Consider the following 144179-nt stretch of genomic DNA (forward strand, 5'->3'; position numbering starts at 1 on the left):
CCCGGACAAGATGATTTTTTGAAAAATGGAAATCGGACATATCTTACGAACGGAAGTAGATTTTGGAAAAATGAAAGATCGTGTCTAAGGGTACTACAATTCTCTATCATCTTCATAATTGGCAAGAAAATCCATTGAGCTATCTCTGAAAAATCGTCTTGAAAACATTTGTATATAGTAAATTTTTCAACCACTTTCTGTTGAAACCGGAAGTAACGTACACTCATATAAAAATATATTTAAGATGGACTATTGCTAATCTATAACCTCTGCAAGTTTCAAGTGTATATCTATACTCGTTCCGGAGATATCATGGAAACAAAGTTTGAATTTGTCCACACCATATCTAACGACCGGAAGTGAATTTTACCAAAAAAATTGACGTTACTCTAGACATTTATAGTGACTATAATATATGTAAAACTCAACTCATTAACTTGCTTCAGGACCGAAATTTATGGCACTGAAAAATGAGAGAATGAATAGTCTTTCTTTGATATAACCGGAAGTTGGAGATTCAAGTTCCGGTGGTGTCAACATTTTCCGAGAATTAGAAAGAGACCTAGTAAACCGATATAGGTTTCAATTTGAAAAAAAAAGTTTGAAATTGATGATTCATTTAATCACTTCCGGTGACGACTGGAAGTGACGGCGACAAAAAATATTACGTGCATGCACTATAGAAAAGATAGATCTATCATCCCTGAAAGTTTCATTTGATTATCTTTAGTCGTTTTCAAGTTTACCCCCGGACAAAGTTGCTTTCAAAAACCGGAAAATCGGACGTATCTCACGAACGGAAGTGAATTTTGAAAAAATGAATAAAATACCTCGAGGTACCATCGTTCTCCATAATCTGTGAAAGTTTCATGAAAATGCATCCAACCGTCTCGGAGACGAAAGGGAAATAATAATAATAATAACTAGACACGATCTCGTTGCGAGCAACGAGTAGGTCTTCCGTCCGATTTGTTGATGCACTCGGAGTTAAAAAAAAAAAAAAAAAAAAGACAAATGAGTCCCAATTTAGTTTCCGACTTTAAGACACTTTAGATATAATCAATTTTTCATATCATAAGCTTCTGAAGCAAAGTTGCGGTGAAATTCGTTTGAAATTCGACTCTCCAGGCCTATTTCTTGATGTCATTTGTTAGCCCTCTATAGACTCAACAACTTCAGTTCTATATGTCTTTACAAAATATTTACCTGTAAAAAGTTATTGAGATCGACCGATATCGACAAAAAATCGACTCTACAGGCGAGCCATTAGGACCATAGGCCTATTTCTTGATATCAATCGATAGATCTCGATAAACTGAACAACTTTTGTTCAATATGTCCTTACAAAATATTTACCAGTTACAAGTTTTGGAAATCGACTGATGTCGACAAAAATCGACTCTACAGGCGAGCCATGAGGCCCACAGACCCATTTTTTGATATTGATCGATAGGTTATGACACATTGAACAACTTTTGTTCAATAATGCTTTTCAAAAGATATGTCGTTTTAAAGATATGAGGCGTCAAATATTTACGATTTTGGCCCTTAAAATCTCTAATTACGTAACATATGACCTACTTTTTGATTTGATAAGATCAAGCTCGTTGAGATGAACATTTCCGCTTCTACAACTTATTATAAAATATTAATAGTTTCTGAGATATTCTCAAAAACATTTGGACCCTTCTGAACCCCTAATTTAAAGGGCCAGCCCGTTTTGCTTGATATCGTAAAAAAGGCCTTGTCATTTTAAACATTTTTTGCTCAACAAGTATTTAGAAATTCTTTACCGTTCTCGAATTATCTCTACAAGAAATATTTAGGGGCCAAACTGTAGCTCCCTAACGGGGCCACATAGGGAAAAAACGAAATGTACATATTGTTTAGATTATCATTCTGAACAACTTTTGTTCAATAATGCTTTTCAAAATATTTGTCGTTTTCAAGATATGAGGCGTCAATTATTTATGATTTTGGCCCTTAAAATCCCTTATTACGTAACATATGACCTACTTTTGGATTTGGTAAGAACAAGCTCGTTTAGATGAACATTTCCGCTTCAATGACTTATTACAAAATATTAATAGTTTCTGAGATATTCTCAAAAACCTTTGGACCCTTCTGGGCCCCTAATTTAAAGGGTCAGCCCCTTTTGCTTGATATCGTAAGAAAGGTCATGACATTTCAAACATTTTTTGTTCAACAAGTATTTAGAAATTCTTTACCGTTCTGGAGTTATTTCTAGAAGTAATTTTTAGGGGCCAAACTGTAGATCCCTAACGGGGCCACATAGGGTAAAAACGAAATATGCATATTGTTCAGATCATCATTCTGAACAACTTTTGTTCGTTATTGCTTTTCAAAATATTTGTCGTTTTCGAGATACAAGGGGTAAAAAATTTATGGTTTTGGCCCTTAAAATCCCTTATTACGTAACATATGACCTAAATTTTTATATGAATAGATTTGGATTGTTAAGATGAACATTTTGTGTTCTTTGACTTATACCAAAATATTAACGATTTTTGAGATATTTGATCTAGACTTTGAGCCCTTCTAGATCCCTAATTGAAGGGGCTAGCCCCTAAATCTTGATATTTTCGAAAAGATCTCGTAAATGTGCACAACTTTTGTTCTACATGTCTTAACAAAATATTTGCAAGAAAAAAGATATTGGAGATCAAAGGTCAAAAATCGCCGAAATCGGCGAAAAATTTTGGCATCCATTTTTTCAGGTCCAGGCGAGCGTTTAGGCAAATCGCCTCCGGTAAAATCGAATCCCCCACAAATCTTCTAAAATGTTTACTCTATCTTGTGTAGAAATTTCAAGACTCTAGCTTCAAAACTAACGGAGGAGATGCGTGGACAACAAGGCCCTTCAAAAAGTCACTAAAAGAGAGATAACTCCTGACCGGAAGTGACGTCAAGCACGAAATTTTGCAAGCAAAGTCTCGTCACCAAACGACATCTTTCCTGAAAATTTCGTGAAAATCGATCGAGAAATGGCTGAGAAAAACGCGTGTACTACCAAGGAAAATAATAATAATAATAATGAAGAAGAAGAACGCGAACAATAATAGTAAGGTCTTCCGCAGGAGACGGAAGACCTTAATAATAAGAAACAGAGTAAAAACAATATGTTCCCAAACTTTGTTTGGGGAACATAACTAGTACTTATTGTAACGGGGACCGTTACAGATGTTCCCCAAACATTCCCCCATTTAGGAAGTGGTGTCATTTATTACAGAACAAGTGGTTTTGACCATTGCAAACTGTGAAACATGTGAATATATAACTATCTTATAACGTTCAGTCCATTTCATACTAGTTCAAATCAGTTATAAAGATCTGAGAGTTTTGTGCACGTGCACGTACGTGCATATGAATAATTCGACCATCTCGATACATTAGAAGTCTTACTATATGAGTACAAGAGAAGTTTTACAACTGTTCAATGAAAAACGAGAAATTAACGGCAACTCAAAACTACAAAGACCGAAATCAATGCACGTGCATACACGTGCGTGTGAGTACCACACAGGAATTTTGTTGATGCTATTCAATAGACATTTGAACAATATACTTACTATATGAATTTGGTATCGATTGCTTCACTCATAAGAAAGTTATTGGGATTTCAAAATCGTCCAATCAGAATTAAGCGCACGTGCATGCGCGTGCAGGATAGTGATTTTGAGACTATTAATAAACTGAGAGGCCCGAAACATACCTGCAACCTAATTTTCAAACCTATTCATGCAATCTAAAAATGTTATAGACCAATAATTAAATTTAGACGTCAAAAATTACAATGCACACGCATTCACGCGCACGCCATTTTGATAATGGAGAATTTGTTGACACCATTTCATAGACATTCATCAAACTCCCCGTCGAGGCCTCATTACGTCACCTACGAATAGACCTCTCCTATGTGACGCACCACAATATACAGATTTGTATATTGTGAGTCCGCGATTATCACGCAGACAAATTACACTAAAGAAGTAGTTCGCAGTTAAAAGTTTGAAGATATTAATATTAAGAGCATTAATATAAAAGTATGGATTTTATTTTAAACATAAAATGATCAAAAGATCATTAAAAAGTAGGGAGACTCTGTTCAAATTATTGTGTAAAGTAATGAACTTGATGTTTACGTTCTTGTTTTGAAAGTTGTTTACGTTTGACGTTATGTTTTTTCGTCATTCTACAGTGACGTCACAGTATACACGGCCTAAGAAATCGCTATCCCATAATGCCTAAGTGGAAGAGTTTGGTTTGTGAGCAAACGAACTCTGGTGGAAGTTTGAGACATTCATATCATAGATCCTCAGGGTAAATTTGAATCCATTTCCGTTTTTAATTCAATATTTATGACCATTTTAGTACCCGAAAAATGAAAGAAAAGATATGCACGTGCATACACGGGCACGTGAGTATGACTCAGCATCAATGTTGATGTCATTCAATAGACATTTGAAAGATATACTTACAGTCTGAATTTCATATTGTTTCCATCATTTATAAGAAAGTTATGGCGATTTGAAAATCGTCCAATCAGAATTAAGTACACGTGCATGCACGTGCCGGATAGTTATTTTGACTAATTTCGTTTGTTAAGAATATCAAGATACATATACAATACAAGTTTGAAAAGATTTTGACAAAAAACAAAAAAGTTATGGTCATTGAAAGAATTGAATATTCAAATGTCAATGCACGTGCGTGCGCATGCGCGTTTTCAAATTTTATAACATAGATTTGTAGATATTTATAATCTTTACATATCCTGCAAATATCATTAAATTATCTCAATTTACATGAAAGTTATAAACGATTTTGTCTTATCCAATCAAATTGAAGCACACGTGCATGCGCGTGCAGAATTGAAATTTTTACGATGCCAAACGGTTAAGGGTCTCAAGTTATAAATGGAAAATAAATATCAAACGATTTCATTGAAAAATAAAAAAGTTAGACGCATTCCAAAGTTTGTAAACAAAAAATCCAATGCACGTGCATGCACATGCATGCATTTTCAGACAAAATGACATTCGTTCCGCACATCTACATATGCTATACTATCATCCTAAAAAGGTTTCATATTGATCCCTTGAGTAGTTTCTGAGAACACTCGTGGACAAAAAAGTCCCAAGAAGAAAGAAAGAATAATAATAATAACTAGACACGATCTCGTTGCGAGCAACGAGTAGGTCTTCCGTCCGATTTGTTGATGCACTCGGAGTTAAAAAAAAAAAAAAAAAAAAGACAAATGAGTCCCAATTTAGTTTCCGACTTTAAGACACTTTAGATATAATCAATTTTTCATATCATAAGCTTCTGAAGCAAAGTTGCGGTGAAATTCGTTTGAAATTCGACTCTCCAGGCGAGCCATAAGGCCCGCGGGCCTATTTCTTGATGTCATTTGTTAGCCCTCTATAGACTCAACAACTTTAGTTCTATATGTCTTTACAAAATATTTACCTGTAAAAAGTTATTGAGATCGACCGATATCGACAAAAAATCGACTTTACAGGCGAGCCATTAGGACCATAGGCCTATTTCTTGATATCAATCGATAGATCTCGATAAACTGAACAACTTTTGTTCAATATGTCCTTACAAAATATTTACCAGTTACAAGTTTTGGAAATCGACTGATATCGACAAAAATCGACTCTACAGGCGAGCCATGAGGCCCACAGACCCATTTTTTGATATTGATCGATAGGTTATGACACATTGAACAACTTTTGTTCAATAATGCTTTTCAAAAAATATGTCGTTTTAAAGATATGAGGCGTCAAATATTTACGATTTTGGCCCTTAAAATCTCTTATTACGTAACATATGACCTACTTTTTGATTTGATAAGATCAAGCTCGTTGAGATGAACATTTCCGCTTCTACAACTTATTATAAAATATTAATAGTTTCTGAGATATTCTCAAAAACATTTGGACCCTTCTGAACCCCTAATTTAAAGGGCCAGCCCGTTTTGCTTGATATCGTAAGAAAGGCCTTGTCATTTTAAACATTTTTTGCTCAACAAGTATTTAGAAATTCTTTACCGTTCTCGAGTTATCTCTACAAGAAATATTTAGGGGCCAAACTGTAGCTCCCTAACGGGGCCACATAGGGAAAAAACGAAATGTACATATTGTTTAGATTATCATTCTGAACAACTTTTGTTCAATAATGCTTTTCAAAATATTTGTCGTTTTCAAGAGATGAGGCGTCAATTATTTATGATTTTGGCCCTTAAAATCCCTTATTGCGTAACATATGACCTACTTTTGGATTTGATAAGAACAAGCTCGTTTAGATGAACATTTCCGCTTCAATGACTTATTACAAAATATTAATAGTTTCTGAGATATTCTCATAAACCTTTGGACCCTTCTGGGCCCCTAATTTAAAGGGTCAGCCCCTTTTGCTTGATATCGTAAGAAAGGTCATGACATTTCAAACATTTTTTGTTCAACAAGTATTTAGAAATTCTTGACCGTTCTCGAGTTATTTCTAGAAGTAATTTTTAGGGGCCAAACTGTAGCTCCCTAACGGGGCCACATAGGGTAAAAACGAAATATGCATATTGTTCAGATCATCATTCTGAACAACTTTTGTTCTTTATTGCTTTTCAAAATATTTGTCGTTTTCGAGATACAAGGGGTAAAAAATTTATGGTTTTGGCCCTTAAAATCCCTTATTACGTAACATATGACCTAAATTTTTATATGAATAGATTTGGATTGTTGAGATGAACATTTTTTGTTCTTTGACTTATACCAAAATATTAACGATTTTTGAGATATTTGATCTAGACTTTGAGCCCTTCTAGATCCCTAATTTAAGGGGCTAGGCCCTAAATCTTGATATTTTTGAAAAGATCTCGTAAATGTGCACAACTTTTGTTCTACATGTCTTAACAAAATATTTGCAAGAAAAAAGATATTGGAGATCAAAGGTCAAAAATCGCCGAAATCGGCGAAAAATTTTGGCATCCATTTTTTCAGGTCCAGGCGAGCGTTTAGGCAAATCGCCTCCGGTAAAATCGAATCCCCCACAAATCTTCTAAAATGTTTACTCTTGTGTAGAAATTTCAAGACTCTAGCTTCAAAACCAACGGAGGAGATGTGTGGACAACAAGGCCCTTCAAAAAGTCACTAAAAGAGAGATAACTCCTGACCGGAATAGACGTCAAGCACGAAAGTTTGCAAGCAAAGTCTCGTCACCAAAAGACATCTTTCCTGAAAATTTCGTGAAAATCGATCGAGAAATGGCTGAGAAAAACGCGTGTACTACCAAGGAAAATAATAATGATAATAATAATAATGAAGAAGAAGAACGCGAACAATAATAGTAAGGTCTTCCGCAGGAGACGGAAGACCTTAATAATAATAAGAAACAGAGTAAAACCAATATGTTCCCAAACTTCGTTTGGGGAACATAATAATAAGAAACAGAGTAAAACCAATATGTTCCCAAACTTCGTTTGGGGAACTTAACTAGATGCGATCTCGTTGCGAGCAACGAGTGGGTCTTCCGTCCAATTTTAGATGTGATGAGATAAGAATTTGACTGAGATTTTCGTTCATAAATAATGATACAAATATATTGTCTAGACGTACAATTTAGCTTCGGTAATGTTTTACAAATATTGATCATTTAAGTGCTATAAATTAAAGAATCTCTGCCGCTCTCGGCCACTAATTAAAGGGGTCAGCCTTTTTTTCGACAAAAAAGTTAATAATGTTATTTACTGCGATACAAATTCGAGACTGATCAGGCGAGTCATGTCGCCCGGAGGGCTATTTTTTTTAAATATCATTCTAGATATATCTCGCAAAACTGAACAAATTTTGTTCTACATGTCCCATTAAAATTTTCTTGAGAAAAAAGTTATTGATTGCGACATTTATCAGACTGTTAAGGCGAGTCATATGGCCCGTGGGCCTTTTTCTTGATATCGTTTGAAAAATCTTGCAAAACTGAGCAACTTTTGTTCTACATGTCTTATCAAAAGTTTTTCGAGAAAAAAGTTATTGATTGTGACACTAATCAAACTGTTCAGGCGAGCCATGAGGCCCGTTCGCTTTTTCATGATGTTGTTCGAAAGATCTTGCAAAACTGAACAACTTCTGTTCTAGATGTCTTATTAAAAGTTTCTTGACCAAAATGTTATAGATTGCAACAATAAACCAACTGTTCAGGTGAGCCATGAGACCTGCAGGCCTATTTCTTAACATCGTTAGTTAACCCTTGCGAAACTGAACAACTTTTGTTCTACATGTCTTGTAAAAAGTTTCTCGAGAAAAAAGTTATTAATGTTATTAATTGTGGTACAAATTCGACTGCTCAAGCGAGCCATGACGCCCTGAGGCCTATTGTTTTATATCATTAGATAGATCTTGCAAAACTGAACAACTTTTATTCTACATGTATTATCAAAACTTTCGTGAGAAAAAAGTTAATCATTGTAACAGAAATTCAATGGTTCAGGCGAGCCATGAGGCCTATGGGCCCATTTCTTGACATGACACGAAATATCTCAATAAACTGTATAACTTTTGTTATATATGTCTAAGCAAAATATTTACGAGTAAAAAGTTCTGATTTAAAACGTGGAAAAAAATGGGACACTTTTTAAAACTCCATTTTCGACCCCTACCGAGCTTCCATACTAGGCACTTCCGGAAATTTTTAAAACCAATGTGCACAACTACAACATGTCGTCTAACATCACTGAAAATTTCAGCACTCTAGCTTTTATCGTTTTCGAGATTTTGGCCGGACAAAATGGTCATCTGAAAATCGATAAAAGGGGGATAACTTCCAACCAAAAGTGAATTTTCAAAAATCCAAAAAAAGATATAAACTTCAGAAAGCAATGCATCAACCCTAAAAATTTGAAGTATATCGATCCAGCCATCTCTGAGAAATCCTCTGCATAAAATCGGTAAGGAAAAAAAAAAGAATAAAAATAATAATAATAATAAGAAAAGTGAAAAATCAACAATAGAATAATAGAAGGTTCTTCCGCTGAAGACAGAAGACCCTAATAAGAAACAGAGTAAAACCAATATGTTCCCAAACTTCGTTTGGGGAACATAATAATAATAAGAAACAGAGGAAAACCAATATGTTCCCAAACTTTGTTTGGGGAACATAATAATAATAATAATAATAAACAGTAGAATCACTAGAAGGTCTTCCGTTGGAAACGGAAGACCTTAATAATAAACAGTAGAATCACTAGAAGGTCTTCCGTTGGAAACGGAAGACCTTAATAACGAGCTATAACTGTGTTGGGATGCCAACACAAATGTCTCCGAACACCTCCCCATGTCAGAAATGCTTTTTGATGCCAGATATGAACTCAGGATTCTCAAAAAACCCTAAAAATTGAATTTGTTTGAAATCTGACGGACTTGATTTTTGGCCGCCATTTTCTTCAATGGCGGCCATTTTGAAACATTTGAAAATTGCTTAGAAGGAAATACTGATGCTAGAAATGAATTGTGGACCCTCCATTTACCCCACAACCCAAATGTTGTAAAGATTTTAACACTTTCAAATATTTCGGTATATGGCGGCCATTTTGAAAATGGGAGCTGAAAAAAAAATTTTGATCGTGGAAATGGACTTGGGGTCACTAGATTACCCTAGAAATAGAATTTGGTTGAAATCCGACAACCTTGAGTTTTTGACGTTTTTTGGGAGCCATCTTGAAACAGCGGCCATTTTGAAAATTTGAAAAGTTGAATGCACCCCTCCTAGTGACCCCCTATCAGTTCACAAAGTTTGAATTGGATCTGTCGAAGCACTTTCACAAAATCGGTCGGACAAATTTCTCACTAAAGAAGAGGAATAATAAGAATAAGAAGAAAATAATAATAAGAACTATAACTGTGTTGGGATGCCAACACAAATGTCTCCGAACACCTCCCCATGTCAGAAATGGTTCTTGATGCCAGATATGCACTCAGGATTCTCAAAGAACCTTAGAAACTGAATTTGGTTGAAATCCGACGGACTTGATTTTTGGCCGCCATTTTCTTCAATGGCGGCCATTTTGAAACATTTGAAAACTGATTGGAAGGAAATACTGATGCTAGAAATGAATTGTGGACCCTCAATTGACCCCAGAACCCAAATTTTGTAGAGATTTTAACACTTTGAAATATTTCGGTATATGGCGGCCATTTTGAAAATGGCGGCTCAAAAAAAATTTTTGATGGTGGAAATTGACTCGGGGTCACTAAATTACCCTAGAAATAAAATTTGGTTGAAATCCGACAACCTTGATTTTTTTTACGTTTTTTGGCCGCCATCTTGAAACGGCGGCTATTTTGAAAATTTGAAAAGTTGAATGCACCCCTCCTAGTGACCACCTATCAGCTCACAAAGTTTGAAGTGGATGTGTCAAAGCACTTTCACAAAATCGGTCGGACAAATTTCTCACTAAAGAAGAGGAATAATAAGAATAAGAAGAAAATAATAATAAGAATAATAAGAAACGGAGCAAAAATAATAAGAAACGGAGCAAAAACAATATGTCTCCGACACTTTGTGTTCGGAGACATAATAATAAACAGTAGAATCACTATAAGGTCTTCCGTTGGAAACGGAAGACCTTAATAATAATAATAAGAAGAATAATAAGAAACGGAGCAAAAACAATATGTCTCCGACACTTTGTGTTCGGAGACATAATAAGAAACGGAGCAAAAAGAATATGTCTCAGACACTTTGTGTTCGGAGACATAATAATAATAACGAGCTATAACCTAGAGAGTAAATTAGGTTGAAATCCGACGGACTTGAAGTTTGGCCGCCATTTTCTTCAATGGCGGCCATTTTGAAACATTTGAAAATTGATTGGAAGGAAATACTAATGCTAGAAATGAACTGTGAATGCTCAATTGACCCCAGAACCCAAATGTTGTAGAGATTTTAACATTTTCAAATATTTCGGTATATGGCGGCCATTTTGAAAATGGCGGCTCAAAAAAAATTTTGATGGTGAAAATGGACTCGGGGTCACTAAATTACCCTAGAAATAGAATTTGGTTGAAATCCGACAACCTTGACTTTTTGACGTTTTTTGGCCGCCATTTTGAAACTTTGGCCATTTTGAAAATTTCGAAAGTTGATTGCACCCCTCCTCATGACCCCCTATCAGTTCACAAAGTTTGAAGTGGATCTGTCGAAGCACTTTCATACAATTGAGCGGACAAATTTCTCAGGAATGAAGAGGAATAATAAGAACTAGACACTCATTACTAGTAATGAGTAGGTCTTCCGTTGGTTCACTTCCGGTAAAGAGTTTTCTGATCCTACGAAAACCATTCAAATATATCAGAGAATGTACTTTAACAATAAATGAGAAATGTATTATCCAATTTTTTAATCATTTCTTGTAACTTCCGGTGACGACCGGAAGTACTATTCAGATGTGTTTTCCTATAAATGACAGCGACTCTTTACTGTCTATATTCCCTGAAAATTTCACGTCTCTATTTGAAAGAGTTCTCAACAAAAAGAAGTAGACTAAAGATAGAAAAAGTAGTAGGTAACTACCGACCGGAAGTCAATTTTGAAAAACAAAATAGTCAAAACTCTAGAAGTTGATACTATTCTTAAGACATGTGAAAATCATATCAAACACTTCAAATATAAGCGAGATTTGTGGGGACAAAGAGACGAAAAGTAAAAAAGTATTTTATCAAAAAACCGGAAGTAGTCGTTTTGACTACCGACGGGGTCAATATTCTTTTGACATTTTGAAAAAGATTTAATAAAGTAGTATACGTTTCAATTTAAAAGAAAAAGTTTGAAATTTACAATTATTTCAATCACTTCCGGTGACGACAGGAAGTGACGGTCGACATGATCAACACGCTATTGCATGCTTACAAACAGAGATTGATCATCCCTGAATATTTGATGAACCTATCTTTTACTCTTTCCAAGAAATATGCTGGACAAAATCTCGTTTGAGAAACAGAAAATTGGCCATATTTTCCTACCGGAAGTGAATTTTGGAAAAACAAAAATAACCACAGGAAAGTCATTTCATAAGACATTATTCCTGAAAATTTCAAGAAAATCTATCCAACCATCTCTGAGAAATCACTCGAAGAAATCGGAAAATCGTCATTTTTTTCAAATACTTCCGGTATAGAGCGGAAGTAACGGACGAAGAAATTGAAAGTATATGTACAATGATCTAATGCTAGTTGATCAACCGTACAAGTTTCAAGCGTCTATATATTTTCATTATTGAGAAACTGAAAAAACAAAGTTTGAATTTGTCCACCCCCTATCTCACGACCGGAAGTGAATTTTCGAAAAAATATTTGACGTTACTCTAGAGATTTATAGTGTCTACAATATATGTTAAATACAAGTCAAACACTTGTTTAGTAAACGAGATTTAAGGCATTGAAAACGGAGAATTTGAAAAGTTTTTCCTTAATTACCGGAAGTCGACGTTTCCACTTCCGGTGGGGTCAGCTGTTTTCAATACTCCAAAAGATACCTGATCAAGTGGTATAGGTTTCGATTCAACAACTACAACTTTAATTTTTCGATTCTTCTCATCACTTCCGGTGACGACCGGAAGTGACGGCCGACATTCTGAACCCCCAACTGCACGCCTACAAAGTGAGATCTATTAACTCTGAAAATTTGGAGACCTTATCTTTTACCATTTCTGAGAAAAACGATGGACAAAATCTCTTCTAAAAAAACGGAAATTGGATATATCTAACGACTGGAAGTAAATTTTGAAAAAATAAAAAAAACACCTGGGGGTATTTTCATTCTCTATCATCCCTGAAAATTTCAAGAAAATCCATCCAGCCATCTCTGAGAAGTCGTGCCGACAAAAAAGGGGAAAAAAATAATAATAACTAGAAACTTGTTGCCATGGCAACAAGAAGGTCTTCCGTGCTCTCCGTGTCCAGTAGATCACCTTAAATTCTTCATTTGTTATAAAGTGGGAAAAAAACATTCGAGTAATCTGGGGGATTGAACCCGGGTCGCCCGCATGGAAATCCACCACGCTAACCATTAGGCTAGCGAGGACCTCGCTTCAAAATTCAAACTACGAATATCTAGAGTTTGGTTTGATCAATTTAAAAACAAATATCATATTCAGCATTCTATAAAGAGTCTCTATTTATCTTACCTTTATCAAAGAAAAACATTAAAAAACAAAAAAGTTGAAAAAATCCATTTTTTAAATTCCCTTCCGGTAGCGACCGGAAGTGATGACGACGTACGAAATAGTGCTCACGCAAATCAATAAGTCATGTTCTATCATCTCTAATAAGTCTCCAGTTCATATCTTTAGCCCTTCCTGTAGATCACCCGCGGACAAAGTTTCATTTGAAAATCAGGAAATTGTCCATAACTTGGAACCGAAATGGAATTTTCCAAATTGTTTTTGTGATTAACAACTTTCATAATATAATGCATTTTTCCTGAAAGTTTCATTGCAAACTACTGTATAGTTTTCGAGATAAATTTGGTCAAAAAAATAATAAGAAGAAGAAGAAGAAAAAGAAACAGTAGAATCACTATAAGGTCTTCCATGAAGAACGGAAGACCTTAATAATAATAATAAACAGTATAATCACTATAAGGTCTTCCGTCTGGAACGGAAGACCTTAATGAGAAGAAGAAGAAGGAGAAAATAAGAATAATAAGAAACGGAACAAAAACAATATGTCTCCGAAACTTTGTGTTCGGAGACATAATAATAATAATAAGAAGAAGAAAATAAGAATAATAAGAAACGGAGCAAAAACAATATGTCTCCGACACTTTGTGTTCGGAGACATAATAAGAAACGGAGCAAAAACAATATGTCTCCGACACTTTGTGTTCGGAGACATAATAATAACAATAAACAGTAAAATCACTAGAAGGTCTTCCGTTGGTAACGGAAGACCTTACTAGATGCGATCTCGTTGCGAGCAACGAGTGGGTCTTCCGTCCAATTTTAGATGTGATGAGATAAGAATTTGACTGAGATTTTCGTTCATAAATAATGATACAAATATATTGTCTAGACGTACAATTCAGCTTCGGTAATGTTTTACAAATATTGATCATTTAAGTGCTATAAATTAAAGAATCTCTGCCGCTCTCGGCCACTAATTAAAGGGGTCAGCCTTTTTTTCGACAAAAAAGTTAATAATGTTATTTACTGCGATACAAATTCGACTGATCAGGTGAGTCATGTCGCCCGGAGGACTTTTTTTTTTTTTTTTTTTTTTTTTTACATCATTCTAGATATATCTCGCAAAACTGAACAAATTTTGTTCTACATGTCCTATTAAAATTTTCTTGAGAAAAAAGTTATTGATTGCGACATTTATCAGACTGTTAAGGCGAGTCATAAGCACCGTGGGCCTTTTTTATATATATCTATTGAAAGATCTTGCAAAACTGAACAACTTTTGTTCTACATGTCTTATCAAAAGTTTTTCGAGAAAAAAGTTATTGATTGTGACACTAATCAAACTGTTCAGGCGAGTAATGAGGCCCGTTCGGCTTTTTCATGATGTTGTTCGAAAGATCTTGCAAAACTGAACAACTTTTGTTCTAGATGTTTTATTAAAAGTTTCTTGACAAAAATGTTATAGCTTGCAACAATAACCCAACTGTTCAGGTGAGCCATGGGACTCGCAGGCCTATTTATTAACATCGTTAGTTAACGCTTGCGAAACTGAACAACATTTGTTCTACATGTCTTATCAAAAGTTTCTCGAAAAAAAAGTTATTGATTGTCACACTAATCAAACTGTTCAGGCGAACCATGAGGCCCGTTCGCCTTTTTCATGATATTGTTCGAAAGATCTTGCAAAACTGAACAACTTTCGTTCTACATGTCTTGTCAATAGTTTCTCGAGAAAAAAGTTATTAATGTTATTAATTGTGATACAAATTCGACTATTCAGGCGAGCCATGACGCCCGGAGGCCTATTTTTTGATATCATTAGATAGATCTTGCAAAACTGAACAACTTTTATTCTACATGTCTTATTAAAAGTTTCGTGAGAAAAAAGTTTATCATTGTAACAGAAATTCAATGGTTCAGGCGAGCCTCGAGGCCCATGGGCCCATTTCTTGATATGGCACGAAAGATCTCAATAAACTGTACAACATTTGTTATATATGTCAAAGCAAAAATATTTACGAGTAAAAAGTTATGATTTAAAACGTGGAAAAAAATTGGGCACTTTTTCAAACTCCATTTTCGACCCCTACCGAGCTTCCATACTAGGCACTTCCGGAAATTTTGAAAACCCAGGTGCACAACTACAAAATGTCGTCTAACATCACTGAAAATTTCAGCATTCTAGCTTTTATCGTTTTTGAGATTTTGGCTGGACAAAATGGTCATCTGAAAATCTATAAAAGGGGGATAACTTTCGACCAGAAGTGAATTTTCAAAAATAAAAAGATATGTATCAGGTTTAGATCATGATACATCATCCCTTAAATTTTAAAAGAAATCCATCTGGCCATCTCTGAGAAATCGTCTGCACAAAATGTGTAAAGAGAAAAATAACCGTTTGTTCACTTCCGGTAAAGAGGTTTCTGATCCTACAAAAACCATTCAAATATATCAGAGAATGTACTTTAACAATAAATGAGAAGTGTATTATCGAATTTTTTACTCATTTCTTGTAACTTCCGGTGACGACCGGAAGTACTATTCAGATGTGTTTTCCTATGAATGACAGTGACTCTTTACTGTCTATATTCCCTGAAAATTTCACGTCTCTATCTGAAGAGTTCTCAACAAAAAGAAGTAGACTAAAGAAAGAAAAAGTAGTAGGTAACTACCGACCGGAAGTCAATTTTGAAAAACAAAATTGTCAAAACTCTAGAAGTTGATACTATTCTTAAGACCTGTGAAAATCATATCAAACACTTCAAATATAAGCGAGATTTGAGGGGACAAAGAGACGAAAAGTAAAAAAGTATTTTATCAAGAAACCGGAAGTAGTTGTTTTGACTACCGACGGGGTCAATATTCTTTTGACATTTTTAAAGAGACTTAATCAAGTAGTATAAGTTTCAATTTAAAAGAAAAAGTTTGAAATTTACGATTATTTCAATCACTTCCGGTGACGACAGGAAGTGACGGTCGACATGCTCAACACGCTATTGCATGCTTACAAACAGAGATTGATCATCCCTGAATATTTGATGAACCTATCTTTTACCCTTTCCAAGAAAAATGCTAGACAAAATCTCGTTTGAGAAACAGAAAATCGGCCATATTTTCCTACCGGAAGTGAATTTTGGAAAAACAAAAATAACCACAGGAATGTCATTTCATCAGACATTATTCCTGAAAATTTCAAGAAAATCTATCCAGCCATCTCTGAGAAATCACTCGAAGAAATTGGAAAATCGTCATTTTTTTCAAATACTTCCGGTATAGACCGGAAGTGACGGACGGAAAAATTGAAAGTATGTGTACAATGGCCTAATGCTAGTTGATCAACCCTATAAGTTTCAAGCGTCTATATATTTTCGTTATTGAGAAACTGAAAAAGCAATGTTTGAATTTGTCCACCCCCTATCTCACGACCGGAAGTGAATTTTCGAAAAATAATTAACGTTACTCTAGACATTTATAGTATCTACATTATATGTTAAATACAAGTCAAACACTTGTTTTGTAAACGAGATTTAAGGCATTGAAAAAGGAGAATTTGAAATGTTTTTCCTTAATTACCGGAAGTCGACGTTTCCACTTCCGGTGGGGTCAACGGTTTTCAATACTCCAAAGGATACCTGATAAAGTGGTATAGGTTTCGATTCAACAACTACAACTTTAATTTTTCGATTCTTCTTATCACTTCCGGTGACGACCGGAAGTGACGGCCGACATTTTGAACCCCCAACTACACGCCTACAAAGTGAGATCTATTAACTCTGAAAATTTGGTAACTCTATCTTTTACCGTTTCTGAGAAAAACGATGGACAAAATCTCTTCTAAAAAAACGGAAATTGGACATATCTAACGACCGGAAGTGAATTTTGAAAAAATGAAAAAAAAACACCTGGGGGTATTTTCATTCTCTATCATCCCTGAAAATTTCAAGAAAATCCATCCAGCCACCTCTGAGAAATCGTGTCGACAAAAAAGGGGGAAAAAAAATAATAATAATAACGAGCTATAACTGTGTTGGGATGCCAACACAAATGTCTCCGAACACCTCCCCATGTCAGAAATGCTTTTTGATGCCAGATATGCACTCAGGATCCTCAAAAAACCCTAGAAACTAAGTTTGGTTGAAATCCGACGGACTTGATTTTTTGGCCGCCATTTTCTTCAATGGCGGCCATTTTGGAAAATCTGAAAATAGATTGGAAGGAAATGCTGATGCTAGAAATGAATTGTGGACCCTCCATTTATCCCAGAACCCAAATGTTGTACAGATTTTAACACTTTAAAATATTTCAGTATATGGCGGCCATTTTGAAAATGGCGGCTCAAAAAAATTTTTGATGGTGAAAATGGACTCTGGGTCACTAAAGTACCCTAGAAATAGAATTTGGTTGAAATCCGACAACCTTGAGTTTTTGACGTTTTTTGGCCGCCATTTTGAAACGGCCGTCATTTTGAAAATTTGAAAAGTTGATTGCACCCCTCCTCATGACCCTCTATCAGCTCACAAAGTTTGAAGTGGATCAGTCGAAGCATGTTCATAAAATCGAGCGGACAAATTTCTCACTAAAGAAGAGGAAAAATAAGAAGAAAATAATAATAAGAAGAAGAAGAAGAATAATAAGAAACGGAGCAAAAACAATATGTCTCCGACACTTTGTGTTCGGAGACATAATAATAAACAGTAGAATCACTATAAGGTCTTCCGTCTGGAACGGAAGACCTTAATAATAACGAGCTATAACTGTGTTGGGATGCCAACACAAATGTCTCCGAACACCTCCCCATGTCAGAAATGCATTTTGATGCCAGATATGCACTCAGGATCCTCCATAAACCCTAGAAACTAAATTTAGTTGAAATCCGACGGACTTGATTTTTGGCCGCCATTTTCTTCAATGGCAGCCATTTTGAAACATTTGAAAACTGATTGGAAGGAAATACTGATGCTAGAAATGAATTGTGGACCCTCAATTCACCCCAGAACCCAAATTTTATAGAGATTTTAACACTTTGAAATATTTCGGTATATGGCGGCCATTTTGAAAATGGCGGCTCAAAAAAAAATTTGATTGTGGAAATGGACTTGGGGTCACTGAATTACCCTAGAAATAGAATTTGGTTGAAATCCGACAACCTTGAGTTTTTGACGTTTTTTGGTCGGCACTAAAGAAGAAGAATAATAATAATAAGAAGAAAATAATAATAAGAAGAAGAATAACTAGAAACTTGTTGCCATGGCAACAAGAAGGTCTTCCGTTCTTTCCGTGTCCAGTAGATAACCTTAAATTCTTCATTTGTTATAAAGTGGGAAAAAAATATTCGAGTAATCCACTACGCTAACCATCAGGCTAGCGAGGACCGTTGCCTCAAGTAGAAAATGACAGTATTAATACTATCGATATTAATTTGAATGCATGTAGAAGTACATATGAATGTGCCACTTATAAAGTATATAGATAAAGAAATAGGAAAAAAAATTATATTGATATCACAATATATATAACCGTTATACAATCTCAGTTATTCCTTTGTCCTGAGGAAATAAAATATGAGAAAATTAATGGTTTGTAGTAATAAGCAGATTGAATGTGAACGGTAGATCAATGTTTTCGGAATACTAAGTTCTTCTCTGTTATCAGAAGAGTTTTTTCTTCACTCATAACAAATGTACATGTATTACATGTACGTTGTGCATTCCCTGTACATACTTCTGCATACATGAAGAATTATAAAATGTTGATATTGAGAAAATATCGAAATAATGCACGGAACAAATACAAGACATCATTTCAAGAATGAAATCTCATTTTTAAGCTGGAAAAAGTGGGAAAAAAATATTCGAGTAATCTGGGGATTGAACCCGTCCGCATGAAAATTTTATAAAGAGTCTCTATTTATCTTACCTTTATCAAAGAAAAACATTAAAAAACAAAAACGTTGAAAAAATCCATTTTTTAAATTCTCTTCCGGTAGCGACTGGAAGTGATGACGACGTACGAAATAGTGATTCTGCAAATCTATAAGTCATATTCTATCATCTCTAATAAGTCTCCAGTTCATATCTTTAGCCCTTCCTGTAGATCACTCGCGGACAAAGTTCCATTTGAAAATCAGGAAATTGTCCATAACTTGGAATCGAAATGGAATTTTCCCAATTGTTTTGGTGATAAACAAAGTTCATAATATAATGCATTTTTCCTGAAAGTTTCACTGAAAACCACTGTATAGTTTTCGAGAAAACTCCTGCACAAAATTTGGTAAAAACAAAAATAATAATAAGAAACAGTATCTACGTCGGCTACCGTGCAGCTACCGGTATCTCAAGAAATCCCACCACTGCCACCAAATGTTATGTAACGTGCAAAGGAGGTCACTGTCTGTGAACCCCCGTGGGCTCGTACCCGTGATAGGAACGGATAGCCCTGATACGGCACGGTATGTAATAACGAGACGGTATGGAATAATTTTGTTACATACCGTAGCACGAATCGCGGGCGACGCTATATAACAACTTTATTTTTGTTACATAGCGTCGCCATTCCTGCTACGCTTTGTAACAAATTGTTACATACCGTGCGGGAACTGCACCTTTTGGGGTGATTTCGGGAAAAGAAATCCAAAGTCTTGTAGATTCCTTTTGATCCTTGTGTTTATGAGTAGGTATGTATGTGTGTCGTTCATGTAGACCCACACTCAACATGTTCAGGTCGATAATAAAACCACAGAAACACTTAGATACCTCTTGGATGTGGAGGTTTTGAGGTTTATGCTTAAAAACCCACTAGGGTAGTTCATAACAGGCATCTCGCCAATTGCACAATAATCCTCCGACTTCTCTCTCTCTTCCTTCGTTCTTTTCATCTATATCACTTGGTTGTCACACGCTCTCTGCAGACTCTCTCTCTCTCTTCCTATGTACAAGTCTCGTCGGGATCTGGGTTACAATAGGTCCTCAGTACCCCTTGCTTGTCGTAAGAGGCGAATAAATGGGGTGGTCCTTCGGATGAGACCACAAAAACCGAGGCACCGTGTCATAGCAGGTGTGGCACGATAAAGATTCCTCCTTGCTCAAAGGCCATAAGTGCCGATCATAGGCCTAAATTTTCCAGCCCTTCACCGGCAATGGTGACGTCTCCATATGAGTGAAATATTCACAAGAGGGACGTTAAACAATATTCAATCAATCGATCCTATGTACAACAGAATAATTCCCCTCCCCTCTGTCAAGGCAACCAAAGAGCGTAAATCTATCTATCTATTTATCCAGCTACTCATCTATCTATATCAATCAATCAGATTAATCAATGAATCAATAAATATACCACATTCACTTTTTTGTTTCATACTTATTTCTTTTTGTATTCCCAGATATGCTTTCAGGAAATTTGTTGACATGATCAAAATGGAGGACTGTCACACGTCACACAACGCGGAAGGGAAAGCGTAACGGGATGGAAAACGGAACGGAAAACGTAACGGGATGGAAAATGGAACGGGATGGAAAACGGAACGGGACGGAAAACGGAACGGACATTTATAAAAGAATCAGAATAATTAAAGCTGTACGGTCCGAATTACAACATTTTTTTCCATCTCGTAAAAACGCTATCAAGTCATCGCACGTATGTAGTTATGAAACTGTATGACATGTCATACATCGGGCCTTTCACTGAATACACCGTGCGTTCAGTTAAAAACCCCGAGGTTTTCCGGATGATTTATATACGTACCACACTATGTTTACTTTCTAAATAATATTCTCACTGTTTTCTTTTACATGCATATGTTTTCAAGCATGTAATTAAGGGAAATTTGATAACGTTGTAAAGTAATTAATCTGCTTTAAAGTAATTATGTACAAAAATAATACATGAACATCGGGTCATACAGCTTTATTAAAGCTAAGATAACATAAAAAATCGGACAAATAAGTTTTATTTTGATTAGAATCAAAATTAAAGGAATTTGTTCACAAGCGGTAAATCAATTTTATCTTAAAGGCATAGGGTCTATCTTTTATCTAAAAAATGACATCACAATATTTTGTAAGAAGAACTCCAAAAAACAAATTTGTAGTATTAATTATGAGTTATCTATAGCTGCAGCGTTTTGAAATTGAAGTCATTTTGACGTTTTCAATTTATTTTTACATAAAATATTTTCCGTTCCGTTTTCCATTTCGCGTTTTAGCAACACCTGGGCGCCGTAGCTTATAGTTGCCTGAACCGATCTTAATTAAAAATACAACTGTCATCATACTCGCCTCTTGTATCCCACTACATCTCTAAATCTATGCTAAAATTCTCAATTTTAACTGGACTAGGAGAAAACACCACAAAAACAGGGAAAATGACAGGCAGTAAGACACACCTATAGATAGAAGACAGACAGACGAACACAAGGTGCCAAAAAGATATGCCCCCAAGAATAATTTTGGGGTTATGTAATGACTGCCATAACGGCAGATATATCTCCCCATCAAATAAGATAAAAATGAGACAAATATTGAATGTGGGTTTACATGAAAGTCAAGCACATATACTAACTCACAAACAAATGATTAAAGGAATCTATAAGACTTGTTTTCTTTTCTCCCGGAATCACCCCAAAAAGGTGCATTTGTCCACACAGCAGCGCACTTTCACAAGGACAAGCAGGGATGACCGCACAGCTGTCACTATATTACCGGCTCTAATTCGAGACACCTGATCTTGCACGGCAACAAGCAGGGATGTCCGCACACTTGTAGCTGTGTGATGCCAAATCCAGAGCAAGGATGACCACACACTCAATTGGCGGATTTAGAGGGGGGCGCAGTCGGCGCCCCCCCCCTCCCCCCACTAAAATTTTCAAATTTAAGGTACATCGCGGTATCTTGTTTAGGAAAATGTACTAAACGATAAAAGAATCAATAATTTCTTCCACTCCCGGAGAAACAAATGACAAAATCCTTTGATTTCTTGGATTACTTTATTGGGAGAACCTAATTTTTTCCAAAAAACCCTTAAAATTTGGGTCATTTTATTAATTTCACCTTATTAAAATGATAGAAAATAGTACAAATGACTTAATAGGAGAACTATTTCAAGCCCCATAAAATCTGTAAAATCCAGGACCCACTACCTCATAAAGTGGCGCCCCCCATAACCACAATTCCTGGATCCGCCGCTGCATTCTGGCAGTAGTAAGCAGGGATGACCACACACTCTGGCAGTAGTAAGCAGGGATGACCATACGCTGGGTACACTTGATTCCTCAGTTCAGTACAGGGTAAGAACCGTGCCCCGTACAGTTCATGAATCAAGTGTAAAATTGTGTTCGGTAATAATTAATAATGGCGCACATCAACAGATCAGCTCTTATTCTCTTGGTTAAAGAAATTCTGGAAGATGATTTAGAGACTTCTGCAGAAACATCTGACGACATCCCGGTCCTCATCGCTACCACCTCTTGGTATTTATGCATTTCTTCATAAATATACTTGAACAGTTATTTCCTTTTTGTTCATATGCATACATTAAAAAAAAAGTTCCAAGCTTCCTCTATAAACCAAGTTGTTAGCCCTATTACACGTAGTATCTAACAGCTGTAGAAGGAAACCATTATAGATGGTCAACACTATACACGACCATTCCTCACGATAAATTAAACATTTGATATCATAGACAGTTGCTTCTTCAACAAAAATGGAAAACAGAAATATTCATATCTAGTGATCAGTCATTCAAAAACTTACTTTGTTAAACACCACTCTGATTCCACGCACAAGTACTCTGAGGTTGAAATAAAAAATATGTTAGAGTTCCTCATTGACAATATCTTCGTGGTCTTTGGTGATCAGGTCTTCCAACAGTCTATTGGAATTCCCATGGGTACTGATTGTGCTCCTTTGTTAGCTGACCTGTTTCTATATTCATATGAAGCAGAATTTATTCAAATACTTCTACGTGAGAAGAAAAAATCTCTCGCTGTGGCCTTCAATTCGACATTTCGATATATCGATGACGTTTTGTCTATTAACAATAATAACTTTCATTCATATGTCGATTTGATATATCCCTATGGGCTCGAAATAAAGGACACCACAGAGTTGTCCACTTCTGCTTCATACTTAGATATTTTATTGAAAGTAGACATTAACGGCAAACTGACAACTCAACTGTATGACAAACGGGATGATTTCAGCTTCTCCATCGTCAACTTCCCATATTTATGTAGCAATATTCCATTATCACCTGCATATGGTGTTTATATATCTCAACTGATTCGATATGCAAGAGCTTGTTCTGCGTATAGTCAGTTTTTAAATCGAGGTAAGCTACTGACAAGCAAGTTGATGGTACAGGGGTTTCAACAGTCTCAATTGAAGTCAACATTTTGCAAATTCTATGGTCGTTATAACGATCTAGTTCGTCAATACAACCTCACATTGGGTCAAATGCTGTCTGACGTGTTTCATACCGATTGTTAAGCTGTTCTTGGCACACTGATTTTGACTGCGGATAACTCCGTTTACCTGATCAGGATATAGGGTTCACGGCGGGTGTGACCGGTCAACGGGGGATGCTTACTCCTCCTAGGCACCTGATGCCACCTCTGGTATGTCTAGGGCTCCGTGTTTGCCCAACTATCTATTTTGTATTGCTTATAGGAGTTATGAGATTGATCACTGTTCGTTATCTTCACCTTGCATGCATAGAGATTTCCTTGTTTAATAAAAAAAAATTTAAAATAGTCTCTGTGGTAAGCAGCATGCACGTTGAATATTTTTCCGAAATATCTGACGTTTTCCTGGCTTTTTTATGATTTTGATATTTACCGTGCCAAGAAAACGTCAGAACGTCATTGCGTAAACTGGAAATTCGCCGCCTCCAGCTGGAGGCGGCATTCTCGGGCCAATAATATCGATTTTATGGATTCTTTCATCACATAAGCAGTCTCCTGTAAATATTTTAACAAACTGTCGAGATTTGCATGTTTTGAGTCACGTCACGTGACTCAAAACAAAGCTCGACAGAAATTGTTCGCTCAAATGACAGCGAAAAGTAGGTTGACTACAGTTGTGTGCTTCTGTTATCGAATTTTGGAGTGATATTCTCTTTTAATTGATATTAGTAGGTACAAGAAGCATCGTTTTATTGATTAGTTGTGCGTGGCACATTGAATATTTAAAACAGGTGTAAATATTGAGGTTTTTGCGTCATATTCGTCGTGTTACTGCTATATTCGAACACATATTCTTGCAATACCAAAAACATTTTAAGATACCCATTTCCAAGTCCGAAAGAAAGGAAATTATGATGATAATTTGTAAATTATTCACCAATCAATTTCATTCACCCAGATTACTGCCAAATTCACGTCTAATGCTCCCAATTTCTTTGACATGACTCTACAGTTTAAGAAATATTTATAAACTTGTATTATTTTCTTAACACTGATATGCAAATATATATAATCGTTTGTAAAACTTAGATAACCATGCCACTTATAATTACTTTTGATATGTTTAAATCTGTATCTGCAAATGTATTTTTAACATCTCTGTTATGATTAAGTGGATTGATAATATTTACATAAAAATGCATATATAGACTGTTTGCTGGCTAATGCTATATATGATAAAATGTTTGATAATGATAGAAAGTTTACCGGAAATACCTGGTGAGGTCTCACGGTAAGCGTTGGCGTTATAGCGACTTACGGCCTTGAGAGCTAATAGGTCAAAATTTGACATCATAATATCATAATATCATAATATCGTAATTCATTATCGTTAAATTTATTCTCGTAAATTACCAAACACACATATTCCTAAATACACGGATCTGGATGTGACAAACACACCTAACATCGCAGTGTGGATCAATCCTACTATAACCAATAGTGACGGTCACTAAACCCGTTTAAAACACGCAAAACATCATAAATCAAATTATATACATGTACATGCGTTGTTTTAGTTTAAAGGTGACGAAGCCCTGGAAGATGTATACTTATTTCTTCAATTCAAATTACGTTTATAAGGGATCCAAGACGATCCCTTGAAGCAAAGCTTTTTTGTATCATTGCTTGGTTATAAAAGAGATAACTGGATTCGCCTACACTCTCCATTCCCAGTTGCATCTTCCCATGTTATCAGCAGATTATCAAATAAAAGTAAGTTTATGAAGAGTATTTACTTACACAAACTTACAAGTAAGAACACAATACACAATAACATTGAATAATATGTATTAGCATTGCCAAAAGTATACATATGACTATCCAAACCAACTCCAACTGAATTTTTCTGAAATATAAAACAGCATTTTGCTAATCCACTCTAAAATCATACAAGATTTTCCATCGATTTTTAAGTAATGTTAAAAAGGAAATTGAAATTTGATGAACTCAATGCCGTTCGATTACTTAATTACTTTATTTTTTTTCTCATGTTTTTCTTTTATATATGTAAGCTTTTTTCTAATGGGCATGGCATTGAGTTCTACATTTGTGACATAATGCTCAGTTAGATATTTACGTTTTCGACCGCATTTTCGAACCCCATCTCCCTCGTAACCACTCCGACATGCACAAGAGAATGTTCCGATTACGTTGGTACATTTAGCCCTGTGATGGCAATTGTTTGTAGATCTGCGTCTGCATTCGTCAATATCTAAAGTTAAAATTTCAAAATCATTGGCGTCAGGAGCCATAAAAAAAGTAATGGGGCCATATCAGGAAAATAAAGTAGGGGATCTGGGGACAACTTTGAAAAGCATGGACATGCACGACTATAAAATTGACTTGTACAATTGTTCTCAAGAAGACCGAAGATTTTTACACCCTCTCATGTAAAATTTTAGACTTCTATTGTGGTTCCACTCTAACCTCAGGGGCCATGGTTTGAACTAAGTTGAATCTTCACTATGCATCTACAATACAGGGAGAAGTTTGCATATTTGACAAATCATACCTTTGTTCTTTGAAAAATTCTGTTATACATATGTATATTCAAATTTAAAATCCTATTATGCCTTTACCCTGTTCCCGAGGATCAACTAGTTGGCTATGATGACAAAAAGTTTAGTCTTTAATTCATCGTGAGGAATTGTCGTGTAAAGTGTTGAAGAATCATACGTTTTGATGTTGTTGATTTGAAAACAGTTTTGTGATTTCAAGTTTACCAAAAGTTCTTTAGAATTCTTTTAGAATCCACATTTGATTTACGCCACTTCTAGCATATGTAGTCGCACAGTAAGTTCGAAATTTCTCTTTCACAGCTGTTAATATTTTCGTGAACAGCAAAGATAGGGTCTTGGTAGAACATTTACCCGATCCAGCAATGTATCTTTGTTTGTAAGGGTTTTTATGAAGTTTAGGAATCCAGTATAGGTACGGTAACTCATATTCATCCGACCCATTGATTGGGATATTAAATGTGTCTAAAAGTGAAGCATGGTTTTGAAAAATTTCGTCTTTTGAAAGGGCAGTATAAAGTATAAGTACGATTACCAAAAGTGGAATTAATGCCAAGTTCGTTTAAAATACAGTTGCAAGTCTGTCTGAACAAAACCAGATTAGAATACATGCGATTCAATGCAACTTTGCAATTCAGGTGTGGCAGTTGTTGCATGCTTGAACCGGCAATTTTTTTTTTTATTAATTCTCAGTATTCAATGAATATACTTTTGCTCTTCCAATGTTGTTTTCAACTTCAGCGCTTATAGTTTTATAGGATGTTTCATATTATATACATCTTTATGACCTTGGTGGGGTAGTTTCGAGGAATGATTAATTCATTCCTCTACACTACTTGGACCCCACCTGCTGCAGACTAGATTATAGATGTACTTTACATGTAGTGTTTGGTTAATTATTTTGTATGTCCCCATTCATTTTGTATTGTATATTGTTGTATATTGTTTAATGACAGAAAGATGTTTTTCAGTTTTTACGTTGGTATCTTACAGTCCTGAAAATCTTACATGTGGTAAACTGTTTCATATTTGTTAAAACAATAGATTTTGATATTTAATCTATGTAATTGTCTTTTACTGACAATAGTTTAGTGTCAACTTCCTGATATTGATAAAGTGTATAATTTAAAACACAGGATCAAATTTTCAACATAGTCTGTGGTTGGTGTTATGTGTTCCGGGGAGGAATGAGGAGGCATAAATGAATATATTTATGAAAATTAGAACGTTATTTCTTAAAGGTATCGATGACGGCTAAAATTTCAAGAAACATGTCAAACGGAGAAAAGATAGACAAAAACATTTTGAAAAGGCATCGAAATAAATTGACCAATTCAGATATATCATTTTTGTTTTAATTTGAAACAAACCCGAGGAAAAAATACCAATCCCGATCCAAATGGAATTGAAAATGCTAAATATCAAATTGTTGCTCATTTGATGCACTTGTTATCAAGAAATTAGTTTAATTTATGAATTTATTTCATTTCATTTCATTATTTCATAGCTACAAGTGATTGTCGTTTTTATCTACTCCACTGTTTATAATTTCAATTGGGTTTGGTTCAAATTTGAAAATCGCAATATTTTTAAATTTTGGCCATTTCAATTTAAATATTCATTCCATCGCCATATCAACGTTTTGGATATTACGAAATAAATAGAAAAAATACTTTGCGAAATCATCCTCTTAAGGACCACACAATGGTATACTGTAACATGCAATGATGAGAATCATGAAGTGAAGATTTAATATTCTGTTCACACCAGTAACATAGACACAAGGGCGGAACCATACTATATCATTAGTACCTGTATTAAAATGAAAATTTATATCTCACCTTTACATTGAAATCCATTACCCTCAAACCCTTTCTGGCATTTGCAAGAGTAGGAGCCAAACGTGTTTGTACATTTGGCACTTTTATGACATGAGTTACGTTCTCCCTTTAAACATTCATCGATATCTGAAAATGAGTTTTAAAAACATTGTAGCAAAAAGAAATGATATGAAAAGGTGAAGATAACGAACAGTGATCGATTTCATTACTCCTATAAGCAATACAAAATTAAGAGTTGGGGAAACACGGACCCCTGGATACACTAGAAGTAGGATCAGTTGCCTAGGAAGAATAAGTAACCCTGTCGGCGGGTCACACCCGCCATGAGCCCTATATCTTGATCAGGCAAATGGAGTAATCCGTGGTCAAAATCAGTGTGTATAGAGTGGCCTAACAGTTGGTATGAACCACGCCAGACAGCATTTGACCGAATGGCAAGTTGTATTGGCATACCATATCGTTATAAAGACCATATGATTAGCAAAATACTGACTTTAAACGAAACTGTTGAAAACCCTGTAACATCAACTTGTTTGTCAGTAGCCTGCTTCGATTCAACAAGAGGCCCATGGGCCACATCGTTCACCTGAGTCATCTTGGTCCATATTTAAAGATTTTCTCTATATATTTGCATGTAAAACTCTGATCCCCTATTGTGGCACCAACATAATCCCGGGGGCCATGATTTTTACAAACTTGAATATCCATTATCTCGGTAAGCTTTCATGTAAATGTAAACTTCTTTGGCCCAGTGATTCTTCAGAAGAAGATTTGAATGATTTCCCCGAAATATTTGTATGTAAAACTTTGATCTCTTACTGTGGCCCCATCATACCCCTGTGGGTCATGATTTTTACAAACTTGAATTTGCACTTTGTCAGGAAGGTTTCATGTAAATTTCAGTTTTTCTGGCTTAGTGGTTCTTGAGAAGAGTTTTAAAGATTTTCCAGATATAATTGTATATAAAACTTTGATCTCCTATTGTGACTTTCAAATGGATACAAGCCAAGATTCAAACATTTTTTAAAATAAGTTTAAAGCTGACATGAATTAATAGATATAGTTTAATTCTATATGTCCGCCATATTTCTCTGCTAATCCGCCATATTAGCTGGATATTCTATTGTTATATGTATCATGGTTCGCATGGTATATAAGGGGACGAGTTTTGCTACGCTTCACTTAACATCAGTGTCTTCGATTTACCTGTGCGGGTAGCTTCGAATAAAGGTTTACTCGTAATATCTGTAAAATATCGCAGATGTACGTATACACTTGTCGAAAATACTCTAAGTAGTAGTAAAACTCCCTGTATTTGCATAACCCATGAAACAAAACGATAAACTCCATATGTATTCCAACAGTGAATACCATTGTCCATTATACAGACTGCGACACACTAAGCCCGTGCCGATCAGCTATCTTCAATCAGGGGAAGTATCAGAGTATAACATTTACCCTGTATTGTGCATGAATCCTTATACCGTATGATTTACTAGTCAGAGTATTGCAGATTTATAAATCAGGAAATCATTTAGGTACATAAATTGAGAGAGGGAGGGAGGGAGGGTTTAAACGATGATCTTGTAATAATCGCGCTCTTAGTAAGACAAATGATATCGTTAATTCAAAAAAAGAGAACAGTAATTCAATATCGCTCTCATTAATTGATAATACATATTTATTTGATTCATTTAAAGCACTCAATAATTAAAAATTTACCATATCTTTAAATAATGTTATTTCCAATTACATCATTTTATGCTAATAGAGCGCTCAATAGATCTTATATATCTATGCCATTTTGCATTATTACATTCTGCGTTGAAATAGACGCAAATTGTACTAATGCAAAATGTAATAATTAGAGTTAACGCCTTACGAGTTAACTCCCGTTATAGAGACCAGTAATGTACATGTACAACGAACGATAACTCGCGTGGGATGCGCGATATTCGGTACCTAGTTTTACCCCATCACCAGAGCATGCGCACTACGGGTGCTTTCTTTTGGAATCTGTAGCTACTGCAGACGACAAATCTGCTACTCAAAATCAAACTGAATTGCTTCAAATTATTCATAAAGAAATTCAATTAGGCCGCATGACAGGTCCGTTCCTACATCGCCCCTTGTCAAATCTAAGGTGTAACCCAGTTGGGGTATTGCCTAAAAAAGATGGTGGCTGGAGGTTAATAACAAACCTGTCAGCACCATCAGGAAATGGTGTAAACCAGTTTATCGACCCACAATTGTGTTCTGTTTTATATGCCTCATTTGACCAGGCTATTCAAATGATCCAAGGGAAGGGGGCTTTATTGCGGTTTTAGATTGTTACCTGTACTTCCTACAGATTTTTCCTTATTAGGCATGTATAAAGTAACCAATACTACATTGACAAATGCATGCCATTTGGATGCTCCATCGCTTGTTTGACATTTGAGAAGTTTTCTTCTTTACTTCATTTGATAGTAGCAAAAGAGGCAAACAATAACAATATCATCCATTACCTTGACGACTTTTTGTTTGCTGGTAAGCTAAGGTCTCGAGATTGCTAAATATACCCTTGCTCAAGTCTTTAGACAAACATGTCAAGCAATCGGTGTTCCCATAAATGACAAAAAATCCGAGTGTCCAACCACTAAACTAACATTTTTAGGCTTGGGCATCGACACAATTAGTCAAACAATTTTTATCCCAAAAGAAAAGTCTATCGAGCTTAAGCAAATGTTGTTATTTTTGTGATACTTTTATGTGCAGCTGTTTTAGTTTGTAACTCGATTGTGTTGTGTTGTGTTTCCTAACGTAAATAATGAAAAACGTGTAAGAGTGAGGCGTTGTTATGGCACACTAGTGTTTGTTTTCTGACGTAAATACATGTAATGAGATAATTGAAGACCATTACAACTAGTAGCACATATCTGATTAAAGTCTCCCAACAATATTATGTAATCGTTACGTTTTAGGGGCATGGTTACGGTTTGAACAGATAATTTTCAAATTTTATTTTCCCATTTTAAAAGTTTACAATGCTTAATAGGCCTAACTAAGATATTTCTAATGGTCAACAGAAATTTGAATAACAATTATTGAGAGATACAGAACTAACTTTTTTTGGTGAACAATGCCAGGTTTTGATTACACATATTGGTTTCGTCCTGATTACCTATTCGCACCGAGTGGATTCGCACCTTTACCTGTTCGCTCTAAGTGGATTCGTCCTCAGTGGTTTCGCCCCAAGTACGGCAACAGTGATCGGGACGATTGATCAGTGCATACTCTCCTTTAACGATGAACAATTTAATTGAAATTAATGAATGCTATATACACGTATTAATTTACCGACGTCCAAGGTATATGTTCATTTTTATCATTATACCAACAATTTTTGGATGTTTAGTACGGCAAGAGTGGTCGGGACGATTGATCAGTGCATACTCTTCTTTAACGATGAATACTATATATTAATATACCGACGTCCAAGGTACATCCATTCTTATCATTATACCAACAATTTTTGACATGGCAAGTTGCTTTCATTGTAGAAAATCAGTAAATAAAATTTATCATATGACTGACAACTCAACTGTATGACAAACGGGATGATTTCAGCTTCTCCATCGTCAACTTCCCATATTTATGTAGCAATATTCCATTGGGTTTATATATCTCAACTGATTCGATATGCAAGAGTTTGTTCTGCGTATAGTCAGTTTTTAAATCGAGGTAAGCTACTGACAAACAAGTTGATGGTACAGGGGTTTTAACAGTCTCGATTGAAGACAGCATTTCGCAAATTCTATGGTCGTTATAACGATCTAGTTCGTCAATACAACCTCGCATTGGGTCAAATGCTGTCTGGGGTAGCAGGGGACAGTTTCGCACTATAGGCCTGCTCAACTTTTTCAAAAAATGGAAATACCCCATATTTGAAGTGATATTACATGTGTAAAAATGTATATAATAATTTTAGGATGCATGTCAAATGTAGCTGAGTGCTTAATAAAAATGTTGATATACAACATGTAGGTGTCACCACGATTCCTAGCATATAGATGGGTGCAAATACGAAACTAAGACACGTGGTCAGTTGCTGAAGAAATTCCGGTGAAAACATGCAGGGTCTAGCAAAAGGTCTGTAGCTGTGAGGGAAGGTGGATGGCCCCATATGAGAGGTAGATTTTTGAGAAAGGCAGATAGGGTTCTTGATTGTGCACAGTGTCTAAACCCCCATGTTTGGTACTGTGATGGTGTGGGGGTGGTGCAGATTAGCCCAAATGAGGGAAAATCAAAGCAATATTTATAGATTATATGTAATTTAGGGTCATAATTTATTAACTACACTAATATGAAATACAAGTATTGACATAAAAGGGAAATGTGATTTTTCATTAGTCTGTCATAATCTGACTTTGGTGTATACCCCCTATCCACATGTTTCAAAACCAAAGAAACTGTCCCCTGCCACCTGACGTGTTTCAAACCGATTGTTAAGCCGTTCTTGGAACACCGATTTTGACTGCGGATAACTCATGCGAAATACATATATTCACAAGATATGTAGAATTAATTTAAGATATGTATCATAAAAGTCATCACTTCATTTTCTAATATTTTAATGTGAATTTTAGTTGAATATGTTCATCTAAATTCATATGAATTTTATAGCTTTATATCAAACAACAGTGAACGATTTGTGAATTTTTTAAATAGTGATAGCTGCAGTGAAAACTAGCGTCGTCCAACAACATTGATAACAACAACATTGATAACATTGTGAAGAACGCATACAAAAACTTGGATTACTTAAATATAGAAAAAAATCTATAATTTCAGTTTCCAAGGATATTCTATCCCAAACCTATACCTATTATTTTTACAAGTTCCATGATTTGGCGTGCACCTATTAGTACTTAGCTGTTGTAACTAGATATGCACAGGTAAACTGGCCCGAAACCACTCGACTAGTATATCGGAGCGAAACCACTTGACGATAACCTAATCTTCTACCTAATGTTACCTGCACTGAAATGGGGACGAAACCACTGAGGGCGAATCTACTCAGTGCGAATAAGTAATAGGGACGAAACCACCTGTTACCTATTTGATCTATGTAAACAAAAATATTACACAAAGAATTGTGAGCTCTGAATCTCTTTCTAACTCGAAATTAGAAATATATGTACCATAGTTAAGCATTGTAAACATTAAAAACGTATAATAGAATTGGAAATTTTCAGCTCAAATCTTGACTATGCCCCTCTAATGATAAAACATAATTAAAATGGGTATGTCTTACTTAATTACTTACTTGGGGATAATTATTACCGTTTAGATGTAGAAAGGAAGATTTGCAGCTTATGTGTGTAAACATTGTCATGGGGAATTCATATTAATCAATCAATATTTTTAGAGGAATAACTTTTAATGTTTTCTAGACGTTCCGTCCCATAATCAATCCGTCCCTTAGTCGATTCGTCCCTAGACTATCCGTCCCCTAGTTAATACGTCCCCTAGTCGATCGGGCCCAGAAAAAAAAAATTTCCAAGTGCTATTTACAGTACTGAATTGTTTTGATTCATCTGCGTATTTCATCTTCATGGTGTGTGTGCCGCTGATGTCTTCTGTCATCAAGTAGTCATCGTTTAATATGCTCTATGGTATTTATGGCTTGATTGCAGACTAATTAACCTTGATCACACTTAATGTATATTAATCTTCTTGAGACTGTTTATCATAACAAATGTCTCTTCTTTTAAAAGCAAGAAAAACATACTTTGCCAAAGCATTTAAGGTGGGTCGATCCTCATGTGACTTATCAATATTAATGGTTAAAAGTGGAAAAACTGTATTAATTTCCACTCAATATAGTTTAATCTAATCAATAACCAAAGAAAATGTGTATGTTGTCACCCTTTTAAAGATGTCAGACATACAAAAACAGAAGTATATATCAACATAAAAAAATTGCACATTTTCGTTGAACAGAATGATGAAAATTAATAAAAACTTGTTGAAATGACAAATTTTAAATGTCAACAGTTTAAGAAATCTGATAATTCATAGATATATAAAAATTAATTGTGGATATTAGGGAAATCATTGTGTCATAGACATGCAGTAGAGGAAATTCCAGCATAGGAGTTATTGCCCTTGAAAACATTTTTAAAATTATAGATAATTGATTATCTATGGAAAATTAAAACTTTTTCAGTATCAAAAGTTTACCAATTTTTTTATTTTATTCAGTGAATAAAGTTCCTCTGAAAGACATATTTCAATCATGTACAAAATTTAAATAGAAAAAGATTTTGCAAAAACCTATGACATCACAAGAGGATCGATCAACCTTAAGGTATGTGTTCCTCCATATTTAAATAAGCTTTCAGTATTTCCCAAATAGAAGAGATGTTTTGATATTTGACAGTTTTTTCTAAGATCATTATACACATCACAATATTCGATAAAGTGGGCATCATTTTCAATACAAAGAATACATTTTGTTTTTAGACAAATACTCTGTCATTTCTTGGAATATTTCTATACCTGCCACATTCTATTTCCAAATCATGAGCAATTCTTTGAACTTCTGGAGTTAAAAAAACAAACCAAAAACTTCTAATAGTTAGATTACTGTAAGCTCGTAATCAATGATCAAAGGTTGCACAACAATGCAGTTATAAAAACTGTTTTCACTAAGGTGTTTTCACAATGATCAGTGGACATAGGACACACATTTACATTGGTTGTTATACATAGTTGAATAACGATGTTTTTACAATAATTAATGAGCACACCTTTTCATAACCATTGCACTTTAAACAAAAATTATAAATCCTAGTTAAGGGTTGTATAAACAATTTTATTTACAGGTCTAACTTCGGCAGTTATCTAATTTTGATAACTATAACTGCAATATATATGCAAAAACTTCCTTTTTCTTAAGTAATAATCTTTTATTATATCTTTGATAAAAAAAAAAAAAGTTGTAGGGGCCGGATCGACTAAGCAAAATGGGCCGAATCGACCATGGGACGGGACCGTGACCCGCTACCCTTTTTCCTTACACCTACTTAGGCTACTCACCACCTCTTCATCTTGAACCGACGGGGGTCAGCAAAATGATCGATTTAGGAAAAAAAATCACATCTGTAGCATATCAATGGAAGTTAGCGTTATTTCATTGGCGAATACATGATATCATGTGTCGAATATCCACACAGTATGCAATTAATGGAATTCGGAATGGGGAAAGAAGAGAAAGGAGCCGCATCCTCAAAGTATTTTCTCTCTAGGCACCGGTTTCCGGTGTTCCTGCACTGTGTAGTATACATACGCGCACCTGTCCGTGACACCCCACTCCGATACTTGATAATTTGGATTATTAACGAAGCCATCAAAGACAATTTTCTTTTATCTATAGATATTCCCACGCTTTCAATGTTCCCCTATAACCTTCCAACTGTATGATGGTCTGTTATTAATTTTAAAATGATATAATTCGAAATAATAAATTAATTGATAAATTTGATATTTTAGATATAAAACAGTTATTTTATGATTATTTTGGGGGTCAATTTTTTCATAATATTTTCGAAGTAGTGCCTATATGTATATTAAAAGAGCATTTTTTTTTACGGGAATGGACACATTGCAACGATTTTTTTTTTTAAGCGAACTTAATTCATGCTCACATGCATATGCATGTATAATGCAGTCTCGTTTTTGAATGTAGGACAGGAAATCACAGGACAAAAAGTCATAGACAAAAAGTCACGGACAAAATGACCATGGACAAAAAGTCACAAGAAATTTTATGAAAGTAGGACAAAATGTCACAGAACAAAAAGTCACAGTTTTATAAGAAAATAAGACAAAAAGTCATAATTAAAATTTTTATGAAAGTAGAACAAAATGTCACAGGACAAAAAGTCACAGTTTATAAGAAATTTTTAAAAATATTGATTTTTTATATATATTTGAAAACATATCTGTTCTTTTTGTAAAGTTTAAGAAAATATATAATACATGTATATGCAAAATTTATATTTTCTATGAGAATCTATGCTAATTTCAAACTTTAGATTTTGATAATAATTATAAAATTGTTATTCCTTAAATTATCATATTTATTGTAAAATATTATTTTGATTTTTAAAAAGAGAGATTTCTTATTGAGATAAAATAAAAATAAGCTTTGTGATTTGTGGTTTAGTATACTACAAATTAATGATTGTCAAAACAAAATCTGATGGCTTCCTTTCACTCCAGATTATTGTCAAAACAAGAAGTAAGTGAACTGTCATATGATAATTGCTATATAAACAAGTTAGCCCAATGAGTTTTTGTTTCTTATCACCTAATAATGAACTGAAAGTGCTAAATGTGGCCCAAAAAAACCCACCAAAAAGAATGATGACATAGATTCCCTTGTCCCTTTCATCCACTGTAAGAAATGCCTGGTGTCTGAACATTTGGGTACCACCTGTTATTGTTACCTTAAAAGTATATATGGGGTCTCATTTGCTAAGTCATTTTTGTGACTTTTGTGGGTCCCATTTTGTGACTGAATGACTTTTTGTCCTGTGACTTTTTATCCTATCTAATCAAAAGTCATCATTGCGACTTTTCGTCCTGTGACTTTTTATCCTACTGATTTTGTGACTCTTTGTCCTGTGACTTTCTGTCCGTATACCGTTTTGAATTGTTTTATGAAGAAATATTACCCAACTTAACAGTGAAATAATTTTATATCAAGAGATGTTTGTAAAACACATATGCCCCCATGGTGCAAAATTGAAAAGGCTTTTACACACACATCATTTAATTGATAGTAGTATCATCAATTCAAAATATTGAGCATACAATATCTTCCTATGTCAAAAGCGGATTGACCATGTGACCTAAAAATCAATAGGGGTAATCTACTCCTTATGGTGTACCAGTGTACCAAGTTTGGTGTCAATCAAGCAAATAACTCTTAAAATATAGGAGACAATATATTACTATGTCCAGTTTAACCATTGATCTTTGACCATGTAATCTCAAAATTAATAGGGGTAATCTTCTCCTGAAGATGTACCAGTGTACTAAGTTTGATGTTTGTCAAGCAAAGGGTTCTCAAGATATTGAGTGGACAGTATATTCCAATGTCCAGTTTGACCCTTGACCTTTGACAATGTGACCTAAAAATCAATAGGGGTAATCTATTTCTTAGGATGTACCAGTGTACCAAGTTTGATATCTGTCAAGCAAAGGGTTCTCAAGATATTGAGTGGACAGTATATTCCAATGTCCAGTTTGACCCTTGACCTTTGACAATGTGACCTAAAAATCAATAGGGGTAATTTATTTCTTAAGATGTACCAGTGTACCAAGTTTGATATCTGTCAAGCAAAGGGTTCTCAAGATATTGAGTGGACAGTATATTCCAATGTCCAGTTTGACCCTTGACCTTTGACAATATGACCTAAAAATCAATAGGAGTAATCTATTTCTTAGGATGTACCAGTGAATCAAGTTTGATATCTGTCAAGCAAAGGGTTCTCAAGATATTGAGTGGACAGTATATTCCAATAATAAGTTTAACCCTTGACCTTTGACCATGTGACCTAAAAATCAATAGGGATCATTTACTTCTTAGGATATACCAGTGTACCAAGTTTGATGTCTGTCAAGCAAAGGATTCTCAAGATATTGAGTGGACAGTATATTCCTATGTCCAAAGTAGATTGACCCTTGACCTTTGACATGGAAACAATAGAGGTCCTCTTCTACTCATAACCAACCTACATATGAAATATCATTACCATGAAGTGAATAGTTGTTTTAAAGATATTGAGTGGACAACATGTTGTCTACCGACCGACAGGTGCAAAGCAATGAACGTAGGACAGAAAGTCACAGGACAAAAAGTCACGGACAAAATGACCATGGACAAAAAGTCACAAAAAGAAATTCTATGAAAGTAGGACAAAATATCACAGGACAAAAAGTCACAGTTATATAAAAAAAAAAATAAGACAAAAAGTCACAATTAAAAATTTTATGAAAGTAGGTCAAAATGTCACAAGACAAAAGGTCACAAGACAAAATGTCACAGTTTATAAGAATATTAAAAAAAAATTATTTTGATATATATTTGAAAGCATATATGTTCTTTTTGTAAAGTTTAAGAATATATATATGCAAAATTCATATTTTCTATGAGAATCTATATTTATTTCAAACTTAATATTTTGATAATAATTATTATAAGATTGTTATTCCTTTTATCATATATATCCCTGTGAGCTCGAAATAAAGGACACCACAGAGTCGTCCACTTCTGCTTCATACTTAGATATTTTATTGAAAGTAGACATTAACGGCAAACTGACAACTCAACTGTATGACAAACGGGATAATTTCAGCTTCTCCATCGTCAACTTCCCACATTTATGTAGCAATATTCCATTATCACCTGCATATGGTGTTTATATATCTCAACTGATTCGATAGGCAAGAGCTTGTTCTGCGTATAGTCAGTTTTTAAATCGAGGTAAGCTACTGACAAACAAGTTGATGGTACAGGGATTTCAACAGTCTCGATTGAAGTCAGCATTTCGCAAATTCTATGGTCGTTATAACGATCTAGTTCGTCAATACAACCTCACATTGGGTCAAATGCTGTCTGACGTGTTTCATACCGATTGTTAAGCCGTTCTTGGCACACTGATTTGATTGCGGATAACTCCGTTTACCTGATCAGGATATAGGGCTCACGGCGGGTGTGACCGGTCAACAGGGGATGCTTACTCCTCCTAGGCACCTGATCCCACCTCTGGTGTGTCCAGGGGTCCGTGTTTGCCCAACTATCTATTTTGTATTGCTTGTAGGAGTTATGAGATTGATCACTGTTCGTTATCTTCACCTGGCATTCATTGTAAAATATCAATTAGATTATTAAAGAGATTTTTTTATTGATATAAGATTAAAATAAGCTTTTTGATCATTTGGTTTACTATACTACATATTAATGATAGTCAAAACAAAAGCTGACGGCAGAATTATGGTTGGCTTCCTTTCACTCCTGATTATTGTAAAAACAAGAAGTAAGTGAGCTGTCATATAATAATTGCTATATAAACAAGTTAATGGTTTTTTGTTTTGTTTCTTATTATCTAATAATGAACTGAAAGTGCTAAATGTGGCAAACAAATAACAATAAGACATATATTCCCTCAATCTACCTCCCATCCACTGTAAGAAATGTCTGGTGTCTGAACAATGGCTTTAGTGAGTATTTGGGTACGGTAGCAGGTCGTTCCGTCCCACATTCGGTCCGTCCCTAGTCGATCCGTCCCTAGACGATCCGTCCCATGGTCGATTCGGCCCATTTTGCTTAGTCGATACGGCCCCTCCAATTTTTTTTTATCAAAGATATAATAAATGAATAATTACTTAAGACAAAGGGACGTTTTTGCATATATATATTGCAGTTAGTTATCAAAATTAGATAACTGGAGATGGTGTACAGTAGATTTATAGCGCAGACTGACCAGTAGGGCCCCTGCCGAAGTTAGACGTGTAAATAAAATTGTTTATTTAGGATTTATAATTTTTGTTTGAAGTGCGATGGTTATGAAAATGTGTGCTCATTAACTATTGTAGAAATATCGTTATTTAAATATGTATAGCAATCAATGTAAATGTGTGTCCCCTGTCCACTGATCATTGTGAAAACACCTGAGTAAAAACAGTTTTATAACTGCATTGTTGTGCAACCTTTGATCATTAATTACGAGCTTACAGTAACCTAACTATTCTTTGTATTGAAAATGAAGCCCATTTTATCGAATATTGTGATGTGTATAATGATCTTTGAAAAAGCTGTCAAATATCAAAACAGCATATTATTGTCATCCTACCTGATGACAGAAGATATCAGCGGCACACACACCATGAAGATGAAATACGCAGATGAATTAAACCAATTCAGTACTGTAAATAGCTTGGAAAAACAGTAATTATTTTTTCTGGGGCGGATCGACTAGGGGACGTACTAACTAGGGGACGGATAGTCTAGGGACGGATCGGTAATGGGACGAATCGACTAAGGGACGAATTGATAATGTGACGGAACGTCTAGAAAGCTTTGGGTACCACCTGTTATTGCTAGCTTAAATGCATATATGGAGTCTCATTCGCTAAGTCAGTTGTGACCTTTATCCTACCGATTTTGTGACTTTTTGTCCAGTGACTTTTTATCCTATCTAATCAAAAGTCATCATTGTGACCTGTGATTTTTTGTCCTACTGATTTTGTGCCTTTTTAACCTGTGGCTTTTTGTCCTGTGACTTTCTGTCCATATACCCAAAGCAATATGCCCCTCTTCTTTGAAGGGGGGCTTAAAATGTGGATGGACATATTGTGGTAGTTCGTTAAAAAAGTAGTAAGGAAGACATTATTGTGTGCAGGCGGACATATAGTGACACTTTGGAAAAAATTGGGCGGACGTATAGTGCAGACGGACATATAAGGACAGTTTGGTCCAAAATTGGGCGGACGGACATAAAGGGACTCAACACTCGCCACACCTGTTGCAAAAAATGCAGTAAGTAAGCTTTTTTTACTTGAGTAACGGGACGTTTCGACCTCAAAGACATTTCGACCTAGTACGTTTCGACTTCAGACGTCTCGACCCCATTTTGGGTCAAAGCGTCCCACTTATTGTTTTATATATATAACTAGGACGTTTCGACTACAAAGACTCTTTGGGTGTAACGAAGGTTGTTTGGGGTGACTTTCATATGTATTTGGATGTGTATACATTGATCTCATCATTATCGTCTCCACTGCCTCTTAATTATTTTTTAAAGGCTTCACTTTCGAGTCCACCATTAGCGCCAATTTTGTCACGTTTGATCGCAGTTATCTCGCACGCTGTTCTTTGTAGTCACAGCGACGATTAATTGATATAATAATAAATTCCAATGAAGAAATAAGCATTTGTTTTCAAACTTTATAAAAATCATTATGTAACTAAAAACGCAAGTGGCAAACATTCAAACATATTTATTTAACATCATAAATATTAAAAGATTAAACTTTGGGTCGAAACGTCCCAGTTATCAATAAAAAAAATTAGGTGAGACGTTTCGACCCAATATATTCTAGGGTCGAAACGTCTTTAAAGTCGAAACGTCTTGGGTCGAAACGTCCCTGAGGTCGAAACGTCCCACATTCTTTGACTTGCATGACATGTTATCATTTACAGTAAAATATTTTCCGCATTCAAAAGTAATAGAAGGTCCTGTTTTTAGGAAGGGGCATGTACCACTGACACCTCGAGTCATTATATATATATATATATATATATAATAAAAACTATCACAAAGCCGATAGATACTCAACTAAATTCTTCAGGAGTATATGTTGAATATTGCTTAGTTACACAAGTAACAAGATTGATCACTGTTCGTTATCTTCACCTTACACTAAACAATATCCATATACTCTTGAAGAAACTAGTTGAGTATACTATATTGGCTTTGTGATTTTTTTTGTTATACTACTATTTGTGTAGATTTTTTTAATACCTATCTCTGGATGACACACGCGCGCGCGCGCACGCACGCACGCACGCACGCACGCACGCACACACACACACACACACACACACACACACACACACACACACACACACACACTCACCTTTACAGGAAAGTCCATTTCCTCTGAATCCCGAACGACATTGACACAGGTAGGAGCCTGGGGTATTTATACATACATGCGGGGAACACTTCTTCTTTATTTTACACTCGTCAATATCTGATGAAAAGAAATTGCATGTACAAATGACAAGAAACCTGACAAAACTTGTGTACTTCAACTCTTTAGATTGGGGTAAAATCGACAAAATGTCACTGATATCTTGTTAGATACTTCGTTATTAATTCTGCCACGGCTATTGCAAAGATCAAAGAAATGCCGCGGTCATTATTCTACGATATACGTAATATTTTATGAGAAAATTGATACACATCTCGATTGCTAATACAACAATAAAGTCGATAACTCATAATTCAATTCTATAATCATGAAAATTCATCAATATATGTTGCAAAACAAATTTATAAATGACTGAAAAACATTTGCCATTCGTCTGCATTCCGATACCGATACACATGTAAACAAACATGTCGATGCACAGACAAGTGCTGGCCCTCTTCCACGTATGAACTGTGTATTCAAAACGGTTTATATAATCCATCAACATCAAACTTAGTATATGTACTGTTTTTTATGCAAGGTGAAGATAACGAATAGTGATCAATCTCATAACTCCTATAAGCAATACAAAATAGATAGTTGGGCAAACACGGACCCCTGGACACACCAGAGGTGGGATCAGGTGCCTAGGAGGAGTAAGCATCCCCTGTTGACCGGTCACACCCGCCGTGAGCCCTATATCCTGATCAGGTAAACGGAGTTATCCGCAGTCAAAATCAGTGTGCCAAGAACGGCTTAACAATCGGTATGAAACACGTCAGACAGCATTTGACCCAATGTGAGGTTGTATTGACGAACTAGATTGTTATGACGACCATAGAATTTGCGAAATGCTGACTTCAATCGAGACTATTGAAACCCCTGTACCATCAACTTGTTTGTCAGTAGCTTACCTCGATTTAAAAACTGACTATACGCAGAACAAGCTCTTGCCTATCGAATCAGTTGAGATATATAAACACCATATGAAGGAGATAATGGAATATTGCTACATAAATATGGGAAGTTGACGATGGAGAAGCTGAAATCATCCCGTTTGTCATACAGTTGAGTTGTCAGTTTGCCGTTAATGTCTACTTTCAATAAAATATCTAAGTATGAAGCAGAAGTGGACGACTCTGTGGTGCCTTTATTTCGAGCTCACAGGGATATATCAAATCGACATATGAATGAAAGCTATTATTGTTAATAGACAAAACGTCGTCAATATATCTAAATGTCGAATTGAAGGCCACAGCGAGAGATTTTTTCTTCTCGCGTAGAAGTTTTTGAATAAATTCTGCTTCATATGAATATAGAAACAGGTCAGCTAACAAAGGAGCACAATTCGTGCCCATGGGAATTTCAACACTGTTGGAAGACTTAATCACCAATGACTACGAAGATATTGTCAATGAGGAACTCTAACATATGTTCAATTTCAACTTCAGAGTACTTGTGCGTGGAATCCGAGTGGTGTTTAACAAAGTGTGTTTTTGAATGACTGATCACTAGATATGAATATTTCCGTTTTCCGTTTTTGTTGAAGAAGCAACTGTCTATGATGCCAAAAAGTCTAGTCTTTAATTTATCGTGAGAAATGGTCGTGTATAGTGTTGGAAAGTCATAGGTTTTAATGTTATTGATTTGGGAAAAATTCTGCGATTTCAAGTTTACTAAAAGTTCTTTAGAATTTTTTAGAATCCACATTTGATTAACACCACTTCTGGCATATGTAGTCGCACAGTAAGTTTGAAGTTTCTCCTTCACAGCTGTTAATATTTTCGTGAGGAGCAGATATAGGGGCTTGGTAGAGCACTTACTGGATCCAGCATTGTATCTTTGTTTGTAAGGGTTTTTATGTAGTTTAGGAATCCAGTATAGGTACGGTAACTCATATTCATTCGACCCATTGACTGGGATATTAAATGTGTCTAAAACTGAAGCATGGTTTTGAAGAATTTCATCTTTTGAAAGGGTGTTGGAGTATAAGTACGATTACCAAAAGTGGAATTAATGCCAAGTTCGTTTAAAATACAGTTGTAATAATGAGCCTTACAAACAAAGACAATGTTGTTACTAGCTTTGTCAGCTGGAACCAAAACATATTCCTCATGTAACCTATTTAATTCTTTTATTGCTTCTGGTTTACTAAACACAGGATAGATGGTACGTACTTTTGTTTTCATGTGTCTAATGCGGGATTTTAATATCCCTTTTATGCTTTTAACCCATTCTGACAATGTATCAAGTTCTTCTTTATCATATTTAGCCCATCGTCTGGAATAATCTTCGACAGAATTCATAATAGAGATGAAGTTCTGTCGCCAATTAAACGACCGAGGTTCTCTGTATTTAGGACCTTTTAGAATAAGTGATTTGAGGTCCTGATTTTCAACTATATCAACATCACCAGTAATGACATGTCCAGCTGGACTATAGTTGAAAGAAGATGAAGAACAAGAACATACTGGTGGATTACGTATATAAGATGGTCTATATCTAGGCACTGTAAAGTTTGTTTATAATTAAAAAGTTTGGATGCAATAGTAGAAGTATAGCTGTAAGAATCCTTTTTCGCCAGCAAAGACAAGTAGGCCTAGTCCGTTTTGGAAACTGTCAATGACGTCACGGTAACCTAATTCGTAGCTGAATAGGTAAACAATCAGCTATATATTTTTCTAGTTCTAGTTTTTGTAGATGATGCAGTATAGCCTCTTTGGTCGAGAAACGTTGTTTGAAATGTAAATGTCTCCGCTAACGCCTCAGCTTTTATATTTCAAAACAATATTTCTCGACCTCGGACCTCTTGCAACATACACGAAAACTCGATCTTTATTTCTTATATATACACCGAGTATACCCCGGCAAGCGGGGTGTAGGCTACCGAACGAGAATATAGTTGGTCGTGGTACGTTTTCGCATGATGTTTATTCAATTTATGGATATATTTCGCAGGAAAGCTTGTGGCTACGGATGAAATCATTAATATATGAAAACAAATATTTCTACTGTACACTTTCTAGTGTTATCAAACACCTCAACACAATTACAACGATCGGAGCGAGTATGATACTACCGCATGTCTATGATGGCTACGCTCTGTTTCATCACCACTTTTACATGGTCAACAATTACGTGTTATCTGTATAAGTTTATGCATATACTATCAGTGAATAAAACTAATCGTATTCAAAGATATCGACGAAAAAATTAATGTTGTACACGGGGTGTATGGTATCAGATTTCTTTTACAGATAATCAATGCGGAATGCGGTGTATTAATTTTTTATAAAAGAAAACTGATGGTAGAATTAATTTTTTTTCCAAATGTAACGCCTGGGGAATGAAATGAAAGCGCTTGAGTTAAGATTTTGACTTTGTGTACTGTTTATTTCATTTCTTCTAATACACACACACACACACACACACACACACACACACACACATATATATATAATTCAATAAAAAAGCAGGAAAATATATAGTTCCAAAATATATTTAAATCACTAGCGCTTTCTGGATTTTAACATCCATCCTCAGGTGAATACAGACTATATGAATATTTTCATGAAAGTGAGACCAGTGAATCTGAATCCGAGTCTACAGAGGCAGAGCCAACAAACCTTGTAAGAAATAAATCAGAGTTTAATCCAAAACGAGGAAGAAATAGAACTTTGGATGCCGTTTTCGACACATTAGAAAATATTCATTTTCCAAACAAACCCAGGAATATTAAATCTAATCTCTCTACGGAAGAGGAAAATGCTCTTAAAAACCTCCGTGATGACCCAACTATCATCATCAAAGAGGCCGATAAAGGAGGTGGAGTTGTCTTAATGAATAAGGATTTCTACAAAAATAAAATTTTACAAATGTTACAAGACAACAATTTTTATGATAGACTACACAATTGTCATGAGAAAAAAACCATTACAAAAATTAAAAATCTAGTATATGGACCACTATCGGAAGGTTTAACAGATAAAGAACAGGACTACCTGACAAACTTTGAATTCCGAGAGAGTCAATTCTATGGTTTACCTAAAGTTCACAAGTCTAAAATTATTAAGGATGCCATAGCAAATCAAAATAGTGTATGTATTACTTGTCTGGATCCAGCTGACTTATCCTTCAGACCCATAGTAGGAGGACCAAACTGTTCAACGCAGAGACTGAGTCATTTATTGGATATACTTTTAAAATCATATTGCCAAAAAGTACCCAGCTTTGTAAGAGACGATCTGGATTTTATAAATCATTTACCTACTCAGGTCACCTCCAACACTAAACTTGTCACTCTGGATGTTATTAGTTTATATACTAATATTCCTACAGAATTAGGATTGGAAGCGGTAAAATTCCGGATGGAAAAATATCCCAATGTACTTAATGACAGATTCCAACAGGATTTTATTTTAGAAGCACTAAAATTAGTTCTAGACAACAACTCGTTTGCTTTTTCCGACCATCATTACCTCCAAACTAAGGGAACTGCAATAGGGACAAAAGTCGCACCTACCTATGCACCTACCTATACCTAGGTTATCTAGAACATAAGTTACATGATCAACTATGTACGTTGTGGGGGGCAGAATTTGCAAATAATATAGTCTAAATGGAAGAGATATTTAGATGATTGTTTTATCTTGTGGCATGATGATATCGATAAGCTATCGGAGTTTTACGATCTACTAAACCAAATGAACTCGGATATCAAATTCACGATGGAAACAGATGATACGCAAATGCCATTTCTTGACGTTCTTATATTAAAAGAAAATACCAGCTTAGATACGGATATTTATTATAAGCCCACAGATACCCACCAATACCTGCATTTCGGATCGTGGCATCCCCACCATACTAAAACAGCTATACCATATAATCTCGCAAGAAGGATTTGTACCATTGTCAGCAATATCGATACGATGGATATCCGCTTGGAGGAATTAAAATTGTATTTATTAAGCCAAAAATACCCAGAACAACTTGTAGACGATGGAATAATGAAGGCTAAGGAGTGCGATAGGATACAGCTACTTTCAAACACACGATGTGCTAATGACGGAGAAATAATACCATTTGTACACACTTATAATCCGAGAAATCAAAACATCAATTCAATTGTTTATGAATTAAACAAGCTACTTAGGGAAGATGAACAAACAAAAGGCACATACAAGAACTGTCGTTTTATTAGCAGTAAACGCCAGCCCAAAAATCTTAAGAGAATACTTTGTTCCTCCCAATTAGATGACCGTACTTATACAGTGTCAAAGTGTACGGACCCTCGATGCGGTACATGTGACTACATTACAGAAGGGACCAGTTATAATTTTAACGGACGAGAATTTAAAGTTAATTTAATGCTAACATATCATGCGATACAAAGGATGTCATATACGCCATCACATGTCCTCGATGCAAGGAATATTACATTGGTGAAACTGGCAACACTCTCCGTGCCCGTGTACGTGTACATAAGCAGCACATCAGTACACCTGAATACAGACAAATCCAGTTAAGTGCACACCTGGAAACGTGTGGTAAAAAACGATTTAACATTTTCCCATTTTATAAACTCAGATGTGCCAGTGCTATTCAGAGACGGGAAAAAGAAAAACATTTCATTGGTAACTTAATAGTCTTTTATAATTGCCTATGATTTTCCCGTACTTTTTCCAGATCATTGTTGTACATTATCCATGACGTCACAATATAGACATTTAACGTTCCGCTTACTTTGACGTCATAATCACTGTTACTATGATACTGCTATGTATACATTTTTGTAAAGCTTCTGAAGATGTAATGAAAGCGCTAAAGCTTTACGGAGGATTTCTGTGTTTTCTTTTCATATTTTTTAAATATATATATTTATTATATACCCATCAATGTATCGTTCTTTGATACTGTGGATTTCACAGCGTGTGATCCGGTTTTCCGGATCACCACACTGTGGTTTTCTGATTCCGTATCAGTATCCTCTGAAACTGATGCCGTCACAATGACGTCACAATGCAACAACGCAACGTTATTTGTGGAAAATGTTGATCGCGTCACAAACGAACCTGCGTATACAAAACATGATTTCATGGTATGTCTGTGTTTTTGATCATTTGGATTACATTTATTATCTTATAAATGTGGATTTAAAATGCACAAGGGGGTATATAATAAATTTATCATTACTACAGTAACTTGATCCGAAGAGTTGGATCACGTCTCGTTGACAGGCGCGGATCATCAGATCAAACTCGACGCTTCGCGTCTCGTGTGATCTGATGATCCGCGCCTGTCAACTCGACGTGATCCGACTCTTCGGATCAAGTTACTGTAGTAATAATATATATTTATTATATACCCATCAATGTATCGTTCTTTGATACTATGGATTTCACAGCGTGTGATCCGGTTTTCCGGATCACCACACTGTGGTTTTCTGATTCCGTATCAGTATCCTCTGAAACTGATGCCGTCACAATGACGTCACAATGCATCAACGCAACGTTTCTTGTGGAAAATGTTGACCGCGTCACAAACAAAACTGCGTACACAATTTAAAACATAATTTCACTGTATGTCTGTATTTTTGATAATTTGGATTGCATTTAGTATTCTATAAATGTGGATTTAAAATGCAAAAGGGGGTATATAATAAATTTATTATTACTACAGTAACTTGATCCGAAGAGTTGGATCACGTCTCGTTGACAGGCGCGGATCATCAGATCAAACTCGACGCTTCGCGTCTCGTGTGATCTGATGATCCGCGCCTGTCAACTCGACGTGATCCGACTCTTCGGACCAAGTTACTGTAGTAATAATATATATATATATATATATGAGAGAGAGAGAGAGAGAGAGAGAGAGAGAGAGAGAGAGAGAGAGAGACTTGACTTTGGCTTCATCCATGTAAATGATATCACGACCAGTAGATATTCATGTAAAATTGTCTCAGGATATAATATATATCACACATTACACACGTGCATTAATCATATAAACAATACCATCAAAATTTTACATTTACATCATGAAAAGCCTTTTTTAGGATTTTTTTCTCCTCAGATAAATGTAAAATTTAATAGCAAACCACATGTATCTTACAATAGTTATAACTAAGCATATAATTCAAATTATTATCCAAGGTTGTAAATATACTCAAACTTCACAGGTCTTATGAAATATGATAATGTATAATTTTTCAATATTTTAGGGAGGTGTACTTGTTGTAGAGCCTACAGCTTCAAAATAATACGTCAACATAGGATTTTCTTACGCAAATCTTTATTCTAAAATAATAATCTGTAAATTAAAAACAATTTATTAAATTTATCCATAAAAATTGGGGGGAAAAGACCAATATTGACATCAAATTGTATTTTCAACAGTATTTCTTTTAACATGTTTGGGCTCAGAAAGCGTACATTATATAAATATTGCATGTATTTGAGGGTAACATTGAAAATTTCAATGTTACCCTCAAATACATGCAATATTTGTTTTATTATACTGAATGTTATGTAAACTGGGAAGCAGAAAAACTTACGTCTGTTGACATTTGATCAATCACTGTCGTGCGATATTTCGTATTTCGATGCGGGTACTCGCGTTTATTACAAACGCTCAAACGACGTCGTCTAGCAATCTACGGCGAACCGTACGCGCATAAATTTGACGCATGTGATAATTTTTTATAATATCACCCGTTGTCAAGTACTGTTACCCGTTGCTAGATACTATCACCCTGAGTCGCGTGTTTTCTGTTCTCAGAGGGTAACAATATGTTTTTTCAAATGCTTCTCGACCAATCAGGTTCGAGTATTTTACATGAAAGTATAATAATATAAAATATATATTCCATTTTATAAGATAAATGATTACATATCATTAAATAAAGGGTATATAGTATATGTTGCTTATTACAGCTCATTTGTTTGGAAAAATAATAATTATTAAGAAAAATAAAGGAGCAGTACATTTTCATGAATGTTGATTATACATTACATGTGGATGGGCTTGTGAGAAGCAACAACAATGAAAATAGCATGTCAAAATATATCTATAATAAAAAATTGTCTTCCTGTAAACATAATATTCACAAGGTATATCACGCCGCCATCTTGGTTTTCAAGCTGCATCGCTTGAAAAGTTCGGCGAGAAGTTCGATATAATATGATAATTAGACCCCTACCGTTTAGAAGCAACTCTGTCATGGTCTTACCTCTCGCATCGTCATGGTGAACTGGAAATAAAGTCCATTTATCGGCTATAATCAACCGTCAAACATCGTCTATTGCTTTTCAAATGCGAAAAATTGCTGAAAGGTGGACGGAAGTTGACATAATTATGCAAATGAGAATTCCCTTGCTAATGTACTTGGCAGGTATAGAACGAAATCCAGGTCCTCCAAATGTTTATACGAAAAGTATACGAATTGTTCATGATAATGTTTGTAGTTTATATCCAAAGATTGATATTGTTGCTGCTGAACTGTCTGAATATGATATTTTTGGTATTAGCGAAACTCACTTAGATAATACAATAAGCAACGAAGCAATACAAATTGCAGGTTTTCATAGTCCCATTCGAAAAGATAGAAATAGGCATGGGGGTGGTGTATCATTGTATATACCTAACAAAATTGCTTATCATGTACGTGATGACCTATTTTCATATGAATTAGAAATTGTATGGTCCGAAATCCATACACTACATGTAAGTAAGAAATTCTTGGTAGGTATCTTATATAGACCACCAAGTTCGTTATCTCAATACTGGGAATTTCTTTCTTCAAATGTTGAAAAAGCAATGGAGAGTGATTTACCCATTTTTTTTGTTGGGTGATTTTAACACTAATATACTCTCAGAGAAAAGTCTTAATTTCAAATTAATGTTACAACGACTAAATCTACATAATTACATTCATGATCCAACTAGTTTTCAAATTTTCCAGTGAATTCGGGAACTTGTATAGATTTGATACTTAGTAATAACAAAAGTATGATTTTAGATACTATTATTCTCCCTCCCTTTTGTAGCTCACATTCAGTTATAGGCATAGAGATACAGTATAAAACTTACAAAGAATATAGATGCTTATAAACGTGAGCTTATGGATTTCAAATCAGCAGATTATGCTGGTTTGAGAACCACTTTACTCAATTGTAATTGGGATAATGTGTTCATTGATGATGACATTGATCATGTTTACTCCAAATTTCTACTAAACACTAAAACATACATTAACAATCATCTTCCAACTAAAATCATCACTGTTAGACCCAGAGACAAAGTCTTCATGAATAATACTATTAAACACCTGATGAGGAAACGAAACAGAATCCTTCATAAAGCGGTTAAATCAAATAATTCATTACACTGGGAAAAATATAGATTTTTACGCAACAAAGTTATTGATGAAATTACATCATCTAGACACAACTATAATAAAAAAAACTTACAGAACAAATTAAAAAATCAATCCCACCAGGTAAATGGTGGAGGATTGTTAAATCCTTGTCAAAATTACGAAATGATCATAAGCCATTACCACCTATCAAAACATCTGGAAAAAAACTATTTCACCCTATAGAAAAAGCAAATGCGTTTAACACCTTCTTTTCAAATATTTCTACAATGGACCAAGAACCTAACTTACCACTGCATGGACCAGGGCCACCTACTAATTTTCACCTTGATGATTTTATCATCTCTGATCAGGAAGTACTTGATCAACTTCTCATACTGAATACTAATAAACCCCCAGGTCCAGATGGTATATCCCCATTAATACAACAAACATTACCTCTTCCATATACAAACCACTTACAAAATTATCTAACAGGTAACTATCTCTTGGCAAACTTCCAATCATATGGAAATCAGCTAATATCTCACCAATTTATAAAAACAAAGGTAGTGCACAAGAAGTCAACAACTACAGACCGATTTCAGTTACATCAACCCTGTGTAAAATACTTGAAAGAATCATAGTTAAGCATCTCTACAATTATGTTTTGGATCATAATATCATCTACAAATATCAATCTGGGTTCCAACCTAATGATTCAACAACTAATCAACTTATTGAAATTTATAACACAATTATTTCAAATATGGACAAAGGTAAAGATGTAAAGTTTATTTTTTGCGACATTTCAAAAGCTTTTGACAGAGTATGGCACAATGGTATTCTTTATAAGTTACAAAACTATGGTATGTCCAGACAAATTATAAAATGGGTTGAAAACTATTTAACAAACAGGTCACAACGTGTAGTCCTGGATGGTTTTACATCTTCTTCAAGATCTACAAATTCAGGCGTTCCTCAAGGATCTGTTCTAGGGCCATTTTTGTTCATATTATATATTAATGACATCTCCAAATATTTACAAAATCCTGTTAGACTATTTGCAGACGACACCTCGCTTTTTGTTATTGTTGATAATGATATGATTAGTTCGGCAATTTCATTAACTAATGACCTAGAGATTATACATCAATGGTCAAAACAATGGGCTATGGATTTCAACCCAGAAAAAACAACCAATTTAGACTTTACACGAAAGCATGTTACTCATCCAAGAATTAGATTTGGCACTAGTGGTTCGATAATTAATAATGTCAACAATCATACTCATTTAGGAATATTTCTTCAATCAGATGGTAGTTGGAAAACTCACATATTAAATATTCATGAAAAAGCATCTAACCGATTAAACATATTGCGCATGCTAAAATATTCACTTAATCGTAAATTCTTAATTAAAATATACTTCTCTTTTATTCGTCCTGTACTAGAGTATGCTAATGTAGTATGGGACAACTGTACAATGAGCGAATCAAATTTATTGGAAGATGTACAGGTCTCAGCAGCACGCATCATTACTGGACTGAGAATTAACTCTTCCAGAACAGCACTCTATCATGAATTGGGTTGGGACACCTTAGCATGTCGTAGAAAAATCCATAAACTCGTTTTATTTTATAAAATAGTACATGACATTGCTCCCCAATATCTGCAAGACCTATTGCTTTCAAATATACCACCTCAACATTCATACACCTTAAGAAACAATGATGCTAATCTTAAATTTACTCTTCCAAAAGTCAAGACCCCATCATACATGAATAGTTTTCTACCCTCCACAATCAGGTTATGGAATGATCTGCCAATACACATTAGAAACATTCCCTCACTTGCATCATTTAAAAATGCCTTAAATAAATTCTACTGCTTACAACCCAATAAACTTTTTAATATCGGTAAACGTAAAGGTAACATTGTGCACTGTCAATTTAGAAACAATGCAAGTAATTTAAATGCAGATCTTGAATCCCACTTCTTACGAGATAGTGCTACTTGTGATAGGTGTGGCCACCATACTGAAGATTCTTTTCATTTCTTCTTCAAATGTCCTGAGTTTGCTGACCATAGAACTAAACTAATCTCGTCTATCAATGAAATGCAGCTTTCTGCTCCTTTAACACTGAATTTACTTTTATATGGTGAAAAATGTTTAAGCTTTAAATATAATGAAAAGATTTTTGAAACTGTTCAAAAGCATATCTTGGAAACTAATAGGTTCTTTTAAGCATCTCATATTTTGTCTATTATACAATTTTCTATTTTTGGTATTTAGTTTTATTTTCCTTTTACCGGTACTGCCCCCCCCCCCCCTTCTCTTTTTTTCTTTTATCTTTTGTTTGTTACATGTATATACCCTTACTTTTCTTTCTTTCTCTTTCAATTTGTATAAATATTTTTCAGTTCTCATTTTATTTGGGTTTTTTTTCTTTTCAATTTTTTCTTTTCGTTTACTCATTCTATATATTTGTATATATGCATATGTATGTGTGCATATATCGAAACTTTTCTTAGTCTATCTATTGCTATTTATATATATGTGCACATTCATGTGATTGTTCTCTGGTGTATATGTTATTTATTTGTATATGTGTGTACCTTGTATTTCCATTTCACACTTGACCTTGTTGTAGGGAGAGGGCTTAAATAGGTTATGCCTGCTGCCCGATCCCATTCACTTTGTGAATAAAATATAGTTTAAATTAAATGAGCATTTCCAATATTGTTTTGGTAATGCGATAGATTTACTAAATTTCCCGTGCCAGCCTGTGGCCCGAAACCACACAATCGTGCCTAAATTTTATTGTTTGCAGGCCTGCAACTACCCTGCATTCAGTGCCCCCCCCCCCCCCCCCCCCCCCCCCCACAAGCGTCAGAGAGTACATTAGCAAGGGAATTCTCATTTGCATAATTATGTCAACTTTCGTCCACCTTTCAGCAATTTTTCGCATTTGAGAAGCAATAGACGATGTTTGACGGTTGATTATAGCCGATAAATGGACTTTATTTCCAGTTCACCATGACGATGCGAGAGGTAAGACCATGACAAAGTTGCTTCTAAATGGTAGGGGTCTAATTATCATATTATATCGAAATTTTAAGCGATGCAGCTGGTGAAAATGAAAACCAAGATGACGGCGTGATATACCTTGTGAATATTATGTTTACAGGAAGACAATTTGTTTTATTATGGATATTTAAAACGTCGAGTGCCTGTGAACATATATATTTTTCAAATTCAATGACTGGATTAAAAAGGTAATTTTTTTAATGATTGGGTCCATTTTAGGCCGAGTATAGATCTACCTTAATTATTGAATGAAATGACATTTCGCAGCTATGTGTAAAAGAAATCTGATAGCATACATCCCGTGCACAACATGTAACATACACCCCCTGCACATCATTAATTTTTCGTCGATATCTTTGAATACAATTGGTTTTCTTTACTGACAGTAAACTTATATAGAAAACACGTGAATATTGGTCCTGTAAAATTGACGATAAAACAAAGCGTTCCCCTGATATTTTATCAGAGACACGTGGTAGTGCCAAATTTGCCCCGATCGTCGGAATTGTTTTGATGTGTTTGATAAAATTAGGAAGAGTACAATGGAAATATTTGCTTCCATATATTTCTGAATTAATGCTTTCTTCTGTGGTTTCCTGCAAAATTTATCCATAAATTGAGTATTATGCAACAAGAAGCCTCGACCATCTAGATTGCCGCTTCGGTAGTCTACACCCCCGTCACAACTTAGCTTACACCCTGGATGTAGGTGGTTTACTCGGTGATACATGCAGTTTTTATTCCATTGAACAAATTGCATTTATCCACAACATTTAAGAACTGACGAAATAAAAATTACAATTCTATTACCGATACACTTTCCATTTTCACGTCCGTAGCCTGCCTTACACACGCAGTTGTAACTTCCATTTGAATTAACACAAAGACTGCCTTTGTCACACCCATGTTTTTCAGCTTCGCACTCGTTCACATCTACAAAAATAGATCAACAAGAAAAAACAAAACAATAAAACCCAACGCACGTATGATGTTTATTCAACATACGTTTCAATGGCGAAATTTTTTTTCATATTCATTTTCCATATCTTGCATATCTGGATTAATATACAGAGCAGTGGTGTAGCTAGGTTTGAAATATTTGTAAGCAGGGGGTCTGGGGGACGGTAGCCCCCCGAAACTGAGGACATTTTTCGTAATATGTAATAAAAATTTAACGAAAATATTTGTAAGCACGTGCATACAGTGCTACAGTGTAGCTCCGCCACTGCAGAGTATATTGATGGTTACATGTACATGTAGCTGTATTCGGCGCGCATTTGAATTTGAATTATGTATGATTACAAATTGGCATATGTTATCATAGTACAATTGTAGACTGCTTCTGACTATTCTGCTATCTTTCTGCTAGGGGACCAATCAAATGTATGTGTGGGGTGTACACCCATTTCTGCATGAGCTATTTAAGCAGTAGTGCAGAGATAAATTTCGTTTATCATGGATACAATTAATTAAAACCCACAGATGGAAAAAAATCCAGGGGATATGTTTCCACAGAAAATCCATCAAGCCATCTCTGAGAAATCGTGTCGACAAAATCTGAATATTGCCAATTTTTCAACCACTTTCTGTCTAGACCGGAAGTGACAGAAAACATGTAGACATAATATATAGCATGGATTATCGCCAATCTATTATCCCTGCAAGTTTTCAAGTCGTTCCATAGAAAATGAGAAAACAATGTCTAAATTTGTCCACACCACATTTCACGACCGGAAGTGAAATTTACAAACACATATCACGTTACTTTAAACATACATAATGTCTAGAACGTATGTAAAATTCAAGTCAACAACTTCTTTCGTAAGCGAGATTTATAGCACTGAAAAATGAGAAAATGAAAAGTATTTTTGAAATAACCAGAAGTTGGACTTTCAACATGCGGTGGGGTCACTATATTTTGAGATTTCGAAAGAGACCTAATAAATTGGAATGGGTTTGAAATTAAAAGAAAAAGTTTAAAATTTACTATTCTTTTAATCAATTCCGGCGAAGACCGGAAGTGATGCCAATAAACGAAACTACAATAAAGCACAATACAATTGAGAGATATATCATCACTGAAAGTTTCATTCGATTATCTTTAGTCATTTTTGAGATTACTCCCGGAGAAAATGATTTTTAAAAAACGGAAATAGGACATATCTCACGAACGGAAGTGAATTTTGAAAAAGAAAGATTATTTTAGTGATATAAACGATATTCAGTTTTATTTTTTCGTTTAAGAGATAGAAGACGTCAAAGTTTCGTACATTATTCCCCTTAAAATCCCTTATTACGCAATCAATGTAAATTTCGCTGACATCAGCAATTGTAAAACGTCCAAACAAATAACTTTGTTTCAACAATGCTTTACAAATTCTTTTTAGTTTTTGGCATATTTAGAAAATACTTTTGACCCCTCTTGGCCCCTTTTTTTGAGGGGCTGGCCCCTCAAACCTGATATCATAGAATAGGTCTTGTTATTATCTACAACTTTTGTTATATATGTCTTTACAAATTATTTTCATATAAAAAGATATGAACGAAAACGTATCAAAAATTGCAACAAAAAAATTGTCGTGCATTTTCGAATCCAGGCGAGCTTCAACGCCTTTTGCATCAGACAAATCGCAATGCGCTATGTCACATCTGGCAAGTGTCCTCTACAATCGCTGAAAATTTGAAGCTGATATCTTTGATAGTTTTCGAGAACACTTTTGGACAAAGTGACCCTCTAAAAGTTGGAAAAACGTCAATATCTTACATAATAAGCGACGTAATCAAAATAAAAAGAAAAAACACCTATTGAGTTCAAGTGAATATCTATCATTCTTGAAAACTTGACGAAAATCGGTCGATGTATATCCGAGAAATCGCGTGCACAAAATTTGTAAGAAAAAATGATAATAATAGAGAATAAAAACCTTCCAAGAACAATAACGTCTTCCGTTGGAAACGGAAGACCTTTTGAAATGACCCTTATGGCCCCTCATTTATGGAAATTATCCTTAAAACTTGGTTTTATTAAATAGATCTCCCAATTATTTACAACTTTTGTGCTATACCGTTTAACAAAATACTGTCAGTTTTCAACATATATGCGTTAGACTGTCTGAGATTTTGGAGAATGTTCCGCTAATAAAGGGGAGGGGGGGGGGGGTGTATTTAAATACGTGAAAGTGTATCGCACTGAAAATTTTCCTAAATAGTAGTTTATTTACCTATACTGAATTGATATCAAACTAAACTAGTGGGTATTGTTTTTTACAACAACAAAAAAAACCCAGTACAGTACATCTTGCCTTAATGTCTGCTTTTCATGTTGTAAGTTTGAAATCCTAATGTCAAAGGGTTCTCAGGTTATAGTCTTGACTATACTTTGATGTAAAAGAGTGACCTTGAATGAAGAAATGGGTCAAGGTCAAAGATTTTGGTACAGTGCATCTTGTCTTAATATCTGCTTTCTAAGTTGTAAGTTTGAAATCCTAATGTCAAATAGTTCTCAGGTTATAGTCTTGATGTAAAGGAGTGTCCTTGACACTGTAAGTGGATGAAGGTAAAAAATGTTTGTGGTGTGCATCCCTCTTCCATATAACCTCTCTATATTCCAAGTTTAAAGTTTTAATGTTTTAATTTCATAGACGATCCTACATGTAGTTGCAATTGAATCATAAATTATTCCCAAAGAGTTCATGATTTTATCATATGTTTTGAATATAATATTTTTTCAATATCTATTTCAGATTTTACCAAATACAGAACACTGCAAGGCTTGCAAAATGAAGACCTCAGCAAAATTTTTCTAAATTATCCACTCTAAGGCTACTTACCAGTAATTCATATCTAGAGGAACATATATCATCCTTGAAACAATAAAAACTAATTTAATATATTATATATATATTTATGTATGTTATGCTTTTTCAACCTTTAAATTTTTTAAAGACAGTATAGATTATTATGATTGCACAATATTTAAAGTTTGTAAATTTTCAAAGAATTTTGTTTGCTCTCCAGAATGACAACTCACTACCTGTCCCTAGTGATGTTAAAAGAGGCTGTTGTTCTCGTTTGTTCCAAACAGGAATACCATATGAGGAGGCCAACAGAAGATGCACCTCCACTGAGTGTGCACTCACAAAACAAAGCTTGCTGTGAATAAATTATTATTATTTCCTTTGTTTGTAATTGTATATTGTTAACAAGGTCAAAGGTACTTGATCCGATGCCAAACTTTTGCATTTCTTTTGCTTTGTGGTAAATTTTCTTCAGCAGCATTAACATTGTTTAAATTGTTTTCTTTGGAGAGTATGTACACATGGATCATTTGTATATTAGAATTATAACATTGTTTAATTCAACTCATTCTTATCATAGAGAGGTTATTATGATTGCACAATATTTAAAGTTTAACGGGTAAAACAGTATACCCTTTACAAGTCGTTGCCTGCAGTATATACTGCAGGCAACGACTTGTAAAGGGTATACTGTTTTTAACTCACATGCCAGGTAGTATTATGAAACTCTGTAGTTGATAAGGACATATATCACATGTCGATATGCATATTTACAAGAAAATCTGATATATTTTAAATCTGAACGTTAATTTAAAAGTGGGGAGAAATAGCATTGGATGAAGAAAGACACATATGAAGAAAATTATTCCATAAACAAATACTTTTTAGCTCACCTGAGCTGAAAGCTCAAGTGAGCTTTTCTGATCGCCTGTTGTTCATTGTCTGTCTGTCTGTCTGTCCGTGATTAACCTTTTTATATTTTCGACTTCTTCTCCAGAACCACTGGGCCAATAATAACCAAACTTAGCCAAAAGTATTCTTGGGTGAAGGGCTTTCGAGTTTGTTCAATGAAGGGCCATGCCTTCTTCAAAGGGGAGATGATCACAAAAATAGGGTGGGGTCATTTCAAAATCTTATCTGGGCCAGAAGAGCTGAAATGTACATGAAAGCTTCCTGACATAGTACAGATTCAAGTTCATTGAAATAATGGCCTCCAGGGGTTGGATGGGGCCACAATAGAGGATCAAAGTTTTACATACAATTATTTAGGAAAAATCTTTAAATATGAGTCAAGGTGACTCAGGTGAGCGATGTCGGCCATGGGCCTCTTGTTTAACATATAGAATAAATAATTATGTTGTATTTCCCATGGAACATTGAAACTTTTAATGCGTTTACCAATTAATCACTGAAAGAAAGATAAAGTTGTTGTTTCATATGTTTTATGAAAACTTAGAGATGTTTTATTTCTTTTCATGAAAGACCCCCTAATTACCCAGTAATGTATAATCAATTCTTAACAGATTATGTAAATTTGATTTATATTAAGGATGTTTGATCTGATTACCCATCATTATCAATCTGTCTAACATAGCCATTATGTGTTACTATTGCTAAGCAATCTTGGAGCATGAGGTAGAATGCGAGCCAGCTCTTTCATAAGTACATGTATCTGGAAAATATTTCAATGTCAAAGGTTACAACAATGTGATTGTATGTCTAAGGTCTTGATAATAAAACTGTTATCTGTTCAACTTTTTCTTCTTAAAATCAAGACTAAGTACCAGAGGAAATTGTGGAAAAAATGTCTGTCAAATACTGTCAAGCTCTTACATGTAGTAATTGCAGATTCAACTATTTATAGAGATACTGAGTTATGATGCACACAAAAATGGGTCTGGCACAAAAATGTTGATTTAGTGCTCAAGTGACTGGTAAAGTCTATAACACAGAGAGACTGGGTCTTAATTCAATTGTGATTGATTGATTGAATATTGTTTAACGTCCCTCTCGAGAATATTTCACTCATATTGAGACGTCACCACTGCCCGTGAAGGGCTGCAAAATTTAGGCATATGCTCGGCGCTTATGGCCATTGAGCAGGGAGGGATCTTTATTGTGCCACACCTGCTGTGACACGGGACCTCGGTTTTTGCGGTCTCATCCGAAGGACCGCCCCATTTAGTCGCCTCTTACGACAAGCAAAGGGGTACTGAGGATCTATTCTAACCCGAATCCCCACGAGACTATTCAATTGTGCCTGATGATTAAACTAATAATAAACATGTATGGAAAATTTGTTATCAGTGAAATACGGTACTGTTGTACAGAGACAAAGTTACATTCTATAGGCTAAGACAGTGTAAGGCTCTACAGGGACTAGGTTATGCTCTACGGGGACTGGGTTAGGGTTTACAAGGATTGGGTTAGATGCACGTGAACTGGATCATATCCTAATTAGTGTTAGAGTCAGGACCGTGAACTGGATCACATTTTAATTAGTGTTAAAATCAGGCCCGTGAACTGGATCATATCGTAATTAGTGTTAGAATCAGGCCCGTGAATTCAATCACATCCTAATTAGTGTTAGAATCAGGCCCGTGAACTCGATCACATTTTAATTAGTGTTAGAATCAGGCCCGTGAATATAGAGTACAGCAGTATCAAAATTATTCATAAAGGAAAACGAAAGTATATCGTATGCCGTATGCAATTTGTGTGTTTGAGTTCACGGAATTTCCGGTCGGATCAGTTCACGGGCTTATAGCCTTTCCCGTATGACTTGAACGCCCAGAACGTTGTCGATCCCGGGTGTTACCAGATTGTTGAAACGTCTCCATAATGACTGGATGGTGTTCCGATGAACACCAAAGTGTCTTGCTACGATATTTTGTGCCATTCCAGCTTGAAGCATCCCAACAGCACGATTACGTTGGTTTTCGCTGAGTTGTGGCATGACAGAAGGGTAAATTTTGTCAAAACTAAAGTGCTTTCCTTAACGAATAGTTCAAACAGTATTGGCCAGTAAAACTCGTGCGTACGAACACTTCAATAAACATGTGTTCACTAACCATGAAAAAGTCCGTGCATCTGAGTCGGGTACTATCCGATATTGTTAAAAAAACATCACCTTTATCGATTGTTTAGATTTTATAAATATAAACAATAAATATAGAAAAATCATACTAAATTTTATAATGCACAGTTTCTTTTTTTCCACTAGTATATATCAGCAATTCTTCATTATCAATTTTTATCAATATTTTCGACAACCAAAATACATGCAATAAGAGATGCCTAAAACACATGTACAACCAACGCATACCTCTACATTATTAATTTATCATTTCACATTGAACAAAACTGATTGTTGCTAGATGTACACCAGGTGGCAATAAACATAACATGGATATTTTAAAAATTTACTTGTCAAGAATTGGGCAATATCATGACGTCAACCCCTCTTTTTTTAAACGATGCAATGTGCGTGTGATTCAATCTTTTGAAAGTTTAAATTTTGTGTAAATCATTCAACTTACAGATCTTCTTGCACTTCAATTACTCAAATGAGCACAAAAGTAAATATCAGACATGTAGCAACAATGAGTCTGTCCCCTTTTATTATTACATTCAAAGTACGTGCAAAGTTCGATTTATAGATTAGCTGCAAGGGGGGGGGGGGCCTTCTTTAAAAAAAAAAAAAACCCAGCATTGTGAATGGTATAGTGGAAAAGTAAAATTTAACCAGTGAATGGAACTGAAAGATCAACCCTTGCCGCCTTCCCTCTCGAGCATTGGATTAAAAAAAAATTACTTGTCAAGAATTGTAGGGAAGTCGCCCCCTTTTCTTAAACGATGTAACGTGCCTAATTATATCAAATGCTTTCATTGTGCTTTAATTATAGGTGTTTTTTGTTTTTAAAACAGATTACTACTAAAATTCTCAGTATTAATTGCATTATAACTTGGACAGAAATAATGTCAAATACGCCTATAACATCCCCTCCCCCTCCCCAAACTCTACAATTTGACGAAGTGCATATTTCAAAAAGTTTTCTCCATAAAATCGAAGAAATGAAACCTTGTTTGTGTCATAGATAATAATACAACCTGTTAAAACTCTGCACAATAAAGAATTTGGTATTGTAAGCTTTACTATACACTATTTGTTAATACTATTTATGTGAAGCTTAGAACCGCAATCGTAAGTGCGCCCCCAACTTCCGGTGTAAGGGGAGTAACTGCAAAAATGTAGGCCATTACTATAAGGTCTTCCGCTGAAGACGGGAAGACCTTAATGATAAACAGTACAATCACTTAAAGGTCTTCCGTTGGAAACACAGATTTTCTCTGAAAACCGGAAGTTGATGCTTTAACTTCCGGTAAGCCTAACATTATCTGAAACTCCAAAAGATACTTAATTATGATTGCTTATTGCAATTTACAAACATTCTGTTTAGTTATACAGTGCCAGGGTCCAGGTAAAGGATCAATTCAGAGGAACAAAGAAAAATACCTATTGGGGAGAACAATTTTTCGGAACGTCAAATTGTTATATCAAGTTTCTTTAGTTATTTTCCATCGTACATATATATGGATTTTAGATGTTTTCATTTCAAACCTGTAATTTATTACCACCGGTAGAGCATTCGGATCGTAACATTCTGTTTAGTGGTACAGAACCAGGGCTCAGGTAAATTTGGAGTAAAAAGTAGTAATTGATTTCTGCATACATGTATCTTGGAAAGCATACTTTAGGGATGAATGGGTAGTAATGTAGATTAACTAAGTAGATACGTATTAACTAAATATATTAGAATACAGAGTAGAATTCTATGCCGGTTGGTTTATCCTTTTTTTTAGTTGAACATTTGAGTTGAACATGCTCTAGGTCATCACGCACTGTGCGCATGAATATATTGCCTAGTACTTTGGTGTGAGCCTATTCACATTCTCGTTTTGGTTGAAAAAACGTATGTCCTAAAAAACATTCTCTAAACAATAAACTCATATATGAAAAGCTGATATTAAAAACATTGTGAGCTGATGAAAGGTGAAAATAACGAACAGTAATCAATCTCATAATGATAATTGTAAAAGCAATACAAAATAGAGAGTTGGGCAAACACGGATCCCTGGATATACCAGAGGTGGGATCAGGTGCCTAGGAGGAGTAAGCATCCCCTGTCAACCGGTCACACCCGCCGTGAGCCCTATATCTTGATCAGGTTATCCGTAATCAAAATCAGTGTGCCTAACAATCGGTATGAAACACGTCAGACATCATTTGACCCAATGATAGGTTGTATTCGCAAACTAGATCGTTATAACGACCATATAATTTGCGAAATGCTGACTTTAAAGAAGACTAATGGAACCCCTGCACCATCAACTTGTTTGTCAGTAGCCTGCTTCGATTTAAAAACTGACCGTAAGCAGAACAAGCCCTTGCGTATCGAATCAGTTGAGAGATATAAACACCATATGCAAGTGATAATGGAATATTGCTACATAAATATGTGAAGTTGACGATGGAGAACCTGAAATCACCCCTTTTGTCATGAAGCTGGGTTGTTAGTTTGCCGTTAATATCTTCCTTTAATAAAATATCTAAGTATGAAGCAGAAGTGGACAACTCTGTGGGATGTTTTATTTCGAGTTCACTGGGATATATCGAATTGACATATGAATGAAAATTATTATTGTTAATAGATACGTCGTCGATATATCTAAATGTCGAATTGAAGGTCACCGCAAGAGATTTTTTATTCTCACGTAGAAGTTTTTGAATAAAGTCTGCTTCATAGGAATATAAAAACAGGTCAGCTAACAAAGGAGTACCATGGGGATTCCAACAGACTTATTCACCAAAGACCGCGAAGATATTGTCAATGAGGAACTCCAGCATATTTTTATTTCAACTTCAGAGTACTTGTGCATGGAATCAGAGTGGCATTTAACAAAGTAATTTTTTTGGATGACTGATCACTAGATAGGAATATTTGCGTTTTCCATTTTTGTTAAAGAGGCAACTGCCTATGATGTCAAAAAGTCTAGTCTTTAATTTATCGTGTAGAGTATCGTCGCACGCCATGGCTGAATCGTAACAATAATAATAATAATAATAATTGGTTTTATATAGCGCCTTTTCCAGCGTATGCTGCTCAAAGCGCTTTACAATAATCAATGTACATTATTACCCCGGCAGACCTTATATCAGTCTAGAAATTTCTCAGCCTCCTAGGAAGCATATAGTGCAAGCTGCCATTACAAGCGCTAGAGCACTAACATTCTAACAATATTTTTCACTGTCTATAGCCAGGTACCCCTTTTACACTTGGGTGGAGTGAGGAAATTCATGTAAAGTGCCTTTCCCAAGGACACAACGTCAGCCTTGCTGCGGCCAGGACTCGAACCCACGACCTTTCGGTCGAGAGTCTGACGGTTCACCCGTGGCACTCTGCGTTACAATTTCTTTTGACGAGAAGAAACAGAATGTATTCACAATTCTGCCCTTAAATTTTACCACTGGACAAAAATACCTTTATATTTTGAACGATCTTTGGTTAATTATTCGGCATGGCGAATTACGATTGCATTAATAAATCATTGTTATCAAAATTGCGATGATAAATCTTGTGAAATTATTTATTCCCTGTTGCTGATATTTGAATTTCCTAGACATTAGTAATTCATATCTCGAAAAATTCGTCGTTGTGTACGAACATCAGTAATACATGTACTGTAACCTATTTCGACAAAATTTGGAAGGCCAAATTACTGATTATCATATTAATGAAATAATTAATGCACGCAATCATTCAAATATTGTTCTTGAATTCATTTGAATTGTTCACTCAACTCATGTGCGCAACAATTTAAAACGCCTTTCCTTAATACAATATTCTTTATTCCTTTATTGTGATTTCCCGCGCCTGCGCGAGTGTTCCTCTAGTAGTAAATAAATATATTTATGATTTCATTGAACCCGATTCTCTGCATATAGTAAATAAATGAATATCGAATCTATTGAAACAATGTTAACACTGCACAAATTTAATATTAAAGTTTTTAAAGAATAACGGCGGAATTACTTTGATATATACAGTAATTAATTTCTTTTTTCTTTTTGGCTGTTTGAAAAAGTTTAACTTCCACGGGTATATTTTGTACTTTGATCTGTAAATTCGAAACCATGCGATATAATCCTGGATCCGCTATTGTATGACATGTCTCTCAAGAATCGTTGAACTTTAAAAGGTGCACATAATATATATATGAAATAGTATGAAATTTATCTCACCAATACAAAGTGATCCACTTCCAGTGAATCCTTGTTTACATCGACAAGTGTAACTTCCGTCTGTGTCCGAACACTCGGCATCTTTGTGGCAAGCATTCAACTTGGGATTTAGGCATTCGTTCACATCTACAAAATAATTTACATATACATGTATAGGAATAATCGATACTATATGTATCTGATTGAGCAGTTGGTTCTAATGAATGGATCCGTACTCACTTTTACATTTTCCGTTCTTGAAAGTATATCCATCGACACAATCAATACTTGGAAGGGGTTTCTTTAATACTCGTGCTAAAAGAAATTAAAGATTTGAAATATGTTTAAGATAAGATATCTATTACTATTATCTAATGATATTGTTACTCGAAGAAATAGAAATGTAAACGTACATATGCACCTATATCCTCCGGCTTTGTTTTCACATATTTGATTTGAAAAACAATTATCCTTCTTCGTGGCGCATTCATCTATATCTGAAAATTTTGAAAACACCTTTATCATTAATATTATCATACGATGTGGTTTGTTTCAACTTGTCACACTTTTCTGTGCGCTATGTACAACAGTGGTAGTTCCATTACGCTAATTTACCCGTGCAGGAAATGACACCGTCCCCTTGGTACCCCTTTTTACAAGTGCATCGGAACGTGTTGCCTTCAGGATTGCAGTCGGCCAAAGGGAGACAGCTGTGGTCACCCGTCGCACATTTATCTGTTGTTCATATATAGATTAATACAGTTAATCTCGGAAATATTGATTGGATTCCAATATTAACGCTGTGTTCATAAATGATTGTACCCTTACCATTGCACAGCTGACATGTTTGCAGACACCCAAGGTTCTTGGCTGCGTCAGGTTTCTTGCAGATCTGGAGAGTACTATCCAGGTATTTGCAATTGCTAGATGTATCAAGACACTGCTTGAAGATAACTGTTTGGTTTGTTTCGCAAAATCGCATCCCTGATCCTGGTTCATACCATATGGCGAAGTTCTGTACTTTGTATGACAAGGAGAGGGCTTTACGCATCACCCTGGACTGTCTGTTAACTGAAAATAAATTCATACTGATATACACCACAAATTAAAAGTATGGCAACACGCGATTATGTTTGTAATACGTTCGTTCACGGGTACATTTAGACCCACACCCTCCTCATTCCAATGCTCAAATCCATGGATTCTGCCTATTGTGTTATGTAGTACATGTGTATGTGACCTAGTTTTAAGCCTCTGGAAGTTTCATGACGTTCTATTTTTAAAATGGTGTTTGAAATCATGTTTACAATTTGTTGAATGAAGCGCTCTAGACATTTGTTATATTATCAATAGACTTTAAATTCAGTGGTAAGAATTATATTGGATGTTACATTGCTGGATACTGGATTATTCTCGTATATGTACAGGATATAATAATTGTCTTTCTTTGTCCCCATATGCCTCGCTTATAAATCAAGTGTTTGATATGGTTTTCCATATGTTACTGACACTATCTATATCTAGGGTAACGTTAAACATTTTTTTTCAAAATTCATTTCTGTTCGTGGAATATGTCCGGTTTCTATTTTCTAAAAAAGATTTTGTCCGTGTGAGAACTCAGAAACAGTAAAAGATTAAGACACCAAATGTTTATGAGTAATACACCTTAGGTATTAAGCGAGCCCAATTGGGTTAAAGGTTAAAGGACCTCCCCACTTTAGCTATAGATATTGTGGTCCCTTTTTACCATCCTTCTTTTCATAGAAAAGTTAATTTATCTATTATACTTCTTTGTAAATATTACACACTTATGCATCTCCAGTAAGTGTACAGTCCTTTCCCCCTGGAATATCGGAATACAACGGTAGAAAACCAAGTTTAAATGGTCACCCTCAGTCTGAAAACTACAGAATTACTGCCCGAGGTCAATACAGGTAAATGAGGTAGAAAGAAAACGTATTATACGTTATATAACAGTTTTTGTAGTTTGTTTTTATTGTATTCATTTTTATGAATTTCATCATCTGCAGAAGATTGTCCAGTCTTGCCTTTTGCAAATAATTTTCTTTATTACAAAAACTGGACAACCAGGTGCTAGATATAAACAAGGCTTTAAAAATCAGTCATTCGGTGAATATCAATAGGGATTGAAGAAAAACAGACAAACGCGATTTCAAAAGAGCTCTTTTAAGGAGGTATGCTACACCTGAGACATTTGATATGGATGAAAAGTGGAGGATATGTACAATTATAATTTGAAATTGAAAACTTTCAAATTTACTTTATCTAATCAAAATTTGCAGTTTTAGTTGAAGGAATCTGAGAAAGATTTAAAACTCCTGCTGGACTCGAACACACGATATACAGTTCAGCGGTCGACGTGCAAACCTACTGAGCTACTAAGCTAGGCGAGAAATTTTTAAATGAATATACAAATATTGCTGATATGTATATTTTCATCCATGTTTTAAAAGGAAGTCAGCCATTGTGACGATGTAGAGTACCTCCTTAATGTGAATGAACTTTTCAGTAAACTAAAATAACAAACCTCTAAGCTTAGGTATTTAAAATAAACATCTTGGGGTAATGTAAATTGCATAATTCAAACTTTAATGTTTTACTAAATCGTCGGCCGTATGTCACAGCTAAAGTGGGAGGTCCTTTGTCAGCCGTCACTTCCGGTCGTCACCAACTTGAATTCAACATATGTGGTAGACACTATAGATGTATAGAGTAAAGTAAAAAGTTTTGTAGATTTTACTTCTGGTCATGAGATATGGTGTTAACAAATTTAGACAATGTTTTCTCATTTTCTCATGAGTAAAGACAAACACTTGAAACTTGCAGATATTATTGAATAGACATGTTCCATGCTATACAATTTGTCGATATGTTTGTCCGCCACTTCCGGTCTACACAGGAAGTGATTGAAAAGTTAACAATTTTCCTTTTTTGTCCGAATAATTTCTTAGAAATTCCTTGGTATATTTTCTTGACGTTTTTAGAGTACATGTATTAGGGGATAAACTTGATAATCTTTTTTTTCTTCAAAAATTCACTTCCGGTCGCAAATATAGTCGATTTACTTTTTTCTGTCCACCATTTTTTTCAGTAACTGTAAAAGAAAACGTCAGAGAATTTTTAGTAGGGCTGTGGTTCCAAACATTTTCAGTTCGTTCTAAAAATTTTAATTCGGGTTCGGGTATTTTGGTGCGGGTCTATATAACTTATTTTAAGAATCTAATATTCAGTTTAAATAAAAAAAACCTTAATTGTATTTTGTTACAATAATTACTCGGGGACATGGACTGTGGTTTAGACTCGACATTCATGGTACTTGAAAGAGCATTGTCACTTCTAGTCGTTTCCATTACATGCTTTCAATGTTTTATCATTGACGATATTGATCCTGTAGCGTATTTTCAATGCGTTTGACACATCTTACATACTGTCATTATTTACAGTTTTGTCCAAAATGCCATCATTAACAATTGATCAAAATACAGCCAACTTTGAGGATTTTGACGACATTTCTCTTCATCATATTTTTGTTTGAAAACCTTTTAAAATGATTAAGATCTACTTAAAGATTATATTTTTGAAATAATCAAGATTATTTGATACATATCAAATAGTCCACAATTAATTAAGATTGGCTAATACAGTTCGTACCGTTTACGAAATAAACCTGATTCGAACTATCTTGCCTCATAGACAATTCCGCCTAACGGGGAACAAGTTAATTTCCATTCTGCTCAAACCTTAGATTGAACACATTGTGAAAAATACTCACCCACCCACCCAACCCATTTTTTTGTTTCATCGAACTGATTTGTGTTTACGTGTGCTGCTGCTTTGTTCTTTATTTTCCAGATTCCTTTCCATGTCAATCATCGATAACATGCCTGTTTTCAGATCGATGCCAAGCTGTCTCCAGGATGCTGTCAAACTACTACATGCACTAATTTGGGCAATTTTTCTTTCTTAATTGTCGCATCTTTCTAGGGGTGTTCGGGTCTGGGGAGTGCGTTGGGGTAGTTGATCACTAATTCTGCGCCAAAACCGGCTCTCCTCCCACTAAAGCAGGGGGCAGGTATTTCACGTGTACCCTCCAGACGACCACTAAACTAGGTCAAGGCTCAGTGGATATTCATAGAAAATACTAATTTCTTGCATAAGTTGCTAAAGTCTAATTCGTGGGGCTCTCAGCTAGTTCATAGCTGGGGCCACATCCACCTCCTACTCAGGGAGGGGATGCTACAGGCTGGTTGCGACAACTGTAGGAGGGTCTACAAGCTTGCTCCGCACTTGCTAATTAAACCAGGTAGCACGCAGGAGACAGGTGAGATACGCAGAGATCTCTACCTCCCTTAGAACGTGGGGACTCGTTCAGGTTCGGGCACCTATGTCCACATAGGGCCCCCTGTGTTGCCCCTACGTTGGTAGTCAAACTGGCACACTGGCCGCCTCCCCAGTTCCCCACAAAAAAAAAATTACATGCGACCCTTTCCACCATATATGTAAATTTGCATCCTGTTTCTGATCCAATTAATAAATATTAAACTTGTATCACTCTTGTCATTCCAGCTGCTAAGCAGCCTATGAGGGATTACAGGGCAGCCAGTTAAGCTTCGACACACCTACTGGTCTATTCAGATATTAGGTCAAGGTCACTATTCAATTCGGGCAGTAGGTCAGATGTCTTGCGGCTGGTTGTGCTGTATATTAAATTTAATTTAGCACAATAGCTTCTCTAGGTAAATTTAACATACCTCAGGTCATGGTCATGAAGCCAATTCTTTTATTAATGTGACATTTACTAATCATCATGCAATATAATTATGTTAAAATTGTGTCGAATGGATGCAGAAAGACAAATTATGGTCAAAATTGTACTATGAGTCTCTTTTGTAGTTTCAGAAAATGTTGGACGTGCCTGAAGTCAAAACGGCAACTTCAGGTTTCTAAAAAAAGAAAGCCTTTATGATTTTCGTCTTTTGTGTCCCCATAAATTTCTCTTTTGTTCCAAATGTTTAATATAATTTTCATATATATCTATGACAGTATAAATATCTGAAGTCTAGCCAATTTTGTTTTTCTAAGTTCACTTCCGGTCCGTAGTAACACACGACTTTCTTTTTTTAAGTCTACCCCTTTTTATAAGAAAAAACACCTTCAGATAGAGACGTGAAACTTCTTAGGTTGATAGACAGTACAGAGTCGCTATTATCTATGGAAGAAATGCATGTACATCACTCGGATCACCTCGGTCGATTCCATCTAGATGTAGGGTACCGGAATCTGCCGAAGTTTGCCGAATGACATGTACATCTGAATATTACCTCTGGTTGTCAACGGAAGTGACGGAAATGAGAACAACAATTTATTTTTCTTTGTTTTTCAGATTACTAATGTATTAGATAGTAGAAAATGTTCTTTTCTACTGCCATATATATATTTGAGAAAAACTAAATGCATGATTATGATGATGTTCATGAAACTCTCTAGCATCATAATAAAACTGTATAAAAAATTATTTTCTCTTTTCTACTTTCACAGTCATGTGAGGTAGATTAAATGCATTGTTATGATGTCCGTAATGTCCTCTCATTGACTTGTGAAATTCATGGATCAGAGGGTTTGGGGGGGGGGGGGGGGGGAGGGGGGATGTCAAAGTGATTTATATTTTTCAAATTTCCATTTTTCTTTCTTCTGTAAAGGAATAGGAATTGCGGGCATATTTTGAAAGATCATAAACATGTGCACAAAGGACTTAAATGCAAATACGAGACTCCCTGTATGGGCTATGATACTCATGTGACCGTTAAGGCCGATGAACCTCTTGTTCTTTTTTAATTTTACATTGCACCATGGAGCACTGTTACATTGATATGGAACTAGTCCTATGAAATTGAAAATCAACGAAATTAAACGTGCACAATGAAATACTGCCTTGTCTGACACCCCCACCCCCATTATTTTCAAACAAAACGTTACATATACACTGTAACATTAACGGTAAAAATAAAAAAAACTCCGATATGTGCAGCGATGTGAATTTTTTTTTAAAAAAACCGGTAAATCAAGTATTTGTAAAATTGCTGTTTCATTATGTTTTTACTTTGGGATGGGGAATTGCTTGATCCGCCTATCGAAGCATAAAATGCGTCATGAATATTTTACAATAGATGGAGTCATGTCTCATCGATTAACACTATGAATTGCTTTCATAATTTACTGTGTTGCATTTAATTAGCGACAATGCTGCCTGACATGGTAAGTCATATTGTACAGTTAAAAAAAAATTCTGGTGCATGACGCGACGTTATTCTCTTTAGAGAAGTCGAGAGGCATAGCCTTCATTATTCTCTTTAGAGAAGTCGAGAGGCATAGCCTTCATTAATCTCTTTAGAGAAGTCGAGAGGCATAGCCTTCATCGACTTTGACCGACGTTTCGACTCAGATGTGCCTGGATTTACGCAATAGACAACTTGTTTTCAAATATTTAACAGCAATGCACAAAACCGTCACAAAGAAATCAAAACTTACTTGCTTTTAATCCATTTTCAACATGCCCCTGTCCCGGATTTAAATCACAACTCTGATTACGTCAGCCTGCTTTTCTCTTAACTGGTCCCCTATTGTGACAGCTCCCAAGACCAGTTAATGTAAACCCGGGACAGGGGACATGTTGCAAATGGATTAAAAGCAAGTAAGTTTTGATTTCCTTGTGACAGTTTTGTGCATTACTGTTAAATGTCAATTGCGTAAATCCAGACATATCTGAGTCGACACGTCGGTCGAAGCATAAACCGTCACCGACTCCGGCATCTATACATTTTCCAGAAATCAAAATATGAATGCTTGCGATGAGAAGAGAAGAGAATAGACGCGACGTGTACATGTAGCTTACGAAGTCTACATCAAAGTTGATCTTACACTGCGAAGTAAACAGCAGGCCTACATAACCTACACATATGTGTAACCTACGCATATCTTCTATCATCAAAATTCGTTACAATTTCAGTCATACGTTTTCAAATTTGATAAAGAAAGTACATGCTCCGATATGCGAAGAACCAAGATGGGTTCCTCCACGGTGGATACTTCGTCGATATGTTGCTAAGCGAATCCTTGCACGATGCAATCAATTTCTATTTACTCTTTACGAAATCAAATTAAAATGTTTGCATTTTTTAGTCCTAGTGTTGAAAAAAAAGTATACGGAATGAATTTGTTCTCTTTTTTTTTTTTTTCATTTCAAATACGATATTTCGTATAAACCATCTTTCAAAGTCATTCAAGGTCGACAATCCATTCCAGTCTTTACGATAGGTAATAAACATTAAAAACGCACGTCACCGACTTCAGGGGACAGTCGCTGGGTCTCAAGGGCCTTCTGGTCTCAGATATTCATCTCTTCCCGGAGGTGGGGTTTCGACTTGAATTCGTTGATGAAGGTTTCGAATCTCCGTGACTCGGGGTTTAGGAATAGTAGAGATAACGGCATTTTCAATGCGAGTCGCCGTAATTCGGGGTTAGGGTCAGAGTTCAGAGTCTCGAATTGGAACACGGAAGTCTTTTGGGTTGTTAACACTTCCGCACGTCTTGTCACGGGGGCATCCGGTAAGTAAGTACCATTTTTTCGTATTTCACGATGACTTTTCAAACTGAAAGCTCACCGAACCCGTTCCAGTGGGTCTCGTGTCCGTAGGACAAATCGTTCTCGACTTTGACGCGTCTTGCAGAGAAATCGTCCAATATAACAGGTAAAAAAACCCATAAAGGGTCATTGAATCCTTTTGTTAAATGTACACACCAGTTCTACTAAATGACCTTTTATAATCCAGCAAAGATTTGATGCTTCTGTCATTTACAGTCAAAAGGAATACATATAACGATGTTTTTCTATGCAAGGTCCAACAACTCCGTAAAGGGTCAAAGTTCATGCAGGCAGGGTCACATGTGATCATGTTTCGAAATGTTGAATATGATGGGCTATAAAACTTTTCCATACATCAAAAGATGTCAAATTATTTTTTGGCGGAAAGAAAACAAGAAACAAAATGATAATTAGTAATCCTAATTGTTCGCGAACAATTAGAGGTCTTTCCATCTTTGTCTTGCTTCATCCTGGTGATCTTGTCAGTAAAATCTTCATACTCATCGCTTAACTTTTCAGTATTGACCAATACATGGTTTTAAACGTAAAAAAATAAAATTCACGCCACGCGAATTCACTAAAAGAAAAATCGTTGACACCATTCAATAGACATTGATAACATCAACCTAAAGCCTAAATTTCAATTCATTTGAATCTTGAATTGGAAAGTTGTGGCCATTAAAGTACCCACGAAAAGAAGTTTGAAAATGCACACGTGGATACATGCGCACGTGAGTATGACACAGCATTTTTGTTGACGCCATTCAATAGCCATTTGAACAATATTTTTACTGTATGAATTTGATCTTGATTGCTTCATTTATAAGAAAGTTATGGGGATGTCAAAATCGTCCAATTAGAATTTAGCGCACATGCATGCGCGTGCGGGGAAATAATTTTGACAACATCAATGCGTTTAGAGTTCCGAATTATATCTGCAACACAAATTTCAAAACTATTCATTCAAATCTAAAAATGTTAGAGACCAATACCTGAATTTAGAAAAGCAATGTACGTGCATACATGCGCGCGTGAGTACTACTTAGCATCAATGTTGATGCCGTTCGATAGACATTGGAATGATATACTGACAGTATGAATTTCATATCGTTTGCATTATTCATAAGAAAGTTATGGCGATTTTAATATCGTCCAATCAGAATTTAGCACACGTGCATGCACGAGCCAGAAAGTAATTTTGACCGTACAAATATGTGAAGAATCTCAAGATACGTATACTACCCAAGTTTCAAAAGATTTTGACGAAAGAGAAAATAGTTATGGTCAATGAAAAAATTGAACCTTCGAAAGACAATACACGCACGTGCGCATGTGCCTTTGCAGTTTTTAAAATCAGTGGGAATTCGACTGTTTGTGCATATAATATCTTAAGGGTATCTTATACGCTGAAGACAGTATGAAAAATGCTCATTTTCATAGATTCTGGATGACCTTGACCTAATACTGTAGGAGTTATAATTTGTTGTGCGAATTCCCAAACTTTCAAGGGCATTTACTTCCGTTAGGGATCAACGAACCCTCAAAAGCCAGAAAATGTCTTTTACAGTTGATCAGGCAATAAGTTAAGTAAAGATTACATGTTCTTACCATTTCCGGTTTCGAAACTGCACTGATAAAAATAGTTTTTACGCAAGTCAATGTAAATCCGAGAAAGGTCAAAGTTCAGAGTCCAAATGTAATACGTTGAAATTAGTTGGTCACCATTTGTGCATATCACATCTTATTAACATCTGAAGACTGTACGAGAAATGCTTATTTTCATAGAATTTTGTTGATCTTGACCTTTGACCTTGACTTCATTTTCAAGGTCAAATATCCCATTCCAGTTGACACCTTTCTACGACTGATAATTTTTAAGCAAAAATTTCAAATTTTCAGGGGCATTAACTCCTGTTAGGAATCAACGAACACTCGAAAGAAAGACTTTGTCACGATTTCCCCTCAGATTTTGCTTTTCACTTTAAATGATCAAAATATACGGTCTAATATGTTTAGAAGGTTTCACAAAAAAAAATTAAGGTTATTCATCATGACAGAAGCTCATCATAGAGACTGTTTATTATTTGTTTTGAAAACAAAGATTGAGGTGTGTTATTGTTTACGGGGTTTTCAAAATAAATGGCTATTGATCAGCTTATCATATATATCACATCTCAAGTATACTTTAGGTAAAATGTGTCATTTAAAAGTTAAAATTTGTGATTGTACAAAATGAAGATGCTTTAAATTACAAAATTAACGTTTCACTGGTTTGTTTGTTTACATAAAAAGACCTGAGTCTTTGTTTACATAACACGGAATGAAAGCTGGTTATTGCTCTTATCCTTGCATTCAGGCGGTCCAAATTTTGGTTGTGAACATTAGATTAATTATATTTTTAATTTTAACATCAAAAATGAAAAATATTTCTTTCGAAAAACGTGAACCAGTCCCGGCTAATGAATTTAGTGAAAGTTACATGTTTCTACCATTCACGGTTTCCGAGATGAATTGATAACAATGGTTTTTAGCGTCAAGTCCAATGAGTTCATTAGGGGTCAAATCTGAGTATCTTGAGAGATGTTGAATATGATGGATGGTTTTCGATAAGTCTGTCTCAAGGCGTCAAATGCTTCTAGCGGCGGAAAGAAAAGATGACAAATAATAACTAGTAATCCTAATTGTTCGCGGACGATTGGAGGTCTTTCCACCTCATCAGGTTTTGAGAGATTCAAACAATGTTTTTAATACAAAAACTCTAATCGATGCTGTACTGATAACAATGGTTTTTACGAAAGTCACTGTGAATCTAAGAAAGGTCAAAGTTCCGAATCGTGTATGCATGAGTGAATGTATGTGTTAACTCTCAATCCTTATTTATAACACTGACAGCTTGATCAAAAGAACTATTTTTACATGTCAAAGGCTGAAAGCTTAAATATCTTAAGTATTGAATGTTAGAGGTTTTTCATTAAGTAGTCAAAAACGTAGAGATGTTTTTAATTAGGTAAGAAACAAAAATGTATCTATTATTTGTTTTCAAGAAACCCATAGTATTCAAGATGTTGAGAAGTTATGGGAGTCTGAATGGGGTAATAAATCCTTTTTCAGTAGTTATACTAGTAGCTCTACTGGAGTTGCAATACTGTTTAAAAATAACTTTGAATTTCAAATTAACTCTATACAAAAGGATCCTATGGGTAGATATATCATACTAGATATTACTGCAAATAATGTAAGATTTACTTAGTCAACCTGTATGGTCAAAATACTGATAGTCCAGAATTTTTTCAAAACATATACACTGAAATTGTTAAGTTAGAAAATATGTCGATTGTCATGTGTGGTGACTGGAATGTCGTTCAGGATAAGGAAAAGGACACATTTAATGTTAAAAATCTTAACAATCCACATGCACATAGAAAAATATCAAACATTAAGGTACAGTTGGAGGTTGTTAATCCCTGGAGAATTTGGAATGAAGAAGGGAAACAGTATACATGGAGAAGGTCAAATCCTATAATTCAAAGTAGAATAGATTACTTCCTTGTTTCAGGATGTATATTTAGTAAAGTATCTGATACGAAAATAATTCCTGGGTATAGAACTGCCCATTCAGCAATTATACTTTCAATTCAAAACCAATGAAAGTAGTAGAGGTAGAGGATATTGGAAGTTTAATTCTCAGTTATTGTATGAAAATGAATTTACAGACAAAGTAAGACAGTGCATTAATGAAACAATAAATGAATACATGGTGACAGGTGAAATAGAACATAAGGACAGCATTACATTCAATATTAGCGATCAATTATTTTTTTAAATCTTGAAAATGAAAATAAGATCAGTGTCTATAGAGTATTCATCAGCCAGAGCAAAACAATAAAGTCTGAAAGTAAGTTGCTGGAAAAAGAAATTTTGCATTTAGAAAATAAGGTAAATGCTTCAGGGGAAAAAAGAGGACATTGAACTCCTAGAGGAAAAAAAACCAATCCTTTCAAAATTCAAGAGAAAATACATTGAGGGTTTAATGTTAAGGTCAACAGCAACATGGTATGAAAAAGGAGAAAGAAACACAGACTATTTCTGTAAATTAGAAAGAAAGAATTTTGTAAATAAAACAATATCAGAACTCATGATGTCGATGGAAACCATATTATGAATCAGGAGGATTAAAGGTCATTCTTTTCAAATTTATACAAAAGCAAAAAAACAGTATAGCAATGAAACATTACTTAGTGAAAATGTGTTTCTAAACCACAATGTTAAATTATCAGATAAGCAGAAGGAAATCCTGTGAAGGAGTTCTGAAGCTATCAGAGTGTTCAGAAGTATTGAAAATTATGAAAAACAATAAATCGCCTGGCTCGGATGGTTTTACAGTAGAGTTATATAAAAAAAAAAAATTGGAGGGGTATTCATTTGTCGTTCTTTGAATGAAGCATATCTTACAGAACAGATGTCCTCATTTCAATCCCAAGGAATAATAACTTGCATTCCAAAAGAGGAAAAAGATAGGCGTTATATGAAAAACTGGCGACCTATCACTTTACTTAATGTGGACTATAAGATAGGTTCCAGTGTTATAGCCAACCGCATTAAAAAGGTACTGAATGACATAATAAGTGACACTCAAAAGGGATTTATAAAGGACAGATTCATTGGTGAAATACTCGTTTTTTTATATGACCTTATTAACTATCTAAGAAAAGAGAAACAGTTTGGACTACTCCTTCTATTAGATTTTGAAAAGGCTTTCGACTCGTTGGAATGGGATTTTATTGTCAAGGCTCTTAAGTCATTCAATTTTGGTGATTCTCTTATCAAATGGTTTCTTACATTTTATTCATCCAGCACTAGCTGTGTAATAAATAATGACCATCTATCAGAATTTTTTAGCCTTGAGAGGGGTTGCAGACAGGGTGATCCTTTGGCTCCATATCTTTTTATCATAACAGTAGAGTTACTAGCAATTTCACTCACATCTTCACAAGTCAAGGGTTATTGATTCGTTACCTCGCACTAACCCTTGACATCAGTTGCTATTTAAAAGTTGGGCTCGAGAAGAAGGATGACGCAATACGCTAAAATTAATCAGCCAATGGGATTTCTTGTTTCAGATGAAAGTTTGGTAAGGGAATGAACAGAAAGTAAAAAATGGCGTCCGTTGACGAAAAGATATGTGAAAAATATCAAATCGATCATTTGACTGAAAACCAAAAGCTTTCGATATCATGTATCAGAGAAGGAAAAGATGTTTTTATTGGGACTAAAACCGGCAGTGGTAAATCGCTATCTTACGAAGTTGTTCCATTATTTTGGACAATTTGTTTAATTTATTAAAACATAGTCGACAAACGTACTTCGACAATCCGTCATTTTCATTCGGCTCATACCCCGAACCCTCGTCTAATTGTTTCTTCAAGCAAAACGAACTCCCGAAAATCAATCGACGGTATCTGTCTTGTACTAATTGGTCACAAATTCTACACCATAATGCCGTCGCCATGCGTGTTTACTGTTTAGTTTTGTTTTCGATCGACTATAAAAGCCGTTGTCGGATTGGTTTGCAGCTTCAGGCTGCAAACCAATCATAATGCTTCTTCTCGAGCCCAACTTTTAAATAGCGACTGATGTCAAGGGTTAGTGTGAGGTAACGAATCAATAACCCTTGACTTGTGAAGATGTTTCACTCAAAGAAAATGTAAATATTAAGGGTATAACTATTGGTGGGTAAGAAAATAAATTAGGGCAATATGCAGATGATTCATTTTTACTGTTAGATGGAAGTGAATATTTTATAAGAGAATCAATGAGTGTTATTGACAAGTTTGGTAGTATCTCAGGCCTTAAACTTAATATTACAAAATCACAAGCAGTATGGATTAGCAGTAGAACTGGTTCAGCTGAGACTTTGTGTCCTGATTTGCAAATATGCTGGGGTAAATACAGTTTTAAACTTTTTGGAATAAATTTTACCAAAAACCTTGAAGATATGATAACATATAATTATCAATCCAAAATTACTTCAATTAAAAGGTTATTAGGATCATGGGCAAAAAGAGACTTAACACCCATTGGGAGAATAACAATCATTAAAACATTAGCACTGCCTAAGCTGATACACTTATTTTCTGCCTTGCCAGACCCCCCAAAGAATATTTTGGATGAAATAGATAAAATATTTTTCAAATTTATTTGGGGATATAAGACAGAAAAGGTAAAAAGAAATACACTCATTGGTAGTTATGATGATGGACGGTTAAACATGGTTCACCTACCCTCTTTCATTTCATATATCAAATTAAAATGGGTTAAAAGGTACCAGACCAAATATGAAGGTGCTTGGCAGCATTTGTTACGTTGCATTTCTAACCTTAAGAATATAGATTTTATTTTTTATTTAAGAAAAGAAAAACTTAAAGAGTTTGTTTATTATTGATAATGATTTTTGGAGAGATGTTATTAAAACATTAGTAAAGGTTAAGAAAAGTCCTGAACATGTATCAACCTACTTGTGCATAGATATTAGAAACTTTTGCTGTGTATAAAAGTGGGCATTCCATACAAAATGGGTTGATAATGGTATTAAAAACTTAGAGGACCTGGTGTCTGAACATGGAAACATTAGATGTTTTAATGAAATAAAAGGAGTGCTTGGTACTAATCACTTTTAAGACTATTTTCATGTAATATAAAAAATACCATCAAATGACAAAAGAGATATCATTGCATTGAAAGAAGGTAGAATTCATGAAGATAATGAACATATTGAAATATGTATTGTACAATTTTTTTTTTGTCAACATGCAATGTTAAATTTTTATATCAAATATTGAAAGAAAAGGAGTTCATAGCCCCAATCTCTAAACAGGATAAGTGGGAAACTTTACTAGATGAACCCATTTCAGGAAAAGACTGGAAATTTTATTTTGTAAATGCATCTTTATGTACAAAAGAGACAAAAATAATTTACTTTCAATACCGAATACTAATGAATTACATTGCTACCAACTCCTTTCTTTACAAAATTAAAATTTCAGACAATAATTTATGTACATTTTGTAATTGTGAAGCAGAAACAATAATTCACACATTCTATGATTGTGTATATGTCAACTTATTTTGGAATGATTTTGAGCAATGGTTCGATGCAATTGAAAATGGTTATAAAATTTCAAGAAGAATAGTCTTACTTGGTAATACAGAAGGAAGCTGTTCAGAAAATTTTCTTTTATTTAATACTATCAAAAAAGTATATATATTATTCAAGATCACAAGGAATCAGGCCAAAATTTTCTGAGGCAGTGAATTTATTTAAGTACTACAGAAAAATGAAAAAATACTGTGAAAAAGTGTTTGGATGCAAATCCAAAATATTTAGTAAATGGTCAATATATGATATTGTTTATAACAAGTGATGAAAAATCAAAGCTTTATAGGTTATATTTGCTATCATTACTTTTAGTATCATTTTATTGATATGTATATTTTTAATACCTTTAAATTATGCCTAGCTGTCAAATACTAGTTCACGTAGAAAGTTTTGTATGGAAGATATTGTATTCATGTGTGTGATTTTGTGTGTGAGCTCATCTATGGAGATGTAACTGTAAATGTCAAAAAATAAAGCATGATAAAAAAAAGAAGTTCCGAATCGTAATGTGATGCGTTGAAATCAGTTGCAATGTGACTACTTGAGCATATTATATCTCAAAGTTATCTATTACGCTGAAAACGAAGATTATCATTTTTATAAATTCTGAATACCGTATAACGGACGTTTTCTGCGACAGTCCATTTTTTGCGGATAGGAAAAATCCGCAAAAATTACAATCGCAAAATTTATATACATATGATTGATTGATTGCTTGTTGTTTAACGTCCCTCTCGAGAATATTTCACTCATATGGAGACGTCACCACTGCCGGTGAAGGGCTGTAAAATTTAGGCCTATGCTCGGCGCTTATGGTCATTGAGCAGGGAGGGATCTTTATCGTGCCGCACCTGCTGTGACACGGGACCTCAGTTTTTGCGGTCTCATCCGAAGGACCGCCCCATTTAGTCGCCTCTTACGACAAGCAAGGGGGTAGTGAAGACCTATTCTAACCCGGATCTCCACGGGATTATATACATATGTATATATGTGTATGTACAATGTAACCGCAGAAACACGAAACGCAGAATATAATTTGGTACCATTTACGGATGATATCGCAAAAAATACGCGTTATACGGCAGTTTTTGTGTGTGTCCAAACGACAGGTACCTTTGTGTTCGTCACAAACATGTTTCACAACTAGATGTTTTGAATTATGCTTCTAGTTACCCTAAAAATAATCTTACTTCTATTAACTTCAACATCCCTGCCTTCTCGGAGGAGTTGGTCATTCTTTAACAAATAGTCACTGAACATGCGCACCAGATTTTCGCTGTGAAGAGATAAATCATGACTCAACTGTATGGCAAAACAACACGCTACCAAGGAGGTCAGAATCACCAGGTACTTCATATTTCTGTGGAAATGATGTAAAAGTTACAGTTAACTAACAATCACAATATATACATTACAGAATTAAGACATTTAATTTATAAGTATTACCACTTTATTACACAGACATCTGACCACTAGTGTAATGAAAGGTGAAGACAGTGAACAGTGATCAATCTCATGACTCCTATAAGCAATACAAAATAGAGAGTTGGGCAAACAAGGACCCCTGGATATACCAGAGGTGGGATCAGGTGCCTGTCGACCGGTCACACCCGTAGTGAGCCCTATTTCTTGATTAGGGAAACGGAGTTATCCGTAGTCAAAATCAGTGTGCCAAGAACAGACCAACAATCGACATGAAACACGTCAGACAGCATTTGACCCAATAATAGGTTGTATTGGCAAACTAGATCGTTATAACGACCATATAATTTACGAAATACTGATTTTAAAGGAGACTAATGGAACCCCTACACCATCAACTTTTTTGTCAGTAGCCTGCTTCGATTTAAAAACTGACCATACGCAGAACAAGGTCTTGCGTATCGAATCAGTTGAGAGATGTTAAACACCATATACAAGGTATAATGGAACATTGCTACATAAATATGGGAAGTTGACGATGGAGAAGTTGAAATCATCCCGTTTTTCATAAAGTTGAGTTGTTAGTATGCCATTAATATCTACTTTCAATAAAATATCTAAGTATGAAGCAGAAGTGGACAACTCTGTGGTGTATTTTATTTCGAATTTTAATTTTACTGGGATATATTCTATCCTGTTCTTTTCCCCCAACAAAATTAAATTAATGTTGGGAATTTATGTTTTAATATACACATGTATATGATGTCGACTTCTATCCTACTATAAAAATTGTTGACATTTTAAAAAACGTTTTGATACTTAATTAGGGTGTAAAATGAATAATGATTTTGAAATATATGAATTATGAGGTGAGAAAAACAAGATATAAATCGACAGCATTATGCCATTAATTTTGTCGGGAAAACACTGAACACACTACACAGTTCATTGGTAAATAGCTGCGCTAAATTGTATTAAATCGATTATATTATGTGAACCTCATGTTGATGTCAAGGTTGCAAATGCAACATTTAATTAATTGAATTAAACATTACATGAAATAAGATTTGAGAAGTCGCATGCGTTTCTGCGGGGCAGATGTCTGTTACCGCTGAAGCGTTCTTTTGTTTTTAACAAGGGTTTATATGTTTGGGTTTTTTTCATGACGGTGGTATGATATGCAAAATTTTAAATGTCAAGAAAATCAATAATGGCAAGCAAGGTTACGCCATTCAGCACTTGGAACACGTGACCTGAATACCAGACATACATGTAACATGTTAAACTGGAGCATTATTTATCAAGAAACTAACCCTATAAAGAAAGAGGTGACCATGTACATGTATTTCGATATAAGAAGAGTTTAGAAAAATGTGTATAGTGTATTACTGTGTCAAAGTGGATATTTTTATATTAAGTAGTCTAAATCATTATTTGCTATGGAAAAATAAAATACCAGCCTAGTGGCATCTCCCCACTTTTACTGATTGGAACTTTTAGATAGAACAAAATATTACTAAAATTGGTAAAGTATTGAAGAGAAACATTTAATTGGACTTGGCAAGTAAGCTTGTAGTTTAACCCCGCCCCCTCATGTTCTTTGTGAAATCAGTGATAGACACTTTTTTTAATTACAGATATGCTTGGGCTACATTTTTGCACGGTCCTAAGCTTCACATATAGAAAATCTAACGGTGCCAAACTCTTTTTAAATCATACTGAGTTTTACCAGGTTGTAAACATCTATGATGAAAACAAAATTTTGTTGAGAACTATTTTTGTCAAATTGTAGGGTTGGGAAAAGTGGGGGGTGGGGGTGGGGGGTGACCGCATTTGATGTTTATTTCTGTAATACAATGAATCCCATGAATTTTAGAAGTAATCTATTAAAAACAACAAAAGCACGAAGAAATCATGTGATTATATAAAAATTATCAGGTACGTTGCATCTTTCTTTTTAAAGGGGGAGGGGCAGCCGGAGAAGAAGTTGGCTTCACAATTGTCTGAAAATTCTTATCTAGCATAATTTCAAGAGGAATCAAAGCTCTAAATCCTAGATGTTTGGGGTAGGGGGACAAGGGTTGATCCTTTATTTCAATTCTTTGGTTAATCTAATTACATTTCCACTACAATACACTACTTCTATTTAAAAAAAGGTCGGGAACCAGCCTATAGATCGCAAGTAAAATATGGTCAACTTTGCCTGTAATAGCGGGAAAAGATCGATGTTGAAATGTTTTTTTATGGGGCTAGTCCCCACCTCCATCCCTAATGCTACGAAATTTCTCTAAATTTTACCAGCCTTCGCGTTGTAATTTTCGCGCACTTTTTAACAAAGGAATTCTTTGGAAGACATTTTCTCAAAATATTTAATTCTTACATTCCACAGAATCTTTCCGAGCCATAAATTTATTTGGTGCTTGTTTCTTATGATACATGTGATATGTTTATTTAGTCAAGGTAGTATACAATACACATAGTTTTACCCAATGCCTACACGTGACTTTATTATGTTGTGACGTCATCAATTATGTTGTAGATGTTAAAATGGCTAATTAAACCATGGTATTATTCCTTACGAAACATGGTGTCAGAAGTGAACTGTGCATACTTTCAAACAACAAATAGTAACAGGGAGGTATGGCAATCAGATTTAACCATTCGGGAACCTTTGATTTCGGAAATCCATCGGAATGGCCCGATTGGAAGCAACGGTTCCTCAGATTTCGACTTGCTACGAAATCAAAAAAAGAAGATGAAGAAGTTCAGATAAGTACATGATTTACATAATGGGAAAGGAAGCTGAACATGTGTTTAACTCATTTGTGTTCGCGGAAAACGATGATTGCTAGAAACTTACCCAGTTCTTCAGAAATTTGATGAATACTTTATACCGAAACGTAACATTATCCATGAACGTGAGGAATTTAATCAATGTTGTCAGAATCCGGGGGAAACCGTGGAGTCATTCGTAAGGAAATTGTATGAAGTTGCGGAATATTGCGCATTTCAAGAAACAGATGATCAGATAAGAGAAAGAATCGTGTTAGGAACTCTCGATGAAGTTATCAGAGAAACCGCAGATTTGAAACTTCGGGACGCCATTGAAAGAGCGCAACAATTAGAAATGGTGAAATCGCAGATGAAAGATCAGACTGTGTCTCATAGACATGTTGAAGGAGTTCATAGAGCGCATGGAAACTCAGGACCAAGCCAAAGCCGTCACCGCAAAGGGACAAACAAGAACAAACTCAGCCACAGAATGGTTCGGACACCAAGAAAAATCCCGTGGGATCCGTTGTGACAAGTCAAACCTGCATCATTCCAAAGACTGTAATTTTCCCAAAGGGAAACAGTGTCGACGATGTCATGGGTACAACCAGTTTGCTGTTTGCTGTCACCGTGCAGTTCAGGAGATACAACAACCAAGACTTATAGTCAACTCGTACATGAACTGATTCACTCTACTTTGGCTCCATCACTGAGTGTCATGATGAGGATGCATGGAACAAAAATCTGAAGATTCAAGATAGACAAGGGTAGATACGTCAGTCATCAATGAAAAGGCTTACCAGCGTCTAAGAAATCCTGGGAAACTCGACAGACCAGATTCACTGTTTGGACCTAGTGGAAAAATTCAGTCAACAGGAAAATTCACTGCAGAAACAGTATACTAAGGCAAACAGTTTCTATTCCCAGTACATGTTATGAAAGGAAACAGTGACCTGTTGAGTAGAAGTACAGCATACAATATGGGTTTGATTCAGAAACTTGAAAGTGTTGAGACTACTATACTTGTATATGACAGTTCGGGCTTGTTAATTGTGATCCAGTGAAGATTACACTCAGACCGGATGCGGAACCTTATTGCTTGACCACAGCACGTATAGTTGCCTTTCCACTCTTACCGAAGGTTGAAGCTGCACTTCAACAATTAGATCATAAGGGAATAATTGAGAAGACCAAGAAACCAACAGATTGGTGTTCGCCGATGATGGATATGCTCAAGAAGAATGGTATGCGTATTTATGTTGATCTCAAGTGACTTAATGATGCTGTCATGCTACCTATCTTAGATGACACAGCACCTAAGCTTAAGGGAGCCAAATATTTTTCAAAGTTAGACGCATCTAGCGGATTTTACCAGATACCTTTACACAAAGACAGTTGTGAGCTTACTTCTTTCATCACTCCAATGGGACGTTACTGTTTTAAGATAGTTCGCTTTGGAATTACCAGTGCACCAGAGATCTTTCAGAGGAAGATGACAAAGATACCTACCGACCTGAAGGGACAGAGGTCATCATAGATGAATGTGTATGGAACAACCAAAGAGGAGCACGACTCTCGTTTGGATGCAGTACTACGGACAATCTACACAAGTGGCTTGAAGCTGAATCGCAACAAGCGTGAATATCAGAAGTCAGATATTGGATACTTTGGCCACATCATCTCAGGCGAAGGAATCAGACCGAGCAACAGTCGGATAATAGCAATTCGTGACATGCCGCCACCTATCAACATTTCTTTACGCTGTGTTGTAGGCATGATCAACTATTTAGGAGGATTCATTCCGGACCTCGCAACAGCCAGACCTTCTCAAGAAGTCAAAGATATGAACATGGAACCACAAACAAAATGAAACATTTATGAGAGTGAAAGGACTCTTAACACATGTACCAGTACTTACATTCAATGACCAAACGAAGCCAGTATTTGACAGTGCTGATGTGAACAGTTATGAACTTGGAAATCTTTCAGGACTATGGGCTTGCGAAAATTTTACAAAACTAAAGACTGATAAGGATAATTCTTGGACACTTGCAGGAAAGATTAAAGAAACAGATTACGACACGCAATCGTATGTTGTAGAAATCCCAAAGGGAGAATACCGTAGGAAGAAAACACTATCCTTGCTGCATATGTTGAACTACCTGTTCACAACACCAAACTGTCAATCGTTCAGGCTAGTGCCAACTCGGAACCTGTCGTAAAACCTGCCATGATAGATGATCCAATACCGCAATCAAACACTACTCGTTCAGGTCGCCACGTGAACTTGTAAAAGAAGTTCCAGGACTTTGAAATGACTAAATATGTATCGTGTATCACCTGTTATTACTTATATCGTATTGCATGATTTATATGATTCATAGTATATACAGTACCCGCAACGCTATTATTGACATGATAAACGATAAAATATGATATGATAGGATAGATGCACGATACGATAGGATAAACGGTAAACCCGATATATCATGGGAAACAATTGTGATTGGTTTTTATCATGGAAAGAATGATAAAACCTTATTTTTGAATCTGTTGAATTATCTATTATTGCTTGTAAAATATACAAATACAAAATGTATTGTAGATTAGAAAACAAACAAGAAAAATAAGAAGAAATACATTCTGACTGCCCGATATCAGCCCGTTAAACCACTGTATACACTCAAATCAAAAACACCTGGAATCAGGTAGATCAGTTTATTCTGGTAGTGTTGTTGCGCACACATGTATGTGATGAATAGATCGTGGTACCGATAACCTGCCAAAAGCCACGTTTGTCTCACCGGAAATAACTAAACAAAAACAGTGTGCACACTAAAACCCGCAATAAACGCACTGGGCACTAAGACCCGGAAAATAACAACTAGCGTTACATGACATACATTATCACATAGTGTATTATTCTTTTTTTTTCAAAGGTATATGAAAATTACAACAATTTTTTTTTGAAAAATATAAAAGAAAAATTGTAACTCTTCTTAGGATAAGAAAATGATTTATCTGGGAGACACTAATAGAATGTACTGGTCTCACTAGTAATTCAGAGTCTATGTATTTTCATATATATACTTTAGATAAATAAGAAAAAGAAAATTATTGTACAAACTCTTTGATATTTTGAAATGATTTTGTATATACATCTTTGGAATTTTTGTATGTTATATATCTCTCTGTGAAGAGAGTCGTAGATGCATTGCATATATCATATCTATATACTATAATTGCTATTATAGACATGTTAATAATTATTGCATAAAAATACTACAAGAAGGGGACCTGCCCCCCCCCCCCCTCCCCCCTGTACTAGTGCTGCCATTGGGGGTTGTATATAGTGAGTAGTCAGTCGAACAGGTAGGACGTGTTTTTCCCTTGCTCCGTGCTTTACATCAGGCACTACAGGTAACAGGTAACAATGGACAATTAGGTAATACGGGTTGGACTTACATCAAGAAGGAAAAGAAAAGGAATATGAGAATGTAGAGAAGCATAAAGTGAAATTATTGGACCAAAATTTGGCAGTAAGTGTATCTTTTCTGAAAACTTTACCTGACTCTATTTTGTGCTCCGAGGAACTCACAGTTTTTGTATACATTACACGCATATCACTATGGCAGATCAAGAGAATAACTCAAATCTAAGTACCTCTCAAATTTTAAGTGACTGCAGAAATGTACTTTATGAAGACTCGTCAACAGCAACAACAAATGTTGACTTAGTAACAATGGTCAGGACATTAGTTGATATTATGGGAAGAATGGAGTCTATGTTATCACAAATAGAGACTAACTCGAACGCGCTGAAAACGACAATGGATACAAACACAGGAACACTAAAGGAAATACGGGAGGACTTGCAATCTCTCAGTAACAGGGTGAGCACAACAGAACGAGAAGTGAATAAAAGGGTGGCAGAATTAGAGTCCAATTTACAAGGGAACTCACTCCTATATGATGAAGTGAAAGAAACTACAGAAAATTTTCAAAAAGTGCGCTGAAGCCTGAGTTGTTGAAATAGAGTTAGTTGAATTGAACAAGAAAAATGATGATCTTAGCGATGAATATCTAATAGAACAATGCAGATCAATGAAATATAATCTACTTTTTGGAGGGATTGCAGAAAAGGAAGATGATGTGTGTGAGGAGACAGTGAAGGAGTTTATAAACACAGAGATGAAAGTCGAGAATGCCAAGAATATAACATTCGTGAATGACCATGGGATTGAAAAGAAAAATGACCCAAAACGGAGAGGAAGACCTAGTTCGATTGTGGCAAAGTTTGTAGCATAATAATGACATATCCAAAGTGAAACCAAAGAGGGAAGGAATACACAGTTAACGAACAATACCCGAATGAAATAGAGATTAGAAGAAAGAAACTGTGCCCGATAGGAAAGGCAGAAAGGAAGAAAAAGTCCAAAGTTGTGTTGGTAAGGAACAAACTTTACGTGAACGAAAGGCTCATTGACCCGGACAATTACGTATATACAGAGACAACACATTTCTCCAGTACACCACACGCACCATCCAGAACGAACCAGCGTGCCCGTGTTGGTTCCACGCCTGACAGAGTTACGCGTGACTAGGAACGCGCCGGAGGGCTCGAATAGATTCCTGGTAATCATGATGACTCTAGTGCTACTACTAACTGTCCTGCATATGTAGATAAGTTAAATGTTGTCTCTTTAAATGTTTGTAGAGTTTTGTTCCGTTTGCAATATCCAGATTTTGTAACGTTTGTTCAAAAATATGATATTCTATGCTTTACTGAAACAAAAACTGATCACCTGGATTCATCGAGTTTATCTTGTTATTTATTTGAAATGAAAAACAGACAAAAATTCCGAAATAGAAAATCGGGGTATTATCCTAGGCTTTAAGGAAGAACTGAAAGATTATATTGAGGTTATCAACACTGATAGTGAATATGTATTATGGTTCAAAACCAGTAAATGTGTTATGCGTACAGAAGATGACATCATTTGTGGCATTTTTATATACCACCACAATATTCTGTGTACAGTCAGGATAATCCGTTCCATGAAATAGAATTTGAATTGTTGAATTTCAGTCAATATGAATACAAATGCCTTTTGGGTGATTTTAACGCTAGGATATCAACAGTCAATGACTTCTTTGAATTAGATGACAATTTCAATGAAAAGTGCGATTACTTATACGATAACTCTGTACACAAACTACAAGATGTAAATTTACCTATAGAAAGAAGTAGTCAAGATAAAAAGAAGAACAATTATGGGAACCTTTTGCTAGATTTTTGTAAAGGAAACAATTCATTTGTCTGTAATGGTAGGTTTGGTGAAACGTCTTCTTTATTCACATGTAAAGAAGCTAGTGTTGTAGATTACGTAATTGTTTCAGCAAATCAAAGATGTATATGACTTGAGTGTATTGAATTTTTGTAGCATGTTGTCAGATGCACACTGTTCATTGTTTGTTGTGTTTGATTGTAAAAAGAATTATGATGATATTGATGATTCTAATAATATTGCTGAACCAGAACAAGTCAAGAAATGGGACACTGAAAAATCTAGACTTTTCGTAGATAATATTGACTCAGATAGAATAGATAGTGTTTAAATTTAAAAAAAATATGAATAAATCCATAAGGGGAAAATTGATAAATTAAAAAGCAATAATCAAAAAGAGAATTTTGGAAATTAGATAATGGTAATCAGAAGACAAAGTGTAGGAATAACATCGATATAAATACTCTTTTTAAATACTTTGGAGGGGAGTTCCCGCATGTTGATGTAAAGGAAAATGAACGCGTTGATATCATAAATGCAGAAATTACTGGAGACGAAATCAAGAAAGCTATTAAAAATTTACGAAATGGCAAGGCTGGTTCAGATGATAGAATAATAAACGAATACATAAAATACTCCATTGATAAACTACTAAGTTCATATGTGAAAATATTCAATATTATATTAGATAGTGGCAATTTACCAAACGACTGATTAATGGAAAATCTTATTCCAATATATAAACGAAAAGGAGCAGAAAGCGATCCTAAAAATTATAGGCTGATCACAATATTAAGCTGTGTAGGTAAACTTTTCACATCGATATTAAACAATAGATTGACTATATCATCGAATGAATTTAACATCATATGAGAAAACCAAGCCGGGTTCCAGAAAGGTTACTCTACAACAGATAATATTTTTGTTCTTATCTCACTTACTGACACGTTAAAGAATAAGAAAAAGAAATTATTTTGCTCTTTCAAAGATTTTGAAAAGGCATTCGATTAGGTTTGGAGATCGGCTAAACTTTTAACATATAATATAAATGGAAAATTTTTCAAAGTAGTTCTTAATATGTATGAAAATATCAAATCCAGAATTTCGTTTCAAGGTGAAATATCTGAATATTTTTCTTGCAATAACGGATTAAGGCAGGGAGAATATTTTTCTGATACATCAGATGTCTCTTGGCTTAATTGTTGTTCAATATTTACCCTTTTATTACTATTTTGCCTTCATTTGTAAGCAATTCAAATTTCATATATCATTGAGATCACAAGAGAATTTGGATTGTAGGATCCTCACTAATTAAGCATGCTTTTTTGCATGTCCGCTCTTCTTCATTTGGGGCTAATCTCCAGTTACTTAGACACAACGCTTCAGTCTTTTGGCAAGGGAAGGGGGGCATTAAATATAAGCACGTCTACCCCCAGGTAAAGACTCTTTTGAAAATCGAGGAATCACCACAGTATCTGTTAATACATTGCGGGGGGGGGGGGGGGGGTGGCATTGGGCAAAGGGATACAGGTGTAATGCTTCGCAATCGTACTAAAAAGGACCTAGTCAAACTGCACAACTTGCTACCTACACCTACAATAGTCTGGTCTCAGGTCTTACCAAGGGTACATTGGCGAGGGGGAGTGGACCATCTCGCTGTAGAGAGAGCTAGGGCGAGACTTAATAGTTGCATTGCAACCTTTAAACTCAGGTTAGGGGGGGGGGGGGTACATACGATACCCAGAGTTAAAAATCCCAAGCCCCGATCTTTTCAAGGATCAAGTTCATTTAAGTATTTTGGGTAATTGTTTGTTTCTCCATCGAATACAACAAGCATTTCAATATTTCGTGTCGGATCCACGGGCATCTGTAACCCCCAATGTTGGCGGTTTTGAGCCATGGCTGCTCTAGTGTTCTTCTAGTGTGTTTTTTTGGGCCAACATTTATCTATTTCATGGATAGGCAACCATGAGTACTCATTCACTTAAATCATATTTTTGGCGACTGGCTCTTGCATGGTTTTTAATTGTGGTGTTCTTGATTGATGATGTATCGCACTAACGTGTCAAGAGGTGCCTTGTTATGCAAAATTGTTGCTGGCCCCCTTTTCGCATCTTTGTATATATTGCACACTAAATTGTTATCTTAGTGTTCACTGATTGATGATGTTATCACATTTTGTTAAGGGATGCCTATTTAATTAAGCAAAATTGTTGCTGGCTCCCTTTTTGTAAATATTGCATATTGTACTATTTTTTCAGCGTTCACTGATTGGCACATGGTCTTGTTTTGTTTAGGGATGCCTATTGAAGTAGAATTGCTGGCACCCTTTGTGGCATATATTGCGCATTCATTCTTATTTGTAGTGTTCACTGATTGATGACGTGATCATTTTTTGTTTAGGGGGGATGTCCAATCAAGCAATTTGTGGTTGGCCCCCTTTTTGCATTTACATAGTGCATGTAATCAGTTCATACTTGCTATTGTTTGTTGTTTTTTTGGTATTCACTTGTCATATTTTGATTACGGACATCTATATGAGGTTATTGCTCTGTAATTCCTTGCTGGTTTGGCACCCCGCTCACAGAAAGATTGTTTTTTATTAGACAATTTAGTTTTACATATTCTGTGTGTTTGGGACTGATAGCGCCAGCCTATTAAGAGGGTTAATCTTTTTGTTCTATTACTACCACTGCTTTGGGTAGGGTTGACTCTACTGATGGCGCAGCCTATGCAGTGGCTGCATAGTCTAGTGGCGATATTTAGCTTGCCAGTAGAGCTCGCCTGGATTTTTCATTCCTTTAATTGATATTTCAAGTATAAATGAACATTATCTAATATTTTCCTGGGTGAACATCTGGTCCCAGGGTTCACTTCGGGTTATGGTTTTTCTCCTTGTACTTGCACTAGTTATGAGCAGCCGTGATCATTAGCGTCAATAAATCTATTAAGCTACGAGTCTGTCTTTTTGTTTTGTGCATACTAGTTTGCTTGCCCCTGCATTTACCATATTTTGTCTTGGATGATAAAAAGTGGTTAAATGAAAGTGTGAAACTTAGATTGTTTGACCAATTTCAGCAAACCTGGAAATTTGATGTCTCAAATTCCCCAAAGGAATTAAACTATAGAATATTTAAAGAAAACTTTGGCTTTGAAGATTATTTAGATAAATTAGATACCAAAGACAGGATAATTGTTTTGTCGATTTAGAATTTGTAACCATAAATTAGTGATAGAAACTGGTAGATGGCAAAATGTTGAAAGAAATGAATGACAAAAATGACTTAGGAGATGGGTTTCATTATATTTTAGTTTGTCCACACTTACGTTTGTACAGAAATCGTTTTATTAATTTGGAAAACAGAACAAATGTTAATATTAAATACGAAAATCTGTTCCAATCTAAATATACTATCACTTTGAAAAAATTATGTAAATTTATCACTTATATCAACACTTTGATTACTTAACTTTCATGCGCTAGTCCTCCAGAATATGTACATTGCATCATGTACATGTTCTTTATGTACGGTCTATACATAGGTGTACGTATATGTGTGTGTATGTATATGTTTTGTTTTTTCTTTCTCTTTTCTCTTTTGTTCTACTCTAGATACTGACTTTGTGTATTGTATACTGTAGTATTTGTATTTCTTAATACCTTTTGTACATTAGTTTATGAGAATAAATCATCATCATCTCATGTATGGACTCTATCGTGAGGCGTTACCCCCTTATTATTATTATTTACAAGGCCATTGGGCATATTTTCAGTGGCCTACACAATGGCAGGATTCAGATATAATATCTGATATTATTTTCTTAGAATTAGTTCCAATAGTTTTGGCAGTTCTGTTATTCAAAAACCATTTCCAAAATAAGAAAATAATGTTTCATACCGACAACATTGCTTTAGTATCGATTCTGAATAAAAAGACATCAAAATCTAAAAGAGTTATGGAATTAGTGCGCCCTCTAGTGCTCCATTCAATGGTTAATAATATGTATTTTAAAGCAAAGCATATTTGTGGTTGCAATAATTCAATCGCTGATTTATTTCTCGAAAACAGTGGGAAAGATTCCGGTCTCTTGCACCAGAAGCGGACCAAGATCCTATACCGATCCCAGAAGATTTCACGAAGATGATATTAGAGCTGAAATAGAGCATTTAACACTTGAATCTATTGCCCCAAACACAAACTACTGTATTCCAATAGTTTAAAGTTATTTTCTAGTTGCAGGAAGGACTACCGTTTAGAGGAAATTTGGGGACCTCCCCTCTCTCACTTGTGTATATTCATTGCTCACTTATCACTTAGCAATTTAGCGTACAGCACTATATCATCTTATTTAGCTGGTATAAGTTTTAAGTGCAAACTGATAGGCACCAACGACTATACACAATGTTTCATGCTTAGAAAACTACTAGAGGGTATAAAACGTCCCCGCAAAACAATTGACCGTCGTTTGCCTATTACTGAAAATATTTTGAAAACCTCATGTCAAGTTCAAGTTTAGTGTGTTCCTCTAATTTTGAAACATATTTATTTTGCTCGGCCTTTTCCTTAGCATACCATGCCTTTTTGAGAGTCGGTGAATTTACATGCAGTAAAACACGCGACATTCGCCATGTTATTGGCATTAACCACATACAAATTTTATTTGACCAGTCACTGAATAAGAAATTATTAAAGATAACAGTTCCATATTCCAAAACTGACCAATCAGGAAAAGGATCGTTAATTCAGTTGAACGAGTAAGATATTACAGTTATTTGCCCACTTTTTCATTTACAAAGATATTTGTCTGTCATACCAAAAATTAATGGTCAGCTTTTTGTTCATGTAGACGGCAGTCCACTAACCCGTTATCAATTTACATCAGTCCTTAATAAAGCAATAAATAATTTAGGTCTTTCAAATTCACGTTACACTTCTCACTTTTTCCGAATTGGAGCTGCATCGGACAGTTTTTCAAAAGGGCATTCTGAATCCGAAATAATGAAAAAAGGTAGATGGATTTCAAATGCTTATAAAACTTATATTAGAACTTAGTAGAATATATTTTATCACATATGTCAAGAAAAAAGTATATGGATAGTTGGTTCATCCATTATCAAGCGGGCATTCCAACGAGCAAGCCTCTCAACTGAAAAATCACATCTGGGACTTAGACGTCTAAATTATCACATCCTTTGGCAGGGCAAGGGTGGTCTAACTTGGAAAAAATTGTTCCCTCGCATTCAGTTACTAAGGAGGTATGAATCATTGCCTGAAATTTTAATAATTCACTGTGGGGGTAATGATATTGGTAATGTGCTTTTACTCGAACTTCGATTGAGGATGAAAGAAACATTTCAAAGGATTTGGTCTGAGTTTCCAAACACCCTCCTTGGTTGGTCTCATATTCTTCCAAGATTTTCATGGCATTACAGTAAAAATGTTAAATCTCAAAATATTGCAGTCAAAAGAATTAACAGTTTTATGAGCAAACTGTTCGTTGTGAACAATGGTTTCTATATCAGCTATCCCGAGATATCTTGGGATTCTAGCGGATTGTTTGTTAACGATGGAGTTCATCTATCTGAACTTGGCAATGACTTACTATTATACAATTTTCAAAGTAAGCTGCAACAAGTCTGCTCTTTCAATGGCGAACGTAGGACACGGTCGATGTAAGCATCGCTCATCCTCCAATTCTATTGGCGGTGGTTGTTCTCACATTTGCTTGAACAACCATGTGGCGATATTTCGCGACGCTTTTGGCTATTATAGATTTGATAGCATTATCATACTGAGTATCTGTTCCCAGTACCAGTATAATGTTGTCTATCTTTCTCAATCATAAAGCCAATAATGATAATGCATAATGTCATAATGTTTAATGATATAATGCCACGATGTATAATGATATAATGCATATTGTATAATGTTGGAATGCATAATGAATAATGTATAATGATGGAATGAATGATATCTTTGAGGGCTCTACATTGGACAGTGGTTGAAGTCGTTCCAAACAATGTTTTGACTATTGAGCCCTCAAATGATAATATGGCATAATTATAATGTAATGTTTAATGTAATGTATATAATTTAGGGCTAGCCATTTATCATTCGGCAGCCCTACGGCCGTGCTCGTTCGCCAACAACAAAATAAATCTTATTTAACTTTACATTTGCCTTCATTGTCTATAATAATATATAAATATTGCATGTAATTGAGGGTAACATTGAAAATTTTCACCCCGAGAAAACCATTGTCAACCGAGGCGTAGCCGAGGTTGACAATGGTTTCTTGAGGGGTGAAAATTTCAATGTTACCCTCAAATACATGCAATATTTGTTTTATTATACTGAATGTTATGTAAACTGGGAAGCAGAAAAACTTACGTCTGTTGACATTTGATCAATCACTGTCGTGCGATATTTCGTATCTCGATGCGGGTACTCGCGTTTATTACAAACGCTCAAACGACGTCGTCTAGCAATCTACGGCGAACCGTACGCGCATAAATTTGACGCATGTGATAATTTTTTATAATATCACCCGTTGTCAAGTACTGTTACCCGTTACTAGATACTATCACCCTGAGTCGCGTGTTTTCTGTTCTCAGAGGGTAACAATATGTTTTTTCAAATGCTTCTCGACCAATCAGGTTCGAGTATTTTACATGAAAGTATAATAATACAATTTTTATTTTCCTTACTAAATAAATCATATTATTATAGCAATGAAAAACTCAATCGCTCTTGAACCCGATAAAACTCCGGGAAAATTACTCTATGTTTGAGCATTGTGTCGTCATACTTTGACTTTCATTACGTCACGTTTAGTACAACGGTTGTAAACATACTTCACAAATCAGCTGGGCGTAAAGACTGTTTATTAGAAAATCCCACCCACCCACTCCATATATTTCCTACTAATGGTTCAATTTCATAATATTCGTACACAGTAATGTATATGTATTTATAATCTTAAAATTTCAAACCATTAGCAAAACTCTTTCTGCCGTAGTTTTCTCTGTATTTTGCAGTTTTAAATTGTTCAAATATCCTACGAATGCTGCCAGATTGACTTTGGGTTTTGTCTTGTGCCTGTCATTTGCTGCTATTTTACGAAGAGGGAAAACTCCAGTGGAAAGAACTTTCTCTCGTCTCGGCCGTAACTGTTTTTTAAATGTGTATGTAGCAAACATAGGCGATATTTCGCGACGCTTTTGGCTATTGTAGATTTGATAGCATTATCATACTGAGTATCTATTCCCAGTACCAGTATAATGTTGTCTATCTTTCTCAATCATAAAGCCAATAATGATAATGCATAATGTCATAATGTTTAATGATATAATGCGACGATGTATAATGATATAATGCATATTGTATGCATAATGTATAATGTTGGAATGCATCATGTATGCATAATGAATAATGTATAATGATGGAATGAATGATATATTTGAGGGCTCTACATTGGACAGTGGTTGAAGTCGTTCCAAACAATGTTTTGACTATTGAGCCCTCAAATGATAGTATGGCATAATGATAATGTAATGTTTAATGTAATGTATATAATTTAGGGCTAGCCATTTATCACCCGACAGCCCTACGGCCGTGGCCTCGTTCGCCAACAACAAAATAAATCTTATTTAACTTTACATTTGCCTTCATTGTCTATAATAATGAACGATTAAATGTGTGGTCTAGCAATGAAGATATTATTTCTGATGCTCAGTTTGGATTTAAATCTGGCTTTAGTACAACAGATGCAATTTTTGTTTTACATGCATTAATTAATCGAAACATTGCTAAGGGTAAAACATTATATTGTTGCTACGTAGATTATCAAAAAGCTTTTGATAAAATAGACAGAAATATGTTATTTTTCAAATTAGCAAAACATGGTATTGACTGTCAAATGTTAAAATTATCGAGTCTATGTATATGTACTCTAATATTAAATCATGTGTAAGACACAAAAATCAGTTATCAGAACTCTTCAATTGTAATGAGGGCTTGATGCAAGGGTGATATCCACTCTCACCATTTCTTTTCTCTCTGTACTTCTCCTCCTAAGGCATATTGGAATGTGTTAAATAGAGATTGTGATAAACAAACTAGCTCGGATATTGTTAGTAAGGTTGCTCTTAATGTATTTTATAATCATTTCAAGAATCTCAATATTGTTCAGGATGATGTTGAATATCAACATCATCCTGAACAATATTGAGATTCTGCCTGATAATATTAGTGAACATAATAATGAACTTAACCAAATAATTAGTGAAAAGGAAGTTTTTGATGTTGTTAAGTCTCTTAAAAATAATAAAGCATGTGGTGGTGATCACTTATTAAACGAGTTTTTGAAGCACTCTAGATCTGTTGATAAACTTAAGCCCATTTTTTGTAAAGATTTTTAATGCTGTATTTGAAAGTGGTATGATACCTAGTACATGGTCTAAAGGTTACATTTGTCCAATATATCAAAATAAAGGTCATAAAGCTGATGTAGACAATTATAGGGGTATTGCAATATGAAGTTGTTTTGGCAAGTTATTTACGTGTATACTCAATAATAGATTGTTTAATTACTTAGGAAATTTAGGGTTACTATGTGAGGAACAAGCTGGTTTTAGAAAAGGATACAGTACAACAGACCATATATCTAATCTTAAATGTTTGATAGATTTATATTTATTTCGAAGGAAAAATTTGTATTGTGCATTTATTGATTATCGTAAAGCTTTTGACTCTGTAGACAGAATCGTATTATGGCAAAATTTACTACGTACGTCTATCGATGGCAAAATACTAATTGTTATTCAAAATTTGTATAAGAATGCCAAATCTTGTGTTAGAGATGGCTCTATATGTTCAGATTTTTTTCACTTCAAATATTGGAGTTAGACAGGGTGAAAATTTATCCTTTCTTTTGTTTTCCATATTTCTCACAATCTAATTAAAATCGGACTTCTTAGATCCGCGCCGTATACTCTGCGTAAGTATAGCGATTGTGAGCGTATCCTAGGATCTGATTTTAATTAGATTGTATTTCTCAATGATCTGGTCGATTTTATATCACATTCATATAGTGGCCTCACTGATATTTGTAATATTGCACACTTGGTGTTTGATGGCTTAGAAATTGAAGTATATTTCAAGTTATATCTATTGTTATATGCTGATGAGACTGTAATATTAGCTGAATCTGCAGAAGAACTACAATCTTCTTTGAATACAATGTTCTTATATTGTCAGACTTGCAATCTGAGGGTTAATGCTGAAACAACCAAAGTAGTCATTTTTTGCAAGAATCGTAATGTAGATAATGTTAGGTTAATTTCAACGGTGAGCAATTGACAGTATTGATGAATTTCAATATTTAGGTATTAAATTCTCTAGAAAGGGTTCTTTTAAATCTAACAAAAACAGACTTGTACAACAAGCAAGAAAATCCATGTTCTATGTATTACTTAAATCTAGAAAAATATGCTTACCTATAGATATATATACTATTACAATTGTTTGATTCAATATGTTCCTAACTGTTTTTTACATTTTGTACGGAATTTGGATGGGTCACTTGGATTAGCTAAGTGTCAATCAACACCCTTGACGACACAGGTAAACAATAGAGGCCACTCGTGTTTTTCACACCTCCGGTCGATAATTTCCCACCTGGCAAGTCGGTCAGTCAATGTGCACACTTGGGCGATCTTGATCACCCTCTGGCCAAAATGTTCTTGTCTTCAAAAAGTGGCCGGGATGATAAGGGTAAATTACACATGTTTGTTAACAATGTACTTTAAAAAGTGGCCGATGTCCGGTTTTCAAGGGTGGCCGGTTTTGGAAGACTTTCTTTGTAAGGAAATGTTAAGATTTCTGCCGGAACTTTGAAAATCGGCCGATATTCAGGGAGAAGCGGTTTTCTGAGAGGCCGGTTTGGAGAAGTTTCACTGTATATACTTAAAGTTAAAAATTGTACACCAACCTGTATGATGTATGGGGAACTTGGTAGAATAACCCATGTCTATTCCTATTAGTGCAAGAATGATTGGTTTTTGGGAACGCATTATAAATGGTAAACATGAAAAGATCTCCTATACTTTGTACAACGTACTATACAAATTAGACAGAGGAAAAGTGTATCATTCAAAATGGTTAAACTGTATAAAAGATATCTTAATTAGAACTGGTAATATCCAGATTTGGAACGATCAGCATGTTGATGTTAACTTTCATTTATCTAAAAAAAAAAAAAAGTTAACAGTGTTTGTATAACTCTTTTGTTGAAACCTGGAAAGATGAAATATATAACTTATCCATGTGTTCTAATTATAGGATGTACAAGACAACTTTTGGTTTGAAAATTATTTAACTACACTACCACAATATTTACTGTATCATTTTTGTCGCTTTAGATGTAGTAGCCATAAATTGCCAATTAATCTGGTAGGTTTTTAAGTATAGATAGATCTGAACGATTGTGTACTCTTTGTAACAAACTAGAACTAGGCGATGATGAAATATTATTTTTCAAATAATGCTTTATGTGAACATTTTTAACACTTTGCTATTTTGTCTAGTCATGAGTATATGATGTATCATGTTATGTAGTCTGTGTTATGTAATCATCTTTTTTAGTTTCTTGATCACAAGTGAAGGACATGTATCTATTTTACACGTTATGTCATCAGTAATCATAACCAATCATTTTAGCTGATTCGGAGATATATTTTTATACACCCTCATCAGCAGCCAATGAATTAATGATTAAGTGTCACGTGATCATGTCTTTGTAGCTGTCCAAGTGAAAGTGAAAGCATTATTTTTTATGTGATTATAGAGGAAAATTTTATTGGCTCCCGTTTCATGTGTCTTCCAATAGAATAGACTACTATCGTAACGATTTAGGTGGGCATATTTGGATGAACTTTCGATGTGCAAATAGAATCGTAAGTGACGCAATATGTAAAATTTTCTTAGGGGAATTTCCCATCAGCACAGTGCAGGGATCGCGGGTCAGCCTAATCGGCGGACCGGTTCGATCCGGATTGATCAGAGAATACGTCCAGCGTAAAAAAAAAAAACCATGGCGGATCCATTAGTGGTGGGCGTAATTGGACATTCTTATATACGTCGTTTAAAACAGTTTATTTCGGCGAATCCAATGTATGATAACCTGTGTTTAGATCAGAACGAAACTACAATGTACTTCCGTGCTCAGGGAGGATTGACAATACAAATGTTGGCGAACTCGCCCCCATTTAAGCAGTTTCCCTGTTCCGCCTAGCGCCTATATTTTTTTTTACAAATAGGCGGCAATGACGCGACAAGGGGGCTGATGTGATAGCACAAGACATTTTCTTGTTTGCGTTATGATAGGACAATTATTGCGCAGAGACGCAAAGAAATCGCCGATTAATCATAATGAGGAAGTATTTAAAATAAATCAGTGTTTGGAACAATCAACATCAGATTCTGACATAATTAGTTTTTGTAAACACAGAGGATTCTGGACTGACCTGCGGTACCTTGGGCTCGATGGTGTGAATCTGGGCGTGTCGAGTATTGGGAATTCCCCTGCACCCATGATAAACTATTTGAGGAGCGTCAAATACGCTATATATATGCCACGCAATTGGAAAATCAAGGCCAATATCTCTTAATTTATAGCACATATAGCCACAGAGTATTTCATTCAGGGTTGTTGACTATGATATATATATATATATATATATATGTGTGTGTGTGTGTGTGTGTGTGTGTGTGTGTGTGTGTGTGTGTGTGTGTGTGTGATGGAACACCATAAGGATGAGTCTTTATACTATTCGATATGCTTGTGGTGAAATGTTTATGGCTAGTATTCCGTTATCCCATGGATCATGATGAATGGGGGCTTCATTCAATGCATAAGCTTAATGATTGCATACTAAGTAAGTCTTGGAACCTAGTGTAAATGATTGGAATTTCCATAGGATCAAGCTAAAAGTCAACCTTTATGTCGGACGTAAGACTTGAATGGTAAGAAAGTCAAGAGATTTACATTGATTCTAGGAATGTTTCGAGATGTTGCAAGTCGAATAAAAGAATTTTGGAGTTTTAAGTTATCACAAGTCAAATGTAAAATGCATTTCAGTGACTTGTTTTCATCAAAGGTTTTGACAAGTCGAGTTAATGTTATGACTTGTTTAGTTAAGGATATGACTTGTTTTTAAAGTTATGGCAAGTCAAAATTAAGGATTGTGACTTATTTCTAGGTCATGACAAGTCAGTTTAAGGATGTAAGGCTTGTTTCTAAGTTATGACAAGTCAGTTTAAGGATGTAAGGCTTGTTTCTAGGTTATGACAAGTCAGTTTAAGGATATAAGATTTGTTTCTAGGTTATGACAATTAAGTTTAAGGCTGTAAGACTTGTTTCTAGGTTATGACAATTCAGTTTAAGGCTGTAAGACTTGTTTCGAGATTATGACAAGTCAGTTTAAGGATGTAAGACTTGTTTCTAGGTTATGACAAGTCAGTTTAAGGATATAAGATTTGTTTCTAGTTTATGACAATTAAGTTTAAGGCTGTAAGACTTGTTTCGAGGTTATGACAAGTCAGTTTAAGGATGTAAGACTTGTTTCTAGTTTATGACAATTAAGTTTAAGGCTGTAAGACTTGTTTCGAGGTTATGACAAGTCAGTTTAAGGATGTTAGACTTGTTTCTAGGTTATGACAAGTCAGTTTAAGGATGTAAGATTTGTTTCTAAGTTATGACAAGTCAGTTAAGGATGTAAAACTTGTTTCGAGGTTATGACAAGTCAGTTTAAGGATTTAAGTCTTGTTTCGAAGTCATGACAAGTCAACAATTACATTAGACATGTCTCTAGGTTATGGCAAGTCAAGTTAAGGAAACAAGACTTATTTTAGGTGGTTACAATTTGACTCAAATATGGAAGTCTGTTTTTAGGTTATTTGAGGACTTGTGTTATGCAAGTAAGATATAGCTGCCACAAATGGATATAAAGAATTAAACATTGAGACTTCTTTCGATGATATAATGAATCATGTTAAATTTTCCCTCTTAATGTCAATTTGATCTTACAGAATTCATCCAAGACATACCTAAAAGGAGGGACTTTACGGTCTCGAGGGCAACATCTTCCAAGCGGAAGAGGAAAGGCGGACCAGACAGTTTAACAAAGTGCTAATACAGTTCTGGACGTTGACTATGATATTCTCAAACAGTCAGGGCAAATGGCGCAAAGTCCATGCTCAGTGTCGGAAGGGATCCCAGAATTCCATCAAGAGGAGGTGCAGTAAGGAGCCAACTCACAAACTCACTCGCCAGACGAGGCTGTGAACTCTACATCGGTGGCTCAAAACATTGCAAAATTTGTTAACAATATATTGCATACAGGTGAGCCAGCAACACTCCCTCATAAGTCAGATTCAATTTGTCTAACTGATGGAATTTCTCTTGCTGCTACCATTCCTCATAGGTTAAAGGCAAAAATCTGGGAGAACCAATTTATTGATCTCCGTCTAATAATGCAGCGGCAAGAGGAACCCATCTCCCTAAATATTGCGGCAGGTTCCATTACTGTCCAACAGAGTTCGTCAAAAAACAAAGTGCCATTGTCCATCCAGCAATGGACAGACGCCTTTTTAATATTCATGGCAGTGTATATTGAAAAACATCAAGATCAACCTTCTCATCTTCTCAAGTACTGGGTTTTTTTTACAAGAGAATTACAACAACAACAAAAAACATTAGGGGATAAAGTTTGGTACATCTATGATGAAAGTTTTCGCCAACCCAAGGAAACCAATCCTGATAATCTATGGCAAAAACCAGTAGAAGAGTTAAGAGTTAAAGCTGCTACAAGCATTAATTTTCAAACACACCTGCAGCCCTTTCGTAAGAACACAGGCAAAATGCCTGTCAAGTTCTACTTTGCATTCAATAATGGGGTCCAGTGTACCCACAAACCATGCCCATGTGCACACTCGCGTCAAGCCTGTTTTGGGCAACACCCTAGGACAAACTGTAGGGTGGGTAACGATGGAAGTCAGATGCAGTAAAACGGTACATACGAAGCTGGAGCCTTTTGTATGTCAGTGTTTGGATGCCGAGTTTATTCAGTTCGTGGGATATGTATATTAGGTTACGGGCTTTAAAATTATATGTTCCTTGCTATAGGTCAGATGAGGTCTGCTACAGGTTTAAAGGAACACCCTAGTTTGCTAACCCTAATTCATTAATAGGGTAGGATATTAAAATAAGTCAGAATATGTCTGCTACACATATTTATCATCTACTGTATAGATATCCCCCCCCTCTCCCCATAGAATAGTAGGCCAGATTATGTCTGCTACCCATAATTTTATATGTATTTTGTACACGGTATGTCAGATTATGTCTGCTACCCATCATTTTATATGTATTTTGTACACGGTATGTCAGATTATGTCTGCTACCCATCATTTTATATGTATTTTGTACACGGTATGTCAGATTATGTCTGCTACCCATCATTTTATATGTATTTTGTACATGGTATGTCAGATTATGTTTGCTACCCATCATTTTATATGTATTTTGTACATGGTAGGTCATATTATGTCTGCTTCCCATCATTTTATATGTATTTTGTACATGGTAGGTCATATTATGTCTGCTTCACATTTTGCTTTCATTTATGCTGCTTTATGTAAGAATACTCTTAGGGTGTTGCTGGCCACTGCATGTATTTTCTTGCCAGTCATTCCAACAGTTTATTCAAGTACAGTACTTTTAGCATGTTCAGAATATTTAGTACTAGCATTAGCTACTCCATGTATTTTCTTACTAGTATATTACATTTGTTTGTACAAAATTGATGACGGTCTCTTACAATTCTCTTTTTAAAAAAATCACCCGTTTTTCATTTCTTTTGTCCCTTGGGTGGCGGAAATCCAATTGTCATAGGGTTTTATGACAAAATTTTAAGGTGCCACCTTATTTTTCTATTTTATTATGTTTGTATTTAACAAGATTTATGAAAATTAGGGAGATCCCAATGTCATTCTTGTTTAGGTTGTCTGAGTTGTAGTTTTGATACTCGGGGATCTCCCTATTATAGGGGTTGTAAATAAGTTGTCAAATTCTCCAATCGTCATTAATAAATGACAATTTTCAACCAACAATATCTATTCAATTTCTTGGCAATTATTAATTGCCAAGAAAAATAACAAAGCTGCGGGACATGAAAAAAAAAGTATTTTATATTCTTATAAAAATGGAGAGCATAATGAAATATTATTTTTCAAATAATATGTTTTATGTGATCATTTTTAATACTTGGCTAATTTGTCTAGTCATGACTATATGCTGTACATACATGTATCATGTTATATAGTCTGTGTTATGTAATAATCTTGTTTAGTTTCTTGATCACAAGTGAAGGACATGTATTTATTTTACAAGTTATGTCATCAGCAATTATAACCAATCATTTTAGCTGATTCGGAGATCTCCCTATTATAGGGGTTGTAAATAAGTTGTCAACGTCTTCAATCGTCATTAACAATTTTCAATCAACAATATGTATTCTGTTGTTAATTGCCAAGAAAAATAACAAAGCTCCGGACATGAGAAAACCGGTTTTTTCGAATAGTATTTTATATTCTTATAAAAATGGAGAGCATAAATGCCATTATCAAATACTATTAGCTATAGTGAGTTAATAAACTGTAAAGACAAATATACTATGATAGGACTTGCCAAATTTATCAAGTTAGTACTGTCCATATTTTTGTGACATTACCTTCCTGTTGTGTTTCATTCATTGTGTTCAACATTGTTGTTGTTGATTTTACCTATTTTGTACTATTATGCTCCATGTGAAGCCTTTAGTGAAATCAAAAGTTTCAAAAAGTATGTGAATGATTTCGAGATGGAATTTATTAAAAACATGCTGAAAGAAAGGATATTGTTTTGTTTTTAATTATGTATGCTGATGATACGGTACTTTTTCAGAGACAGAACAAGGTTTACAAGATCTGTTGAGTTGTTTACAGTGGAATATAAAGGTTAATGTGGATTAAAGAAAGATAGTTGTTTTTAGAAAAGGCGGGAAATTAAAAAATAATTATTGTTGGAAGTATGACAACACGTTGGTTAGTATTGTTGAAAATTTTAATTATTTGGGTATAACATTAAATTTTAATGGAAATTTTCACAAAACAAAATGTTTTAGCAGCACAATGTAGAAAATGTTTAAGTAGCCTGGTAACCAAAATGAAAAATTTGCATTTAAATGTAAGTACACAGTTGTCGTTGTTTGATACGTATATAAGAAATCTAGCAAATTATGGTTGTGAAGTTTGGGGCTCACATCCAGCAAATGATTTGGAAAATGTTCATTTGAATTTTTGTAAAAAAGTTTTATGTGTCAAGAAGTCTACTATGTCTATGATGGTCTACAATGAATGAGGACGGACACCTCTACATGTGCTAAGAAAGTATAGAATATTGAAATATTGATTAAAATCAAAGAAGACAAATAATTGTATTTTAAAGAGTATTTATCAGGAAATGTTGGATGTTTGTGACTCAAATTCTTTTACTTGTTGGTTGACATATGTAAGAAATTTATTATATTCTTTAGGATTTGGATATGTATGGAATTGTACATTGATATAAATGAAAACAAATTTTTAACTGAAGTAAAACAAAGACTACAATATGTGTTTATACAAGAAATGAATAGTGTTTTTGAGACGTCACCAAAATGTAACTTATATAAATATGTCAATGAAGGTTTTAAATTACAATTGTATTTTACAATATCTATTCCAAGTGTGTATGTTCAAAATATTAGTAATTACCGATTATCCTCACATAGATTAGAAATTGAACAAGGTAGATTTAGCAATATTCCAAGAAATGAAAGAAAATGTAAATTATGTTAAGAGAGTATTGAAGATGAATATCATTTTATATTAGTATGTCCTTTTTATAATGATTGTAGAAAACGGTATTTAAAGAAATATTATTATAAACACCCCTCCACTTTCAAGTTTGTCCAACTATTATCAACTGGAAATATTACGGAATTATGTAAATTATGTAAACCTATATGAATGTTCATCTATTAGATCTCAGTTATTATAAGATTATCCTCAGTATCTATCTTGTCCATGTGCATCAGTATGATATATTATGTTCTGTTACTATTTCATTGTGTAAATTGTTGTTGTATATACTTTATATCTATGAACTGCATGGTTCTTGGTCAATAAACAATACAATACAATACCAAGACCAGTGAAGGGCTTCAAATTAAGGGCTTCAAATTTAGGCCTATGCTCGGCGCTTACTGTCATTGAGCAGTGAGGGTTCTTTAGCGTGCCACGCCTACTGTGACACGGGGCATCCGTTTTTAAGGTAATCTCCGTGGACACCTGATACCGAGCGTTTGGCGATGGAACTGTCATATCCGTTTTAACGACTTAGGCCTTCCGCTTGCGGGGCAAAAGCTCTTATCTCTAGACTACCGCGGCGATCCCGAAGTTTAGTAAAACTCAACTCAGCCCAGAATATTAAAGAATTTGGTAACGTAAGAGTTACTATTTTGGTAAGCACGCCCTCAACGTCCGATGTAAGGGAAATAACTACAAAAATGTAGGCCGATCTTCAAAAAGTACAATTTCATTCCAATATTTTCACGGTCATCCGCGCTGAATCGTAACAGCGCTTTTCATTTGTGATGTCATACAAGTGTTTTGAATGTAACAGACGACAGTAACGAAAACTTCCAATCTTGCCAATCAATCTTTCGCGGTCATAATATCAGAGAATTTCGGAGAACGACTTTCCGTGGGTAAAAGAAATATAAGCGACTGAGAGAAAAAAATCTAGGCTTTTTCGTAATATAATGCACACTTATATATTGTGTCTGGAGCTAAACATGCGAAAATCATGTAAATGATGCTTTACCATAATAGTTTTCTAAATTACTGTCGCCTTTTTAAACATCGTATGTAGGTTACTGTAGCGGAAAGTTGTTTCTGTTTTCTTTCTAATTTTATAGCAGAATACAACCAATCTGCGTTGTGCTTTGAATAATCCCCTTTGAAACAGTCTTTAAAATTCAAAATGTACCTCTGCAACTTGCAGTTCTTCTTTACAATAAAATAATTCACAATACAGGCATCGCTGTTGTGTGTTCCTTTGAAATATAAAAATTTATTTTGTGGTAAATATGTCGAACATGTCTTTACGCGTTATAACCAGATTTTTTTTTTACACTCGAAACAGGGTCATGACCAGATTTTAACATGTTGAAGGTTGGCAACTGTTTGGTGTAAGTAAATGTATTAAAACTTAACTCCTAACATGCCTAAACTTTGGTTTAACACCAAGTGAAATGTACTTTTTTTCATATTCTGTCATGTCTTGTATTCAATACCAATTGGTTATACAATAAACAAAATCCGAGGCCTGTTTTGAATTGTGTCATCTGATGAATTCATTTCAAATTAAATGTAAGTCTGATAAAAGGTAATCGTTACATGCATCATTTTAACAAACAATAGAAGATTTTAAATCTTACCTTGTACGATATCCAGCCCTCCAGTCCGAGTTGAGGGTCGCACGACAAAATCGATCGCAACTCCAGATGTGACATCACCACCCAGCATTACTAACACGCGAACTGCACATTACGAAGTAGGCCAACGGCAGGATCACAAGTTTGAAAAATGATTGACTTTAGTCATTAGGGACCGATCAATATTTATTAGGGGGGGGGGGGCTGCATTCCATATTACCATTCAAAAAAAAAACAAAAAAAAAAAAAACCAACAAACCCAATGTCCTATCTTCTAAGAATACAAAAAAAAAAAAAAAAAAACAATTGCTGTCCTGTATCAGATTATGTAATGAATAAGTGTATGTCCTATCTAATAGATAAATATATATGTATGATGAAACAATGATTTTACTTTACTATCATTGTTACAAGTCACATACTCGAATTTGTCTCATTATTTTCAGCTTAATTTTTGCATTTGTAAAATTGTTGTTTAAAATGCTACATTTTGAATATTTTTAATTACTGTTTTACCGTACATTGGTTATCGTTACATTCAAGTATTTTTCACATCTCAGCATTCTCTATCGAATTATTAAAGACCTGTTTAGACTTTGATTAAATTCTGGTCTGTATCATTCAATCTTTGATCAACATGACATACCATTTTTATTTTCTTTTATTGAAATCCATACTCAATGCAAAACTTGCATGTAATGTTTGTAATTTTTTTCACAGCTTAATACTTATTTTGTGATTTATAATTCTGTTTTAATATCAAAAAATTTCAAAGGTCCAGTATTTTATTGCAAACTGTTTTTAGTATATTCAACTTGGAATTAAGATAAAGCATACCATTCAGTATTATTGTTTGTAAGATAGATAAGTTCTAGGATTTGAATTAAAAGTTTGAAATACATATATTTTTTTTTATCGATACATTTGTAATAAAAAATATATTACTGTCGTATCAGTATATGAAAATAAAAAAAAAATGGGAGTTCTATCAGTATGTAAGCCAAAAAAAAAAACCAATTTGTCCTACCGCATTTTGCACCGGTCCTAACTCCCAACTAAATATTGACCGGTCCTTTATGTTCACTTAACGAAGTTTGAGCATATTGTTTTTACTATGTTTTCTTATCATTATGATCCCAAACGAACGGCATTTGGGTCCAAGACCTTTGGTAGGAGATGAAAAATTAAGCTTTTCCCGTAACCAACAGGTAAATTAACTAATACGTCACCCCTCTGTTCCAAAAGATACAGAAAGACACGTTTCTGTTCTTTGTGTAATGTCAGATTTTCATCATATAATCTCACTAACTTTTCTAATGTGGAGTCCATAGTTACGAAGTGAAAGTGAAATTAATACATTTGACAAGACAAAATATGGAGGTTGCACTAACGTAATACAGCGTTTCGATACCTACCGATGTGTTTTTAACTCATAAATGTATGTTTTATTTATGAAAATGATGCAGATTTATTTTATTTTCAAAGACACTCTGTTTTACAAAATTCTTGTAAATTAGACGATAACAGAGGTGTTGTGGAGCGTAGCGTAACGCCCTCTGGTGAGAGATTGCTAGTTACACATGAAATTTGTTGCAATTTCCTATTTTTAGATTTTAAAAAATGTTAAAAACATCATAAATTATTTGTGATATTTGTTACAAGAGTCATGATACCCACCTTTCATACTATAAAACACATCTTAGGTGTTCGGCGGTAGTATACAGATGTTCGGCGGTGGTTGTACATAACATTTACAGTATTCTGTCACATTATTAATACATATAAGTTCATTATATGAATGAAATACGTTGAATTATTCACATAAGGTCTGTTTTGGGGATTTATTTTAATATCTACATAATATTTTTGGTGTTTGGCGGTGTCCGGCGGTAAAAATACTCACCCTGATTGCCGAACCGAAATGCATCATGGGGATGTAAACAAGATAATCCGCCAAAATGTGAGAACAAAGACAAAGGGAGAAAGGTAAGTACAAAAGCCTGCTATTCCATGATGCTACTTTTTAGCTCACCTGAACCGAAGGTTCAAGTGAGCTATTCTGATCACATTTTGTCCGGCGTCCGTCTGTCTGTCTGTCCGTCTGTCCATAAACTTTTCACATTTTCGACTTCTTCTCCAGAACCACTGGGCCAATTTCAACCTAACTTGGCCAAAAGCATCCTTGGGTGAAGGGCTTTCAAGTTTGTTCAAATGAAGGGCCATGTCCCTTTCAAAGGGGAGATAATCACAAAAATGCAAAAATAGGGTGGGGTCATTTAAAAATCTTCTTCTCAAGAACCACTGGGCCAGAAGAGCTGAAATTTACCTGAAAGCTTCCTGACATATTGCAGATTCACGTTTGTTCAAATCATGGCCCCCGGTGGTAGGATGGGGCCACAAGGGGGGATCAAAGTTTTACATACAAATATATAGGGAAAAACTTTTAAAATCTTCTTCTCAAGAACCACTAAGCCAGAAAAGCTGAGATTTACATGAAAGCTTCCTGACATAGCGCAGATTCAAGTTTCTTCAAATCATGGGCCCCGGGGGTTGGATGGGGCCACAATAGGGGATCAAAGTTTTACATACAAATATATAGGAAAAATCTTTAAAAATCTTCTTCTCAAGAACCACTGAGCCAGAAAAGCTGATTTTTACATGAAAACTTTCTGACATAGTGCAGATTCAAGTTTGTTCAAATCATGGCCCCTGGGGATAAGATGGGGCCCCAAGGGGGGGGTCAAAGTTTTACACACAAATATATAGGGAAAATTTTTAAAAATCTTCTCAAGAACCACTACGCCAGAAAAGCTGAGATTTACATGAAAGCTTCCTGACATAATTCAGATTCAAGTTTGTTCAAATCATGGGCTCCGGGGGGGGGGGGGGATTGGATGGGGCCACAATAGGGGATCAAAGTTTTACATACAAATATAAAGGAAAAATCTTTAAAAATCTTCTTTTTAAGAACCACTGAGCCAGAAAAGCTGATTTTTACATGAAAACTTTCTGACATAGTGCAGATTCAAGTTTGTTCAAATCATGGCCCCCGGGGGTAGGATGGGGGCCACAAGGGGGATCAAAGTTTTACATACAAATATATAGGGAAAAACTTTTAAAATCTTCTTCTCAAGAACCACTAAGCCAGGAAAGCTGAGATTTACATGAAAGCTTCCTGACATAATGCAGATTCAAGTTTGTTCAAATCATGGGCTCCGGGGGGGGGGGGGGGGGGGATTGGATGGGGCCACAATAGGGGATCAAAGTTTTACATACAAATATATAGTTAAAATCTTCTTCTCAAGAACCACTGAGCCAGAAAAGCTGATTTTTACATGAAAACTTTCTGACATAACGTAGATTCAAGTTTGTTCAAATCATGGCCCCCGGGGGTAGGATGGGGCCACAAGGGGGATCAAAGTTTTACATACAAATATATAGTTAAAATCTTTTTCTCAATAACCACTGAGTCAGAAAATCTGATATTTACAAGAAAACTTTCTGACATAGTGCAGATTCAAGTTTGTTCAAATCATGGCCCCCGGGGGTAGGATGGGGCCACAAGTGGGGGGGGGGTTCAAAGTTTTACATACAAATATAGGAAAAAGCTTTAAAAATCTTCTTCTCAAGAACCATTGGGCCAAAGAAATTTACATGAAAGCTTTCTGACATAGTGTAGATTCCAGTTTTCAAAGGGTAGTTTGGACCATAATAGGGACTAAGGTTTTACATGTAAATATATATGGAAAGTCTTCAGATATGGGCCAAGGTGACTCAGGTGAGCGATGTGGCCCATGGGCCTCTTGTTATTCTTTGATATGAAGATTAAGATCATTTGAGTCATATTGCTTCACAATCTAACTGATTGTATTTGTAGGCCTGTAGATAAAGGGAAATACTGACCCCAGGATCATGAGCATGGCCTGATGGGGCCCAGGCTATGCCGAACTTGTATATGGCCTACTTGCATTGAACGATTGGTGCTAGATGTAAACGGTGTACACACTCAGTGCCTAGAGAGTCTTGAGACGTGTAGTGGGCTCAATGTTTCTATGTGACTGAGTGCCAACTTGCATCAACCTAATGTGTGTTTATTTCATCAAGGGCGGATCTAAATTTTCAAAGTTGCAGGCACTGAGGCTCCCTGAGAGGTGAGTCACACTTTAAAAAAACGCGGCAAGAGTGATGACATAGTACATATATATTAACAACACCAATTTATTACTTAAACTTTAAAATAGTCACTTATGGTCTCCTATCATCAGCTGCTCATGGACATGACAGTGAACTGGACCGGTGATATGTATTATATATGTATACTGTTACATGACCACCTGATATACATATAGGTAGTAATTTTATTTATTATGGTTTGGTCATAGTCGGGAAGACAGTCAGTTTGAAAGAAGTGCACGACTGTTGTGTATGTAGCCACACTCATATGAAATAAGTACACGACGGTCGTGCAAATGGCTGAATCAAAATTGGTAAATGACAGCCAAACGAGTAGGCAATATACATCATGTGCCCAACAGTTGGGAGAATAACTCACAGATCATCATCTTTACAATAGCTACATTGTGGTTGGGTGAAAAGAATTGATGATTTACATTTTACAGTCATATGAAGTTGTATGTTTACTTTTATCATAATATCCTTCTCAGTAAAATGGAAATTATCAAGTAAACAGGTGGTGTTTTATTGCAGTGCCAGATTGCATTATTGCATTATCATGCATTATGGCCCGTCAGTTCTGAGACTCGCAAACTAGTGTGTAAGAGAAAGCATCTGATCCAACAAGAAGATCGTGTGGACACTGGCAGAGTTGTCATTTTGAAATGGGTGAGAACTAAGTATCATATTTCAGATGCACACTGTATTCTCAGCGATACACACATTTTACAGTCCAGTCCTCAAATGTTAATTCTAATTTGTGTATATTGATAATGCTCCATAAATAATTTATGGTTCATATTATACATGTCATGGGGTTAAAATACAGTGGTCCCAGGTCTGGGATCTAAAGTTTATGGGATGGACTAGTTAATTTTCACCCTCCATTTGCCTCCAATAGTCCGTCAGACCAGCAGTATCAAGCAGAATTTTTTTTTTAAAGTATAACAATAAAAACATTTTGGAAGGAAGCGTGTACTTTTAATGATTGAAAGCAAATTGAATGTGTTTTATGAAAGTGAATTTAACGAAATTCTCGGACTAGTTAAAGATTAGAAGTTGATTTTTTTTTTTTACTTAAATTTTTTTCTTGAACAGTTATCTGCCCTTTAGAAAGTAAGAAGGGGAAAAAAACCAGATTCTCTAAATATTTCTGTGGTAAACTATTAATTTGAAATCATATTTTGATAAAAGAGTAAGTTTGTGCAACTTTTTACCAAAATATTTGGATGAAAGTCAAATCGTATTATAAATTATTTGAATGTAATATGCTTTTCCCACAGACTTCAATGTAAACTTTAAGGTGTGATTTATCGGTTAGTAATCAAAATTTTGAAAAATCCTGTGGTAGAATATTTTGATTTTACCAACCCTTCAAAATGATACGAAGGTAAGAAAAATCCCACCATCCATTTATTAGATACAAAATAGTTCAGTTATGGATGGTCTACCTTAAAGTTATGGACTAGTGAATTTTTCAGATCAGTGAATGTTTTAGAAAAATCTAAATATCTGGTCATTGTATACTATAATGTTGGACAACTTGTTTATTAGAAGATTGATATTATTAAAGATAATTGTAATGTGGTGTCTTATTTCACAAAATTGAAGATTTATGTTGAAAAATGTATATCATTGATCATTAATGTATGTTATATATTTTTCAGAAGATGCATACTAGAACTCACATTTGAGATACTTGATAGCAGAAGCTTTGGATAAGAGTTGCCTTGGAGATGATTATTGACGAAATACCTAGTTTTTGAAAAAGTAATGCATTATAGGAAATACGGAACTTAAAGTAAGTCACATTAGCACTAGATTGTACCTTTTTGTTAGACACTAGACAATTTTTTAGAACACTTATTTTTTGTGAAGTGAAGCACTAATGTATGTTCATGTGAAGTTCATCGCGAATGATCATCCGACATATTCTGATATACTCAACATTTAACAATTGTTTCTGTTGAGTCTGTTCAATTATATTTACAACAACAATAATCTCATAAAATAAATTCACGGTCCAATGATCGAACCACTAGACCGTTACAATGATATGTATTTTTGCTATGCATACATTATGTGATATTATGTTAATGGATTCCTGTATTGTTGACATTGTTGGAAACACAGTTGGCAGTCTAGAAAAATATTTTTATGCATAAATGTTTTGGGCAAGAACAACATATATTCACAAACACGATTCATTTACTTAACATAAGGCACTGTTTTGACTTTATCACGGCATCATGTATATGATACCGCTTTGTGAAGTCAGCACACACTTTTTCAAGTGTGAAGCTTGACACGTAAAGCACATGGTATTGACACAGCCACTTCATCACCAAATACACAATACCGCTTTGTGAAGTCAGCACACACTTTTTCAAGTGTGAAGCTTGACACGTAAAGCACATGGTATTGACACAGCTACTTCATCACCAAATACACAATACCGCTTTGTGAAGTCAGCACACACCTTTTCAAGTGTGAAGCTTGACACATAAAGCACATGGTATTGACACAGCCACTTCATCACCAAATACACAATACCGTTTTGTGAAGTTAGCACACACTTTTTCAAGTGTGAAGCTTGACACATAAAGCACATGGTATTTACACAGCAACTTCTTCACCAAATACACAATACCGCTTTGTGAAGTCAGCACACATTTGTTCAAGTGTGAAGCTTTACACATAAACACATTAAATTTATCCAATATACATGTTGATACATATTCATAATTTTTTTTTTTATATATACATATTTAACATAACGTGTCCACCTTCATGATTATGTTCATTATTGGCACACTTTTTCATGCAGTGCTTTTTTGTTATTTTATCTTCCAAAGCTGCAATGTACAAATATTTCTATATTTTTTAAAAATATTTTTTAACTGTTATTTGTATAATCCATATTCAAATGTAGTATTAAATTAAAAAAATTCCTGCTAAGTTTTGCAATTGTTACAAAAGCATGAATTAATCTTTGTTATGTTGTTTCACCATTTTGAATTCTGTTATTTTATTGAATATATGTACTAAGTAAATATACAATGTTCAAATAATTGACATGAAATTGGTGTAAAATAAATGTATACTATGTTCAAATAATAGACATGGAATGGGTGTGTGAATTACGTGTTCAATTTAGAAATATTAACTGAATTGAAGAATCGCAAGTAAATTATAACACTGGTGTATCAGAAATTGAAATAGGTGGATAGGTTGAAACGTGAAAGTGATGTTATCTATATAAACCTGGTTTGAAATCTAGTTCATAGTTATCCCCTCACAATTCATTGCGAGAGGGGATATAGTGGGTGAGTGTATGTCAAACACTGATCTTGTAGACATCTACAGGTCATTGTTTGCTCGACTGATTTGATACTTCATATGTAGCTTTGTAATCAAGAGACTTTAAAAATCTTCTTCTCAAGAACCAATGAGCCAGAAGAGCTGAGATTTACAAAAAAGCTTCCTGACATAGTGCAGATTTAAGTTTGTTAAAATCATGGCCCCCGGGGGTTGGATGGGGCCACAAGGGGGGATCAAAGTTTTGCATACAAATATGTAGGGAAAATCTTTAAAAATCTTCTTCTCAAAAATTACTGGGCCAGGAAAGTGGAAATTTACATGAAAGCTTCCTGACATAGTGCAGATTCAAGTTTGTGAAAATCATGGCCTCCAGGGATGAGTTGGGGCCACAATAGGGGATCAAAGTTTTGAATAGAAATATATATAGAGAAAATCTCAAGAACCATTGGGCCAAAGAAGTTAGCATTTACATGAAAGCTTCCTGACATGGTGCAGATTCAAGTTTGTGAAAATCATGGCCTCCAGGGGTAGGTTGGGGCCACAATAGGGACTAAGGTTTTACATGCAAATATAAATGAGATAGATATGGGCCAAGGTGATTCAGATGAATGATGTGGCCCATGGGCCTCTTGTTTTTTTTTTTTTTACTGTGGAATAATTTAAAGTTCATACATTAGTATCAATATGACGAGATTGAAAAAGTGGATAAATAGATATGAAAATGCTGATCTACCAAATGAAGGCATATGTGTACACACACACACACACACACATATATATATATATATATATATATATATATATATATATATGTGTGTGTGTGTGTGTGTGTGTGTGTGTGTGTGTGTGTGTGTGTGTGTGTGTGTGTGTGAAATTCAATGTCCTTATTGTAAATTAACCCAATTAAGAGATTTCGTATTTCTGAGTAAAGTTTAGAAATTTTATTTTATTTTTAATTTTATGTCATAAAGAGAAATTCAACTAATTCATGGTAAATGCCCGTCAAGGTCACTCATATGAACATCAAAATGTCTCCTTAACACAGAAGATATCAAATTATTCGTTTTAAGGGCCTAACACGCGAGGTAATATTTCTGGCACGATTTACGACAGTCCCCTCCGTAGCAGGATATCAAGGCTCTGACGACGTAGGCCATAATTCTATTGCCGGCTTCTAAAGCGTTGACCAAAAATTTGTGTTCTGTCCTGCATATCAAGTTTGTCACTAGATATTCTTACCGTTTTGAGCATTTTGAACACTTGCAATTCAACGTCACTATACCTAGCGCCCTTGATATTTGACCTACATCTTCTTTAGAACCAAAATTTAGGAAATGTTTTAGCTTAAATTTTTTGTAATGAACAGTTACATCGATGATTTCTGTATGATTTGTGTACACGTTTAAAAACGTCATATTATCCAGTCAGACTTTAGTCTTATTTATTTGTTTTAATCAGTATTTAGTCTTCTTAATGTGTTACCCCTGCTTTGAAGAAAGGCTAAATACGCACAACCCCTGCCAGATTAGGGGGCCATTATCTGAAACACTAATCACCCGTGAGTATCAACTTGGTTTAATCTGTTAAGCGTAATTAATGGGCTCTTCTAGGATACCAAATTGACCAGATGCAGATTCCATTATAGTACCGAAAATTGAATATTTTCACAAAACCAAAGATCTCACTCATATGAAATTTGAAATAATTAGCAATTTAAAAAAATGTATAAATAAATTTAGGATTAATAAGTGATTGAAATAGCAAATGTCATCATTCTTCTTTCCAATGAAACCATTTTTGCGGAAATATCTTGATTTTATACAAAGTTATTTCAATTTAAAAAGTACCACACACGCCTCATATTTCACTGATGAAACAGGCAGAAATCACGATAGTCCCCAGGGGAAGTAAATCACCAGTTACGTCAGTTATCTTGCTCTGATCGCTGTGTGCATGGGGTATACTATTGATGAATGAAACGGGCACCTGCTGTGCAAATTTGACATTTTTTGATGAAGATTTAGTTGTCTTCAAGGTATCACACCGGTAATTGTCCAATCAAAATGAACTTAGTCAATTGTAGTTCCATATATTTAAAGAAATTTTTTTTTTCCTTGCGCGATTTTTCTCATTTCCTCTTCTTCTTTTCTCTTAATTTTTGTACCCCTGATTAGGAAATTTTGTGTAATTTGTAGAAATAATCAAGCGTATACAAAGGAACTATTTGCTGTTGGTATCTGAGGCCACTTCCTGAGGTGCACTCCGACTGTTTACACACATGTGAAAAACACGTGGATTTGAGAGTAGTCTTGTTTGCGGGTAATTTTTTTTCGAAAGTGCCGCGTAGGGTGTTGTTTTTCTGGTGTCGGCAGACGAGATAGGTAAAATAGAACGTGTCTGACTGCGTTATTCGGCATCAATTTTGTAAACTGATTTTTAATGATTTTTCCCCCTCTATAGTAATATATAGTGAAAATAATTACCGGTGTGATACCTTAATAGAATATATAGGGAAAAGAACGACTCGGATCACCGGCTTCTGCGCATGCGTGGTATTTAACTCGAAGCGTTGCCCTACTGGTTTTAAATCCATAGTAATAATAAACCCCCTTTTCAGTTTTCTGTTTTGTTTTGTTTTGTTTTTGTGTTGAAAGATACAAATTAACTTGTATTATCCAACTCCAAAATTGATATTTTAATGCATAAGATTTCTGAATTATGTCTAAGATATCTAATAACGAATAAACAACTTGAAAACAATGGCTTTTTATTCAAAGCATATTTACAATAGTGTTATCTCCATAACAATTCCTAAGTCATCTTTTATATTTTAATCACATGATAACAGGTGTGAACAAGGCACAGCAAGACGCCTTAAACTTGGATTAACGTGCAGGTGTAAACAATTACCTGTAAATAAAATAACACCAGGTTATTCTAACGTGACCAACCTTCGTAATCATAAGTACAAATACCACTCGCCCAATTTACGAACAATACGTAGGCACATATTCAACATTGTTTTATTATTCATTTATTTATTTTGCATAGTATGTTTCTTCTCTCACCCTCTTTTATTTCAAATATATTTTCTGATTATCTGAATTCAAATTATCTCCGATATGCGAACAACCACACATCTACTGTATACAACTTGGAGGTTTACTTTGGGTGTTTTTGTACAAAAGTGGAAGACTTTCCAATTACGAGATGATTCTTTTTGTGTTAAAATTTAACCAACTAGACTCTATATACATGTACATATAGCAGGGTCGTGTGTAGAAACCAGCAGGCATGAGGGATCGTGCCATCCTTCTTATTCCCAATAAAAACCATAAGACAACAAAACTAACGTCTGGCGGCTTTTTCTTCTTCTGGAGTGAAAGGAAGCCAACCATATTTCTGTCATCAGATTTTGTTTTGACAATCATTAATATGTAGTATACTAAACCAAATGATCATCAAGCTTATTTTTATTTTATCTACATAAGAAATCTCTCTTTTTAAAAATAAAAATGATATTGTACAATAAATATGATAAAGGGAATAACAAATTAATCTATAATCTATAATTATTATCAAAATCTCATAGAAAATATAAATAAAACAGATATGTTTTCAAATATCACTATCAATATCACTATCAAAAATCAATAGATTTTCATTTTCTTATAAATTGTGACTTCTTGTCCTATGACATTTTGTTCTACTATCATAAAATTCTAATTGTGACTTTTGGTTTAATTTTCTTATAAAACTGTGACTTTTTGTCCTGTGACATTTTGTCCTACTTTCATAAAATTTCTTTTTGTAACTTTTTGCCCATGGTCATATTGACCGTGACTTTGTAATTTGTAAAGTTGTAAATGGTTTGAAAGGTACATAATTTCAGCACAATGTATATATCAATTATGACTTTAAAAGTTGAAATATTTTCATGATCCTGGTTCTAATTAGGAACATTTATTTGAATCATTTTTAATATCATAAAATTACAATTTTCTTATATCAAATTCATGACAAGGAACTACGTAAAAATGAGCAGTACTTTGAGTGAATCTCACTCTTTGCAATCAGCCAATAATATGATAGGACTGGCTTCACGAGTATGTACCAAAGCCACGGTATCGACGTCCAGTTGTTTAAAAATCATCATGAAAGCTGCCGTCTTTGGATCGTCTTTTGTCTCGCGTCTCGGAAGATCTACCGAAGCAGACCCGAGAATAAAATATTTTGGAGTTGGTGGCATGACAGCAAAGGAGCCAAATCAAACCTGCCTGCAAAACCTGCTTCAGTATTCCCCTGATCGAGTTTTCATTCATCTCGGTGGAAACGACATCAGCGTTGACGGAAAACCTAGGAAGATGGCTGAAAACGTCCTACAACTGGTGCAGGTCCTAGAAGACAGCAGAGTTGGAACTGTCCTCGTGGGACAGATTCTAGACAGGGGTGGGGTACTTTCACGAAGAGCCCTGGTCTGACAAGCGATATCTTCAGGAGGAAGAGGAACAGGATCAACACAATTCTGCGAGCAAAGCTCGGAAAAAGATTTATTTTACTTCGACTGAAATATCCCCAGGACTTTGCGGCTGATGGTGTTCATATTTCCCAGGGAAACATATGGAAATATGGCGCACAGATAAGGAGAGCTCTTCTGACAGAGTAAAGCTCGAGAAGAAAGCCGACCCTTTTAAGGGCCACAGAAATATTTCGAAAAGATGCCTCAAATAACATACATTCAGAGAGACGAAATCTTCTTAAGATTCGAAACATATACTTCCTAATTACCAGCATACAGCTTCACCGAACTTTCTATCAAACACATAAAAATCCACAAATCATTTGTGTTCAGTCTTATGGTCCGAAATATATGTATAAAATTGGCATATCTTTGTTTTTAAAAATTAGCCAAAGTAGAAATGTAATTGAAGAGAATAAAAATATATCCTATTGCAATTGGTGTGGAATATTGGTTATATACTTTCTTCAGTAAAAGGCTTTATTATGCATGTATGAATGCATCATGCTGGGGGGGGGGGGGGGGTGTCCTTCATGCAAAAAACTGAGCTGAAAGACTGTGGTATCATTGGGGGTTTTCCAAATTCAAATTTAATATGCGCTTCATTCAATTTTTTAACAAGGGTTAAGGCTATGTTCTCTTGCGTAAGAATTTTTACTGAAATGTTTTTAATATTTAATATTTTGTTAGAACTGACTAGGGTATGGTCTGTAAAAGTTGTAAAAGGTGCAAATAGGTGGCGGTTTGATTTGAACTAGATAATTCAAGTGTAGTTTCAGAATTTGGGAGAGAGAAAATGGGGAAAATATTTATTTAGAATTAATTATGAGCGTCGGTGACTGGAGTCGCTCTTCAGAATGACCGTTTCATATTTTGCCAGAACTAACTAGGGTATGGTCTGTAAAAGTTGTACAAGGTGCAAATAGGTGGCGGTTTGATTTGAACTAGATAATTTAAGTGTAGTTTCAGAATTCGGGAGAGAGAAAATGGGGGAAATATTTATTTAGAATTAATTATGAGCGTCGGTGACTGGAGTCGCTCTTCAGAATGACCGTTTCATATTTTGCCAGAACTGACTAGGGTATGGTCTGTAAAAGTCAATGTCTGATAAACGTTATGAGGAAAAGAGAACACTTTTTTGGAAATGGAAAGAAAATATGCTTTATAAGTACTTTAGAAGTAAATAAAAATGTTTTAAATTTGTGTTATTTTTTTCAATCTTGCGGTCTATGCCAATTCGATGAGGTCTATGTCATCTTGTTTTGGCATAAACCCAGTCTGTACTAAGTTTTAAGGTAGGTAAATACTATTAGAAATTTCTGTCAATCAAATTTTTTTTTCATTTAAATAACTTTAACAACTCATAAACTAACTAAAACACCCATATTAGACATACCTTTGCGGGTTTATTTTTATACTATGTGCTACAAAGCACATATACCCCCAAATGCAAAAGCCAAATTTTAACACAAGAATGCATGATCTCATGTTTTATTAAAAATATGCACCAAAGCACATCATATTAAGCTATAATATATAAAAACCAATAGCTATTCATTTACTGGGAGAATTTTTAAAGATGTTCAATTGAAAACATACACAATTGCTGTTTAATCTGCTCACATCCTTCAGAAAAAAATCACAGAATATCGCAATTTTGAAAAATTCTCAAAATCTAAATTGTTTACATGCCAGTTTTTCTTTAAAAATATGTAGCATTATATCTAAGGTTAACAAAAAAACATATTTTACCATAGTTGACCAGAGATATTTCGCAAAATGGTCTCTTAAGTACGTAAACCCCCATTTTTAAATTTAAGTTTTACAATTATTCTTTGCACACTTTGAAAATAGTAAATTGTAACAGCAAATACAGTCTTAAAATCAAGATTAACAGAATATGACAATATATATATATGTAAAACATACTGAAAATTGTGTCCTACCAGACAATTAGAACACAAGAAGGGGGGGGGGGCTCCCCCCACCCCTTCCTTTTTTTCACAATTTTTTTGGTGTGTGTGTTATTCTTTTTTTTTTTTTGGCTATCAATCATATCATACATAAAAATACCTACATGATATCTCATACTTATAGGAAAAATAAATATAGTGTAACATATGTGTAGATTCTAGCAACTACAGCTCATGTACAAATAATTTTGTTTCTTGAAAGTACTTGTGAAGAAGAGTTCAAATATTCAACAGCTTTGCTGATGATTTTCTGAGGATTTATAATTCTGGGTTTCTTTGAACCAAACACAAACTCACTAAAAACAGTTTGAATTCCACTGTGAGGGTCACGCCTATGTATGATTTTTAACTTGTTCAGGCTTAGATTGCAAGCTATGAGCCTTTTAGAGATCAATGTAGATATTACATTGCTTTGTACCATTGGAACTAGTGTGGACTTGATACTATAATAATTCATGGTAAATATATCTAAGATTCACATTTGAATGCTAAATTTGACTCGTACAGTTTTCGTAAACTACAAACATCAGACAAAGAAGTTATAACTGGAACTTTCTAGTCGGTGTTTAAAATTTAAAACCGGATACGTAAAAGCACGGACTTTCCTTAAACCAATTTCGGAAACTGCTTTTCTGTTACTTTAATTCAGAAAAATATACTGACAACACGTCACACCAACATATTTCATTGGGGAGGGGGGGGGTCTTCTTTTTTGTTTTACCACACCCAAACATATAAAAGATGTGGTGACTACAATTGAAGGGAAGAAAAAACAAGAAATACATTAAATTGCACCATTTTAAATAATTCTTTTTAAATGGGTTAACCTCCCCCCAAACCCCACAGTAAGGTATAGATCTGCCACTGTATTTGAGTGCAACCTGAACAGGCGTAGCTCAAAAATTGCAAATTCACATGAAATTATGCTACTCTAAAGATTTCTTCGAAAAAAATGTATAATTCAAATCCAACAAAAAATCAACAGACTGATTGAAATGGATCACAGATTAAAATGTATCACAATGAGGGAAATTGGGATGTTTTGGAGAATTGACAAATTCAATGCAGAAAGAATTAAAAGGATCAGTAAATGATGTCATACTTGCCCTTTGACCATAAATATCAAGGCTCTACCATATAGAAATCTCATGCAAATGATTATGCACATTTTTACTGTATGCTCGAAAATGTCCAATATATAGGATGTTTTCTATTCGTTTTTCACAGGGTAAATAATTCATATTGTTCATTCCAAAGATAATTGATTATTGCATTAGTATAAATTTTCTTCTGGCATGTTTTCAAAGAAATGAATTTAAACTAATTTCACGTGTTTTGAACTACGTGAAGTAAATTACTTTAATGGGGTATGAACTCCACATCTCCATTCTTAACATTAATTCATCATAAATTATCCACATTTCGAATACTGAATGTCTGATATCATCATTGAAAAACACTAGATATATCTATAGATATGTTTACCTAGAAATGTAAACCTGAGTCGGTCAAAAACAGGCACCTATCTTCTTAGTCAGGTTAGTGTTACATAACCATGATAAGTTTATTGGATTGGCTAGTTGTGCTTATTTAATTACAAATGAAAATTAGTCATGGGGCTTGGATTATTCTGACCACAAACTATGTCGAAAATCTGCTTTAAATTCATAAGTAATTGCACAAAAAATTAAAACTAAATACCTAAGCATTTCAACACCTAATGTCCTATATAAAAATACTTCATTGGCATAGCTGATGGCTTTTCGATATTAAACAAGAGGCCCAAGGGCCTAGAATCGCTCTTCTGATAAATTGTACAACCCCACCATTTCTATTCTTAGCCTCTTAGTATTCTAAATCTTTAGTTAAATCCTAAGAATTCAAAAAAAGTAGGTCAATGTGACCTACTTTTTGGTTTACACATTTTGAGAACCCAAGAAATATCAACTGACAAAGTTTGATGATTTTAAGCCAATTAGTATCTGAATATTGAAATATAGCTGTCAAATTCCAATCGTAGGTCATGGTGACCTACTTTTTGGTCATCGAACTCCGAACATGCAAGACCCATCAACTGACAAAGTTTGATGACTGTAGGTCAAATAGTATCTGAAATATATAAATATAGCCGCCAAATTCCAAAAGTAGGTCAAGGTGACCTACTTTTTCATCAACACCCTTCAAACATGCAAGACCCAACAACTGACAACGTTTGATGACTGTAGGTCAAATAGTATCTGAATTATATAAATATAGCCGTCCAATTCCAAAAGTAGGTCAAGGTGACCTACTTTTTGGTCAACACCCTTTGAACATGCAAGACGCATCAACTGACAAAGTTTGATGACTGTAGGTCAAATAGTATCTGAAATATATAAATATAGGTGTCCAATTCCAAAAGTAGGTCAAGTTGACCTACTTTTTGGTCGAAACCCTTCGAACATGCAAGACCCATCAACTGACAAAGTTTGATGACTGTAGGTTAAATAGTATCTGAATATATAAATATAGCCGTCAAATTCCAAAAGTAGGTCAAGGTGACCTACTTTTTGGTCGACACATTCCGTTGACTCAAGATGCATCAACTGTCAAAGTTTGATGATTGTAGGTCAAATAGTGTCTGAAATATAGTAATTTAGCTGTCAAATACCAAAAGTAGGTCACGGTGACCTACTTTTTGGTCGACACAAACCGAAGACGAAGACGCATCAACTGACAAAGTTTGATGATCCTAGGTTTTACAGTGCCCAAAATATGCATCTAAAATTGAAAATGTGAAATTTGAATATCTGCAAAATTCAAAAAGTAGGTCACTGTGACCTACTTTTTTTATAAATATGTTTCAAGGCCTCAAGATGCATCAACTTACAAGATTTGATGATTCTAAACCTCTCGGTATTTGAAATAACAACTTAAAATATATCTATAAATGATAAGCCATAAAATTCAGAAAGTAGGTCACGGTGACCTATTTTTCAGTTGACGCATTTCAAGGTCCCATGATCCACCAACTGACAAGTTTTGATGATCATAGGCTTCAAAGTGTCCAAGATATGCATCAAAATTAATTTTAAAATAAATACCTGCAAAATTCAAAAAGTAGGTCACCGTGACCTACTTTTGAGACAACTTGACACAAGGTCCTAAGATGCATCAACTGTCAAAATTTGATGATCCTAGTCCTTATAATGGCTAAAATATCTAAGATTTAAGGAATTTAAAATTTTTTTTAATTTAGGTCAACTTTGAAGTGACCTTGAGACCACGCCCTTTGCCCCAGGGTAATGCCTTGAACAATTTTTAATCTACAACATATCCTCATCCTTATGTGTAAGTTTGGTGATAATCTGCCCTGTGGTTCTTGAGAAGAAGATTTTTTAGCAACCACTACTTTTGTTTGTATTTTCCTGATTATCTCCCCTTGTTAAAGGGTCACATCCCTTTATTTAGTATGTATGAAAGCCCTTGGGCCAATGATACCCTGTACCAAATTTGAAAGAAATTGGCCAAGGGGTTCTTGAGTTATAGCCCTTTTTCTAAAAAGTTTACGCACACCGCACACCGCACAAATGGCCATAGCATTAGCTCTTTGAGCCTTTGGCTCAGAAGAGCTAAAAACACAATAGAGGAAATTCGAGTCACAACTTTGTTTTGAATTAGACTGGTAGAGTGTGATCATGATTCGCATTTATTCATACTAGCAATTAAATCATCGACAATAAAAACAATAATATTCACTTTTTCTTTTTAAACCACTATCTTACTTTCAAGGTATTGTTATCATAATCATAATGAAATAAATCAGTCGAGACTCGAGTATAGGACAACATTGGTGGGATGCCGATCTCGATGATTCTTGCATGTAAAATGAATAATTATTAGTAAGTTTCTGTAGATATTTTTGATAAAGGAGCTGCACTAGATATATAATTTAATATATTAGTTAAAATGCACGTCTTCTCATTAAAATATGTGCATAAATGAAGTTCATATGTCGATCACAATTTCAGATGTAGAATTAAAAACCAAAGCATTTTCTGGTTTTTAAAACAAAATAATTCAATAATACCAATTGTTTTATTGTCTTTTGGTGTTTGTTTTTTTCATCACCATACTTCACAAGAATGGCTGATTACAACCATATAAAATGTTTACAATTACCTATGGGTCGAATTATGCGAGCGTCGAACAGCAGGGCTACCGCTATATTTAGGGTAGAGTCTATTCAAGGTATCACACATCGTCGGAAACCCACGGTTGATTACGCTTCGTTCCTCTCTCCATCACCCGTGGGTCCATTCATACCTATTCGCTCGTTCTCATGAATAATTCATGAGGCAATTTGATTGGGCGCTTTACGTATACCCTGAGCGAATTCGTCCAATCAAAAAGACGCTTTCAGTCCAATTTCGGTATACAATTCAAAATGGCGATTGCTGAACGGTTCGGAATAAGCAAATTAAAGGATTTCCAAGAAGACACCATAAACAAGTTGTTAGAAGGAAGAGATTATATTTGTCAATGAAGACAGGGGGCGGGAAAAGCTTATGTTATCAAGCTTTCCCATTGTTGTGGACTGAAAAACATCGAAATCCCTGCAATGTTTTAGTGATAACCCCTCTGATTTCAATAATGAAAGAGCAGTGCGAGTCTTTGATGTCACTTGGATTTACTGCGACCTACATCGGAAGAAACTCAGAAGAAGATGATCAAATAACAGATGAGAAGTTTCAGTTTTTATTTACCTCTCCGGAAGCGATTTTATCCGTTACGAAATGGCGTGAAATGGTGACCAGGAGCCAGCACTTCAAATTGATTGTTGTAGACGAGGCCCATACTGTTTTACGATGGTATGTTTTCAGAGAGAGAGAGAGAGAGAGAGAGAGAGAGAGAGAGAGAGAACAAGCATCCTCTAAGCATGTGCACTTATAATAATAACCTGTACTCAATATCAAAGGAGTCCAATTCAATATTAGCATTTATATGTAATTGTTTTAAAAATGTACTGTTGTTTCATGAGCTTTAGTGTATCACAATTTAACCAGATCCAGCACAATGACTGTCTTTATTTAGCTATAGCTTTATTAAGCTATGGGTGTCCAAGTACTGTACTTAACACACTCGTTTCTCACCGGTGGGACCAGAGTTTGATCCCTGTGGTCAAACAGTACACAGTGGGATCAGTTCTCCACGGTCAAAGATGCTTAAAACAGCTTTATAAAGTTATAAGGCTAAATAAAGCTGTATAGCTTAATAAACAGCTGATAGAGATTGTGCTGGACCTGTTAACCATGAGCAAGTTTTGCAAAATGAAGAGTTTTCTATTTTTATTTCAGGGGAGAAAGTGGTTGCAGAGGTGATGAACCTTTCAGAGTGTGGTATGGTAAAATTGGAGAAATACGATCCCTGATTCAATGCCCTATTTTACTGATAACTGCAACTGCTAACAAGGCAGCTAGATCTGACCTGAAGAGAAAGTTTGCCATGAATGATTGCTTTGAATTGATTGACAATCCTGATAGAGACAATATTAAACTCTTTGTGAAAAAGGTCAAAAGTACAATACCAATAGCAGATTTATTCTTGTTTTTAGTAAGATTATTGAAGGAAAAAAAAGAGCTATGTGAACGTTATATTATTTTTTGTCCTTCTATCAAGTTATGTGGAGATGTATTTAGTGCATTTAAGATGGAAAAAACTCAGAACATTGATATGTATCATTCAAAAACAATTGAAACTGTAAAAGAAAATATTAAACAGGATATGCAGGATGAAAATGGTAAAATAAGAGTATTGATTGCAACAAGTGCTGCAGGAATGGGGGTTAATTTTAAAGGTGTAAACAATGTAATTCACTTTGGTCCACCAAAGGATATGGATTCTTTTGTACAGCAGTTAGGTAGAGCAGGACGAGATGGTTCACAAACAGCAATGGCCTTATTACTTTATAATTCAAGACAATGCAAAAATTTAGATGATGATATGAAAAAGTACATTGATAACTCGGATAAGTGCAGGAGACAAGTTATGTTGTCTTCGTACAACTATGATCCAGCAGAAAACAGAGTGAAGCATTTATGTTGCGATATATGTAATGCTAGTTGCTCATGCGGAAAAGACAATTGTAATGATTATGAACATTCATTCATGGATTATGAGGAACTACAAGAAACATCTTCTGATAACTCTGAGAGTGAAAGTGATACTGATTCTTTCTAATTGCTTGTATTTAACCATTTAATATTGTCTGAAAGACTACTAGTAATGTTCAGTATTTGTCAAGTTATTGACGTGTAAAAAAAGAGCATTAAATTTTTGGCTGTTATTTTTATACTGTAGTTCAGAGTTGGACGAAATTTCAATATTGACCTTTGATATCTGCCAAATATTTGTGATATGAAGAATTTTCTATCTCAGGTTATTTGTATAATCAAAATATTATATATGGAAAATATGTCCATTTTATTTAAACCCTTCTGAAAAATTGTGGTATATTTCTGTCCCCTCTCATTTTTTCTACAGATTATGCAGACATGAAAGATAATTGTGTGAACATGCAAGAAAATTCTGTTCATATAAATAAGTCAAATGTTACGATAAGTATGTCACAAGAATCAACATAATAATCTTGCTTGTTGACATAAGTATATTTCAAATTACATATTAATTTTTCATGTTAATTAAGTTGCATACCATGATGTACATGAGGTAATAAATTGCCATTAGTGGTCATTGTTCGTTGTTTTCATATCAAGGGAAAAAACCAATTACCTTATTTTACCACTTTTTAATCATAGCAAAAATATCTTAAGTGCAGTAGTAGATGAAGTTAGATCCCATTCATTTGTGTGGCATGTCATGTATGTGATGAATAACAATACATGATGAGTAATATAAAGTGGTGTGTGTACTTTTATACAAACTGGTCATAAAAATAAAAATAATAAACCTTCATTTGAGTAAATACCAATTTATTAACATCAGATATATGTAATCTTAGTTGTAAACTCCCAATCTACTCCATTTATACTCTGATATTTTGAACACTTAACATGTTCAAGTATCATTACATTATTTCATATACTGATTGGCAACTTCTCTCTGATGAAAAATCCACTCATGCAAATCTTTACAGTCAATACCACTGATTGGATCTTTAAAATTGTGGAAACTTGACCATGTTAAGTCTTTAACGAAGTCTTTAGATCTTAAGCAGTTTATAACGGCCACAATGTCCTTCATCTTGTCAACCACTGGTCGACTGCTTTTGGATCTTGCTGTTTTTGTGGACGACATAAGACTCTCTTTTACAGCATCAATGACTTGAGTAGTCATACAGATTTGTTTTGCTGACTTATATGACTTGTTAGAACCCTGAGTGTTCAACTGGCTCTTTATATTGCCCACTTGTAACTCAACACAGTTATCATTGGGAATACACTGTCCAGTTCCACCTTTTAAATTTACTGTCATATTCCATTTGTATTCGAAACTCAGCTCAGGACTTAGAAGATAAATGTAGCAAAGAGTTCTGAAAAGCCAGATTTTATACTTTGAGTGCTTCAGTCCTGATGCGAATAACCACTCAAAATACACATTTCGTACGATTCTATCACCATCACCCATTCGATACGAGTCGCAGGTGTCTCTGTGTAGCAAAGACATGAATAGAAAAGTCTGTATGGGATTGTAACACACAGAGTTTCCCTTCGGAATATGAAATTTCCAATGATGTTTCTTTTCTAGATGTTTTTTAAGCCAGCCTCTTTTATGATATTGTTTTCCACATACTGCACATAAAAAGAAATCAGCAGACTTCATAGCATCAAGGTTATTTACATCACCGTCCAGAGCCCCCATGTCATCAACGATATCCTGAAAGGAAACTTTGCTTACTTTCAGCTCATTCAAAACTCTTTCTGCTGCATTCAGAAGCCACTCATTTTTCTGATTATCAGACATCAACGAAAACAAGGGTATCGGATTAGGTGTACAACTCAAATCCTCCATTTGCATGAGATCTAGAAATGCTGCAACAATGTACGAGTCTGTGATGTCTGTTATGAAGTCATGATGTGCTCTGAATAATTAAATAAAGTAATAATAGCAAACTTTCAAGTTTTAACAAGTGGCCCACAGGCCATAACAGTCACCTGGATATAGCTTTTTGTAGTTTTCAAGAAGTTAAAAATGTATATAATTGTTAACATGCAACGGATAAAGACGAATGGCAATAGGTCTCCTGGGTGACTTAAAAATAGGCACTACTAAAATTCATCCATTTTGTATGATTCTGATAATACATATTACAGGTTCGATGCAATGTATATATTTTGGAATGTAACAACCCAATTTTAACACTTATAAAAGGAATTGTCATATCAAGAAATTAATGAAGTACATGTGTGACATGTATGACTAGCAATACCTGTAGCTTGAATTGACTTCTTCAGGGCCAGAAACATTTCGTCTATTAATCAGATTCCGCAACTGGTATAAAGACCCTTTATCTGCACTGCTTTTCTCTTTGTAGAAGAGCTGATAAATTCCCTGCACAAAGAAAAGTGAACAAGGTTATTCAAAGAAGAATAGCAACAACCAAAATATTTGTAGCTTAAAAATTCTGATTGTTTAACCAATGGTTCTATTTGTTACTTTATAAAATTTTACAAAGGCAAAAAGAGCTCAAAAATTATTAACTACTATATATTACATTTATAGCCCTTTTCAAAAGCCTGAATGGCAGGTTTGTTTTTAAAAAATGCAGCATTATTATGAAATATGTATCATGAAAATTCCAAACAATGCAAGAAGTAATTATATCAATCTAATTACTCTATATTTTAACAAGATTTCTATAATTGAAACAAAAAATATGAATGTAAAATGAAACAAACACAAAATTAACATTTCAAAACAAGAGGCCCATGAGCCACATCGCTCTGAGTCATCTTAACAATAATTCATATTTAAAAACTTTTCATATTTATTAGCATGTAAAACTTTGATCCCCTACTGTGGCATCATCCTAACCCGTGGGCCATAATTTTAAAAAACTTAAATCTGCAATATATCAGGAAGCTTCCATGTAAATTCCAACTTTTCTGGTTTTTCTGATTGTTGGAAAGAAGATTTTTGATTGAACCATATTTGCATTTTTGTGATTATCTCCCCCTTGAAAGGGGTATGGCCCTTCAATTGAACTGATATTTTGAATTCCCTTCACCCAAAGATGATTTGTACCAATTTTAATTTAAATTGGCCTGGTGGTTCTGAAGAAGTTTAAAATGTGAAAGTTTACAGACAGACGGACAACAGGTGATCAGAAAAGCTTACTTGAGCTAAAAAACTATAATAAGGTAACAATTTGGCTAGAGTTTGTGGTAACATTATCGGGAAACTCATGACTGTTTTAGATGCTGCAGTTCCATGTTCAAATTAGTTATAATGTACTGGTCAATGATTGAAAAGATCAATGGGAAGGGGGGGGGGGATCTGGAAATAACAGGATTTGAATCTTAAATATTCCTATTCATATAGGGGAGAAAAGTACAGAAAAATATAGCATTACTTACATGTACCTTTAGAATTAATCTCCAGTAAGAAACTATATTTTGGGGATTGGATAAAAACTCTGAAGGTGGCTAATAGTTGTGTTAGAGGAACATGTTTGAACATGGAACTACAGCATCTAAAACAGTCATGAGTTAGAGATATCTATTATTAGTATTCATTAGTCAAAAATTTAAGGAATGGTAATATGGGCCTTAATAAACAACAACTGTAATTTTCAACAAAACTCCAAACTGCTTTCAACTGATGTTAAATTATACCAGAAGGAAGTTCATCTCTCTATGTAGACCCTCTGGTCTGTGAATTACTCCCAATAAAGACTCATACTCAGAAGGGCTGTTCTGCATTGCTTCTTGAGCACTAAATGCCCTTTCGTTTGTCAGGACATCCCCACCAAAAACTACCTTTTCCAAAACATTTTTTTCAGGATTTTCCCTAACATGTGGAACAGCAAGTTGATGAACTCTTTGGAGAATTTCTATCATTCCTTGTGAGCTATTCTCACTGGCATCTACTAAATCACAGTTCAGAAAAACAGATTTCTTTCTCATTTGGTCCATATACATGTGCTCTATATACTTGGGAAAATTTGTAATATGTAACTGCAGAAAAGGAACATAATGCATAAGAACATTAGCCACATGAAATTTGAAATTGGACATTAAAGAATTCAACTGTTCACTTGATGGGATCCAGTTCACAGCATTCAATGTTGGGAAATCCACAGGCGGATCAAAGGGGACCTTGGATTCATCAAAAGTGATTTGTTTCTCTTTGACCAAAACTAGAAACCAGTGTAAACTTTTCTTTTGATTTTGCAAGCTCATTTTAGAAGGGGTGATTGTAATATCTAGATTGTCACCTAGTATTTCAATTGGTCTCAGCTTTTTGTTACATGTAACTTCCTCTGCATCCATTTGTTCTTCTGCAGCAGTTTCATTCCCCATCTCATGCCTGCTTTCAATCTCCTCAACATAAGATGTCATCATTGAATGGAGTCGATTTTCTTGCTGCTTCACAAGCTCTTTTGTTTTCTTGTGTAGACTTGTAGGGGAAATTGTTATTCCCAAGTCATGAATGATATTCATTCCCTGAAATTCAGATGTATTTTTTTTTTAAAACTTACAAACAAGAGGCCCATGGGCCTTAACTGTCACCTGAGTATCACAGCCCATACAGAGCCTCAAATTTCTATATAAGCATCAATATGGAGTCTTTTGTGCACATATTCATGATATTTCAAAATACACACAATTCATATTTAATTACAGAATAAGGAAAATGGAAGTTTAGAGGATATAAATCATATCAACATTTCCTAATTGTATTTTTAAACATTTTCATTTTTCATTATATGTGGCCATATTGGCCCCACCCTAGGACCTGAACCCCATACACAGGAGCCTAAAATTTCACAATTTAGGTAGAGAGCTTTATGCACATCATAATCATGCATTTAGTTTATCTCAATTATACATAGGAGTAGAGAAGAAGAGTTTCTAAGATTTAATATATTTTCACTATTTGGCCTAGGGCCTGACCCATCATCATATTTTCAATTTTGGTAAAGGGCTACCTGCTCATTCTGAATATCCATTTAGTTACAATTTAGTATCAATAGCATTAAAAATGTCATTAAAATGTTTTACACAAAAATTCTATATGCCAAATCTTGCCCCACCCTGAAGTCAGAACCCTTATACCAGTGATCATGAAAGTTACAATTTTGTTAGAGGCTCTACATTACTATGCATTTAATTTTTCCCATACATGTGTAGTTGTAAAGAAGATTTTTGAAAATTGGTAAAATTTTGGGCAGTTTTTGTCACGCCCTAGGGGAAATTTAAAATTTATGTCCCCTTGTCCCAATGATGCTTCATACCAAATTTGAAAAGAATTGGAATGGTAGTTATCAAGGAAGAAGTTAAAGATGTTTAATTGTTAACTCACGACGGAAGACGCAAGACGACGGATGCAAAACAATTGCAAAATGTGACCTACATGCAAGTCTACTCAGGCGACCTAAAAAGGACTAAGACCATGTTTAGCTATATCGGCCCTGTGGTGTGTTAAAAAATAGAGCAGAATGAATTGAAATAAAATTGTTATCATTTGATAATATAATCTTTATACCATCGCGACGTACCAAGATTTCCCCGCCAAAACGTCAGCTTGTGGAATTCTATACAAGACAAAACCGGTATCGGTCTGGTTTTCTGCAGAAATCTCCACTTTTTTCAAATTTAGTCATATAATTCATATAAAACACGACCTTCGATCCAGAAACTGACTGTAGTCTATCAAAATCTATCAATACAAATAAATTTTGCACGAACGATTTTTTGGATCGAAAGGTGTGCTGTTGATGAATATCAACTTTGAATTAAATCAAGAGCAATCCGGAATTATTTGTTTTTGTGAGAGTTGTGGGTATTTTATTAATTATGTTGCTTTGAAAAATTAAAACAATATACTTATGTGGAGTCTACATCATTTCCATGCAGAATACACCCCTATGTGGTGTTTTTATCACAGGTTTGTGCATAGCTGCAATAATGTAGCCCTCTCCGATTTTTTTTTTTTTTTTTTTTTTTTTTTTTGGGAGAGGGCTACAACTCCTTAGGATCTCCGTAATGGTGCAAATGCGGGAGTGATTCACTCCCGCAACATTTGCGCTCATTCTAAACATTTCCTGACTTTCTTTACGTAAATAAAATGATATTCTATGTTTCTTAGTCAATATATAAATTTACAACCTGCAACTTTAGATTTGTGAGGCTCTATTCTACCGTTTTCAACAATTTCGATAAATTCCAATTTCTCGATTCATATTTGTGCGCCATGTTTGATGTACTGAAGTTTCAACTTCCGGTTGTCAAGTCATTTGCATATGCCATATAAGGTAGTATTTACATCAATGGACAAGTATGGAGGCGAAACCTATTTCGTCGGTATTGAAAAGGTTTGAATTTAATATCAAGTTAAAAACCGAACAGCAGAGTGTAAATTCTTTCTGCAACAATATGATTTTCCTTTCTTTGTCGAAGTGGCTCGAGTAACTACATTTTCGCGCTGATTGTCAATGTTTAGGCCTTTCATTAGATCCACCTACGAGATCTCGCGATAACAAGCATGGCGGAGCAGACGAAGAATTTTGCATGCTGTACATTATATTTAATGAAAAACACCTTTATTAGACATACCCGAGCACAAAGTTGGTACTCCTTTTGATGTAAACAACATTTGGGACTAATACACAGAGTTTATTATCGGTTATTCATAAAATTATTTTGCACCATAGGGTCGGAAAGTCTCGTCATGTGACTCGCGAGAAATAACGTGAAATCGTACTTCCGGGCAGTTGTCAGGATGGCATTATCAATAATGTACTAGACTCGCTACGTTCAAAACCACATAGAGCTTACTACAAAAAGCGATAGAGCGGTGGATAACAACTGGGTTGAGAATATGTGTTCTAGATAGAGCTCTGAGTTATTACAAAGGTTGTCCAAGCGTCAATACGAGACATTTTCCAACAAAGTACAGGTATGTTTACATTATATAGTCGTCTGCATCATATGCACTGTACAGTCGTTTGCATCATATACACCCATACATCTATATCTCCGAGTTTCGTTCAAGATATCGAAAGTCCTCGATCAAATCTCAGCAATATATTTGCGTAGTTCTGATTAGACTGATTCTTGATTGGTGTTGTGGTAACAACCCCCCCCCCCCCTTAATAATCTGCATCGAGTGAAAACGCAAGAGCACTAGAAAAGAATAAAACTTTTTCCTGTTGTGTATAACATGGATATATAGCCCTATTTTATTCTATGATTTTGAACGTTTTACAGTTTCATTTAGAAATTTATTCAAATTATTTCATAAAAATATTTCTATAAAATAAAGACAGAACTTTTTACTGACACCAATCATATCAGTGACATATGGAAATCCCACGAGTCAGTTTTGTTTCCACTATGTAGATGCAGTAATTTATAATATTATAGTATATACATTTGGTATGTAAAACTGCATATATGAACAGATCCAGAAATTCGTGAGTGTATGTGTGGAGGGGGGGGGGGGGGGGGCTTTAAATCCGCGACTGGCATCTAAGATTTTTTTTTTATTTATCTGAATTTCAGCTGAATTATCACTAATCCAGATAGTCAACAAACATTTTAGTGTGCAATTCTATATATACTAGTATTGCAGACCCAGGGATTCAAATAAGGGGGGGGGGGGGGGGGGGGATTTCATGAGGTGGAGATCTATCTCCCCTTAAACCTGCCACTGACATATTTCATGGATGGTAGATATAAATACATGTATATCTTATGAATTTTGATTTATCTGAATTTCAGCTGAATTGATAGAACGTGATATGTCTATTATGAAATATTGACTAGTCCAGGTAGTCAATTTGCATTTTAGTGTGCATAATCTACATGTTTTGTGTGACAATGACTACAATGTTAATGTGTTAATCTTTCAGATATAAAAGGGCAAACAACACAGCTGGATAAAGCATCTTAAGTCTGGACTTCGTAAAGCTATGACAATGAGAGAAATGTATCCACCCAGGCAATCAGAATATAGGTAACTCACAAGAGCTCTTTATGCTCGTCAAGCTATCAATATTAAATGATATTCATTCTGTAATGAATACTTGTATACATGTAAATTCAGGTGATCCCAAAATATAAAGGTTCACCAAAAATGAATGCATCTCCAGACAATATAGAAATTTTAAAAATGTTCTTTCTCTGCAACAGCAAAGGATGCCTGTACAAACATATAGGGATTTTTACTAGATAAATGCAGATGTCAATTATAAAGTTTTTCTTTACAAATTCGATCAGACAGCAGTATAAGTAAATAAATTTTATTATGCTATAAAAAAAATGTTGAATGTCCAAATAAGAATTATCTAGTATTGGTATTTTTATGAAAGAATATATAGACATAGTGGATGCCAGTCTTTTTTAATATATCTTGTTTTGGTAAAATTTTCAGAGTGCAGCTCAAAGAGAACCATAGTTATTGGCATCAAGTTTTCCATCAGCTTTACCTCACAGGCACCACTTGTGATTTCATAGTTTGAACACCAATGAACATGGAAGTGATTCTCATCCTTTGAGATGAATTATGGGAATTATACTTGGCATACATGATTGAGTCTTTGTGCCCTCTCCGCAATAACCAACTAGACAGACTTGTGAAAATTCAAATGTCTTCCATTAGTTTTATTTTGTTTTTGCTACAATTGATCAGTGTAAAGATGTGCATGAATCACCATTGTAACAATTTCTTTGACTAGCAACCTTAAATAAATGTTCACTTTATCATTTACTTGTATGCATTTAATACAATTTGACAATGCAGAATAATGTGAGTAAGAAGTTGTACATTTATAGTATCTCAGTCCAAAGGTAAGATTTGATAAATTGTGGAATTCATATCAGCTATTTCCTTCAGTAGAGGATTTGCAAATGTACAAGAGTCACACAGAGTTGAAAATCTTAGTGGACATATATATATATATATATGTGTCTGTATTGTGAAGGTATATGATTTAGAATATGGATGTTTTTAATTATTCAATTGTACACTCCACATGAATTTGACTCTTCCTGGTCTTGTAACAGCTGTGCTTCATCCTTACTGAAATGAGATTTTGATGAAAGAAAAGGTGATATGTTTAATGTCACTCCTGATTAAAGTTTATCAAATATATCAAATCCTTTATTAGCAAGAATCATATATCATATGGCTTCAATATCTCCAATACACCTCAGTGATCAACAATGTCACCATCAGAGGTGGATTCTGGATAGAATTCAGAACAATTATGCTACACAAGTGATAGCCTTTGCTGTGTGACAAATTTTGCACAATGTAGTTGCTGTCAGATAATGACTAGTTATTCAATTTTAAAGTTAAATTCAGTGTTATGTTTGTTGTATCCATTGCGATTTTTTCAGAGGTAAATTCGGCATTGAGCCCTCTGGCCTGCTAAATGTAGATCCCTTAGATTTAGGTGCAACTTCATAAGAGTCATGAGAAATTGATCACTGGTATGAACCCAAGTACTGCCCATCCTAGAAGTTGTTAAAATGGGCCCCATTCTCTTCATAACAGCCGCCAACACATTGATACTTCTGAAGGAAATGATGTATATAACAGCATCTGTAACAAGCATAGACATCAAGTGAATATCATTAAAAGTATTGCAGGGGTGGATCAAGAAGATTTGCAAGGGGGGGGGGGGGCAAGTGTAATTTATACTATCCCCCTAAAAGATGTATGTGTGTAAATTAAAATTATCAAAATTGCAACCCAAATCCCCCATATTTTGTTACATATGAACTACCAAATGGGGGATGGCACCACCACCAACCCCACCCCCTCTTGTCCCAACACTGCATCATTAAACAGTAAATAAACATCTTGTATCAAACTTTTCATTTTCAAGAAGAATTCAAATGCCACAATCTAAATTCAATTAATTTAAGATCTGAATGTATGGGTGAATGTTTACTATTTCTTTGTTGTCACAAGAGGCATAGTGTTTTACAAACACATATACAGAAATGAAGTACATGTGTATCAAAAACTGTTTCTGGGTCCTGCATTATGTTTCTTAATGTAAATATTGTAAAAACATGTTATTTCAGTGATCCCAATCGCCTGAAATTTTTTTGTTTCCAAATTGGTAGCATTTTTCGTGAGGGTCACAATAAAAACATAGCAATATCATTATTAATTAAAACATAATGAAAATGAGAAACTGATTGCCTTATAAATGTGTCCTCCCCCCCCCCCCTCCCCCTATCAGCATCCCATAAAAATGTGTTATTACAAGTTTATATGATCAACTATTAATCAGGGAGATTGACAAAACATGGTACAAATAGATACCTGCATATATTTCCCGACCCCCCCCCCCCCCCCCCCCCAACCCTTTTGCATTCAGTTTGTCTCCTTTATCAAAAGTAACATACTGCATAATTGTGTCGTGTAATGTTAGTTCTAACTCATAAAAAACTAAACCCTTTAACTTGACAGCTGTTTATTATCGAAAATATTCAGTAAAATATGTTTTAGATCAATCACCCGGTCGTGGGTAGAGCTCACTGCTTCTGAGTTCTCAATCGGTGATTTAACTATAAAAATATAAGTATTATGACTTGTTTACCTGCAACTATAAATCAACTTCTTCTTCTTTTTGCATAAGTAGGGAATCTATATAGGCTGTAGGTTCATTTTAACACTTGTCATCTGAGCATAACCAACGCAAAACAAAGTGACATTTTTCGACTGCTGCCCGGAAGTAGTAAATCGAAAGTGAAAGTAAACGAGACTTTCCGACCCTATTACGGAGATCCTATGGAATTGTAGCCCTATCCTGAAAACGGCAGAATAAAAAAAATTGGATAGGGCTACATTATTGCAGCTAGTTTGTGCAGGAATTCTAAAAGCTATAGAATTTTGATGCGTAAACAAACGAATCTGCTGTCCGACAAATCGGACCTTCAATGCTATAGAAAGTTTTTATTTAGACGACACCAACAGAATCACTAAGATCAAAATGAAAAGAATTTATAGAACATGCATTGATATAACTAAAACTATTGCCGATATATCGAAAGTATAACGTTAATTAGGGCAAGTAAATGTATGAATGATTTATGAGCGAATGACTTCATATACGTCGTGGCTTAGTGGTAGAGAGCCCGTCCTTGAATCGGGAGATCCGGGTTCAATTCCTACCCGTGTCAATTTTTTTTTTTTTAAAATCATACTGTTAACTACATTTTTCTTTGCGTTATTGAAAAATTAATTTCTTTCAAGACACTGAAGAAGAAATTATACCTGAATACAAATAAAAATCAATAGGCCTATGCAATCACAGAACACCAAGAAAATATGCAAGGATTACAGATTACATTTTTTTAAATTCATTGAAAAAAAACAACCAAAATACTTTATTTTCGGACTTGATTTTATTTCAAAGTATGAACCAGCAAAAGATAATGGAAAGGAAAGTTTTTCCAATGCATCTAATGTACAGAAGAAAAGTCAGAAAAAATGTGAATCCATTAGCTATTCGTCATTTCCTACAGAGTAAGAACTTTCTTGTTGAAACCACCACATGCTATATTGTGTAGCAAGTGTAGACATGTGTGTCAGTAAATTCACATCCAACAAAATTGTCACCACCAATCTCGGCCACTTCCTGAGACAAAGTCTCTTGACAGAACCAGGCCTGGGGTAATGGTAATTAAATGACAGCCAGTTTCAATGTAATGGGGGTGTAATGGACCATTTTTGCATTACAAGTAATGGTAATGTAATGCATACTGTACTGCACATTATTTTTCATTACATTTACACTACTTCAAATATTTGATGATATTTTGAAGATTTAGAATAATTCATTATATTAGTGATTGACTGAAGCATTTGAAACATTGATGACAATCAAATGCAATGAATAACTTAATAGATATGTTTCCTAACATTGCTGAATATTTTGTGTACTTATATTAAAAATCATAATACAGAAATAATTTTTCTGCCATTTCTTTAATATCTGACAGTATGTTATGTAAATGTGTAATGTAAATTCACTCTCAAGTAATGTAATACATTATATTTCAAAATAGGAGTAATGGTAATGTGAAATTTTCTAGGTAATGTAAGGCGTTACATTGCTATGTAATTGACCTCAAGCCTGGATAGAACACCTTCTCATGCATATATGCAAGTGCCTTGGACCCCAACTTGTCATTTCCTCTTTTACAAGATTTTCAGCATTTCTTCATAGAGATCATAATTCCAACTGCAAGGTGTCCAAGATGATGAATTCAGACCTGACCAGTGTTTTTGACAATTTGTTAACTTTTGACTCTACACTTTTTATCAGGACAACCATTCTTGAACTCATTCAAAAAGTACATTTATTATGACATTCATAATTCAACATGCAGATTTTCATTTGAATCATCAAATATAAATTCTTCCAATTAATAACACCCCACCCCCCCCCCCCCCCCCCCCCCCCCCCATAAAAAACCACTTTAAAAACCTCCACAGGTATATTTCAAATGACATAGAACCATGGTATCAGGATGTCTCTGGAAGTGCCATGGGTTAATAAGGGTTAAACTTCAGAGTCGACATGTTTCTTCCAAGCAATATAGTCTTGTTTGGATCCAGTTTTTCCAGTTCTGATATAACTGCCTGATACTGTACAATGTAGGTGTCAATCTGGTCCCCCTATTGTGGGAATCTGTTTCCACATAACTGCTGTATAATCTGGTACCTTGCTATTGGCAGGCACAAGGAAGCTATTCCTGCAGTGATGTCCAACACTTATCTGCATGTGTCACTGATGCCACTATCATTGATGAATCTGATGGCAGTGATGATAGCATTATTGAGGAGTAGGAATATGGATTCTTGTCAATCTGATTCATGTCACCCTTGCCCCATAAATTTTTGCTGTACATATTATATCATCCTGAAATTCAAATTACTCCAGTATTATATCATTATCAAAACTATATCATAAATGAAAGGTGAAGATAACAAACAGTGATCAATCTCATAACTCCTACAAGCAATACAAAATAGATAATTGGGCAAACACGGACCCCTGTATTATAATATTCATATAAAAGTTGTACTTTCATGCCCTCATGTATTTTCATTGATATAGAATTCAGAAAAATTACATTTATGTATTCGGTGGGAGATTGACATGTCTCCAACTAAACAATAGAGGACAGTTTAGCTACATGTACATTTCTGCATAAATAATAATATACACAAACATTTCATTTGAATTTGATTCCCCATCTAATAATTTTTGTTGTAGCTAATGTTGATATATTATCTTACTTCACAATTATCAGCAAATTCACAAAATATTTTTATCTTTCATACTCTTTCTTGTGGTAGATGTATGGAAAAAATTAATATTCAATAATATAAAGGAGATTTAAGCTAACAAAAAATTATGCTTATATCATGGTAGTACTCATGAAATTCAACATTCTCTGAGTGATTCTATGTCTAATCCCAATGCAGGCATGTAAGTTGTAAGCGTAATTGTTGAAATTAAGTTTGACATGTTTACAATTTATCTTGAAATAAGGCATATTTAAATTATAAAACCAAACTGTTCTTATGATTTTCCTGGCTTAATGGTGCTTTTAAGTATTTAAAAATTATTGAATGTAAAAATCATTCTGACTTTTCTAATCCATGTTTCCGTGTAAGGCCAAAAAAATATATATATATGTTAATTGGTTTCCACTTTCCCGAACTACCCTAATCAAAAATTTCTGTTGACCCTAACACATTTTTTTCTATTCTCACAGATTTTGCAAATGTCATCACTACAACAAGAATATATTTATTGACTTATGAAGTTATTTATTATGCACTAATACCAGACAGATTCCAAAACACAGAAACAGTTTTTGTTTACAGTAAATTGAAGAAATGTATCGATTCATCATATAACTTTTATTTGATTACTAAATAATCACTAAGTTAAGTTTAAACATAGTAGAATACTAGAATACCAAATCATTCGAAAATTATTCAACCTATAACCCCCCACAGGCCTACATGTTACCCCAGAGACATATACCATTATGGAAATATACATCTATATACAATTATATGTCTCTTTAACCTATACAAATACTTTTTAGACCATACAATGATACATGGAAAGTTCAAAGTGTAAAGTGAGTCAAACATCATGTAAGAAAATTCAAATAGACCCGAGAAGGTCATGCACTCGGAATTGAAAATGCCATGATCGTGAAACAGCTGATTTTTCTGATCAGCTGATATACATACAATTTTAAATCTTAACAATATATAATTATAATAGATAAACAATAAATATATGTTGACAACAGTTAACAGATTTGTTGTGGGATTTCCAACAGCCCAATGCGTGAATATTATGAGTTTATGTCAACACACCACAGGCGCACCATACTATACGTTCCATGCGACTTGTTTATTATTTTTAAGAGCAATTGGTACACCTATTTGGTTATACAGTTTAACGAGTAGAGGTGAAGTATATTCATATTTCTAAAACTTACGTTGAAATGCGATGAGTACATCCTCTGCAACTTCCACGAAAAGCGCAAACATGCTAACGTATAACGGCGAGGCGTGTGAAAATGGCCGAATGAAGGATTGAAAAATATGGTGTGCCATTCGGGCTATAAGTAAAATAACCTTCTTGCGTATTTGGGAAAGAAAATTTCTTTTTTAAGATCTTATTATATATTAAACCACTCATTGCATAATCATGTTTTACAATACGTTACCACTTCTAATATATATAGCGACGTTGTATGACGCAATCTTAAAAAATAGCGCAAATTATAGGATTTATACTAGTAATGTAAACCTAAAAATTGTGTTCTTTCACCAACTTTACATATAAAAACCAGTACATTACAGGAAAAGAACATGTTAGAGAATATTTCTAACAAAAAATTATTCACTTTGGACGTTAGGCCGAATTTTGATAAACATGGTCTTCGTCCTTTACTTGTACATTGGTAACTACAGTTTATCTGATTCGAACACTTAATTCAATTTCATGCAAATTTAATTACCAGATACATTACACAACCCAAATTCAAACTGGCTAAATGTAGCACTGGATCCTCGAAAGTACTACCTCCTGCAGGCCTTTTTGATTGTAGGTCATACTTGTGATACAGCAATTAAATAACATACACATGGAGATTTATAAATATAGATGTCATTTACAACACTTTTTAAATTTTATAATACCTCTCTGTTCAAGCCACATTTCTGGAGAATTAAGCCTAGTATGTATTGCAACTGGTTAATGGTCTGTGATCTTCCATACAAAAGTACAGCAAGGGATGTAAGCATCTGTGGTAGGTTTTTCTTCTTTTGCAAGCCAACAACACTGCTAAATACTGAATACAGATATGGTGCCTTTAGTTGGAGCTGCTGACTTGTACATTTCCAGTCAAATTTTATAAGTTTTTCATTGTTGGATGCATGTCCTTTGAATATTTCACTATCCTTTTTTGAAATATGTTTTATTTCATTTAGTATCACATTTTTAACAATGTCAAACATTTCCTTCTTGTAATTTTCATTCAAACTTAAATTCTTCAGCACTGCTCGAGGTGAGGCATTATTCAGCAATGACTTTAAAGCTGCCTGCTCGTGTTCTTCTTTGATAATCTTTAATCTTTCAACACCACTGTACTTCACTACTATCTGTATAAAGATGTAAATGTTCATTTATAAGAAAATCCATTCAAAGTAAAATAAGTTCAGGGGCGCCAGTCGTCGCCCCAATAATTTTGCCCCCCCCCCCCCCAATAAAAAGATAATAAAAATAAATATATAAAAACAAAATTAAA

At 34.8% G+C, this 144179-nt stretch overlaps 6 protein-coding genes and 2 long non-coding RNA genes across 12 annotated transcripts in view; 4 read left to right on the top strand and 4 right to left on the bottom strand.

The window, feature by feature from the left end:
* Positions 1 to 25428: 25428 nt before the first annotated feature.
* On the bottom strand, positions 25429 to 109141 carry LOC130046767 (fibulin-1-like). Of its 4 annotated transcripts, XM_056139584.1 has the most exons (12): positions 108172 to 109141; positions 81298 to 81467; positions 66117 to 66359; positions 65904 to 66023; positions 65702 to 65785; positions 65529 to 65603; positions 65310 to 65435; positions 55020 to 55142; positions 41707 to 41823; positions 28015 to 28140; positions 25735 to 25869; positions 25429 to 25503 (listed from the first exon to the last, which is right to left on the bottom strand). In XM_056139584.1, exons 2-12 carry the CDS (start codon positions 81461 to 81463, stop codon positions 25475 to 25477), a joined length of 1344 nt encoding a protein of 447 aa, XP_055995559.1. In that variant the 5' UTR covers positions 81464 to 81467; positions 108172 to 109141; the 3' UTR covers positions 25429 to 25474. The 4 variants fall into 4 exon arrangements, with proteins under 4 accessions (XP_055995559.1, XP_055995563.1, XP_055995562.1 ...); XM_056139588.1 differs by lacking the exon at positions 55020 to 55142; XM_056139587.1 differs by lacking the exon at positions 41707 to 41823.
* On the top strand, positions 88405 to 95266 carry LOC125651120 (uncharacterized). The gene is made up of 3 exons (XM_056141895.1): positions 88405 to 88595; positions 88711 to 88748; positions 94671 to 95266. The coding sequence occupies exons 1-3, from the start codon at positions 88405 to 88407 to the stop codon at positions 95264 to 95266; spliced, it is 825 nt and encodes a 274-aa protein (XP_055997870.1).
* On the top strand, positions 102896 to 105541 carry LOC130047269 (uncharacterized; the record flags this gene model as incomplete). Its single annotated transcript, XM_056141896.1, has 1 exon — positions 102896 to 105541. A coding segment is annotated over one exon (762 nt), but the record flags the coding sequence as incomplete, so codon positions are not given.
* Positions 109142 to 125404: 16263 nt separating the features above from the next.
* LOC125650366 (ATP-dependent DNA helicase RecQ-like) lies at positions 125405 to 128886 on the top strand. Its single transcript, XM_048878602.2, has 2 exons — positions 125405 to 127004; positions 127491 to 128886. Exons 1-2 carry the CDS (start codon positions 126676 to 126678, stop codon positions 128371 to 128373), a joined length of 1212 nt encoding a protein of 403 aa, XP_048734559.2. The 5' UTR covers positions 125405 to 126675; the 3' UTR covers positions 128374 to 128886.
* Positions 128887 to 129108: 222 nt separating this feature from the next.
* On the bottom strand, positions 129109 to 130231 carry LOC125650367 (uncharacterized). Its single transcript, XM_048878603.2, has one exon. It carries the CDS (start codon positions 130168 to 130170, stop codon positions 129226 to 129228), a length of 945 nt encoding a protein of 314 aa, XP_048734560.1. The 5' UTR covers positions 130171 to 130231; the 3' UTR covers positions 129109 to 129225.
* LOC125650365 (uncharacterized) overlaps positions 129109 to 144179 on the bottom strand; it is a 17366-nt gene continuing 2295 nt past the window's right edge. The window contains exons 2-5 of one of the 2 annotated variants that reach the window (XM_048878600.2): positions 143572 to 144033; positions 132590 to 132818; positions 130583 to 130704; positions 129109 to 130234 (exon numbers count right to left, since the gene is read on the bottom strand). In XM_048878600.2, coding sequence (XP_048734557.2) covers positions 130661 to 130704; positions 132590 to 132818; positions 143572 to 144033 — 735 coding nt within the window. In that variant the 3' untranslated portion in view covers positions 129109 to 130234; positions 130583 to 130660. Of the gene's footprint in view, positions 130235 to 130582; positions 130705 to 131764; positions 132819 to 143571; positions 144034 to 144179 lie in introns of those variants that run through there. The other variant, XM_048878599.2, reaches the window with a different exon arrangement.
* LOC125677248 (uncharacterized) lies at positions 132814 to 137081 on the top strand. The gene is made up of 3 exons (XR_008795770.1): positions 132814 to 135273; positions 136229 to 136332; positions 136750 to 137081. It is a non-coding gene; the product is annotated as an uncharacterized LOC125677248 (long non-coding RNA).
* LOC130046768 (uncharacterized) lies at positions 137463 to 142983 on the bottom strand. Its single transcript, XR_008795769.1, has 3 exons — positions 142866 to 142983; positions 138932 to 141259; positions 137463 to 137922 (listed from the first exon to the last, which is right to left on the bottom strand). It is a non-coding gene; the product is annotated as an uncharacterized LOC130046768 (long non-coding RNA).

The sequence above is a fragment of the Ostrea edulis genome, chromosome 6, assembly GCF_947568905.1.
Source record: "Ostrea edulis chromosome 6, xbOstEdul1.1, whole genome shotgun sequence".
Taxonomy (NCBI): domain Eukaryota; kingdom Metazoa; phylum Mollusca; class Bivalvia; order Ostreida; family Ostreidae; genus Ostrea; species Ostrea edulis.

Bases quoted from the DNA above. Each gene is read 5' to 3' on its own strand.
- LOC125651120 (XM_056141895.1), top strand. From the start codon at position 88,405: ATGAAATATAATCTACTTTTTGGAGGGATTGCAGAAAAGGAAGATGAT. The intron at 88,596-88,710 runs GTTTGTAGCATA...TGTGCCCGATAG, and splicing joins CCTAGTTCGATTGTGGCAAA to GAAAGGCAGAAAGGAAGAAA. The intron at 88,749-94,670 runs GTAAGGAACAAA...ACATATGTCAAG, and splicing joins AAAAGTCCAAAGTTGTGTTG to AAAAAAGTATATGGATAGTT.
- LOC125650367 (XM_048878603.2), bottom strand. From the start codon at position 130,170: ATGCAAATGGAGGATTTGAGTTGTACACCTAATCCGATACCCTTGTTT.
- LOC125650366 (XM_048878602.2), top strand. From the start codon at position 126,676: ATGAAGACAGGGGGCGGGAAAAGCTTATGTTATCAAGCTTTCCCATTG. The intron at 127,005-127,490 runs GTATGTTTTCAG...TTTTTATTTCAG, and splicing joins GCCCATACTGTTTTACGATG to GGGAGAAAGTGGTTGCAGAG.
- LOC130046767 (XM_056139584.1), bottom strand. From the start codon at position 81,463: ATGAAGTACCTGGTGATTCTGACCTCCTTGGTAGCGTGTTGTTTTGCC. The intron at 66,024-66,116 runs GTAAGGGTACAA...TATGAACAACAG, and splicing joins AACATGTCAGCTGTGCAATG to ATAAATGTGCGACGGGTGAC. The intron at 28,141-41,706 runs GTGAGTGTGTGT...ACTCATTTTCAG, and splicing joins AAATGGACTTTCCTGTAAAG to ATATCGATGAATGTTTAAAG.